At 38.3% G+C, this 144,179-nt stretch overlaps 3 protein-coding genes across 3 annotated transcripts; 1 reads left to right on the top strand and 2 right to left on the bottom strand.

Moving 5' to 3' along the window:
• Positions 1-50,186: 50,186 nt before the first annotated feature.
• Positions 50,187-55,610, top strand: LOC145790603 (uncharacterized). Its single transcript, XM_082868758.1, has 2 exons — positions 50,187-50,637; positions 54,550-55,610. The coding sequence occupies exons 1-2, from the start codon at positions 50,448-50,450 to the stop codon at positions 55,377-55,379; spliced, it is 1,020 nt and encodes a 339-aa protein (XP_082724884.1). The 5' UTR covers positions 50,187-50,447; the 3' UTR covers positions 55,380-55,610.
• A 304-nt stretch (positions 55,611-55,914) lies between these two features.
• Positions 55,915-69,372, bottom strand: LOC145790602 (stromal 70 kDa heat shock-related protein, chloroplastic). Its single transcript, XM_082868757.1, has 8 exons — positions 68,506-69,372; positions 59,781-60,033; positions 58,820-58,899; positions 58,570-58,712; positions 58,387-58,485; positions 57,955-58,144; positions 57,330-57,728; positions 55,915-56,619 (listed from the first exon to the last, which is right to left on the bottom strand). Exons 1-8 carry the CDS (start codon positions 69,067-69,069, stop codon positions 56,218-56,220), a joined length of 2,130 nt encoding a protein of 709 aa, XP_082724883.1. The 5' UTR covers positions 69,070-69,372; the 3' UTR covers positions 55,915-56,217.
• Positions 69,373-71,473: 2,101 nt separating this feature from the next.
• Positions 71,474-110,368, bottom strand: LOC145790601 (shaggy-related protein kinase kappa-like). The gene is made up of 13 exons (XM_082868756.1): positions 109,896-110,368; positions 104,749-104,991; positions 104,354-104,446; positions 104,181-104,240; positions 103,812-104,084; positions 98,538-98,612; positions 85,349-85,405; positions 85,127-85,267; positions 84,963-85,013; positions 83,246-83,341; positions 75,486-75,569; positions 75,306-75,408; positions 71,474-71,836 (listed from the first exon to the last, which is right to left on the bottom strand). Exons 2-13 carry the CDS (start codon positions 104,893-104,895, stop codon positions 71,748-71,750), a joined length of 1,269 nt encoding a protein of 422 aa, XP_082724882.1. The 5' UTR covers positions 104,896-104,991; positions 109,896-110,368; the 3' UTR covers positions 71,474-71,747.
• Positions 110,369-144,179: the final 33,811 nt, after the last annotated feature.

The raw sequence follows: 144,179 nt of genomic DNA, 5'->3' as shown, positions 1-144,179 counted from the left end.
TTTGGTTCCTTTTGTTTGTTAAAAAAAGTCAAATGAAAAAAAAAATGAGAAAGAATAAAAGAGTAATTTTATTGCAGATTCAAAATTTAATGTGACAAATGTAAGAAATGTTGTATAAAATGTGTATTTAAATAAAATAAACAAATTTATATTTAATTAAATTGATATTACAAAAAAAGAAATCATGGAACTAAATCATACAACTTGATGAACAGAAATATATAACCAAAGAAAATACTGAAATAAGAAATGAAGCAAATCGAAACATGTATGACACCACAGTCTCTTTAAAACAGATTCGTCATCTCACCGTAGGTGCTGAAGGTATGTCGGCGTCTGTCTCTCAAGATACGACGATTAAAACTCGCTAAGTCATAAGCACCTTTTGTTTAGCTCTAGCGAATTGACAATGGCAGCACTCTCTCATAATAGAAGAATATGTTATGAGCAGACCAACTATCACTTGAGAGCAAAAAAAATCTATGTTTAAAACCAAAGAAGATGGTCTCCTTTTTATACACAATGGGAGAGAGAGGAGGAGCCTCCCAGTCATGAAGACTAGCAACAAATGTAGCCTAAACTGCCCAACTAATGCAGAATTAATCCTGCAAAACTGATGGAGAATAAGTATGTAAGTTACACATTCTATATACACATGTATGTATATCTGCAGCCACCAAACAAATCTAGTCCAAAAAAAGATGATAGGCCACCACCAATTTGACCCAGCCCAACCCATTCCATCAAGCCTCAAGTCTTATAGACCCGGGAGAGCGGCACGCGCGTGTGGCAATTTTTACATAACCAACTTGGACCATAATTTTGACTCAAGCTTATCCTTGAAAGATCCATAACTCCATTTCTTTAGAAAATTTGGATACCCTCATGCCCTTATCACAAATTTCATATTTAAATACCGATCACTATTTTTCTCTACAATCAATGTGGGATAGGTAATCACCATTTCCAATACCTCATTCGTGAGGCTAACTTTATGAGACAAATTTTCATTCAATTCTTATTGATTTTTTATCATTCTTTTTGTGATGTAAATATCTTGTTATAAAGAATCTAAATCCATTTGATCATACCTCAACCAATGGTTGGAACTTACTTTAATTTCATATTAAAGTCACCATAAAACTATTTTTTTCCTACAAGAAAGACATTTTCATAGTATTGTTTATTTGTTGTTGTCATTTATTAAAGTTAAGTACTCCTTCCGTCCCAAAGTATTAGTCCCTTATTCCATTTTTCATTGTCCCAAAATATTAGTCCATTTTCAAAAATCAAGTATAAAAATAATATAAATTTCCTATTTTGCTCTTCTTTTAAATTAATAAATAATATAAAAAGTACAATTATGACATTGATATTCCCAAAAAATGTACTATCAAAAGGGTAATTTTGAAAAATCAATTTTTTTTAAAATGCAATAATTGTACTATCAAAAAAAGTTGGATTCCCCAAAAGGGACCATTATTTTGGGACAAGGGAAGTAATATTTTGTTTTCAAAAAATTGTGTTTGATTTGCCTTTGGAATCATGATCCCAAAGGCAAAATTTTCAAATCTGTTTCAATTTATAACCAAACACACAACTCAAAATTACTCAAAATTCAATTCAAAATTTAATTTCAAAACTCATAACCAAACATACAACTCAAAACTCAATTCAAAACTCTTTTGATAATATAGTGTTGAAGATAGTTAGTGATTGGATTGTTAAATTATTTTTATAAAAAATTTATAAAAAAAAATTCTATATTTAAAAAATATCTAAAACAAATATATATTTTTTTTCAAATAACAAGTTGCAATTGTAAAAAAATAAAAAAAAAATTACATTACGCTGTTCCGGTCAACCGGCCGGATGTCCGAGAGGATGTCTTGGAAGACGACCGGGAGGATGTCCAGGCGGAGGATCGGATAGACCCAATCCTCTCTTTTCAAAATTTAAAATTCAAAAATTCATTTCAAAACTCCTTTCAAAACCCAACTCACAATTCCACACTCAAATCACAACTTTAAAAAGAGAATCACAATTTCAAAACTAAACCAAACACAATAGTAAACTCAAGGGTGTTTTGTGTGTTTTTGTCAACTGTCAATAGCTATTTGTCTATTGTTGTCGCAAGTGAAGCGTGTTTGTAATTTATAACCTTAAGGCCCCGTTTGTTTTGGGCTATAGGGAAGGTATTGGGACTAGTAATACCAAGGTATTACTAAAGCTCCCGTTTGTTTGCAGAGAAAGTTTTGGGACTATTAGTCCCTTGGTATTGCTAATACCCTTGAAGGGGGATTGATAAGGAGGAGGTAGAGATGGTATTAGAAAATAGTGAAGGGATTAGAAATTTTTTTATTTTTTATATATTGGGAATTTTTTTTAAATATAATGTTTAATTTTTTATATTTTTTTATTTGTTTTATTATTTTATATAAAAATAATTTAATAATTCCTCACTATCAATCCCCTCACTATTAATCCCCTCACTATCAATCCCCTCACTATTTATCCCCTCACTATCAATCCCCTCCATTCTACCTCCAAAAACAAACGGGCCCTAAGAACGGCAATATGGCAATATCAAAGAATTGTTAGTAACATCTGTAAGATTTTAGGAAGTGTCTGTGATATGTTTGATAGGGTTGGGCATCCTTTTGTAAGATCTGGATTGGAATGTATTGTTTGAAAAGGGTTATTATAAGTCTTATTTTGATGATTTAAGTTATTCATTTTGTAGGGTCTTTCATATTTATATTTGCACACACACAAAATTAGATCAATTCAATAATCGTAGTCTATCTATATTTTTTTTGTGACAAATGCAGTAAATTAAATAGACTATGATTATCCGATTGACATAATTTTTTTGTGAGTAATATACATAAAGAATCTTATAAAATAAACAATTCAAATTACGTACCCACAGATCTAGACAACAGTCTCCATCAACATTAATCTTTCCAACAAAATTGCTCTTACATTTTTTTTTTTTTTGTTCCTTTTGTTTGTGAAAAAAAAAAACAAAAACAAAAACAAATACAAAAACAAAACAAAAAAAAAAGTCAAATGAAAAGAGAGAGAGAGAGAGAGAGAGAGAGAGAGAGAGAGAGAGAGAGAGAATAAAAGAGTAATTTTATTGCAGATTCAAAATTTAATATGACAAATGTAAGAAAGACATTGTCATAGCATTGTTTATTTGTTGTTGTCATTTATTAAAGTTAAGTAATAATTTGTTTTCAAAAAATTAAGTAAACTCAAGGGTGATTGTGTGTTTTTGTCAAATGTCAATAGCTATTTGTCTATTGTTGTCACAAGTGAAGAGTGTTTGTAATTTATAACCTTAAGAATGGCAATATGGGGATATCAAAGAATTGTTAGTAACATCTGTAAGATTTTAGGGAGTGTCTGTGATATATTTGATACGGTTGGGCTTCCTTTTAGTGTAAGATTTGGATTAGAATGTCTTGTTCAAACTCATAAGGTTTATTATAATTCTTGTTTCGATAATCTAAACTATTCATTTTGTAGGATCTTTTGTATTTATGTATGCACACACAAAAAATTAGGTCAATTCGATAATCGTAACCTATCTATTTTTTTTGTGACAAACACGATAAATTGAATAAATTATAATTATCAAATTGACATAATTTTTTTGGGGGGTAATATATACGAAGAATCTTATAAAATAAACGATTTAGATTACGAACCCCACAGACCTATACAACACTCTCCAGTCAATCCAACCCCTATTTGATATGTCTGGGGTGGCCATGTGTTTTCATCAAGGGTCAAGAGTGTCCTTAATTTTATAATTCAACTTGAGAGGATGTGACTTACCCCAAAAAAAACCTTCAGAGGATATGGATTACGCAGAAAATAGTCCAAAAACTAAGGGCTTTTTATTGCAATAGTTATTTTATTTAAAATGTAAGACTCTTTGAACATAGGATGCCTTTGTTTGTATCTCCAATTTGGGGAAGCACAAGCCAAAAACGATTGAAAGGTGTGGAGGACAATCATCCAACCCAAATCTTGCGAAATTTCCTCATTTTTTTGGGACTACTATTTAATGGCCCAATACCAAAGATTTTCCAGCATTTGGGGTGTACTATTTTATTCCATTTGCTATGGTCTATTTTTTATTTGTTATTAGAAATAACAATAATCCAACCCAACTTGTCCTTTCGGTTCCACTTATTTCGACGTAAAATATATATTTTTTAATTATTTTATTTATTTTTTATTATTTAATTGGCTAAAAAGTAAGTAGAATATTTTGTAAGTAAATAAAGTGTAAAATGATTTATGTTTAAAATTTTTTGTAAGTTATTGTTTTTTATCATCAAGGTAGATACTACACGACTACATAGGGATAGGGATGTATAAAAAATGAGGTGGAACCGATAATCCAATCAAGTCCAAACTAAATCATATAGATTGGTTCGGTTCGGTTCTATGCAAAATCAATTCGGTTTCAATTTAATAAATATTGAGAACCGTATAAACGATTCAATTAGTGGATTTGATTAAAAGTCATGGATTAAACCGAATTGAACCGATGTTTTAAAGATATATAATATATGAATTTTGTAAACAAGTGCCCATAGAGAATTTATTAAAGATGCATTAAATCATCTTAGCTACCTCCACTATCATAGAATATAGGTAAAACTATAAGTATATCTTCCTAAAGACTGAAATATCATTTTCTTTCTCAAATTCTCTCAACTTCAACATCATATACTTTTCATAATGGAGTTTATTTTTATTTTAATTTTTTTTTTTAAACAAAACTAAATGCATTTATTTTTAAATGAAATTTCATATATTTTTTTAAATTTTTAAATGCCCTTTATTTTTATAACAAATACAAAACAAAAAAAAAACTATATGCCCTTTATTTATTTATTTTTAATTTTTAGATTCATTTTGCTTGCACCATATAATTTAGTTATGATTGAAAATAGAGGGCATTTAAAAATTAGAAGAAAAAAAACCACGAATTTTTTTTAAAATAAATGCATTTAGTTTTATGATTAAAAAAATATATTTAAAAAAATAAAAAAGTAACCTTGATCATGAAAAATATATCATATTCAAATAGATAAAAAAAAAGTAGTTTAGCGTTTAACGAGATATATTTATAACTTTTATTATTTTCTATAATAGTGGAGGTAGTTGAGATAATTTAATACATGTCGAGGCTCTTGTGATCGAGTGGCATGCAGTTGCGCTTTAGGGTGCGGTGAGTAGAGAGTTTGGGGTTCGAGCTAATAGATCAGCAGCGGCCCTTTTAAGTTGTAACAGAATTTTACTAACATACTAACCTTCTATTTTTTACAAATAATAATAATAATAATAATAATAATTTAATACATCATTAATAAGTGTTTAAAGGACCTTCTTTAACAAAACTCATAATATATATCTGAGTAATATTAGAGATCCTAAATATTTTATTAAATGTTTTATCAAAATGTCTCACGTGAATGTGGGATTCACATGGTAGATTCTACACTCATGTAAAACCTTTGATCGAACATTTAGTAAAACATTTGAGTCCTATCATTTTTTAATATATCTATATATGTATTTAAATGTCCATGACCTAACACCTTTCCATCTTCCGTGCTTCATTGAAAATTCTAAAGACTCATTGAAAGTTTCAGACTTTCAAAAAGTTCATTTACTATTTGAAACTTGGATTAAGCCTCTTCATTTTCTAAGATTCAATTTTCATTTAAGTTGTTTTTTAATGGTTATGATATTAAGATACTAAACATCTGTGATACTAATTAATTTATAGGGAATTTGTTTTAAGATCTCTGGTATTAAGATTTTATAACATAAAGGACACTCAATATTTTCATGATGTCTAAGGTTCCTCAACATCAATCCAGAGAAAATTCGATCCAGAGAATTTCTCTGGACACATCACAGAGAAAATTTCAAATTTCTCTAGACAACAATGAGGACTAGTGCTCTACTTCAGAGAAAATTGGGTTGGTCCAGAGAAATTCTTTGGTTTGGACTCAATTTTCTCTGGGTTGAACTACTGCTCTGCTTCAGAGAAATTCTTTGATGCTGTTGTCTTACACTACCCATTGGAAAAGCGTGGAATCAAAGTCACTTCTTGGCCAACCCATTTTCTCTGGAGAGAATTTATGTCCAGAGAAATTCTCTGGGATTTTGGCACTATGTAAATTTTCTCTGAAAAATTCTCTGGGAGGTTATTTCTCTGGACAAACTTTTTCTGGACAAAAAATTCAGAGAAAGCTGATGGGGGGTCACAAAGAACCTGAAGGGCCACCTGTTCCTTCGCCATGCTCTTACATACCCCAAAAAGGCCAGGGCAATTGCTTTCACTGATCAACTTCTTCTAGTGTGTTGAAACTTGACGTTGATATATTAGTACCAGTTGATGTTAAAGCTTGATCTTTGAGGCTGGTTTACATGTACCCCTTTTCTTTTTTTGAATAGGTTGAATGAATAAAATTACTCTTTCTTGCTTTAAAAAAAATGATTTAGTTTACTTGTTTTGAATATTGTGATGAATCTGTTGCCAAATTGACATGTGGAATAAATGGATGAATCTATAGGTTAGTGATAAATATATATATATATATATATATGAAAGAGTTTAATTTCAACATGCCATCGAAGCAGTATTCCCATAATGCTCTGTTTTTTCCTCTCTCTGAAATGGCTTCTCCATCTCTATTTTTAGGTTTTCACTAAGAAAAAGAAACATAGCGAGATCCAAATTTCAACAATCAATCGTCTCTGTTCCTTTGAAACATCCCCACATCAAATTAGACGAGATGGAATCCATGTTGATTACAGATTTTCTAATCAAGAACTCTACAACTTCACTACTAGATCAAAACCGAGAAAAGAGGTACCTTTCATCATCTTCCGAACACCAATCATACCCAACAGCAACAACAGAATTCTTCTGTTGATGTTGCAATACCACATCAAGTGAGGGTTGATGAGATGAAAGCTGAAACCGAGCCTCCGAAGCTCATCCGCATGTACTTCGCTTCATCGGCACAACCAGTTGACTATGCATTTAAAGAGACAAGCCCATTCCTTCTCCACCACCGTCGCTTGGGTGGTGGGTTTGCAAGAGGTGAGGCGTGAGTCTGAGAGAGAGAGAGAGAAAGAGATGGGTGAAGGTTTGAAGCTTATACCAAATTTCTCTGTAATACGTGTGTGTGGGGTTAAGGGACCTTAGACATTATAAAACAATATTGTGGTTCTCTTCTGTACGGGGGGGAAATAATTCTCCTCGTATAATCCTGTTGACCAAGTCCACGCTCCTCCGTACGACGTCGCTTTGTCACCTGAAAACACAAACGTGAGCTAGCCGGCGGGTGTGTGCCGGAAACCTCTCCGATGCCTAAGTCAGAAAACTTGACAAATAGACAAAGCTCTATGTTCTCAGAAAAAATTGTGTTCAATTACCTCCTCTAAGGTGGTGCTTGTGAGCTTTTATAGGTTTCGAGTGGCATAATCCTAGTAGGACTTTTATTTCTCCATGCAGAGTCCTCCTAGGATTCATACTCCTAAGGATAATGCTTATCCTTTTACACCCTCCCCCACTGCTTAAACCAAGTGGGATGGTTTCCACTTTGGCCGAACTACTATATGACCGAAATAAGCTTGGCTATGCAGAGCTACAGAGAAGGCCGAACTATCCTTAGCTCGGTCTTCTCCTCCAACTCCTTATCTCGGCTTTCCCCTGTTCAACCATGGTGTGTTTAGATCAAACTTCCAAGTAGCAAGTTCTGACCGACCTAACCAAATTATGACACGACCGGACTAAATGTAAGGCCGGACTTACTTCAAATTGCCACCGGACCGGAGTTGCTTTACACATTCTTGAACCGAAGAAACCACACCTCTCCTGGGCCGGAATAACTACACTTCTCTTGGACCGGAGTATCTATGCCTCTACTGGGCCAAAATATCACTATGGCTTCTTACCGATTCCTTCACACTTTGGGCCGCAGGGCCCAACTCACAGCTCGGCCCAATTCTTTCCCAAAAATTACCCTCTCAATTGCCCCTTAATTTCATCTGCACAGCATGACTGAGATTACAAATCCTTCAACTGAGCTGAAGTTCTACAAGTCTTTCCAGCCGAGATAAAAACCCTTCAGCGTATCCAGCCGAGCTAGTTCTACTCCGAGCGTTGCTTTATCCGGTCAAAACGTCTATTCAATTACGACTGTACCGCTTCCCATTCCCTTGCCACGTGGCGGACTCTGATAGGCTGTGAGCTGTTATCACGCCGCCTTCGTACTTCGAACTTTTTGAACAGTCCCGCCCATTTTTGCCGCTTTTTTCTCTCTCCTCTTTCACAAAATAACCTTTCTTTTTCTTGAATCATTCACCTTCCATTCTTCATCTTCTCTCTCTGTGTTTTTGCTGTTCTTCCGTTGCTTCTGAAGACTGACTTGGCTGCCACTTTCCCATCATCAGATCCCCCTTCTTCAACCTGGTAAGTAAACTCATTTTCCTTCCTTTATCTTGCTTTCGTATCTGTATAGCTTTGTTTTGTATGCTTTTTGCAAACATTTTCTTTCATTTGTCGCTTCGCTTCTGTACTTTTATGAAAATAATAGCAGAGCTCATACGTGCATGAACTTCTGTAAAAAACTTGCCTTAGATCCAAAATTAGGTAGCAACCGAACTAGGATCCTGTTTGCCCTAAATAGGCAGATCACTGTAGTCAATAACCGAACTAGAACTTGAAAGTCTCAAAGATTCACTAACGCCTGACTCACTTTAGCCGAAATAAGATCACCGAGTTTTGAACATATCAAACTAGGAACCTCGGTTTTCAACCGAACTAAGCTTTTGGGGCCAAGCCAGCTTTCTTAGTTTCTAAACCGAACTCAGAAAGCTGCCCCTAGAGGCTTAACCGAAGTAACTTTATTCACACTACAACCGATTTAGGCCTTGGGGCTAAACCAGCTTTCTTAGTTTTTTAGACCGAACTCAGAAAGCTGCCCCCAGACGATAAACCGGTCTAACGAGCAAACTGCTCAAACCGAGCTACCAAACCTTTTGATGAACCGAGATAGAACCAGTTTTTTGAGGCCGAAGTAGGGTTCTTATACCTTGCTTTTAAATTGTAGCACGATCCAATGATCAGTGCTTTAACCCCCTCTGTTTTCTACTTTGCAGACTTAGGTTGCCTAGGCATTCCTTCTTGTGCCCCACCGAGCTACTTGAGTCCAATCTTCTGACCGAGATAACTTATTTAATAATTTATACCACAAATGGGTAAGTATAGGTATCTGGTAGATACCCCAGGTGGCATGGCCGAATTCCGAAGGGATTATGGCATTCCAGATGATGTCCACCTTACCCTAGCCAAAAAGGAAACCATTCCGTGGAACAACCAAGGCTTTGTCCCCTTTACTGTTTTATCTATTATAGAAACCGGACTAAGGTTCCCTGTCCAGCCTTTAATTTGCGAATTTCTTAGGCAAACCAGACTATACCCAACCCAGCTATCCAATAATACATACCGGATAATAATGGGTATTGCCGAGCTAAACCGCCAAGCAGGCTTGAACCTCGGTTTAGCCGAAATCTTCCACCAGTACTCCATAGGTTCCAAAGATGATGGCTGGGTTTATTACCTTAGGATACGCCGACGTAGAGAAAAGATAATCAAAGATACCCCGGATAAGGATGTTAATGACGACGACTTCTTCTGGGTATCGGGCAATTTTGAGGATCACCAAGCCCAAATCCCAGGCCGAAGTATTAACTGGAAGAAAGGAGAACCTGGTAAAGTTACTCCGGTTTTATGCATGTCTTACTTTTACTTCGGTTTCAGGCGTTATGACCGATCTAACAGTCGTATATTTTTTGCAGACTTGGCCCATCTTGCTTCCTACTATAGTTACCCACATCTGAACACACTTCGAGCCGCACTACGGATTAAAGAAAGAGGTTGGGCTAAGCTTCTAAGCTTCGAACCTACCTACCGATATAGCGGTCGTCGAAAGGCCCGAGTGACCGATTTCCTTCTAGAGGAAGCACCTGAACCGGACCCCAACTTGCCCGAAATACGACTTGTCCCACTAACAGCTGAAGAAGAGATGGCGAAGAAAAGCAGAGTGAGGGCCCTTCTGACCGCAACAACCAGGGCCGAAGTGCAACCATCCTTAGAAACGCAGCCTGCCGTTGTGGCCCTCCCTTCTCAGCAACCTTCTTCATCTCGCCCTTCCAAACGTGCCCGATCAGCATCGACCGAACAGCAACTTGTCGATGAGGTCGAATCCATCCCCCAAAGTCCTCAACCTGCCCTCCAACCGGAGCAAACTGACCGAGCAGAATCTTCGAAATGGGCTCCGCAGCTGACTTTCAACGACCGAGACATCAAAGCTACTGATTCGGTTGTTGCCGAAAAAGATCATCTATTGGCTTTTAATCTGGCCAAAAGTGTGTGCCTCCCCAAGGACATGGAGCACCACCTCAAGCAATTGAACACCGAGATGAAGTCCATCCGGTCTACATCGAAGTCCATGATTTTGGTAAGTAGCTCTGTCCGTTTTTTCTTGTTTGAATTTTCCAACTTTTACTTCGGCTCAAGAGACTCTTCGTTTTGTCAGGCCTTACAGAAGAACAACGTAACTTACAAGAAAGTCCAGGAGCTTAGAAAAACCACAAGGCAGGCAATGGCTGAAGCCGAAGCAAAAGCGGCCGAGCTAGAAGAAGCCGAAAAGAAAATGGCCGAGCTACAAGCGGAGAACGGCCGTCTTGCCGATCTGGTTAGTTCGGCCGAGGTAGAGAGGCAGAAAGCGGCTATTGCTATGAAGGACAAATATCTGCGCGAGCTGGTAAAACTTGAAAAGAGAAAAGATACCGAAATAAGCCAACTAAAAAAGAGCGTGGAGGCGGCCGAAAAGCAGGGTTACAAGAAAGCGGAGGAAGCATATGTGAAACAGTGCGATGCTGCCAAGGAGTTGTTCTTCAAGTGCGGCTGGAGGGCGGCCGTTGAGAAGCTCGGTCTTGATCCACAGACCGAGGTTTTCAACCCTCCAGCCTATTTTATACCGAGCTCTCTTGCGGACTACGCCAATGCTCTGCAACAAGAGTTTCTGGAAGAGTCAGAATCCGATGACTCCATTTCTGAAGATACTCCGGTCGATAATGTGGACCAGCCAGTCCGGTCGGAGCCCATTGTGGAAGACCTAACAGTTGGTCTTCCCAGTGAAACCGTGGTTCCAGCCGAAGTGACTCTCCCTATTGTGAATGAGCTCCCTCAAGAAACCGGTCTTCAAGTTGATGGTGATGCAGCTTTTGACGCCGAGATTGAAGATCTTTTTTCTTGATTTTTTCTTCTTTTCATTGTTGCTCTTTGCCGTTGTAACCGAACTATGAACCTCCTTTGTAATAGTTTCAATGAATGAAAAATTTTGCTTCAACTCTTGTTCCGGTTCTGATATGTATGTCTGTACTTTGTAATGCCTTCAGTTACTCCAACTGTTATTTCGGTTTTGGCTGGTTAAACTACGCTTACTAGCCAACCACTCCTTAGCCGATATAATCACTTCGGCTGAGGAGTACAAAGTGTTTAATCTAGCCAATCCAGTTTCAGCCTTGCACTTACTTCGGCTGAAGAGTAAGAAGTGTTGGTTTATTCCAGCCAACCACTCTTCAGCCTTGCACTTATTTCAGCTGAAGAGTAACAAGTGTTGGTTTATTCCAGCCAACCATTCTTCAGCCATGCACTTACTTCGGCTGAAGAGTAACAAGTGTTGATTTTTTCCAGCCAACCACTCTTCAGCCATGCACTTACTTCGGCTGAAGAGTAACAGGTGTTGGTTTATTCCAGCCAACCACTCTTCAGCCTTGCACTTACTTTGGCTGAAGAGTAACAAGAGTTGGTTTATTCCAGCCAACCACTCTTCAGCCTTGCACTTACTTCGGCTGAAGAGTAACAAGAATTGGTTTATTCCAGCCAACCACTCTTCAGCCATGCACTTACTTCGGCTGAAGAGTAACAAGTGTTGGTTTATTCCAGCCAACCACTCTTCAACCTTGCACTTACTTCGGCTGAAGAGTAACAAGAGTTGGTTTATTCCAGCGAACCACTCTTCAGCCATGCACTTACTTCGGTTGAAGAGTAACAAGTGTTGGTTTATTCCAGCCAACCACTCTTCAGCCTTGCACTTACTTCGGCTGAAGAGTAACAAGAGTTGGTTTATTCCAGCCAATCTCTAAGTTAGTTTTTTCCAGCTAACTTAGAACAATGCTTGCAATATACCTAATCTTTACTAAGGCTAACTTTTATAAAGAACATCTTGTGCTGAAAAGAATTGCTTGTTTTATTGAAGGAAGAAAAAATTACACATGTTTGAAAAAAGAAAAGCTAAAAGTAAAATAACTTGAGATTGGCCGTGTTCCATGGCCTAGGGATTGCTTTGCCATCCTTGTCTTCTAGGTGGTATGCCCCTTTGCCTGCTAACCCAACCACCTTATAAAGACCTTCCCAGTCTGGGCCTAACTTGCCATCTCCTGGGTTTGAGGTGTTTCCCATTACTTTGCGCAGTACCCAATCGCCTATCTTGAATTGTCTTGGATGCACCTTTTTGTTGTATTTTCTGATTAACTCTCGTTGGTATGTGGTAATGTGAACCAGTGCTCTTTCCCTTCTTTCCTCTGCAAGGTCCAGTTCCAATGTTATGGCTTCTCCATTCAAGTCAGGATCAAAATTCTCGCTTCGAATTGTGGGGAGGCCAACTTCTAGTGGGATTACTGCTTCCATTCCGTAGGCTAAGGAGAATGGTGTTTCTCCTGTTGATCGCCGAGGTGTGGTGCGGTAAGCCCATAAAACATGAGGAAGTTCCTCCGCCCACTTGCCTTTTGCTTTCTCTAGCCTTTTCTTTAGTCCATCCAAGACAACTTTATTTGATGCTTCTGCTTGCCCATTTGCTTGAGGATATGCCGGTGTAGAATTGTAGAACTCTATCTTGTACTCTTCACAAAAGCTTCTGAAGATTCTGCCGTCGAACTGAGTCCCATTGTCTGAGATCAGTGCTTTTGGTATGCCAAACCGAGTGATGATATTCTGCCAAACAAACTTCTTCACGTCTTTCTCTTTGATTGATGCCAACGCTTATGCTTCTACCCACTTTGTGAAGTAGTCTGTTGCTGCGAGAAAGAACTTCCTGCCACCGAGCGCTGTTGGAAGTGGTCCTACTATGTCCAAGCCCCACATTGCGAAAGGCCATGGGCTTGTCAGTGGTAGGAGTTCTCTTGCTGGTTGATGTATTTGGTGCGCGAATTTTTGGCATTTCTCACACTTTTTCACATATTTTTCTGAGTCTGCTTGCATATAGGGCCACCAATATCCTTGCGAAATAGCCCTGTAAGCGAGCGACCTTCCCCCTTGATGACTTCCACACACCCCTTCGTGTATTTCAAGCAAGAATGCTTCTACTTTGCTGGGATGAACGCACTTGAGGTAAGGCCCAGAGAATGACTTCTTGCATAATGCCAAAGATGGAGATAGCCAAAATCACTGTGACTTTGCCCTTATTCTGTTGGCTTCTTTTTTCTCTTCCGGTAGGATGCCGTCTTTTAGGAACAGGATGATGGGATCCATCCAAGAAGGGCCTAATTCTGTGCAACATACTTCTTCTGCTTCGGGGTCTTCTATGCTTGGTCTTGGTAAGAAGTCGATGAGTAATGAATGAGGGATTGATGTATCTGCCATTGAGGCAAGGCCTGCTAGTTCGTCCGCTCGGCTGTTTTCCTCCCTGCCAATTTGTTCTATCCTTACTACATCAAATTTCTTGATCTCTGTTCTGACTAACTCTTGGTACTTGGCCATTCTGTCGTCCTTTGCTTCGTATTTGCCAGAAATTTAGTTTACCACCAGCAGAGAGTCACTGTATACCATTAGTTCGGTGGCCTTCATGTAGTATGCCGACTTGAGTCCTGCGAGAAGCGCCTCATACTCCGCTTCATTGTTGGATGCTGGGAAGCCAAGGTTGATTGCTTGCTCTACAACCAGGCCGTCTGGAGAGATGAGGACTATGCCAAGCCCTGCACCATGTCGGTTGGATGCTCCATCGACAAAGAGCTTCCACATCTCTCCAACGAATAACTTCCAGCAAGTGGAAGGATCAGATGATGTCGTGGGGTCTAGAATGGTGTTTTCTTCAAGGTCCATGTTGGCTGTCTGCCCTTCGTCCTCTGTTTGAACTGCTGGTGAGCCTTTGTTTGTCTCTTCCTTGTTGTCCTTAGTATGGTCTGCCCTGGTGCTTGATTGACTACCTTCTACTAGGGGTTGCGCTATTCCGGCGTCAACTTCTGTCCCTAGTTCGGTTGTGTCAGTTAAGTCGACTGGGCAGATATGATGACTTCCAGGAGTAAACTCTGCGACGAAGTCTGCCAAAGATTGGGCTTTTATTGCGGTCTTGGGTTGGAACTTGATGTCGAATTGTCCCAACTCTACTGCCCACTTCATAATTCGCCCACTAAAGTTCGCCCTTTCAAACAGAGCTTTTAATGGAAAGGCTGTGAGGACGACTATGGTGTGGGCGTGAAAGTAGTGCGCCAATTTTCTGGATGCCATCATTAATGCTAATGCTAGTTTCTCCAAGGGCAAGTACCTTGTTTCGGCTCCCAATAATGTCTTGCTGACATAAAAGATGGGCAAGTGTTGTATTCCTTCTGCACGAACCAACACTGCGCTGACTGCGTGCTGAAAGACTGCCAGGTACAAAAAGAGTTCTTCACCAGGTACTGGAGTAACAAGTAGTGGTGGGGAAGACATGTACTCCTTCAAGCTTTCCAGAGCTCGGTCGCATTCTTCATCCCACTCAAATTTGGCCTTTAAAGCTTGGAAGAATGGTCGTAGTCTGTCTGATGACCTGCTTATGAACCGGTTGAGCGCAGCTGCCATACCAGTGAGATGCTGTACTTCTTTGACTGAGTTTGGTCTCTCCAACTCCTGGATTGCTTTAATCTGAGAGGGGTCTGCTTCTATACCTCGGTTGGTCACCAGGAAGCCCAAGAATTTGCCAGATCCAACTCCGAATGCGCATTTGGACGCATTGAGGCGCAACTTGTGTTTCTTCAGGATCTGGAACATCTCGCCTAGATCTTTAAGATGGTCATTCTCATCCTTGCTTTTGACCACCATGTCATCGATGTAGGCCTCCATTGTTCTGCCTAACAATGGTTCAAACATCTTGGTGACCATCCGTTGGAATGTCGCCCCTGCGTTCTTTAGGCCAAAAGGCATGACCTTGTAGCAATATAATCCCCTTGGTGTCGTGAAGGATGTGACCTCCTGGTCTGGTTCATGCATGGCGATCTGGTGGTAGCCTCTGTATGCATCCAGAAAGCTAAGTCGGTTATGCCCTGCCGTTAGGTCCACCAGTTGATCTATCCTTGGTAGAGGAAAGCTATCTTTTGGGCACGCCTTGTTGACTGTTTTGTAGTCGACGCAGACACGCCATTTACCATTCTTTTTTGGCACTACGACTGTGTTGGAGATCCATTTTGGGTAGTGCACTTCTCTTATTGCTCCTGCCTCCAGCAGGTTGCCTACCTCTTCTGCCATTATTTCGGCGTGGTGGAGTGCCGATCTGCGTGTGCGTTGGATGACTAGTCTGGCGGATGGGTGGACATTGAGTTGGTGACTGATGAAGTTTGGATCAATGCCTGGCATGTCGTAGGGCGTCCAGGCAAACACTTCGATGTTAGAGGTCAAGAATTCCAAGACCTCTAATCTCTCAGCGCTGGACAACGATGAGCCAAGCAAGAAGAACTTATCCGGGTTCTTCTCATCTATTTTTACCTCCACCAATTCCTCCACCGCTTTCTGATCAGCCTCTTTACCGACGTCCGCGAATAGTTCATTACTTTCTGGTTCTTCCACCGAATGAACATATCCTTTGGCAGCGCGGCTGCCATTCACCGTAGCGAAACATTGTTTTGACATGATCTGATCTCCATAGACTTCTTCAATTATACCGGTGTCGTTGGGCAACCTCATTACCTGATGGTATGATGACGCTACCGAACGCATGGTATGCAGCCATGTTCTGCCCAAGATGATGTTGTAGGTGGAGGGGACCTTCAATACCCAGAACTCCACTTGTTTCGTTACGCTCCCTGCTCTGACTGGAAGAATTATTTTGCCGACAGGCCACTCTGGCATGGAGTTGAATCCAATCAGGGGAGAAACTGCAGGCGCCAAGTCTTTGTCTTGCAGCTTCAGCTGTTTGAATGTTTCGTAGTACATGATCTCACATGAACTACCCTGGTCGATCAGAATCCGCTTGACGTCAAAATCTTTGACTCGGAGAGTGACAACCAGAGCATCATTGTGAGGACAGTATATTCGATCCAGGTCTTTATCCGAAAAAGACATGACGTTTGTTGCCTCTGTCTTCCCTTTCTTGGTGGTAGGTTGGGCACCTAGCACTTCTCTAAAGTGCTCAGCCTTTTTGATTGACCCTCTGAGCTCGCATACGCGCTCAGGTTCAAAAACTCCATGTATGACATTGATAATACCTTGAGGCGGTGCATCAATTGGCATTCCGTTGGGATGGTTATTATGATCTTGGAGGGCTGGTTGCGTCCTTCCTTCAATATATTTGTCCAAGTGGCCTGCTGCCACCAACTCTTCCAAGTGTTGTCTTAACGGTGTGCAATTCTCAGTTCGGTGCCCCTTTTCTTTGTGGAAGGTGCACCGTGATCTGTCGTCGTAATCTTTCTGAGCTTCCCCTAGCTTGGCTGGCCACTTGACGAAAGGCTCATCTTTTATTTCGCTCAGAATCCGATATATTGGTTTTTTGAACACCGTTGTTATGGCAGTGCGGATTCTTGACCATCTTTTGTCTGGGTCTTCTCTGTTATCTCGTCTGCCACGCCCGTTTTTATTCTGCCGATCTACTGCATTGACCTTTGCTGAGGTCTTCTTTTCTGGTACTGCGGTTGCACTAGATTTTGCTTTGGCACGTGCGCCATCCTCTTCTACCCTGATGTGCTGATGCACTCTCTCCATCAGGGCTTCCATGGTAAGGGGTGGCGTCATGGTGATCGAGTCCCTTAGTCTGTTTCCGACTGGAAGGCCTCTTTTATACTGCGCAATGGCTAGATTGGTGGGGAAATCTCCAATCTGGTTGAATGTCTCCCAGTAGCGACTGTTGTAAGATCTGAGGGTCTCTTTTTCACCCATGTCGATGGAGAGCAACTGGTCTATTTCCACCGGCGTTTTAGTGTTTGTTCAAAACCTTGTTACGAACGCTTCTGCCAATTGGGCCCAGGAGGCTATGCTGCCCTCTGGGAGCTTTTCGAACCAAGTCAAGCCTAGGTCGCCAAGGCTTGACGGGAAGAGTATACACATTAAGGCCTCGTTTCGCCTGTACACAGCCATGACTTGGCGAAAGTGGCTCAAGTGTGAATACGGGTCCGTCTTCCCTTCATATGTAGTGAATTTCGGCTGAAGGAAGCCTGATGGTAGGGATGCGTTTTCAATTGCGGGAACAAACGGTGAAGTCTGTAGTCTTGCTAAGGCTTTGTCCGTTGGTTCATATGCTGGGCGCGGTATTGGCATTCCAACCTCGACGCTTCCATGCGTCCGAGGAGCCAACCGTTGTAAGGCAGAGACTCTGTGTGGATCGCGTGCCCTGGCATCCTCCTTGCATCGTGCTTTTTCTTCGAGCACGGTTCGTAAGTCGGATGACCTGGGCAGCTCTGTCTGTCTAGATCTGGTTTGGTGTGAGTGCGAAGGCCAATACGTGCTTCCTTCAGTGTATGATCTTTCGGATCTCGTCCTCTCAGACCTGGAGTGACGAGTTCTGGAGGATAAGGAATGAGTGTCGCCTGTCCTGAGGCTTCTGCTCTCTCCGTGGGAGGGTGTAGTATTCCTACTACGATTCTCTGAGTGGCGAGGGGGCGTCTTGTGCTTGCGCCCCTCTCCTGTCGCCACATCTTTAGTCTTCATCTGGCGTTTCAAAGCCTCCATGTCCGCCGCCATCTTCCGAATTAGTTCATCTTGCTCCTTCACGCGATCTTCCAGGGCTTGAGGATCAATCCTCCTCCTTTGTCTGTCAGGACTTTAAGAGTGACGAGGGCTGTTATTCTGCCTTCCCCTGCCACTCCTCCTGGAGTTATGTTGTTGGGGCTCCAGATCTGCCATAGGAGGGACAGAGGGTAATCCTTCTCGCCTTGCGCCCCCGTCTGGAGTTAGCCCGTCGACGGCGGACTGCGGTAGTTCTTCAATGTGTGCCATTGATTGAGAAAAGGAGAAGCTTAGTCAAGAAGTTTTTGTTCTTGTCTGTTTCTTCCCACAGACGGCGCCAATTGTACGGGGAGGAAATAATTCTCCTCGTATAATCCTGTTGACCAAGTCCACGCTCCTCCGTACGACGTCGCTTTGTCACCTGAAAACACAAACGTGAGCTAGCCGGCGGGTGTGTGCCGGAAACCTCTCCGATGCCTAAGTCAGAAAACTTGACAAATAGACAAAGCTCTATGTTCTCAGAAAAAATTGTGTTCAATTACCTCCTCTAAGGTGGTGCTTGTGAGCTTTTCGAGTGGCATAATCCTAGTAGGACTTTTATTTCTCCATGCAGAGTCCTCCTAGGATTCATACTCCTAAGGATAATGCTTATCCTTTTACACCCTCCCCAACTGCTTAAACCAAGTGGGATGGTTTCCACTTTGGCCGAACTACTATATGACCGAAATAAGCTTGGCTATGCAGAGCCACAGAGAAGGCCGAACTGTCCTTAGCTCGGTCTTCTCCTCCAACTCCTTATCTCGGCTTTCCCCTGTTCAACCATGGTGTGTTTAGATCAAACTTCCAAGTAGCAAGTTCTGACCGACCTAACCAAATTATGACACGACCGGACTAAATGTAAGGCCGGACTTACTTCAAATTGCCACCGGACCGGAGTTGCTTTACACATTCTTGAACCGGAGTAACCACACCTCTCCTGGGCCGGAATAACTACACTTCTCTTGGATCGGAGTATCTATGCCTCTACTGGGCCGAAATATCACTATGGCTTCTTACCGATTCCTTCACACTTTGGGCCGTAGGGCCCAACTCACAGCTCGGCCCAATTCTTTCCCAAAAATTACCCTCTCATCTTCCATTACTAAAATTGGGAGAGGGGCCTTAAACTAATTTTTTCTTAATTTATTAATGTTATTGGTTTTGATAATTAATTAAAGCAATCATTTTACCTTTATAAAATATTGATAATTTAATTGTGCAGAACAATTTATCTTTATAAATAAAAATTTCTAGAATCGGTAAATGATCTGGAACTAAACTTTTTTCCAGTTTGGTTCTAGTCTGGTTCTATAAGTGTGGACAGTTCGGTTTGATTCTCAACAATGCTAGGTAGCTCAAAATTTTGTGGCTCAAATAACTCAAATCCCTCAAAACGACGTCGTTTTGAGTGTAAATGAGTGTAAAACGACGTCGTTTTGAGGGATTTGAGCCATTTGAGTCACAAAATTTTGAGCTACCAAACATTTTCCTTATATCTATTCATTGAAAGTTAAAATTCTCATTACTATACATAATTGTAAGAGTGACATTATCACATTAATTGTGTTCAATTCTACATAATATTTATGTATGAATATCATTTTTCTTTTAAAATTTACTCTAAAATTAGTTCTTAATTTAGTTTTTTGACGTACAAAATATTATATAAGTGTTAATCAAATACCGAAAAACAAAAAAAAAAAAATTATTTTTGAGCAAAATCATTTTACACGTAAAATAATTTTACAGCGAAACAAATGAAGCCAACTTGTTGATAAGAATTTTAAACGAAATGAGAACGTAATTTCTAATCACGATAATTTTAACCTTTGAAACAGATTTGATTAGCAATATCAATATTTAAATATATTATTTTTATATACAGAGAATTCTTAACCAAACCAAAATGCATAGTGACATCGACACATAAATTTTATTACTACTAATGTAATTTTTTAATAATGATTCTCATTCATTTTCTTTAGTTCTTGTCTTCCAAACTTAATGTTAACAAGAAAAGTTAATTGTCATGCTAGATTTTGATCCTCAATTATTTAAAAATTGTGTATCATCTGGGGTGAACATGGATCCTATTCTAAGCCCGCCCACTAAGCTTGGGACTATGATTTAGGCTCATTAGAGTTTGGTTGGACAAATTTTTCGGGTCCAATTCTAACATGAACTCAGCTTGGGAAGACCCGCCTGCTCCCCCCCTAAAAAAAAAAGTATTATACAATATATTTTTATAAATATCTATATTTCTATGTATGTTTCACATTATTTAACTTTATTTTTTATAAACATAAAATTATGTATTACTAATTATGTAAATAATTGATTATAAAATCTAAACTGCTAACCTCGAATAGGTTATAGAAACACCCAACTAATTAAATTAATTATAATTTTTTATTTTGAAATATGAAAAAAAAATTATATTAGATAATACCTTGGCCATGTGAGCGAGCTCGAATTTTTATTTATTTTTGGATAGACATAGGAATAAAGTATATGTTGGGTCGGTGAATCTTGATAAATACTGTTCACTCAATTCTATTGTTCACTCAAATACTGGATCCGAGGGGGTCCAGGGGGGTACTTTCGTAATTCCTATGTACTTCCGTGTAACCCTAATTCTATACTTATAAATAGATGAGGGGGCACCTCTTTTAGGTAAAAGAGAGTTGTATTTTTCTGATCATAGTGAAAATCGCAGCAGCCGTAGACGTAACCCTATTCTGGGGTGAACTACGTAAATTTTTGTATTCTTGTGTGTGTGATTTGTTTGATTCGTTAATTTATTTCTTGTTTATTATTTCGTGTCTCACCGATCTTAGTTAGGAAGGGTCAATTCCTAACAGTATAGCCCCAATCTCAAACCCGGTAGGGCTTAGAAAAATGATTTCAAATATTATGGGTAATTCTATTTGTACTCAAAAAATAACTCAATACACTCGATTAAAATTTTAAAATTTTTGTTTTTATAGCTTAATGTAAATTTACTTATAAGTACAAACATATTAAACTCTAAAATAAAATATATTTTTTTTCTCTCATTGTACACTCTAATCACTTATACGTATTCTTCATATTCAAATCTCTTTCACCCTTAAAAAAAATAAAAAAATCTTCATCTTCTTCTCCAAGTTTCAATTATTTTCTCTCCATCTTCTTTCTCACTCCAAAACTCCAATCTATCCCACCAAAACACACCATTATTAATTTTTTTTGATCAACAAAAACTCACCATTATTATCAATATCATTATTTTTTATTGTGCGGTTACTTGCAAATAGAAGAAAGTTTGAACAAAATCAAACAATGGATTAGAATAATAATCAAAATTGTTTTTTGAAGCAACTTATTAAAGAGGAGGTAAGTATTCACATAAATATCGAAGTATAATTCTTGATTTTTGTATTTTTTTTACGTAAAAATGAATATTCAATTTATTTTACGTCAACATTATTCGAACTTTCGGATCCGAACAAATTTACTTTGTTCAGGTTTGAATTTGTTCAATGCTAAAAGTTTGAACAAAAGAATTTTGTTCGCCATTGGACAATCGAACAAGCTATCTATATTTTGCTTTGTAAGTCCAAACATGGTAATTTTAAATAGAATCCCCAAAATATTATTAAGTAAATATAAGCTCAACCTGAGGCCATCCAAACCCGGCCATGTACACCCCCAGTATAAACATTGGGAAATTCTAATATATAGGTAATATCCCAGGTATTAAGCCCGACTTATTTATGTTAAGTGGTAATCGTTACCCTATATTTATATATATATTTTTTTTTGGATTTTTGAAAAGTTGTGAGTTGCCTTTTACTTATTATAATTGGGACATTTTCCTCATTGTTGAGAGTCTTGATTAATGAGTCAACATGTTGGTTGGGCAAAATTAGACCATGAATGCCAAATTCGAATTTTTATTTTGAGTAGTGTTTATTCTTTTGCCTTTTTCTTTCTTTACATTTGAATTTTGATGTGAGGCTAGAACCGTTGGAAAGCTTTTTTCCAGAGCTTCAATTTAGACACAAAATTGATCATATTTTGTGTGACGCCCCAAAATCGACACTAAGGGTGGTACTCAAGGAAAAGTCACTAATGAGTAGGGGTGAGCAGTGGATATACCGATCCGCCCAAACCGACCGAACCGAACCGATCCGCCACAATTTGGATGGATGCGTGATGACGAGTGGACTATTGCAAATTGATTTTTTCCAATCCGCCTAGTTTTGGACGGATGACGGATTTGAGGTTTACTTGGCCGCAACTGAACCACCAAACCGCCAAACCCCAAGCACCCCTAGTAATTTATAAAACTTTATGTTTTCAATTTGTTTAGATATTCTGTTTGTGTTTTCAATTAAAAAAAAGTTTAAATATTCTGTTGAATATGTTCTGTTGAAAAAGAGTTTTCAACTTGAATATATTTTTTGAATTGAAAAAAATAAATATATTATTTATCTATATTTTTTGGTTTTTAAACTTAACTCTAAAAATAATAAATAAAAAAAATGATATATGCTGATTGGTTTTTGTTTTCAAAAATAGATATAGATATAACAATATAGAGGCATACAATCACTACTACTGCTCTGTTCATGGTTTTGGTGGTTAGAATTGTTTTTATATTTTAAGAACTACATATTGTAATGCTTTATGTGGATAAGACATGTTGTGATTGTAATATGTGGATGAGGCATGCAATGATTGTAATATTTTAAAATTTCAAACTTTCTTTCTTTGGATGAGGCATATAGTGATTGTAATATTTTTTTAAGTCATTGACTGTAATACATTTTTTTATCTTTTGAGGAAGTGCACAAATTGAATTATATTGAAAATTTATAAAATTTTAAACCGCCAAATCGATTCGCATCCATCCACCAATTCGCTCACTCCACATCCGCTGGATTGGCGGACAGATGCGAATTGATTTTCTCCAATCCGCCAATCTGGCGGACAGATGGCGAATTACAGGTTCCGTAGCCGCAACCAACCCGCACCCACCCCTACTAATGAGTCCTATGGCCAATGACCAAGTAAGATCTCAGATTGCCGAAGGAATTAAATTAGCCTCCCTTCTAAGTCCAACTTTCTTTGTGTAACGCCCTCAAAAAAGACATCAACCCAGTCACTATATACATGCATTGATACAAAAGAATTCAACCACTTCTATTTATCACAGTGTTTCTTACAACAGTATTACATGTTAACAACAAAAGCAAATGCCCTATGGGCTTACAGCTTTCCAAGTTAACACTTGGTTACACAAAAGTAGAGTACTAACTCTACACAAAATAAGCCCTTGGCTTGATGTACATGTAATACAAACAAATAAACAAAAGAGTCTTCAACTCTCATCATCACCCAAGCTATGTCCTTGGAGGTGGCATGCTACCTGTACCTGAAAATAATGTCCCATATAGAGTGAGCCAACGCCCAGTAGAGATATACTAAACACATTATGAGCAATAACTAAGACATCAGCAATTGATAAATGTTCAGTTCCCATAAATCAATTTATAACACATTCCCATTACATGACCACAATGTCCATGTTTCATTTCATTTTCCATTTCTTATCAATTCCGCAATTTACATTAACGGCTCAGAGCCTAGTCATTCACTTATATGAGACCGTGACTCATATTAAACATTTCCCATTTTGCAATAAATAAACATATTAGTTGTATCAACATCTCAACAGATAAGCATACAAGCTGTATCCACATTTCAACAGATAAGCATACGAGCTGTATCAACACTTCCAAAGATAAGCATATGAGCTGTATCATCACTTCCACAGATAAGCATATGAGCTGTATCATCACATTATTTGATAAGCATATGAGTTGTATCAGTGGAGTCCATCCCCTATCTCCTCCCAAACAACATCCGATTTAGAGGTTCATCCCCTATCTTCTTCTAAACCGTAGAGTACATCCCCTATCTCCTCCCCCACACACACAAAGTATATACACAATGGTCATATACACAATCAATCAATACATAACGTTAATGTATTCTATCAGCCGTCATACTCTATGACATATCCAATTGATTAGTTTCAATTTGCCTAATCATCATGCATTGTCTACAACAATCAAAACTACCCTCCATCGGTAGCCCCAAGCAATCATTTCTAAATAGATAATAAAAGCTCCAACAGATAAAATATCAATGTTTTTCAAAAGTGAGCGATTGACAAATCCGACACCACTATTTTACCATATAATGAGCCAATTTCATTATTTTCAACTTAATTCCATAAGTCCACAATTTTTCCCAAATTAATTATATCAATTAACTTATATAACAAATTAGGGTTTTCTACCCCATTTCCGAATATTGACCCAATGGCCCATATATTAACAGCCAACAACAATAACCTTATTTTGAAACCCAAAACACATATTTTAGAATCAAAATAACAAAACCCTCTTTTAACATTTTGAAACCCAAGGTCCCAAAATTTACCCAACTTTAACACTTTATCAAAATCACCAAAAATCTATGTTAAAGACCATAAGAGTGAGTAGGAATCCCTACCTCAAATTTAGAAGGGGAAGAATGAAGAAAAATCCAAAAGTCGACGGAAGAGAAACCAAGCTTTGCTCCGATCAAAACGAAGCCATCGACAAGCTCTACACTTTATCTCAAAGGAGCAAGATGAGTAGAGGTCTTCAACCAAGTAGATCTAAGGATCTTTGAGTAAAAAGTGCTTTTTGAGAGAGAGAGAAAGTGTTTCACGGTTTGGAGAGAGGGAATGGAAGAAAAAGTGAAAGAAAAGGTCAAGTGAGGGCCTTTATATAGTACTAGGTCAAAAGTAGATATAAGCCCCAAAGTCAACTCAAAATATCTAGTCAAAATATCCCCAAAAAGTAGGTCCAAACCGTGAGAAAAATCTAGGAAAAAGTCGCAGATGTCGACCCCTGCAACAATGGTGTCGACACCAAAGAGGAAAACAAAATCTGGGAAAGCTGACTGCACTTTAGGTGTCGACACCACCCCAGACTGGTGTCTACCCTATCTTCCAGCAACCAACAAACGGACAGAAGAGGGTCTACACCATCCCAGACTGGTGTATACCCTATCTCCCAGCAACCAACACACAGACAGAAAAGGGTCGACACCATCCCAGACTGGTGTCTACCCTATCTTCCAGCAACCAACACACAGGCAGAAGAGGGTCGACACCATCCCAGACTGGTGTCTACCCGATCTTCCAGCAACTAACACACAGGCAGAAGAGGGTCGACACCATCCCAGACTGGTGTCTACCCTATGTTCCAGCAACACCTCCAGAACTTCATCAACAGGTAAGGGTCGACCCTAGGAAGGCTGGTGTCGACCCTAGAATGGAATTTCTAAGTCTCCAAGGAACTTTTGACAAGAATAAGTGCGAACAACCAAACCCAACAAGTTTAAATCAATTTGTACACCTCCAAAACTGAGGTACAACAACACCAAAGATTCCCAAAATAAAATAAAGGGTTCAAACACATTTACCAAAAGCTTTAAAGGGCTCAAGTGCTACAACCTCCCCACCTTAGGAAATTTCGTCCCCGAAATTTTAAAGCAAGTATTTAAAGTCACAATTAAACCAATCCCAACAATAATAATCAACATATGCCATGTTACATTAAACTTCCATTTCGAGGCAAGTTTCAAAATACTTCTATTAAACCAAAGCATATACCATGTTTTACAACCTTAGATATATTCAATACTCTTAAGGTCCAATAATATAACAAAATACACAACATATACTCAAACATCCACAAACAGATCCGGATATTTCTCTCGGACCTCCAACTCACGTTCCCAAGTGGCTTCCTCCACCCCGTGATGTTTCCACAAAACTTTTACCAAAGGGATGGTCTTGGCTCGCAAGACTTGATCCCGCCTATCTAAGACACGAACCGGTCTCTCCTCATACGAGGCATCCTCATCTACCTCCAAGTCAGTCCAATCCAACACATGGAACGGATCCGGCTCGTACTTCCGAAGCATACTAACATGAAACACGTCATGAACTCCGGACAACTGCGGTGGCAAAGCCAAACGATAAGCAACTTCCCCAATCCTCTCAAGGATCTCAAAGGGACCGATAAACCGAGGGAATAACTTCCTACTCTTCCCAAACCTCATCAAACCTCGCCTAGGTGATATTTTCAAGAAAACATGATCACCTATCTCAAACGCCAAAGGCCTCCTCCTACGGTCTGCATAACTCTTTTGGCGGCTCTGGGCTGTAACAAGTCTCCTACGGATAAGCTCAACTTTCTCCGTCGTCTCCCTAACCAACTCCAGACCCAACAAAGGTGCATCACCCACCTCGGCCCAACAGACTGGAGACCTACACGGTCGGCCATACAAGGCCTCAAATGGTGCCATACCGATACTCGACTGAAAACTGTTGTTGTAGGCGAACGCCACCAAGGGTAAGTGCCTCTCCCACGTCCCACTAAAGTCAAGGACACAACCCGGAAGCATATCCTCAAGGATATGAATAGTACGCTCGGACTACCCGTCAGTCTGAGGATGATAAGCCGTACTAAGGGTCAACTTAGTGTCGAAGGCACTCTGTAAACTCTGCCACAACCTAGCAGTAAAATGAGGATCTCTATCTGAGACGATCGTCACTAGAACCCCGTGCAATCTCACTATGTCCCGAATATACAAATCGGCGAGATGGTCTACCGAATCTCTCACGCGCATAGGGATAAAGTGCGCCGACTTAGTCAATCGGTCTACAACCACCCAAATAGCATCACTACCCCGCTGAGTCCTCGGAAGGCCTACAACGAAGTCTATAGTGACATGCTCCCACTTCCACTCGGCAATAGGCAAAGGTTGTAACAAACCCGCTGGCCTCTGATGCTCGGCCATCACTTGCTGGCAAGTAAGGCACTTTGATACGAAGGCAGCCACATCCCTCTTCATACCCCGCCACCAAAACTGGCGACCCAAATCCCGATACATCTTAGTGCCTCCCGAATGCACTGCAAGGCGTGAATGATGGAACTCTCGAAGTACTTCCTCTCGGCACGACTCCGGCACAAACAAACGGTCTCGGTATCTCACACTCAGGTCGGGATACACCGTCAAACCCTTCTCAACCTTCCCACTGGAGATCTTCTCTCAGAGGGATTCTACTTCAAGGTCACCTCTCTGTGCCTCTAACCCTCGAGTCACAAGTGTAGGTTGTGCAACAACAGAAAATAAGGCCGCAGCCTCAACAGATTCACCCAGAAGCAAATCAAACTCACCAAGTGCCCCCAACATCTCCCACTCCCGAATGGCTATACAAGCTACATCACTAATGGATTTCCTACTAAGGGCATCGGCCACAACATTGGCCTTCCCGAGGTGATAGTGCAACTCGAAATCATAGTCCTCGATGAACTCCATCCACCTTCTCTGCCTCAAATTCAAGTCCCTCTGTGTAAACAGGTACTTCAAACTTTTATGGTCCGAGAACACCTCAAACCTTTCACCATAAAGGTAATGCCTCCAAATCTTTAAGGCAAAAATCACGGCTGCTAATTCTAAGTCGTGTGTAGGGTAATTCTTCTCGTGTATTTTCAACTGACGTGAGCCATAAGCTACCACTTTCCCTTCTTGCATCAACACACAACCCAAACCCTCTCGTGAGGCATCACAATAAACCGCATAACCCAACCCTCTCTCCGGAATAATCAACATCGGAGCGGTGGTCAATCTAACCTTCAACTCTAGGAACGACTTTTCACAAGCCTCACTCCATACAAACTTAACCCCTTTCCGTGTCAATCTAGTCAACGGCGAAGCTAGCCTGGAGAAATCCTTCACGAACCGGCGGTAATACCCAGCTAATCTCAAAAAACTGCGGATCTCAAAAACACTCTTAGGCTGTGCCCAATCTAGCACTGCCTCAATCTTGGATGCATCAACAGACACCCCTTTCCCGGATACCACATGGCCTAAGAACGTGACTTCTTCTAGCCAGAACTCACACTTCCCAAACTTGGCATACAGCCTATGGGCTCTAAGCAATTCAAGCACCACTCTCAGGTGTTTCTCGTGCCCTTCCTCAGAAGGCGAATAGATAAGAATGTCGTCCACGAAAACGACCACAAATCGATCTAAAAATTTCCGGAAGATCCGGTTCATCAAGTCCATAAAGACTGCCGGTGCATTGGTAAGCCCAAATGGCATCACCAGAAACTCATAATGGCCATACCGCGTACGGAATGCCGTCTTCGGAATATCCTCCTCCTTGACCCTCAACTGGTGGTAACCCGATCTCAAATCTATCTTAGAGAAACAACGGGAACCCTTCAACTGGTCAAACAAATCATCTATACGGGGCATAGGATACTTATTCTTAACCGTAGCACGATTCAACTTTCGGTAGTCGATACACAATCTCAAGGCACCATCTTTCTTCTTAGCAAAGAGGGTCGGTGCTCCCCACGGCGAGACACTAGGGTGAACAAAACCCTTATCTAGCAACTCCTGGAGCTGAATCTTCAACTCACTCAACTCGGCTGGGGCAAAACGATACGGTGCCATAGAAATCGGTGCCGTGCCGGGCACTAGATCAATAGAGAACTCTATCTCTCGGTGAGGTGGCAAACTAACAAGATCCTCGGGAAAAACATCCGAATACTCACAAACCACCCTCGGTAACACAGTTTGGTCTCATCACACTCACTACTCAAAAAGCTAGCAAGTAGACCACTAAGCTCACCCCGCCCTCGCGGATCATACACCGGTGGCAACACACTACCAACCCGATCCCCCAAGAAATGAAAACACTCCCCGCTCAAGGTACATACTGTGACCCTCTGGCGGTAGCAATCAATAACAGCCCGGTATGGCGATAGCCAGTCCATACCCAAAATAACATCAAAGCCCTTCATGGGCATAACGACAAAGGGAAAAGGAAGCCTACGGTCGGAGACCTCTATATCACAACCCCTACATCCGTGTTTCAAAATCAATTCACCCCCAACAGGTGACACTACACAAATAGGAGATGCTAAAAGTGCCAACTCCAACTCCAACACAGATGCAAATGCAACAGATACAAAAGAATGAGACGCACCCGTATCAATCAACACATTAGCAACCGAGTTGCAAAACAGAAAGGTACCTCTCACTACTGATGGAGCCGGTACTAGGTCCTGCGCGGTAACAGCATACACACGCCCTGTAAGCTCCTGATCCACCTGCTCACCTCTAGGAGCAAAGGACTGCTGCACAGAATGGGATGTCGAAGCTCCAGGATTGGCCCTCGAGGCCTGCACAAACTGAACTGGCTGATAACTTCACGTCTGTCTAGAACCAGACGCTCCCGATGTGGCACTCAACTGTGGGCAATACCTCTTCAGGTGCCCCGGCTGGCCACGCTGATAACAAGACAAAGGCTGGCCCCTGCCCTGACTCTGGCCCTGAGGTCTAGTTGAAGAAGAAGCAGCTCGCTAACCCCCTCCCTTCTGCGGGCAAACTGAAGACTTGTGACCCAGCTGGCCACATGCAAAACAAGTCAAGCCTCCCTGACCACCTCTCTCGGAGCTTATACTTGGCACTGGGAAAGTCGATCTAGCCAAACTACCCTGAGACTGCTGAGGGTTAGAACCCCTCTGTCTCCTGCCATCACCCTGACCGTCTTGGCTCCTCTTGGAGCCTCTCTGCCCCTCATCCTCCTCCTGCATCATGAGCTCCATATGAGCTGCAACATCCACCAAACGTCTATACTCCCGGATAAACGACCCTCCAATCCTCAACTTGAGCCCACGTCTCAGCTTCCGCTCAAACTCAAAGCAACGGCGTTCCTCGAACGCCACAAGTTCAGGTGCAAACTTGGACAGACTGGTAAAAGTAGCCTCAAACTCAGCCACTGACAAACCCTGCTGTTTAAGCTGGCAAAACTGTTCCCTCAGCTTTTCCCTAGCAGCTGAAGACAAAAACTTCTCCTGGAAGGTATTCACAAAAGTCTCCCATACACCACCAACACGGCCCTTCTCGTACTTCCACCATTGACCCGCATCTCCCTTCAGCTGGAAGGATGCCAAGGTCACCTTTAAAGCCCCGTCCTCGATGCCAAGCATCTCGAACGTCTTCTCCATCAGTTCCAACCACTCGTCAGCCTTAAGTGGCTCTTTCGGATCCCCGACAAATTTTTCTGGATTAGACCGGAAGAACTCCCTCTTCAAGAAAGAAGGTCCTGCCTCAGCAATCTGATTCTCAACTCTGAGAATACCCAAAGCTCCCACTATCTCTCGGGCCAAGGCGCTCATAGCCTGCTGACCCGCTGGCTCGGCCATGTTGGCCTGACCAACTCCTTCCTGTACTGTCGGAACATCATCCGGTAAAGGCATTTCCTGTCTGCCACGCCTGCCGCGCCTACCACGCCCTCGTCCTGACATCCTAATAAAGGTAACCAACACCATTAGCACATTCACAAATGTGCCGAAGCTATACACTCGCGTCCTAATGCACGGACAACTGTAATTCACTCCACATAAGCACATAAATACATAGGCACTTACAAATTTCATTTCTGGATAGTGATAGTCCCGAGGCGTTACTAGAGTTCCGGTTAGAAACAGCATTGATCAAGTGCTTTTCCAACAAGACTCCTAGAAACCCAAGGATCCAATCAACATCCGAGAAACTACATTCCATACCCATATAGTCACATAAGCATGTTATAAATTAAACACATAACATTATGTCTAAGTCTCTAACCAAGCGAGACAAACCCATTGCGATACTAATCACTTCCCACGTACCCAAAGTATTCGAACCCGGTACGCTCTGATACCAAGTTGTAACGCCCTCAAAAAAGACATCAACCCAGTCACTATATACATGCATTGATACAAAAGAATTCAACCACTTCTATTTATCACAGTGTTTCTTACAACAGTATTACATGTTAACAACAAAAGCAAATGCCCTATGGGCTTACAGCTTTCCAAGTTAACACTTGGTTACACAAAAGTAGAGTACTAACTCTACACAAAATAAGCCCTTGGCTTAATGTACATGTAATACAAACAAATAAACAAAAGAGTCTTCAACTCTCATCATCACCCAAGCTATGTCCTTGGAGGTGGCATGCTACCTGTACCTGAAAATAATGTCCCATATAGGGTGAGCCAACGCCCAGTAGAGATATACTAAACACAGTATGAGCAATAACTAAGACATCAGCAATTGATAAATGTTCAGTTCCCATAAATCAATTTATAACACATTCCCATTACATGACCACAATGTCCATGTTTCATTTCATTTTCCATTTCTTATCAATTCCGCAATTTACATTAACGGCTCAGAGCCTAGTCATTCACTTATATGAGACCGTGACTCATACTAAACATTTCCCATTCTACAATAGATAAACATATTAGTTGTATCAACATCTCAACAGATAAGCATACAAGCTGTATCCACATTTCAACACATAAGCATACGAGCTGTATCAACACTTCCAAAGATAAGCATATGAGTTGTATCATCACTTCCATAGATAAGCATATGAGCTGTATCATCACATTATCTGACAAGCATATGAGCTGTATCAGTGGAGTCCATCCCCTATCTCCTCCCAAACAACATCCGGTTTAGAGGTCCATCCCCTATCTTCCCATAAACCGTAGAGTACATCCTCTATCTCCTCCCACACACACACAAAGTATATACACAATGGTCATATACACAATCAATCAATACATAACGTTAATGTATTCTATCAGCCGTCATACTCTATGACATATCCAATTGATTAGTTTCAATTTGCCTAATCATCATGCATTGTCTACAACAATCAAAACTACCCTCCACCGGTAGCCCCAAGCAATTATTTCTAAATAGATAATAAAAGCTCCAACAGATAAAATATCAATGTTTTTCAAAAGTGAGCGATTGACAAATCCGACACCACTATTTTACCATATAATGAGCCAATTTCATTATTTCCAACTTAATTCCATAAGTCCAAAATTTTTCCCAAATTAATTATATCAATTAACTTATATAACAAATTAGGGTTTTCTACCCCATTTCCCAATATTGACCTAATGGCCCATATATCAACAACCAACAACAATAACCTTATTTTGAAACCCAAAACACATATTTTAGAATCAAAATAACAAAACCCTCTTTTAACATTTTGAAACCCTAGGTCCCAAAATTTACCCAACTTTAACACTTTATCAAAATCACCAAAAATCTATGTTAAAGACCATAAGAGTGAGTAGGAATCCCTACCTCAAATTTAGAAGGGGAAGAATGAAGAAAAACCCAAAAGTCGACGGAAGAGAAACCAAGCTTTGCTCCGATCAAAATGAAGCCCTCGACAAGCTCTACACTTTATCTCAAATGAGCAAGATGAGTAGAGGTCTTCAACCAAGTAAATCTAAGGATCTTTGAGTAAAAAGTGCTTTTTGAGAGAGAGAGAAAGTGTTTCACGGTTTGGAGAGAGGGAAGGGAAGAAAAAGTGAAAGAAAAGGTCAAGTGAGGGCCTTTATATAGTACTAGGTCAAAAGTAGATATAAGCCCCAAAGTCAACTCAAAATATCTAGTCAAAATATCCCCAAAAAGTAGGTCCAAACCGTGAGAAAAATCTGGGAAAAAGTCGCAGGTGTCGACCCCTGCAACAGTGGTGTCGACACCAAAGAGGAAAACAAAATCTGAGAAAACTGACTGCACTTCAGGTGTCGACACCACCCCAGACTGGTGTCTACCCTATCTTCCAGCAACCAACACATGGACAGAAGAGGGTCTACACCATCCCAGACTGGTGTCTACCCTATCTCCCAGCAACCAACACACAGACAGAAGAGGGTCGACACCATCCCAGACTGGTGTCTACCCTATCTTCCAGCAACCAACACACAGGCAGAAGAGGGTCGACACCATCCCAGACTTGTGTCTACCCTATGTTCCAGCAACACCTCCAGAACTTCATCAACAGGTAAGGGTCGACCCTAGGAAGGCTGGTGTCGACCCTAGAATGGAATTTCTAAGTCTCCAAGGAACTTTTGACAAGAATAAGTGCGAACAACCAAACCCAACAAGTTTAAATCAATTTGTACACCTCCAAAACTGAGGTACAACAACACCAAAGATTCCCAAAATAAAATAAAGGGTTCAAATACATTTACCAAAAACTTTAAAGGGCTCAAGTGCTACACTTAGGGTAGCACACTATCCTTTTAATAGATCTTTAAAAGTATTGACGCAAGGTCTTATAAGCAATGTAGGGAACTATATTAGAATTTTTTTTTTAAAAAAAAGCAAGCATATAATAATAATAAGAGAATAGATACAAAATGTACTTAGTTACAAAAATTAGTTCCATCAATATCACATCCAAAGATAAAATTGCAGATAGACTACACAAAACACAAAAAGAAATTTTTAACTTCTCTAGGACAACCAAAGTCTTCGAAGGTTTCCGGCTCGTCGTTTTCTGCTGCAAGCTCCTCTTCAGCACCTGGCATAATACGCCATGAGCTTTGAATACCCAATAAACGCACACACACCCGTCCCTTTTTTCCAATCTAACACACAATAACAAATACAACAATAGGAGAAAGGAACATGAGATTCAAGTAAATAACAAAGGTTACAATGTTAGTTGTTAGTAGTCTACAAATCCCCCAAAGAGATTTCATCCTCCCAACCCCAAGAATCGGGCGCGGATTATTCGGTATGCCCTCTCTTTTGCTGCTTTGCAGACCTTACCCCGGATACGTACCAACGATTACACACCGCCTAGCGCCAACCGAGGACCTCAAAAGAGACAGTAACATAGGGCCTTGCCCATTTCCTCCTTATACCAAACCATCTAGGGTCTGAATATAATCGCTCCGTTTAAGGGTTCCGAACAACCACTTGCGCAAGACTTTAACTTTCAAAATGAAACACGCTAACCAATTCAATTTGAATATAACTTCATCTCATAACAATAATCATGTGATCAAAACTCCATTAGCCACTCCATTAAGTTTTCCGTTTAGATTAACATTTTAAGTTAGTTAGTATAAGCAAATAACACAAGAATAAACTTGCATAAATGTGAGCATTATCAAAGGACTAAAATAAAAGGTATATAACCATGACATATATAATATCATATCAAGAAATGATCATATATTAATAAGCATATTCCTGAATACAAGAGCATAAAAGACCAATTCAAAACAGAATTTTCAGATTTAGTACTGCTTAAAGATTAAAATCAAAAGGGTTATTTCAGATTTTTCCCGAACCTGGCCTTCCTATTGTTCGTAAAGAATTTTATCTAATTTTCAAAACATGTTTTGGAAACGGAATATCTTTTCTAGATTTTTAGTTACTTAAGAAACACTCCAACGCTGTCCAGATTTGTCGATTGTTACGAAAATCAGATTTTCTTACAAACCGTTCACTCTTTTTTCAATGAAACCAATTTTCCTTGAAAGCTAACTCTTAATGGAAATTTTTGATATAAAATCGAGGTCCAGAAGATTTTTCTATATTTGTCTAGAAGTTTCAAAATTTGGCTGAAAAATAGATTTTTCATGCACAATATTCAAAATAAGAAAATTGGTGGGAAAAAAGGCCAAGTAAGGGAAATTTTTCACTTATTTTGTGATGAAAACATACTAAGTAATGTATCAATAACTCATATTTTTAGAGTAATGGTATGCCTTTGGAAATAATGTGAGATATGGGAAGAAAAAAGTAGTTTTACATCTATTACAGAGAAATATAAATAGAAGAAGGAATAAAGACCAATTCATCCACTTTGAACAAATGAATACCATTACAACACATCTGAAAATGTGATTTTAAATCTCTAGTAACATGTATTTGAAAAAGGAAATTGAAGGAGAGATGGTGATGTTGATTACTTGAGGCTTGGTTAGTTAGCTAATAAGATCTTTCATTTCTCCCCTTTCCTCCACCAAGCTCACTCTCTTATCCTCTCTTTTGCTCAGCTGAATGACATGTTTGTATAAGAGTTCTTGTGTGCAAAATTCTAAGGGAGAGGTGGTTTTATAATAAAATTGGTGCAAAAGGTCTAAAATGACCATTAGTTGGAAATGGATTGGATATTTTGGATTTACTTGGAACCTAATGGAATAGTGAATGATTAGGAGCCTAAATTATAAAATTAATCATGATTTACTTAGGCTTGGTTAGGATTGGACTTAGGGTGGAGGCATGGTTCCATATTTTGGGGGTACTAGCAAACTTTTTTCCTTAAATTCATGGATGTGGTTTGCAAACGCTGTACATATTCATCTTCCCTAGGGTGGCGGCCCATGTGGGGTGATTTGAGGTAATTATTTTATTTTTTTTCTTGTGTACAATTGTTGAAATTTTCAAAATATGGTGTATAAAATAGGTTTAAAGGTACAAGTGTATATACTTATATATAATAGTACTAGTTTGGGGTCAATTAGTGTTTTAATAAAAATGTGAGGGCTTTGGGTTTAATTTATGAATTGGAACACTTATTTTAGTGTAGAATTAAACTAAATTAGGGTTAGAGAATCTAATTTGGTTTGGATTTCTTATTTCAAATAAAAAGTCTATTAACCAACAAGCATGATGAAAATCGGAAAAACAAAGGGTTTTTAAGTGGAAATTTTATATTTAGGGAGTCAATTAATCAATATTAGGATATTAGAAATGATTTTTAAGTTACTAAAATGGATTAGGGCTTGCGAGTTTTCAGTTGACGCATATATTTTGATCCTAGGGTTAAAATTGTAATTAATGAAGAAATTGAGTGTCACGTCCTAAACCCGCCCCCTATGGGTTTAGTGTCGTAACCGACCAGTAATCCTTGGATTACCAAAGGCCTTTGAAAAAAATACAATATAATTAAGGGGCTAGAGGAAGTAAGTATATAAAATACAACATCCATTGAGCTGTGCAGCCAAACATGGGATAGATAATTTAAGACTTTGTATTGTACAGAATATAAATGACGTCATAATATAGTCTTACGTCACCCGCTGATACAGATAAACACAAAAGCAGAACTTAACCCAATATACAGAAAGTCAGAAATTGTACGAGAGTCACAAAAGAAAACAAAACAAGAGTTTAAACATCATTCCCAAAACATGACCACTTGACTTGACCTAATCCAGAACCTCCTCGGGAGGCACAAAGGGTGGCCGACAAAAGAAATTCCAAGCGATCATCATTGAGCCTGGTCACGCGTCTGATCACCTACATACATATATAATATAGTGAGCTGGAATTCAGTGAATAATAACAAAGTAAAGGGTTTAATGTATGTTGTCCATAACAGTTACAGAAAACATAATTAAGTAGTTAACAAAAATGGATTCATAATCATGTTCAGAAATCAGAGTTCATAACAGAAACAGATTTAGAATCATACACATAACCAGAATTTGCAGTTAATCATACGTGGTACATTCATTAACACTAGCAGAAATAATTGACCCATAAAGGGACGATCATAAAGGCATACAGTTGACTCATGTGCACGGAGACAGTATAGTTGGCTCATGAGACATACAGTTGACCCATAAAGGAACGTATTCAGAAAGATCCATAACAGTTGGCTCATGAGACGTGCAATTGGCCCATAATTGGGACATAAGAGAACGGATAACAGATGTTATTTGAAGCTAAGAATGCCACGAACACATTTCAGAAACATTGGACAACCATTTATTCATACAGAAAATAATATTTCAGAAACATTATATTTCGTGTTGATGTAAATGATGAGACATTATATTTCGTGTACATATATGCAATGAAAGTTATTAAGTTTGAAACAGAATTATACTAATGGAGTAAATTTGAATTTTTCTTATGTTAATAATTTGGGGGCCTTATATGTAGCATGAAAATCTTGTTTGGCTGGGTTAAGGCCCAACTGGGTATGAACTTATAGGCCCTGCAAATAGGATTAGACCTGACCCATCAAAAGCTTGGGCAATCAGGACATGAGAAAATGGAACACATCGATATATGAGTAGAACCAAATATGCAGTATTTATAGACTAATGTATTCGGTTATTGGGAAAAAGTCAACACATACATAACACATAACACATAAATGACGTGACCTTAGAGGTGTTTACGGATTAGATTGATCCTGTTTTAAAATAAATCAAGAACTGAATTGGTACCTACAATTCTAAAAAAAATAGAACCATAAGCGAACTATTAGACCTATGAAATTGGATCATAACCGAATCATAAAAACCCGTTTAGTTCTGTACAGTTCTACAATTCTAGAAATTTCACCTAACAATAAATATGATATATATTATATAATTAAATAAACTAGCAATAATTAATTTGGTTAAGTTGGTTAGAGTTTATCTATTTCATAATTAACATTAGTTTTCAAGTCTTACAAGTAGCTTCAATATTTTTTATTCTTACATATAAAAATATTTTAAAATATATATCATGATTTGGTTGAGTTCGGTATTGTATGAGAGTGTTCAAGAATGTTGTCGGAAAATTCAAAGATCTTCAAAGATTTTTGAAGAAAACCCGAATTCTCTAGAAATTATGAGAGACTTAGATTCTTTAATGGTCACAACTAGAAACACAGTATCAAAGAGATGATGGAGATAAGAGATTGGGTGAAGAAGAAGGCAAAGTAGTTAGCGAGAGAATAATGGCAAAACTCTCTCATAGATCTTCCACTTTCACTCTCAAGGTGGATAATAGAGAAGGAAAATTAGTTCTCTCCCAAGAATTGTCTCTCTGAAATCCAACCCTTGTAAAGCTATGGGTGCGTGTTATTTATAGACACTTCATGATATAGGATGGAGTCCATGTGCATGCACATGGGGAATATTCCCTCTAACTACCTTGTCCGAGGAGGTGGCATCTCCGAGGATGAGGAAAACCTCGAAGAGGAAATCAATCTCTCGGCGAACCTTTCTTCTTAGCCACACCTAACCAATGATCCCCCAATCATCCAAAAGGGTCAAGGGTAGTCCTAGAGGATGCCCTGCTGCAGAAGGGTCAGGGGTAATTCAAGAGAACGCCTTGCCGCAAATATTACCGAGTCTCAGGGATCCCCTAGATCGTGCCACCTTGACCCAGGTATAGGCTAGTTTAACCGAAGAGTGAATTTATCTCCACTCACCGTTCTCGAGATCGGGGTCCTTTGATCGGACTCCATTACGCCTATAGTTCTGGTGCGTAGATCCCAGAAAGCTCTGAACCCGCGAGTGTTCTGAGACTCACTAATGGAGTGGCTTCTAGATTACGTCCAAATCCATTCAAAGCCAAGCACTTTAGATCTCTAAGTTCGTAGATCCGAACCCTTTCGAATCTGAGCTCAAATAGGTCTCTAGGTTCGTGGTTCCGAACCCTTTCAAGACTAAGCAAATACCTCGGAGAATGGATCTCCTCCGAGGGTTTCATTTCTTCTTAAAGTAGCAGTTAACCTCCTTGGACACCCATATGATCTGGACCTCCTCAAATGGGCTTGTTGGGTTTTCTTTAGAGATATATGCTTGGAATGTATCCTCCTTCGCCCAATTTGTTAACTTTCTTATGAGCCCGTTCAATAGAATTCACTTGGCCTATTGGGCAATAATTTTTCCAAATTCACCAATTTTTGGGCTTTCCGATTGGACATTGATTGGGCCCAATTAATTAGTGGCCTGAAGTTAACCCCTCTTACAGGTATAATAACCAAAACCTTAGAATGATTTGAGTAGTTCCATCATTTTCGAAACCAAAACCAAAACTGGAGCTAATAAAAATTAGACCAAACCTTAGAACTAGAAACCAATTCGATTTGAATGGTTCTATCATTTTCGAAATCAGAACCAAAACTAAAACTAATAAAAATTACACCAAACCGACTATTTAAACTAAATTGGATCAATTTACTTATTCCAACAGTTTTTTTAACACCCCTAACTTTAACCAAGACCTCATCCTTTGGGGTTGGTCTTTTTTGTTATTTTTTTTATCAAACTTTTTTTTGTTTTTTTAAATCAACAAACTTTACATTTTTAGTCGCAACTACACAAATATTAGAAAAGTAGAAAAAGGGAAAAAAAAAAATCCACTTACAAAAATTTAAATTTTTTGGCATGATTTAAATAATAAAAAAATTACTAAAAATAAAAAAATTCAAAAAAAAATATAATTTTTTTAATTAGATTCTAAACTCATTAGCCAATTGTCAAAACACTGTCTTGAAAACTTAACTTATTAAGAAATGGACTCAAATTGTCACAACAACTTAAGTTATTACAAAAAGGTAGTAAGAAAATAAGTGAGAGCACTAATTAGTGCTATCACAGTGTCACTAATGATGTGGTAGTGGGTCCCACCCACTTATGCCTTTTCTTTTCTTTTTTAAATGGATGCCAACTCATTAGTGTTAGTTAGAGCATCACTTTTAGTGGTCTCTATCATTGCTGAAAGCTAGTAATAGCGAACTCTAACACTAGAGCTTTAACATAAGCTCTAGTGAGGTGTCAAACAAACAAACAAAAATGAAGTAAAGAAAGTCAAAACATCACATCATCATGTAGGATTCACCATTAGAGCTCTTAAATTAGAGCTCCCAAAATCTCAAGTCACTAAGTTGTCTTGAAAAAATAATTTATTAAGAAACTCACAATATCCATCAAGTTAACTAGGGGAGGGTTGTCTGCAGTGTTGTTGGATCTTATGCAGCCCATCACAGGTTCTATTTCGACGGTTTAAATTGTTTATATTATCGAGTCTTTATGGGTAGTTCACTTACAAAAAAATAAATTAAATTCATCTGATAATCATAATTATATAATTTTATAATATATTGTCTTCAAAATAATTTATTTTTAAAATTATACTTATAATATTTTTTTTTAGACGAATATAATGAAATAACATGGATTTAATTATCAGATACATCTACAAATAAAGTCCAACAAAATAAAAGAATTATACCTTTGAAACGGGATTTGTGATAGATTTTACATAGCCCAATAACACTCTCTCCACTCCATACTGTGGATTCGAGATAAGGTAACCCTGTCCTACCTAACAAATAGAAAGAAAATGTAGTAAAATCTTTAAATATAATGATAAACTATCAATAGGTCCTAATAATTTAACTTAGTTCTCATTAAATTCTATTGAAAACAAGTCATAGTTAAATCGTCGCTAAAAATATATTTTTGTAACGATTTTTTGTATATATTGCTAAAAATTAACAATTAGTAACTTTTTTTTGTCATAATTTTTATAAATTGTCTTTAAAACTTACAATTAATAACATTTTTCTATGACGAATTTTTCAAACTATCGCTAAAAGTTGAAAATTAGTAATTTTTTGTGATGCTTTTTTTAAACTGTCGCTAAAACTTATAATTAATGACTTTTTTGTGACGAATTTTTTAAACTGTCGCTAAAACAAAATTTTAAATTGTCACTGAAAATTGACAATTAGTGACTTTTTTTTAATAGTGTCTGATGAAAAATCCTATTAATTATCTTAGGACCTATTGAATAAAAAGTCAACCTATTAAAACCTACATGTAAGTCTCTTAATCTAACTACTTAGCTATTTTGTTGGATTTTTAAAAATTATTGTCTATTTTTCTTTTTAAACAAAACTAGTTTTGACGAAATTACACACTAAAAAATATTAATAAACTTTTTAAAAATATTTTTGTCTAAAAAGAAAAAAAGCAATATGAAATAATGAGTTTTTTTTTTTTTTAACTAATCTAGTTTTAATTTTTTTTTTAAATAATTAGTTTGTGAAATGAGTTTAATGACAAGTTGTCAATTAAGTGTGACATGAAAATTTTAAGAATTGACCCTTGAACTCTTAGATAAAAGTGTATATGAATGGTCATGATGATCAAATTTAAAGTTTTATGTCTTATTTATTAAGGTGACTAAATTTAAAAATTAAATACTAAATATTAAATTATTATATAAGTCATGAATATATTGATATCATCATGCCTCATAAAAATTAGAATTTATTAAATTAATATATTAATAACACATTAAAAATGATATATGAAATGGGGTATCCATATTTAAACTACTATTATTACTAAAGTGGATTTTTATATCTTTTTCTTATTGAAAAAATTATATTTTTTACGATTTATAAAAATAAATGTGCAGATAGGCTACTCCATATATTTATCAACAGGTATTAATAGTGCATTTGTACGGAACCCCACTTACGATGGGGGCTATGTCAGGGCCGAAGCTATGACCTCTGCGTATTCTAAATGTTAAGAAGTATGTTCAATTTTAACAAACGACTATTGAAACTCAAACCTAGATTTTAAGTGAGAAATTTGAAAATTTTACCACTAAATCAATACCTATTAATTGAATTGGACCAAACATACGAAGTCCAATTTTAGGGAGCTGACAATGTTTTCGTTTGGTTTGGTTGGTTTTGAATTTGGCATAATCGCAAATCAAATCAAATTAAATCAAATCAAACGAACTGTTATGTATATTGATAATAATTTGCTAAAAAGAATCAGATTCTTATGTGAAATAGGTGTTGTTTGGGTTTATAAAGTTTATCATGGGTTCTATTTCGATAAATCAAACTGTTTAATATATAAAACTCGTTGAGTATTTCATTGTTATAAAAAATTATGTTGATCAGATATCAATAGCTACTTGATCGGATTAGATTTTTGTCAATAATTTTTTAAAAATCATATACTATTAACAGAAATGTGATTTGATTATGTAGCAATTGAAATCTGATTAATATAATTTTTTACAAAAATAAAATATTTAACGAACTTTATATATTAAATAATTCAAATTATTAAAATAGAACATATAATGAGTGTACGGGAAAGAAATAAACCTTCTCGTATAATCCTGTTGATCAAGTCTGTGCTCCTCTGTACGTCGTCGTTTTATCACCTGAAAATACAAACGTGAGCTAGCCAGCGGGTGTGTGTCGGAAACCTCTCCGATGCCTTAGTCAGCAAACTTGACAAATAGACAAAAGCTCTGTGTATTCAGTAAGCAAAGTTGTGTGTTACCTCTCCAAAGGTGATGTTGTGAGCTTTTATAGGTTTTTTGTGGCACAATCCTAGTAGGACTTTTACTTCTCCATGCAGAATCCTCCTAGGATTCATACTCATGAAAGATAATACTTATCCTTCAACACCCCCTCACTGCTTAAACCAAGTGAGATGGTTTTATCATGGCCGAACTCCAATATGACCGAAGTAAACATGACTATGCATAGCCGCAGAATAAGCCGAACTAGCTCTTCCTTTACTGCTCTTGCGTCGGCTTCTCATGCACAACCCATGGCGTGGTTAGACCGAACTAGCATGTCATGACCGGTGTAACTCCCAGACCGGTCTAATTTCAAAGTACCGTTAGACCAATCTAACTTCGATCTTCTGTCGGCCCGGACTAGCTTCACGGCCTTAGGACCGGACTAACTTCAAAAATCCACACGACCGGAGTAACTTATATGACTATTTTACTCGACCCTTTATACTACGACTCATAACGACTCATTATCCAGGTCGCCTCAATTTCCACATAAATTACCTCTCAATGAGTATAACAATAAGTTCTAAAATGATCTCAAACTAAAGAAAAAGCCTGACCCTCGCTGAAAAAACCTACTAAGGTTGACGTCGTCAGTGTCTTATTAATCATGTGTGCACTTCGTAACTCTGGCAAATCAAAATTGAGTGAGATGGGACAAAAAAGATGGGGTGTCTTAATTTTTTGGAATTATTTTATTCGGCTTAGTAGAAAATATTTTATATTAATTTAAGGATAAATAATTTGTAGTAATAATATTAATGCAGATCCTTCAATAAAATACGAAAGTAATTTTAGACAAAAAAGCCGTCACAGTTATGTTCACATTTTACATTTTAAAATAATTTTTAAATTTTAATAATTTTTTATTTACATATTTTTTTGTTCTCTCATTAAGGTCTAAAAAAGGGTCCATAAATAATATGAAATTCTTAAAAAGATATCATGAAATTTTACTTTATTTTTTGTTATGTCACTATGAAATTTCATTAAGTGAAATTTTAATTTTTTGAACTAAAATTGTAAATTGAAGGACCAATTCAAAAAATTAGGTTATTAATTCTAAATTTAGGGCTAATAAATTCAAATTGAAAACTCTAAATGACAAATTTTAAATTTTCTTTTTATTGTAAAACATTGAAATAAAACACAAGTTTTAAAAGTTTAAATTTATAGCTCCAAAATATAGTCAATGAAACTCTTCTCTTTTTTTTTTCTTTTTTTTTTGGTCAATAGATAAAAGAGTAATTACAAATATGAGAAATGTTTATATCATCAAATAGATCACTAACTCATAATAGTTAGAAAGCCAATAAATCTAACAAGTTCAAACCTAAGCTCAAGCCCAAGCCTAATAACTACTAATCACATACAACCCCCATAATAATGAGGGAGAAATAAATATCACCACAAAGGATATCAAACTCCTCTCTATAAAAGTTGAACCCAAGACTTCACACTACAAATGGTGCTACAGAACCACTAGGCCAAATATCCTTGTTCAGAACCAATGAAATTGCACAAGACTGGTTAAATTTCACAAGGCTTTAGTCAGAAAAATTTCACAGGCTTCTAATTTAAGTCAACAAAAGTTCACTCACTATAGCAATTTTATTGATTTTACTCAAAGAAATTTCACTTGGGTTCGACAGACAACAAAGAGAAAGTAGACTAAGAAAAATATTACAAAACAAATAACAATAATAAGATTTTTGTCAATCAATCATACAAATCAATAATAGATAAATAAATAAAATGGACAAGGAGAAACGACATTGAAAACGAGCAACAACCAGATATGAATTAGTGAAATACGTCAGAGAGAGAGATAAAATAGATATTTGACAAACCGGTGACAATAATAATTGTTTTGAGTAAATAAAGCACATCCAACACCAGAGGATGGCAGAGACTAAAAGATGAGTAGCAGCAGTGATGATTTTTGAGTGGAAATAATATAAACAGTGGTGGCGGTTGCGACTACAATTGAGGTGGTAGTAGTAGATATTGTTGAGGTGACACCAATAAACACAGTAGAAGTGATGCTATAGAGAGAACATAGAGAGTGGTAGAGAAAAAAAAAATCATAGAAAGAAAAATCGTAAAATAGTAGAGAGTTCTAAAATTTTTAAGGATATAAACCTAATAAGAAACAATGCCGACGGTTAATAACCTGATAAATGCAAATATATATTAAAATATATACAAAGTTATAAAAGGATTTAAAAATTATATTAAAATTTTAATTTTTGATATTTTTTTTTCTTTTTCTTTTTTTCTTTTTTTACAACCCATTTATGTGCACAATAAAACGTCCACACCGTTTGCCGATAGACCTTGTTGGAGACCCCAGCTGGGTCAGACCCCCAGCACCCTCACCTCTACGTGTGGGGGGCTGTGAGGGGAAGGCTTAAAAAAAATAATAATAATATTTTGCACCAATCAAAAACAGTGGGGGTGGTGGGGTCCAAGTCATTTTCCGTTTGCTGATAGGTCACCCGCGTGATAGGCAAACAATAAAGACTTTTGAGTATGGATTCAGCTCCTCTTCATATCAAAATAGATTGGACGGTATTATTAGATTGCAATAGACTTGATTCCAAGCCTATTTTAATAATTTAAATTATTTTAATATGTAAAATTTGTCAACTATATTATCTCTGAAAGAAAATTACGTTAATAAGATATCAATAGTTACTTGATCAATTTATATTCGTATTTGCAATTTTTTTTGTAAAATTACAATTATCGTTGAAACAAATACAAACTGATCAAATAATTATTTATATCCAATTAACATAATTTTTAATAAAAATAATATATTTAATAATTTTTACATATTAAATAATTTAAATTATCAAAATAAATCTGAAATCGAGCGCCCTATAGTCCAATAGCACTATCCAATTCAATTTCGGATTGTAGAGAAACTGTGGCGTTCGAATATCCATCCAGCCAATAATCGCGGGACAACAACATTTTTGAGTTTGGCGCCTTGTAAGCAAACAGTCAGTAGCGTGGGACCCACTCTCATTGTTGACGTGGAATGCGTACGACCAGCCACCACAATCTCAAGTCAAGTGGGACCTGCTGGGTGGACGCGTGTTTGTAAGATAAGCATTTTATATACTTCAGTGTATTATTAAAAAAATATATATGAATGTTAAATAATTTATTAAATTTTTTATATAAATGTAAGATTTAAATAAATTTATATGTGTGGATCATATACTCATATCAAAAATTTGATAAATTATTTAAAATTTCTAACATAATTCCAAATAAATTATATTTTAGCCGTAAAACTTAGTAAAAATTTTTCTCATTGGTCCCGTTTGTTTGAAGAGTTAGAGGGAAAATTGAGATTGATAGTGAAGTGGGATCCACTAATATTATGTTTGTTTTGAGAGATGAAGAGTGGATTGATAGTGAGCTCCGGATTAGGATGAGCCTCCCCAAGGGGATTCGAATGGGCTTCTAGGACTTAGTATTAGAAAAATAATCCGGCGGATTAGAAATTTTTTATTTTTTATTTTTTTTTACATGTCGGGCTTTTTTTTGGAACATTAATGTTTAATTTTTTATATTTTTTGTTAAGTAAAAATCATTATTTTATTTGTTTTATTTTTTTTATAAATTTTTTATTTTATTTTTATTTTTTTAAAATTTTTTACATGTTGGGTATTTTTTTTAAAACATTAATATTTAATATTTTTTTATTTTTTTATTTTTTTATTTATTTTATTATTTTATATTTATTTTGTATAAAAATAATTTAACAATCCCTACACTAACAACTATCATCAAAATAAACACAATTTTACTTAATCCCCTCACTATCAATCCCTTTACTATCAATCCCTCCCATAAATAAACGAGGCCATTCTTTCATCTCCTCCACTATCACTACACTACAGCCACAACCGATAGAGTTTCCGTCCTTTTATGTCGCCAAAAAGTATTTTTTGACAACTTAAAATAATTAAAAATTAAAAAAATGAATTATTCTTTTTATTTTTCTATACTTTTTTTTTATATATGTATATAAAATTAAATTAATTAATTTCCAAAATAACCCTTAGCGACACCAGCTCCAAACACGTCAACATGGACACAATAATATTCGAACGCAAAGAAGTCGGCACCGACGCTGGGAGGGTTTGCATTGTAGCTGTGGGTATGATTTTTGTAAGATTTGAGTCTGATTGTGTATGGTTTGTGGGTTGGTGATGAGTGGAGGTGGGACGTGGGCCTGATGGAGGAGGGGTAATTTAGGGCGAGAAGATAGTGTTGTGGTGGTGAGAGGGTTGGCTGTGGCGGGATGGAATGGAAGCAAAGATTAGCGATGGTGGCGATGGGTTTGTTTCATATGCTGGTGGTTTGTGTTTTATGGGTTTGCTGTATCACTTTGTACACATTTTATATAGGTGGTTATAGGTAGTTGCATGTATATATATATATTTATTAATCATTTGGTTATTTTATATCAAATTATTCAGCAGTATATATACATGATATTTTATAATATTGTGATTGGTAGAAAAGATGGATAAATAAGTATTGTGTTAAATGATTGAGTAACATGAAAGGGCATGATGAATGATGATTAGTTAAGAAATATAGATACGAGTTATTTCAGAATATTTTGTAATTTTGCAATAAAAAGTTATACAAATAAGTATTGTATATGATTTGCACCTAAGACTTTGGGTTTTATCAAGAATATTTTTACTAGTTAGGTAATATACATATTATAATATTATTTATTTTTATTTTTATTTTTACTTATTTGAATTGCACACGTATTACGTGTTTCTCCCCATTAATTAGTTTTTTTTTTATATATAATTGTGAAATATACCTAGCAAAATTCACATGGTTATTTTAGTTTTAGTTAAGGGTGTAAAAATGACTCGCGGCCCATGGGCGACCTGAAACCTACCCGCGGTCCGAGATGGGCCCAGCCTATTTTAGGCCCACTTAGGCCCAAGCCCAGCCCGAGCCCTTGGGCTAGGGCCTGGCTTGTCGCTTTGAAGCCCGACTCATCGACCCATTTAGGGCCCGGCCGAAGCCCTGCCCACCTGAGGCTTAGCGTATTTTTTTAATGGAAAATAATAAGATTTTGGTAAAAAAAAATTTAAAAAATAAAAAAAAAAGGTCAGGCCCACCTAAGCCCGGCCCAAGCCCAAGCCCATTGGCTTGGCCTGCCCAAGGCCCGAATACCCTTGGGCTTTGGCCTGGGCCTAAGCTTAATTTTTTGGCATGTGGGCCGGCCTGACCCGACCTGAATTTTGACGGGAACCCGCAAGACCCAACATGGACCGAGCCAAGCCAAATTTACACCCCTAGTTTTGGTGACTGGTTTTTTATTATAGTAAAGAGCTATAGGGGCAATGATGCAAATTATAGTTATATTAGGCATGTGTTTAAATTGTGAATAAGTTTTTTTTTTTTTAATAAAAAGAATTTGACCCAGGATTTCAAATTTATGATATAGTTTTAATTTTCTTGGTCACTGCATAAATTAAATGTTAGCCTTATATTTTATATTTTAAGTAATTTTTTTTTTCCTGAATTTGTAGAACTTTCTATCATGAGTCCATATCAGATTCGACAAAAAATGGTGCTACTTCTAATCAAACTTTTTTTAAACTTTGAATCACACTCATTTTAAATTATTTTTGTGCTCTTGAATAATTTTTCTAACTCCACTATTGCTTACCAATAATACTTTGTTGTTATAAAGGATAATCGTGTAATTTTTTGTTTAAAAAGTTGCATGTTTTCTGTTCCATTATATCTACAATCAAACACAATGTAATTGTTAATCTAATTTTTTGTTAATCTAATTTGGTTTTAATAAGGGAGTTGCTATTCTCATTATATTTTGTTATAAATACACTCTCTTGTTTGTTCTTATTTTATATAGTTATTATTCTCATTCCATTTTACTCCAAATACATTCCCCTCTATGTATAATAAGGACAAAGAAATGAGTGTATTTGTAGCAACGTGGAGTGAGAATAACAACTCTTTTTAATAATTAAAAAAATGGTAAATTATGCTGATAATCCTTACATTTTGACTCTTATATCATTTTGGTCCATGCATTTTCAACTAGCTTAATTTCGACCATTGATTTTAAATTTTGTGTTAATTTGACCCAATTAATAACGTTGTTAGTATTTTTGACGAAAAATAATCACTGAATTAATTGAGATTAATTAACTGAGTTGAACAATTTTATAATTTTGCTTCTGAAAGTATGACACATGTTACTTATATACGTATTTTTTCATTAAAAGAACTAATAATTGCAAGCAATTGAGCTAAATTTAGACAAAATCATAAATTAAAAGTCAAAATCGAATCAATTAAAATTATATTGATCAAAATGACACAAGATATAGAACTTTCAACGTAATTTGTGGACCAAGGTGGCTCCTCTGCGGGGACTTGTGGGACTTCTTTTGGGATCTACTTTGATAATCAAAATTGTTCATTTTTAAGGGTACGTTGAGTAGAACACAGGGCCAGTCCTGAGGTGAGGTGAGGCGACTAAGGTGGTTATCTTGGGCCCCCAATTTTGAACAAAATTAATGGCCCTCAACTAGGGGAGAATATCATGTCATATTATTTCATAATTACTTCAATATTAGCTCAATTCATTTATTTTCATGTTGTCGTATGGTATTATTTTGATTCGTGTCCGATTGATGTTTAATGTGAAAACTTTTACTTTTAATTAAAAATAACTTGGCAAGTGTATGAAGAGATTAAAATTTTTCAAATAAGTTGAATTTTATAAAATTTATTTCTACTAAATGAAATTATTCATAAAATGTTTGATTTTAATTCAATTGCATTTTTCTAATTAAGAAAATTGACCGTTATTACTATATATTGTTTACTAGATTGACTCTAAAATAGGTAACAAAAAAATACATATCTTAAATGAAAAAAAGATAGTAGCCTTAATTATTATTTTACATACTTTTTTATTCAGTTAGATGGAGTTAAATAAAAGATTAAAAAAATGTCATGACATCCCTTAATAAACGATAAAATATATAACTAATAATTCATATTATTAAGTCGTGTCAATTCTCATCCTTATCCAATTAATTTTTTATAGCATTGGTAAGCTAAAAAATAAAGATTCAATTCAACTAATTGAAATTCAACTGTTATATATATACATATATATTTGTTATCTAAATTTTGTTAAATTGTATTGCAATAGAAATAAATTTTTATTTTTTTTGTTTTATTTAAACATTTTTTTTTAATAATGATATATGAAGGGCCCAATTTTAAAAATTCGCTTTCAGCCCCTAATAATTCAAGGTTGGCCTTGGTAGACCATATCTGTAAAAAATTAAATTGATCAAATATCGATAGATTTTTCATTGAAGTACAAAAAAATTAAGTTAATCGGATATCATTATTTATTTATTTATTTATTTAGACACAAATGCACTTCAATAAAAAATCTATCAATATTCGATCAACTTAATTTTTTATAAATATATTCTATTTAATATATCTTAAAAAATAAACAATTCTAATTATTAAAATGAATCTTAAAATAAATCTCCACATGTCACACAACAGTCATCCTAATCCGAATTGAGCAATGGTAGAGGGTCACAAAAAGTGTGGCTCAAATGGCTCAAAACTATCAAAATGATGTCGTTTTGAGCGTAAAACGACGCAAAACGACGTCGTTTTGACAATTTTAAACCATTTGAACCACACTTTTTGTGACCCTCAAATATTTTTCATCCGAATTTGTCCCTAAAAAAGTTAAATCAGTGAATGACGAGGCAAAAGGATAAACATTTCTTTTTTACAGGATAGTATCAAATGACAGGCCGTGGAAAGGACCTATAATTTGGGGGGGATTATCCAAACAAAAACCCATAAATAGAAAAAGTGAAGAAGAGATTTAAGGGGCTTGAGGCTACTTAAGTAATTTCAACTACAATGATTCCTGGAATCTGCTAATACCCAAAAATATATATAGAGCGCTTATCAACCTCTGCATTTTCTGGGGTCTCGAGAAAGAGAGAGAAAGAGAGAAGAGAATGGAATCTGTGGTGTGGGTGAAGAGAGGAAGGTGATCGAATCATTGCATAGTCCTCCCCTACTATCTCGGATTATATTCCAAATTTATTATCATAATAATAATAATAATCTAAGTCTATCTTTTCCTCCTCTTCTTCCTCCTCATATCCACAACCCAAAAACTCTTCTTCTCATATCTTTGTCTCCAGGGTTTGTGGGTTTTGGATTTTGAAACCATTTGGTGATGGCCACGGAAGAAGTGGTGGTGACGGGGAGATTGTCGACGACGTCGGCACCGGGGTCACCAAAGGATAAGGTGAAGTTTTTGTGCAGCCATGGAGGGAAGATACTTCCCAGGCCTGCCGATGGCCATCTCAAGTATATCGGCGGCGAGACCCGAGTCGTTTCTGTCCTCCGCGACATCTCTTTCTCCGGTAAGATAACTCTAATCTACTTTTTCTGTGAACGGACGCAGAATTCTAATATAAGAGGCCAAACATATACACAAATAAAATTTTTAAAATGAAAGCATAAATTATAACATCAATTTCTATCGATATAAAATATGAAAAATATTATATTTATATTAAGTTAAAAAGGTAAGAATTATACGATATTGTGAGAATTCAATTGTTTTTTTTATTTTGTTTTATCTAAATTGTTAATTTTTATAGTTCAGATCACGTATTTTATAGAAATAGATGTGTGACTCATGCAAACACTTAGGCCTCGTTTGGGGACTGACTATTTTAGCTAAAAAGTTAAAAAGTTAACTAAAACTAGTCACATCACCTCTCTACTTTTCTGCATATCTTTTCGTAAAAAGTCAAAAAATTATTACAATAGCCTGTTCCCAAACGAGACCTTAATCTTTTTTACAACTTAGAGAAGTCAAATCTGTATAATTTAAAAATAATCAATAGTTAATATTAGTATAAAAAGATAGTCTTTGAAATCGTATGGAGGGCGATTGCCCCCTCTTTACCCCCTTTGGTCCATCTTAGGTTAATAAGATCATATTTCTAAAACAAAATAACATTGAAAAAGAGAAGAATTAAGATGGGAATTTTCTTTTTTTCCTCAAATTTGATATATAAGTTGAGTCATAAATAATGAAAAATGATAAGAAATAGTCAGAAAGAAAACTATCTTATTAAGGGCTGGTTTGGCTTATCCTATATAAGCTAAAAAGTCAAAAAGTTACTCCAAAATCCAAAAAGATATCACTATTCTAAAAAAAAAACAATCAATTTTGTTTCCAAAAAGTACACACCGAATTCAATAAAGTGCGGCTGCTGTGTGCGTAAGTGAGAAAAAAGAAATGATTGGGTGTGATTTTTACACACACCGTTGTTTGTCCCATGGGGGCCATCACGGGTCCCGTTTTGATAATCTGAACCGTTCAATATGTAGAAATCGTCGAGTACTATATGTCTAAAAAACATCACATTGATCGGATATCGATAACTATATGATCAAATCAGTTATGTACAACAAATGGATAGTGTTATAATTAATGATTGAAAAATAAATAAATCTGATCAGATAGCTATCGATATCCGATTAACGCGATTTTTTATAGGTACATAGTGTTCGACAAGTTACACACATTGAACGGTTCAAATTATTAAAATGGGACCCGTGATGACCCCCACGGGTCAAACAAAACCGTCCAATGCTTTGTACAAAAATTAGCCAATAATTTCCAACTCAAATTACACAGCCGGTTGTACAGCCGGTTGTACGGCTGGGGCCCACTCCTCTCTTATCATCTCTTACACACTTTTTTTATACAATTTTTTAATACACATTTTTTCATAAAAAGTCAAAAAGTTAACCCAAACCTCTATATTTTTTTTTGTCTTTTTTAGTCTAAAAAGACAAAAAGTGTACTTTTTTAGGACACCCCAAACCAGCCCAGTTTATTTGTTTCTTACTAAAAATTGTGAGATTTGGTGAGACTCAAATTAATTGGTAATAAAATATTTATGATTCATATTCTCTTTTAAAATACGAAGCAAAAATCTCACTCATTTTTCTTTTCTCAAATACTTTGCTTTGTTACTCATATGATAATAAAAAATAAAAAATAAAACACAATTAGAGGAATAAAATAGAATTCAAAAGAAACTATAAACACCACTAGTGTAATGAGTAAATGCAGTCTTGATAGTTTCTTTTGAATTTCACTTTGGTTTCTCTACTTTTACACGTGGTATTTTTTCCGTTCAAAATGTTCATGACGCACAAAGGGATCACATTATACCAAAAATGAAAGTATGCAATTCAAATTGTTTAAATTGAAATTATGGGGATTAAAGTGAAATTTCATTCAAACTATAAGGACTAATGACATAATTTACACTTATATATATATATATATATTTAGTTCATTATGTAACTAAATAAATAATTAATTAAAATTAATAATTTTAAATGAGCGAACTTGCTTGGGTTAAAATTCTTTATTAACATAAAAATTTAGCAAACTTAAAATAATTTTAAATAAGCTTACCTGAGCAAAATCCAACTTAGCTTTGTGGATCAAAATATTTCTTCAGGAGCATCCTCCATAACCACTAGAGATGGTGAAACCACATCATTGCATGAGGAACTTTAGAATTCTCCACTAGGCTTCTTATCAAAGAAGATACCATCCGGCATTTATACTGTATTTGATTGGGGAATTTGAGAAAGAATTTGAAAAGGAAAATGGAAAAGGTGTATGAAACTAGGTAAATATAGGCATGCTTTATTCACATTTCACCTATCTTTTCTATTTTTCTTTCCAAATGCCTCCCCAAATCGCCCAACTAAACACAGTATTAGTAACTCAATGGCATTGGAGTGGAACTATTAGTCAAAAAAATTGGATAGAAATTGAGAATTGGGTCGAATGGGAATAATTAGATAGTTTAAGTATCAAATTGGGAAAAATAAATTTTAGGATAATTAAACTTTGCACCGATTTCACTTTGTTACCTCATTTTTCAATTATAACAAACCTCATACACTTTCGATCAAGTTTTCAGTGTGATCTTTTCTTTTCTTTTTGATGTAGAATTAGTTTGGTATTAAATTCATTACCAAAATTTAAGATAAATTACACTTTTCACCTTTGCACTTCACATCAAATTTCACTTTAGTCTCTTATTTTAATTATGACATTCAACCTCTTGCAATTTCGGTGAAATTGCAATGTGACCCTTTCATTAGTTTGGTATTAAATTGCTTAACAAAATTGTTTTGTGACCCTCACGTGAGACATGTTTTAAGGGGAAAAAAATATAGTTTTCTTTCATTTTGTACATCTTTTTCTCTTTTTTTTTTTTCCATTGTATTTTCTAAACACACTACCATCGACCACTCCTTCCATACTACTTCACCCTTTCTCGCAGTCTCCACCCCTTCTCCACTACAACACATAGCCAATTCCCATCATTTTTCCACCGCCCACCACCTACCTCAATTTTTTCTTGCACCTCCTGTATTTTCTCTCCTCTTTTTTTTGTTTTTATTTTCTTCCTCTCAATCAACCACCAATCTCATAAATAAAAGAGAGTGAGTGAAAGGGTGGTCGATAGTGGGTTTGAAAAATATAATAGAAAAGAAAATATTATGAAAAAACAAAGAGATAGAAATGAAATAAAAATTTACATTTTGTCCTTAAAAATGCCTCATGTAAAGATTACATAACTTATGTTGGGCAAGTTAACACCAAGGAAAAATCATATTGTAACTTTGACCGAAAGTGTAAGGAATTGATTATTATAATTGAAAAATAAGAAATTAAAGTGAGATTTGATATAAAATATAAAAATGCGACGCGTAATTTATCATAATTCTGTTAACAAATGATTGTTACATTTAAAAAATAAACTATCCAATTTTTAAAGATAAATCTAACAAAATTATGTCATTATAATTATCAATTCAATCTATATTTTTCATGAATGTCTACAAATAAAAACCTAAACTCAAAATCACCAAAATAGAATATATAATGCACCTCACGAACTCAACTGGAAGAGGCTGCTGCACCTCACTTCTCTCCAGTTGAACAGAAGCAAGTCCCATTGTTACATTCAAACATTTTGTACACAAGTCAGAGTTCACTGCATTTTTGCACCCAAAAAAATTATTAAAAAAAAAAAAAAGTTCAATGCATTTTAATGTTCATAGTTCTCATGTATGCATAACGAGATAATCTCATATTCTTGTCAATTTTCTGATCCAACCAAATTAAAGAATAAATAAATAAATTATTTCGCTTCACTTCCACAATGTAAATTCTTACAATTGAATAACGTACGTGTATATCTTATGTTTTCGAATCTTTTTCACAGAGCTAATGAAGAAGATTGCAAGTTTATGTGATGGCGACGTAGTCCTTAAGTATCAATTAATCCCAGAAGATCTTGATGCCCTAGTCTCCGTAAAATCCGATGAGGATCTCCAGCATATGCTTGATGAGTACGACCGGAATGAAAGTGCCAGAACCCCAAGGCTACGAGCCTTCCTATTCCCAGCCAATCCCATTATAATGGACAATCAAACGAGTCCCATGGAACCCCTTGCGGACGAGCAGCGCTACATCGACGCCATCAACGGCATCATCCGAGGCGCACCAGCTGCCGGAAATATTTCTTCTGCCAGCTCCTCTCCAAAGTCACCGGAAAGTTGCATTGCAGAGACTAACCATGCCATGCAACCAAATGGATACCAGATTAGTCGAATCACTAATATGCATAAAGTCCAAAGCTCGCCAAGCATATCTAGTCTTAACAGCCAACAACACAGCCCACATAGCCCAAACAGCCCAAAACAACACAGCATTCCTCAGGTACAAAACCACCACCACCACCACCACCAGCACCAGGGCCAGCAGTACTACCAAAATTACCAACAACACCATGGGTATCAAACTCCCAGAACACAATACCCACCTGAAAGGCTGGTCTCAGTTAGGTCAGTGGGCCGGGCAGAGTCCTCAAATTACCAAGTCTATGCCAGCCCGAACAACTATTACCCAGTCCCCAGACACAGCAGAGGATGTATGTGCTATTGCAGCAAATGCATGCATTTTGATGAATATGGTGCTTTTGTGGAAAGGAAGCTTGATACAGCAGACAGACGACTCTCCGGGAGTCCGCCTCCTACCAGAAGTCCATTGTGAAGGCTCGGTTTGAAGCCACAAATGGCGCCTAGCTGAAGTAAATATTTGATATGAATGATTTGTTTTCGGTTACTGTAAATATGTTTAGATCTTCGCTTCGTGTGATTTAGCCATTGTTTCACATGGTTGCATTAGGTCAAATGACGAAGAAGAATCAAAGAGTGTATATAGTTAACAAACATTCAATAGAAGGAACTTATATAAGTTTCCAACTATAAGTTTTCATCGATATGAGAATGATCCATATCAGACTTTGTTCAATGCGATAATCGCTCTCTGCTCTGAATTAGAGATTAGTATGTCTTAAAGGTCATTCAATACATCTATACATCTAGCAATTTCACAATGAGAAGCCAAAAACATCTCAAGCAGAAACTAGACATCCTGACTAGTACAAATGCAAAGAAGTGAACAATAAATTGTCATGCTCAACCAGTCCCAGTACTTGACTCGTGTTAGGTTAATAACTCAAATTCACCATATGCACAAAAAACTAGCAATGTATACAGACTTTCTTTAAATAAATAAAAAAAAATCAGCAAAGGCAAAGTTCAAATTTCTCATTGCATACCACCTTTAACAAATCAACTAAACAGAGTTTGAGTTGACTAACCTGAAGTTTTCACTATTATATGAAACAAGACGGTTTAATCCTCTACTTGCCCTAATATTTTCCCTCAAATACTCAACGGAATAAAAATCCTGAAAATGTAACCCCCAGCATCAGATCCAATCTTCACAAAATCATTAAATTACTTACACACATTTAAGTAGAAAATCAAAACTACAAAGGGAAAAAATCAGCTGACCATTGATATTTATCACCAGTGTTCTTATATCACTTGCTGTCAGTGAAGTCTGCATCAATGACATCCCCATCAGCTCCTTTGCCTGATGATTCTGATGGGCCCGTGCTGCCACCAGGCGCAGGGCCGCCAGCACCAGGTGCCGCACCCGGCTGGTTATAGAGGGATTGGCCGAGCTGCATAACTTCCTGATTAAGGGCAGCCATGGCATCTTTCATGGCCTGAGTTGAGCCCCCTGACATTGCATCCTTGAGCTCTCCAAGTTTGGCTTCAACTTTCTCCTTCACTGGAGCCGGAACCTTGTCTCCCAATTCCTTTAGCTGCTTCTCTGTCTGGTACACAACAGAATCTGCCTGGTTCTTTGTGTCTATGGCATCTCTCTTCTCCTTGTCTTCCTTGGCATACGTCTCGGCTTCTTTAACCATCCTCTCTACCTGTACAATTTCAGACTTATCCCTCAGTATTATTCTACTAAAAGCTTAATATAAAAGTTGTCTACTCGCTTAGCTCCGTTCAATAATGACTTCAGAGTCCTACAGACAGGAAGCTTGCATGATGTATCCATCACCAGCGTTCCATTAACAATTTAACAGTAGAATGTTATGGCTTATGGTCCATAAAGGCTCTAGATTAATCTATATTGAGCCAAAAGCACATAACTGCTAGCAATCAGTGAAATTATTGTGCAACAAAAATATAATATGGCATAAGAAGAAATCAGAAAAGTAGCTTTTCTTCTTCTTCATTTTTAACTTTAATTTGTTTTATTTTAATTCAGTTCTTTCGGATGCAGTGACTGAGTGAGTTAAGAGGAACACGCAACCGCCTCCACTGGGACTCAAACCAGTACAATTTTCTGCAGTGCCAGCAGATGCCTGTGCCACACAGCAACTACTGTTAACCATTAGTATCTACTACTTTGTCATGCTTTTTTTTTTTTACTGCTTGTCCCAAGCCCAGATAAAGGAAGAGGGATATGTGTTAGGTAGCGTAACAACCAGCACATATAAATCCCAGTCGAATCACTTATGGACATGAATGAAAATGATTCATGTAACCAACCCGTCTTAATTGGGACTTAAGGTTTGGTCTGGTTTAGTTTGCTTATCTAGTCAGATACTACATATTATTTATGAAACCATACCTCATCACCAGGCAAGGTGCTAGCACCAGTAATGGTAATATCTTGCTTCTTCCCGGTGCCTTTATCAACAGCAGCGACAGAGAGAATACCATTTGCATCAATGTCAAACTTGACTTCAATTTGAGGAACTCCGCGTGGGGCAGGTGGGATTCCATCCAGGCGGAAGCTGCCAAGAGATTTGTTGTCCCTTACAAATTCTCTCTCACCTTGGAGAACATTAATCTCCACGCTTGTCTGCCCATCAGCAGCTGTTGAGAACACCTCTGATTTTGAGGTGGGCAAAGTTGTGTTTCTTGGGATAATTTTTGTCATAACACCACCAAGAGTTTCCAGACCCAGAGATAATGGTGTAACGTCAAGAAGGACTATGTCACTGACATCTCCAGCGAGAACACCAGCCTGGAACAGATTGAATAAAGGCACAGAAGTTTAGTACACAATTGAAAGATGAAATAAGAGTACGAACCACAAAATTATACCAAAAAGAAACCACAATTAACACTCCAACGGCAAAACAGACCTAGTCTTCGTGCAGTGTTGGTTTCACCATAAAGAATGATAGTGAAGGATGAACACACAAGCAAACAAAAGATAAAGAAAATAGCATGAAAACAAGAGGATTGACCTGAACAGCAGCACCGAGGGCAACGACTTCATCAGGATTTACCGTAACATTGGGTTCTTTTCCAGTTAATCTTTTAACAAGTTCCTGAACAGCTGGAATCCGTGTTGATCCACCAACGAGGATAACTTCATCTAGATCATTGAAAGAGAGTTTTGCATCCCTCAAAGCATTTTCAACTGGTCTTTTAAGCCTAAGACAAGGAATAAAACTTGAACTTGACTTTCTTCATATTGGTGGAAAGTTCACTTGTAAAGTGACAAATTAAAAATGATAGCAGGCCTAGAAAAAAGAAAAGGAAGAGAGAGAAAGCGAGAGAGAAACATTCCCTTTCCTAGAGCAAAGTGGTACCAGCACAAATTGTGGAGCACCAAGTAACAACGAAGCAATTATAAGGCATCTAATTAGAAACTTTGTTGAAAGAGTACTCGTTACCTGTCAAGCAGATCAGAACATAATTCCTCAAACTTGGCCCTTGTAATGGTGGTTTCAATGTGTTTGGGGCCATCTGCAGTGGCTGTAATAAAAGGTAAACTGCAGAAAAAGAATACTATCAATAACAATAGAGAGTGGGAGAGAGATCATCAAGATGATAAAGATCAGAGGCACTGCAAATACCTAATATTTGTCTGTGTCAGAGACGACAATTCCATTTTTGCTTTCTCCGCTGTCTCAGTCAGTCGCTGAAGAGCTTGTTTGTCCTTCAAAAGATCTATACCTTCATCTCTCTTAAAACTAGCAGCAAGCCAATCTACTACTCTCTGTAATAAGAACATTAGTCATAAATTATCTTCAGCAATAACTCACCAAAAAAATAAAAATAAACTAACATGTGGTTTTTCATAGGACATAAACAAAGAATGCCAACCTTGTCGAAGTCATCACCACCCAGATGTGTATCACCAGAAGTAGAAAGTACCTCAAACACTCCGTCACCAACCTCAAGAACTGTGATTTAAGAGAAAAAAATAACATAAGTACAGAGTTGAGTAGGAGAAAAACACAGCTATTAATCCTTTCACAAAGGAGTGAAACATTAATCCATGGGTGTGCGCCAAAACCACCTGAAATCTCTACCCAATGACAACATGCATGCACTCCAATTCATGTCTTCTATAAACAAGCACAGGAATAAGGAGCGTCATCCAAGTCAGGAGACATTTCCTGACACATGTCAAACACACATCTAAGTGCATCTCACTGTTATTTTGGACCAATCACTTAGACACACATGAAAATTTACAAGTTTCAAGAAAACAACTGGGATTCAACTATAAAGGTAAAACCATGCAGATTTTTACCTCGCTCCTTTATTAGACTTTAGGGATTAATGTTATATTGTATTGTTTTCATTATCTTTTGAGCCAAATATTCACATACATTACATATTGCATGTGTCCCTCACGTGTTGTGTCCTGCATTTTTTAAAATTGTCGTGTTAGCATGTTCCTGTAGTGTAGCATGTTCCTGTAGTGTAGCATATTCATGCATGTGCTTCTTAGGTCTTACTAAAGTGCACAACAAACCTAGCACTTGGAAATGCAAAATGATAATTTATCCTAACTTAATTTGTAAGAGCAAGCTAATAATGCATGTGAAAGTGACATAGTTTCAAGAAAGTAAGCTTCAAATAAGGAATGACAAGCAGACAGAGTAATTCTTGAGAGAGGAAGAACAGACACGTTATAGCATATTATAATTTATAGCAACTGAAAACTATGCATCTTTTTTTCTTTTTTCCTTGGTTAATGATAAGAATGACTAAAAAAGTTTCAGGATATACCAGAGTCAGAAATGAGACACAGTAAGATATGAGACAGCTGCAATACCTGAAACATCGAAGGTACCACCTCCAAGGTCAAATACCAGAATGGTTTCATTGTTCTTTTTTTCAAAACCATATGCCAATGAAGCAGCAGTAGGTTCATTGATAATTCGTAAAACTTCTAAGCCAGCAATTCGACCAGCATCCTTTGTAGCTGTCCTTTGGGAATCATTGAAGTAAGCAGGTACTGTGACCACAGCTTTAGTGACTTTATCATTCAAAAATTTTGAAGCATCGTCCACAAGTTTTCTCAAAACCTAATTCGGCACGAAATAGAGATTATCAAACAACCATTTAAAAATATAAATAAATTAATAAAAGAATCCTAAAGGGCTGTTTGGTATCATTTCTGAGAATATTTTTTTTTGTCCTACACCTCCTTTTTTCTCCTTTATAAAACATGAAAAATGAAATGAAAACAAATACAAGTGTTTAGTGGAAACATAACAAAAAAACTGCTATTAGTAAAATTTCTTGAATTGGCCCCAGCCAAAATATTTTACATAGTTTTGTTTTCATTAACGCATATCCAATGTCACCATGAATGTGGATCGTTCCAGTACGGGGTGCAGGAAATTGATACGCCACATACTTTAAAATGTGGTATAATAGGGATACATTTGTACAGATTACTATTTAGTCTTTTTTCTTCTTTTTTTCAAATTAATCACGTAAAACACATGCATGAGCATTATGAACCCTTTTTTTTTTTTTTTTGATAAATAGCATTATGAACCATTTTTTCTTGTCAAAACTCCAATCTCCTTAGGTTTTAATTCATTAAATTTGATTTTCTTTCCTCCTCAGGAAAACCTTTGAAATATATTGAAAACAAATTTGGGATCGCTTTGAATCGCTAAATTCACCATTTTGGAATGAAAATATACTATGTTTCAAACTGTGCATTCCAAAACTTAAATTGCTAAGGTTATTAGCGATTTTTGGTTAGACTGCACATATCCGTGAGGAGATGAAACAAACCACTACGATAATGATTTCTGATTTTTCATCATTCTTGCCTAATTTTTTTTAAAAAAATATATATAAAGTATAAATCAAGTACAATACCAAACAGTGTAAGATATAGTCATTGTCAATTTTACAAGTAGTCATTACAATGTGGATGAATCTATTCATAAAAGATACTTAAAGCCAAATATTTAAGGAAAGATACTTTCCACAAGTAGCCTAAGAAAAGGAAACCCTCCCACATATTGAAAGACATTATAAATACCAGAGAAATCTTAGAAAAGGGTGTCAAGTGGACTATTGGTGACTGAACCAATGTTAGACTTTGGAGAGGCTAGTGATGTGGGGATAAGCCCTTGGACGAAACTATTCCCACTAACCAATCCCTTAACTGTGATACTGTGGACTCTGTGTTAAGTGTGGAAGGGGAGTGAGACACAAGAAAAGAGCAAAAGTGTTGTGGAAATGGGTTGTTTTTGCAATTTTTTAGGCCATTTGGTTGGAAAGGAACACAAGGATCTTTAAGGATAAGTTTGACGTCGAGGATTCGCTGTGGGAAAAAGGGCACCATTTGGCATTGTTTTGGGAATCCGTTTCCACTTCGTTTAAAGGGGTTCCTTCCTTTCTAATTTTGAAAGATTGGGGGGCGATTTGTGATGTATAAAGGTTTTCTTTGTCTTCTTTCTGGGCATTTTGTTCGCTTTCCTTGTGGAGGACTTCTTGTCCTCTTATTGTATCTTGTTTATATATCAAATATATACCTCTTCTATTGTTCATCTCAAAAAACAAAACAAAACGAAACAAATCAAAAAGAAAAAAAAAAAAAAAGAAAAAACATGAACACCATCACATCAACATGTTTCCCCCGTGTTGTATCATCTATCCTGAGAATCCAGCCTCCTAGATCTACACTTACCCTGATAAACTCCATTCAAAGGTCTCTCTGATGGGGGTTTCTATACCTTAGTTACTTATGATATGGTTATGGATCACATTAGTCAGGGTGGGGACTGACAGTGAATGTGGCAACTTATAATTCCATAAAAGCTGTAATAATTTATGTATTATTGATTGATGTCTTGATTGATAGATTACAAGATTGATTAATTACAATTCCTATACAATCTATATATAGAAGAAAATGTGGTAGTAGGTGTAGTGGAGGTGATAGTGGGTTAGGTGAAGTGGAGTGTGTAGTGGAGTAGAGGTAGGTGAAGTGGAGTGTGTAGTGGAGTAGGTGAAGGTAATGTGGTAGTAGGTGTAGTGGAGGTGATAGTGGGTTAGGTGAAGTGGAGTGTGTAGTGGAGTAGAGGTAGGTGAAGTGGAGTGTGTAGTGGAGTAGGTAAAGGTAAAGATGGGAAATTCTAACAGCCCCCCGCAAACTCAAGGAGGATAGGAACTAACCAACTTGAGTTTGGAGAGAGGAACAAAACAAGAAAATACATAAAAATAAAAAAGGATAGGAGACACTGTATGGTCGTGTCAGACCGTTGGTGAAGACACTGTATGGGGTGTCATAACGTTGTAGAGGACACTGTATGGTGGTGTCAGACCGATGTAGAAGACAGTTTATGGGGTCATGTCGGACCGTTGTAGAAGACAATGTTGTGACAGTTTACGGAGTCTTGCTGGACCCTTGTAGAAACTAACCGGAATCAATGTCGGGACAGTTTACAGAGTCTTGTCGGACCCATAAAGGAGCTAACCGGAATCAATGTCGGGACAGTTTACAGAGTCTTGTCGGACCCTTGTAAAAACTAACCGGAATCAATGTCGGGACAGTTTACAGAGTCTTGTCGGACTCTTAAAAAGTTGCACCCTCAAAAGGTGTGCCCAATTTTGTCAAAAGGCGTGCCATCAAAAGGCGTGCCCAATTCATCAAAAGGCGTGCCATCAAAAGGCGTGCCATCAAAAGGCGTGTCCACTTTGTCAAAAGATGTGCCATGAAAAGGCGTGCCAGTTTGTCGGGCGGCAAGAGGCGCGCGATACGCGTGGCTGCCTCGGCTATTTAACCAAGACGAAGGCTGAGGCTGAGGCATACCATTCTGAAACCTCTGAAACCAACCCTTCGCTGAAAAAACTCTGCCTCTGCGGAGAGAGAAACTGTGGAACACTTTGTTGCCATTCTGTCACCAACCCTTCCGAACATTACCAGTCTGAAATTGCTATTTCGCTGAAACACTTAGCAACCCAAAAACATGGCCTCTTCTTCCCGTCCAGCTACCCAGAACCTGCTCACGCTCTTTCCAGAACTGAACGAGCCCACAAGAGAAATAACTGGTGCGGTGGCCAGTGAACCTCAACCAAACACCTCTGGTTTTGCTCCATTGAACTTTCCGATGCGGTCGGTGGAGCAAAAAATGGCGGTGCAAACTGATATTGAGGCTAATCAGTATACTCTGAAGTCATGCGTGGAAACCATGACGGCGGTCACAAATTTGTCGAACCGGCTGCAGAGTAGGACAAATGAGGTGCAGCATTTAAATTCCCAGCTGGCTCTGCTCCAACGCATGTATAAGGATGCGCGAGCAGAGATAAGTGTGCTGAAAGCAGAAAATAAGGAGCTGAAGCGGAAGGCCACTGTGATGTTCCGATTTGGAGGTCCGCCGTATGCTGCAGTGGAGGAGTATGGAGGAGTGAACGTGCTCGGCGGCGTAGGAAACACGGAGGCAGCACCGTCAAGGGCCGCCCAGGACGGAGGAAAGAAGAAGAGATCTGCAGCAGAGTAGAGAAGAAAAATCCCACTGTGGGTGTTGGGTGTGTTATGGTGGTTTTTTTTTTTTTTTTTTTTTTTTTTTTTTTTTTTTTCTCGTGTAAAATTATGATCGGGGTTGATCCTGACATGAATAAAATAAGTGTGTTTGGCAAACTCGAATGGTAGGTGTGGTAAGGCAGAAAAATCAACTGGAATGAATTTTTTTTTTTTTTTTTTTTTTTTTTTTTTGTGAAAATAATAATAATAATAATAATAATAATAATAATAATAATATTAATATGGAAATCATGGAGTGGGCGGTGGTACAAAAATATTGTGTAGAAAAAGAGGGAGATGGTGGAAAAGAGAGGCCACTCATGTTATTAAAATAAATTAAGGAATTAAAAAAAGTGATATTGGTTTTGTTTTCAAAAAAGATGGATTAAAATAAATATAAAAAAAGAAAAAGAAAGTGGAAACCATGATGAAAGGTGGGAACAAGTGTGCTGGTGCTGTGTTGTAATGGTCAGAAAGAGAGATAAGAAAATAAAATAAAATAAATTTCAAGGTGCTGTGTTGTAATGGCATTGAAATATCCACCATCATAAAGAGTATCAGTGGTGCTGCATATGTTTATGAGCATTATTTGAGGCCTTTCTTTCTTAACCCACAGCAGACTGTTAACGTCTAGTATGTCCCAAGGAAGAAGGACATCTTCAGTAAGCCAGATGACATTCTAACTGCTGCTGAGAAGTACATAGAAGAACATGGCCCGGAAGCATTTGAGAAGCTTGTTAGCAAGGATAGGGAAACCAAGTTCAGGAGTAGCAATTACACGTATTTTGATGAGGACCACAGCTATTGAGCCTTGTTTGGCTGAGGGAAACACCTTTTTTCCGCTGCTGTTAGGAGTATCTTTCCGGTGGAGAAGCTGCTATGGACTATTTGGGGAGAGTGATGTCGAAAGCCGGAGCCTTGGATCTCGCCACCGGCGTCGGCGGAAAGATCGAGAAAGACGATGTTCTCTCTGCTGTCCAGAAGTATGAGCAGTATCACGGCTACTATGATGCCGAGAGAGAATGAGATGTTATGAAGATATGATGAGGAGGTAGGTATGTAGTAGTCAATTCTAGCGGACTAGGTTGAGGTCCGGCGGGCGGCCAAGGCGAGGTTGCCGCCCGCCGGTGAAGCGAAAAAATATTAAATTCTTAACCTTGCTCTGATACCATGTAATAATTTATGTATTATTGATTGATGTCTTGATTGATAGATTACAAGATTGATTAATTACAATTCCTATACAATCTATATATAGAAGAAAATGTGGTAGTAGGTGTAGTGGAGGTGATAGTGGGTTAGGTGAAGTGGAGTGTGTAGTGGAGTAGAGGTAGGTGAAGTGGAGTGTGTAGTGGAGTAGGTGAAGGTAATGTGGTAGTAGGTGTAGTGGAGGTGATAGTGGGTTAGGTGAAGTGGAGTGTGTAGTGGAGTAGAGGTAGGTGAAGTGGAGTGTGTAGTGGAGTAGGTAAAGGTAAAGATGGGAAATTCTAACAAAAGCTTTAAGGATTCTTTTGGATTGTATTACATGGGAAGTTTCTCACTAGTTGTAAGAGCCCCATGCCCCAATTGCATTGATATGGAAGCCATGAACCATCTCTTCAAAGGCTGCTCCAAAGCTGAGTAAGTGTGTTCTTCCATATTTAGTAGGCACAACTAGTGTTTAGAGATGCTTGATAAGCCTTTAATGGATTAGATTAAAACTAATTCCAAAATTTAAAACAAAAATCATTTTAATAATCATATTTCTTAGCATACTGTGTTTATTTCCCCTATGGAAAATCTAGAAAAATAGAAACAAATATATTTTTAAAAATAAAGAAACCATTACCCAAGAAAACGTTAAGTTTATTTTTGAGTATTCTAATGATATCCATCTAAGAAACACAGACACTTCTACAGAGGAAGCGTGCCGTGTCCGACATCCATGTCGGACACCAACACTCTTCGGAAAATGTGTGTCCAACACTTTTTCAACATGTCTTAATTAAAAAATAAAATTGATAATATCGGACACTTTATCAACACTTTGTGAACACTTAGGAAATAAATCTTGAACCCTCCGAACTTGTCCTATGCGATTAATACCTTTATAATAAGAATGTTCTGCATTCTTCAAAACACAACTTATGCACTCTAAATATGTTTTGAGATATTTATAAGATGAATACATCATGTGTATTACAATGTTCTATAATTTTTTTGCATTCTTTAAAATGTAATTGTTACATGAATGATATCTTCATGTTTGAAATATATAGCCTTTAAATGTAAGTAATGTTATATATATGATGTATAATAAATTCGTAAAAATATAGAATTTTAACGCGTTTCAAGCGTGCCGTGTCTTACATTTTTTTAAAATTGACGTGTCAATGTGTTAGTGTCGTGTCACGTGTCCGTAACCATGCTACTTAGATATCCATCAAGCTTTTAACATTGCCATTACCATACCTAGACACTACTTTATTCTGATAAGTTGGTCTATTCCAAATGCATGAATGATCAAGCTGGACTATGACGGTCGTACGATTTCACAAGGAGACTGAAGCTTGGGTATTTGGATACTACGTCAAACTTGAGACTGCACAATTTTAGGGGTTAAGTTGTGGGCAGTGTATAAGGGGCTTACCATTTCCTTCAAATATAATTGAGCAAAAAAGTGACAGTAAAGACAAATGTTGAGCAAATTGTCAAGCTTTCGGCCGAAGAACTAGGAGAAAACTCCCCTTTCAGAGGTTTGGTTGAAGACTCGAGGATAATTCTAAGACGATGTAAGTGTACTATTCAACATGTATTGAGAGAAGGGAATGTGTGCAATGATGCTGTGGCGAATTTCAGAGAAGAACTACTAGAAGACCACTTTGTGGTTCAGTGTCATTAAAGGCGCACCTAGGCCCAAGTCCCATCCAGACTCGAGGTTTGCACCTTGTAGTGTTCCAGACCAGGCGACTTCAATAAGGCACGCTTAGAGAGAAGGGAATGTGTGCAATGATGCTAGAGCGAATTTCAGAGAAGAACTACCAGAAGACCACCTTGTGGTCCAGTGTTATTAAAGGTGCGCCTAGGTTCAAGTCCCATCCAGACTCGAGGTTTGCGCCTTGTAGTGTTCCAGGCCGCGCCTTGGCCCAAGTCCCATCTAGACCCAAGGTTTGCGCCTTGTAATATTATAGGACAAGCGACTTCGATAAGGCACCAGACTAGTCCAAGGCATAATAAAGCCGAAAGCACGTGTCTTGAGAGCTTTTTTTATTATTTGCTTTGATTGATTTTGTTTAAAATATGACCATTGATTTAATATGATGAAACTACAAAAGACCTCTACTCTTATTACTGATGCCAATACATTGAGCATTCAATCCCAAATCAATAATAGAAAAAAAAATTAGCCCTGATTCCTAATCTTCGAAGAATACTAAATGTTTAACATTTCAGTTTGTTTATGTTGAACACTAAATTATTTACTTATATTAAATTTTTTTTTTTTCCGTACAAGGTGTGCCTCACTTCGATGAAGCCTGCGCCTCGCCTTGCGCCGTGTGCCTAGGCCCCAAGAGACCTTGGCACTTTAGTACGCAGCAGAGATCCACAGCCTGCTGGCAACTAATATGTTACTTAAGGAGACAACTTAATCCTTGTTTTACTTTGTTTTTCTTTTCAATGTACAGAGGAAGGAAAAGAAAAAAAAATAAAAATGTTAGTGAAATGGTAAGTACCAATTGAAGATAAGTTAAGAGAGAACATGCTAAGATAATTTGGTAATGTACAGCGAAGACCTACAAATACAACGGTAAGAATGAGGGGAAGGCAAAAGACCTAAATTGATATGTAATGAAGTAGTAAAAGAAATATATGAATTATTAAATTTTACTGCACAATGGCTTAAAATGATTCATGTATGATTTAGCTAACTCCACTGGTGTAGGACACAAGGTGGTTTGGTTTGGTTTGGTTTGGTTTGATTTGGTTTTGTTTGATTTGGTTTGATCATTACAATATGGAACGGTAAAACCAAAGCAAGCCAGTCCAAGCAAGCTTCAAAATTGTTATTAAACCCAAATTCGAAACTATTTAAAATGCAGACAATAAAGAATAATTATAAGCAATATTTCTACCAAACTCATATCATAACTTCAATTGATATTAGGGAAAATTTCATTTAACCCCCTTATGCTTTTGCCTATTTGCGTATTACCTCTCTCTTATTTGGAAATAACCACATAACCTTTTTGTTGTTTATGGACTGAAATGCATCATTTTTGTTTAACTAAACAGCAAGTGTGAAACATATGCCAAACATAAGAGATTATATGCTCATTTTCAAATTTCAATAGGGTAACTAACACATGGAATAAATAAGCATAAGGGGTTAAAATGCATTTTGCCTCCCAAACAAATAACGAAATACCCGTAGTTCACATTTAGGTTACTTATATACAAGCATATTTTAGTCTTTTTCATCAAATTATTAACAGGCCAAATGGTTCACTTCAGTCCGCATACTATAAAGGGGCTATGTGATTATTCCAAATAAAAGGGGACAATCCGCACATGGGCCAAATCAGGGGTAAAGTGAAATTTGCCCTTGATATTATTATGCATATTTTTTTGCCACTAATTATCCTCACTCTCTCGATCAAATCTTTTAGGATTACATCACATATATAATCATTTTACACCAAAGACAATAGAATCCCAAAGGCATCATTCACAAGATCAAATCTTTTAGGATTCCTTCACATATATAATCATTTTACACCGACGGCAATAGAATCCCAAAGGCATCATTCACAAGAAAATCTAAGACGCTTTTGGATGACAAACAAAAGTAAAACTCTATAATCCGTTATCCACATTTTGCAAAGGTAAACTGCAATCTATTCATCGAAACAATTCAAAGCGATAAAAATCAGCACCATTTGATACATATGAGAACATTACGGCAAAATCAGATAGAAACTATATCAAATGCCAATCCATAGAGTCCACATCAATCAATTCATATGAATACCTGAGCTGAGATTTCCTCGGCAGCAAACTGCTTGCCCATGGCAGGGCACTGAAGCTTGACATTTCCATTCTCATCACGAACCACAGTGTAGGAGACCTGCTTGGCTTCCTCACCGACCTCCGACATCTTCCTACCAATAAACCTCTTCACTGAGAAGAACGTGTTCTCGGAATTCACCACAGCTTGTCGCTTCGCAATCTGCCCGACGAGCAAATCACCGACTTTCGTATACGCCACCACCGACGGCGTCGTCCGCTGGCCCTCAGAGTTGGTGACGATGACAGGCTTGCCTCCCTCCATAGCCGCCACCGCCGAGTTGGTCGTCCCGAGGTCGATTCCCACCACCTTCTCCGCCACCACCCTCACCGGTCCTCCACCACCGCAACTTCTTCTCCTCTCGCTCTTCTTCAACTTTGGAAATCGAAACGACGCTGTACTGCTGTTGAGTCGCTGGCCAAAGAACACTGTTCGTGGAGATTTTCCACTCGAATGCTTCGAAGACGAAGCAGCGAAGGTAGTTGTAGTACCTCCGAGAACGTGAATCTGAGCTGTAGATGTCGCCATTTCAGTGTATATGATCAAAAAAACCCTAACCCTAGAAATTGAAGCAATATATGGATAGTTAGGGTTTTGGAGGGAGGAGTTCTGAAACCCTAGATTTTGGGGGAGCCAAGTGTTTGGTGATGATAGACAGACGCAGCGAGAGGTGGCTTCAAGGTTGAAGAAGATAAGAAAGAGAGATGCGGAGAGAAGGGTTTTAGGAGAGAGAGGCAGTGAGGGTTAGGTAATGCCACGTGGCGGATTCTAGAGAGATCTGCTACCGCTGACCGTTTTGATTCGTCGGGCAGGGTTTGGTGGCCGTTAGATTGAAAATCAGTGCTGCCCGGGGCTGGCAATACCGAGGTGACTGGTTCTGTGTTTGGGCTTAGATAGTTGATCGGGCTCGCTAAAATTGGCCCAATTGAAATTGTTGCATCAAGGCAAAAGGCCGCAAATTTAAGGGTACATGAGGCCCATATAAATGTATACAATGCATGTAATTTGAGCGGGTTTAATCTAAGGTCTTGTTTGACAACCTTAAAAAAAATTAAAAAATTATTACTATTTATGAAAAAAAATATTAAAAAATTAATATACAAATATTAATATAAATCAAAAAGTTGGCTCAAATGATGGTACTGACGTGATGAGTTCAGTTAGTAACAGAGAACACATCAAATTTTTTTGAAGTTTGAGTAAAATATTTTTGAATGTAGCATTGATTTGTATGAAAAATTAGAAGTTCGAATTTAATTTGGTATAATTGATATTTTGATGATAATTTGGAGGTAAAATGAAGTTTGGGTGTTATGTTAGTAACTTCTGTTTAATTATAGAAGCCCGTTAACAACGGAGTAAAATTAATATAAAATCGAATAGTTTATATTAACAAATAATATTATTAAAAGAACGTATATGAAATTAATTTTTTTAATGATAATTTAAAAGACAAAGTGATATTGTAAGTTACTCAACCCTGGCATAGTTTGGGAAGTTGGTTTTGGTGGGTTAGGGGCTAAAATAGCCACAAAAAATAAAATATGCTATTTTAGCCAAAAAAAACAAAACATCAAATTCAATCCATAATCATTACACACATCTCTCATAAAAAAAGTCAAAAAAACCAAAAAGTCAAAAAACTCTTCCCAAACCAGGCTTTTTAGCCCCAGATTAAAATAGTCAAAAAGTCAAAAAATTAAAAAGCCAACCCATTTCCCAAACGGAGGCGCACAAACCTACACTATCCTCCACTTTTTTCTAGACTTTGAGCTGATTGTGTAAAAGATTAACATTTTATGCTAATCATTAATGTTTTATATATTTCTATAGGCATTTACTATTGGTTATAATATTTAAAATAAAATATTTGAATCTTGAATTTATGTAGGACAATAAGAAGCGAAAATTTTAGTAAAATTCTAAAATAAATGAAGTGAAAAGTTGCTAAATTTCCTTTCTTTGCTTGGAGTATAAAAAATGAGAAACAAATGAACAGTTATTTTGTTATTTGTACTTTCTAGTAACTTTTTTACCTAATTATCCATTAAAAAGAATGAAACTACACAAATAATTTTGTTTCCCTTCCAAAAAAAAAAAAATTCTCTTTTAGTTTTTGTATAAAATAGTGAAAAAAAACTGCATTGACAACAATAAGACTTGAACCCAATATGGGAACTTCTATTTACACACACTCATTTCTCTCTTTACACATCTTTTTCAATAAATAATTAATTCGGAAGTAGATTTCCGAAAATAAACAATTGGTTCGGAAGTAACATTCCGAAAATAAATAACTTGTTCGGAAAGTAGAGTTCCGAATTTTTTTTATTTTTTCGACATTCAACTTCCGAATGAGTTTATTTAATGTCCATAATAGTAATTTCAATAATTTTTATTAAATGTGTGTAAAGACGAGATTTGGGATGTGCAAATAGAAGCTCCCACCCAATCTTCACACAACACCTCAACTACCTGACCAACCCCTTAGTCTTCCAATAAATTTTTTTGTTAGACAATTCTAAAAATCCAAACATAACATTAACAAATTAATGTGTGAGATTATAATATTACTTTCGAGATGCAATTAAGCAGAAAAACAAATAAGTGAAGACAAGCTGCAGATCACTTCAATAATTTTAATTTTAATTTTAACAACATTTAAAATTCAAACAAAAATTCCTAATTTAATAAAAAAATTCCCTTCGAAAAATAATGTATTGTCTACAAGTCTCTATATAATCATTCATACCTGTGGACTTTTTTTTTATTTTTATTTTTGAGGGAAATACAGGTGGAAATTTGAATTCTTCATTTCTTCAACCTTTTTTCAGAGAAAGAAGTTGAAATTGAAGACTTCAAGCATTAAAAACACATTCAATTCATTCTCATTTGTAGATGAGAGCATTAAGCTTAGTTGTTGCATCTCTCCTTTCAGCAAAAGGTAATACTTATAAAAATATGCACATGATAATACATTGTACATATGTTTCGACAAAACAAAATCACAGAAAACATTTTCACTAGCATTCAAACTCAAAGCCTCACAGTATCCCAAATTGTCCTGGGAGCAAACCTTTTACTCGGAAAGTGAAAGCCGATATATGTATAAATAAATACACTGGCAAGGAATTATACAGACGTTTATACGAGACCAAACTACTGCCACAGAGACAACTTCAAAGACGCAAACCACTGAACAGCTACTATGCATGTAGAGCCATAAACAAATTCTGCTTTCGAGCATGCTCCGGTACAAGGCGACGGAGAGTCTCAGATGGAATGCCTGAAAGCTCTGCCACAGAGAATAAAGGAGCACATTTAGAGACATGAAAAGTAAGATGATGCTAGGGATGAGCAAAAAAAATCAAAAACCAAATTTGATCCCGACCAAATTGTACAGTTTGGTTTTGTTTGGTTTTGCCAGTGCATGTTCAGTCCATGGTTTTAATAGTCATTGTTCAAGTTTGAAACTGAATAGGACCGTTATATATATATATACAAATAATGTGTTACTTACCAGACATTAATGTCTCATTTGGAAACAGACTATTTTAGTAATTTTTTGGCTAAAATATGAGGTAAAAAAAATTTGTATGTTTGGAATTACTTATTGATTTTTGACGAAAAGATGTGCAAAAAATAGAGAGAAAATGAAATATTTAACTTTTTGGTATAGGTTATAGGCTTTTTGATTTTTTTAGTAACTTTTTAACTGTTAGGCTAAAACACTCGCATGCCAAACGAGGCCTAAGTGTAAATGATTATTACCCCACATATATATAAGTCGTTAATCCTAGTATCTCATAACCTTCTGCCCTTCGACTCCCTCATCTCACTTCAACTAACAAGAACAGGCACATGATATATAACATTGTTTCATGACTTCAAAAAACTATTTGAACCATAGGATCAATAAAAAAACAAATTTTATTATTAAAAACTTTGTGCAACAATCATCTAAATCTTTTACTACAAAAAGAGTGAGTGTTAAAAGTGTTTTCTACATTTTATTCCAAAACTAATCTTCATTCAATGGCATATTTACATATGAATTACAACTTAAAGTGAATCATTATGCCTACTGCAGAAGACTTCTCAGACAGGAAGTTATTTTATGATTCTAGAATTTGATTCAGATTCAAATTCAAACACCAATAGTCACGACTCTTAAAGTTGTATCTTTTTTCAGCATACAAAAAGTTGTATCTTTTCCAAGCATACAAAGATTTTGCTATCCTCAATAGCAAAGATGCAAGATGTTAACGGTTAGTGCTGCCATAAAATCAACCACTGAAAAATTATTAATATGTGTTGAACTTTAAGATGTATTGGTCTGACAAGTCTCACAAACATGTAAAAGATAAAGTTGGAAGTTTGGTTTAGTTTTGAAAGATGTTTTCTAAAATAAAGAAATATATATTTAATTTTATATTTGAGTTAATTTGTTTTAGATGCACCTAAAAGATAAAGTATATGTGAAGACATCTAAAAAACATGTCCCCCAAAAAAATGTGCATGACTTTTATTATTTATTATTTTTTTACCTTTAGTAAACTTTTTTTTTTTTTCTAGATTTGTTCACATATACTTACTTTTTTTAAGTGTATCTATATTTATATTAGATGTATTTAAAAAGTAGAATAAAAAATTACTAAGATATGTTGTAAAAAATTAACAAAACACCAAAAAAAAAAAAAAATTACAAAACGTAAGAAGCCTAAAACAATTTTTGAAAACTAAACCAAGAAATTTATACCACAATTCCTGAGGCATCAAACTAATGACAATGTATTTTATAAAATGTTACTATAAAGTTCAATTATCCATAATGATGAATTTCAATCTAATTTTACCTTTCTGATTTAATATGAACAATAATTTTATAAAGAATTTTAATTTATTTATTTATAATTATAATTATATTTTTTAATTATACAAATTATAAATATTATATTAACCAAAGTCATAAATCACAATTAGATCAAAAGAACTATAGCATAAAATTCATCATTTTCTATTATTTGAAATTATGATTTTTTTTTTTTATAAAAAAATATGAATCCAAAAGACAAGATTTTAGTATAATTCCATCAATACAGTTATGAAAATTAATATTGTGATGGATTCATATATTTCTCAATACGCTTTTAATGAGAACTGTAAAATTGGAGGGGGGAAAAGTATTATTATGGAAAATTTAATTTTTTAGGAACGAATTTTTAGAAAATAAAATTTAGTTATCCATATTCAAGCTTTATAGGATTCAATGGTAATTGTCAAAACAAAATAAAACTTAATAATTTTTTCAATTTTGGTTACTAAAATAATCTCTCTCTAGTAAGGTGAATTAATATAGTAGATGTGGCAAGCAATTGAATTTGAAGACATCATTAAAAGTTGACAGATTATTACCATATTTGTTCATATAAAAGAGTTCGATAATTGTTTGCTCACGTGCATCACACGTGCACATTTACTAGTTCAATTAAAGTAGATGTGGAGCTGCACCTGCAAGCATGTTTTTGTATACTAGTAGAACTAGTTATGAACAAATCTTGCTTGAAAAATGAAGGCATATTACTTGATGTTAGAGTAGGTTGTGACCATGTGGTGAATGATGACATATAGTTAGAAACCGTGGTTCCAAACCGACTTGAACCACATTTTACTAGTTTGGTTTGATTTGGTTCCAAGATTTTCATAATTTGATTTGGTTTCAAATTTGATAGAATCGCAAGTAGTGGTTTGGTCTTTGATTTCCTCCTAAACTGAACCAAATCAAATCAAAACCTTGGCATCTAAGATTTTCAAAATTTCTATATTTTTATTTTTAATGCTTTAGAATTAGTATTTTGTTCAGAATATTTTGTTTTAAGTATTAAACAACCTAGAACTATTAAGTATCCCTATTTACGTTGATTTAGTGGTTGTTTGGCATGTACTATTTTAGCACATTATTCTATTTAGGTCACAATCATCTTATTTACGTCGCATCATCTCTCTACCACATCACTTCAAACCCAACCCATATTTCACGTTTTTTCGTAAAAAGTCAAAAAGTATACTAATCTAACACTTCTCAAACAACTCCTTAGTTTTATATATTATTAATTTTTGGTTCTACAACAATTATAAAGGGGAAATCTCGAATCAGTTGGACAGTGGAAAAAAAATCTCATTTTCATGGGTGCAATCATATCCTATGTTATGGGGTTCAAGTACATCCTATGTGGGGTGCAAGTCATTCTTGTGCACCCAAAAGATTACCATATCTAGTGTAATTATTTTTGGACTGACCCACTGAAATGCTAGTTTCCCTATTATAAATAACAATAAGTCTTAGCTCATTAACTTTTGAGAATTAACAATATTGGAATTGATATAATCTTTCTTTGTGAATCTCAACATTCTTTGTAAATCAATAGGTTTCGAGACGAACTTTGTTTCTAGTGTTTAGTTTAGAATCAATGGACTGTCGTTACCCTAATTTTCTTTATGACATGTTTCTGCTACATCAGAAGGGGAAAAAACCAAATGCAAATAGTTTCAAGATTGAATGTGTACTTGGATTTTGAGACATCAAATACAAGCTGTTTTAATTCTCCTACTGTTTTCTTGTCAATATAAATTGTCATAAATAATCCAATGTAGCACATATCATCATTATTACAAAAAAGAGAATGACGACTATGAGAAATGATGATGCAGCACATGCAGCAATACGAAAAGCTTTTCGATTTACGTATCAAGGGAAAACTTACCTTGAGCTTTGAAATTAAAGAGCGGAGGAAGAGGGCGGCCATTGGGAAGGCGAGTGTTGGGGTCCCTCAGTTCATCAAAGAAAGGGTGAATGCAAGCTTCCAACTGTAGAACAACCACAAAAAGTCGGTAAGCTACTTCACCACCATTAATTAATTAATTCATGTGAAGGTACAACTTACAGCAGTGCATCGCAAATTGGGGGAGTACTGGAAAAACCTGCACACCAGGTCAACAGCTTCTGGAGGCAAATGTTTCTGGAAGACCTATAATATAAGAAAAAAAAGTCAAAGCGAATCTCACATCCATGAGGATATCTTGTCTGAAGCAAAATGCTGAAGAAATGCAATTCTCAAAAGAAGTAACAACATGCACATATGAGAACAATCATAGACTGGAACAGAGTGAGAATTTTCATTTCATATCAAGGGACTGAGTAAGGCTGATGAAGAATGTGCAAAATTAAGGTGACCAAACACTTCAGGCTCAGCAGCTTAACAATTTTTTAATTGAAAGTCCTCCAGTTAAAAGAAGTACAACATATCTTTTATATGGATTTGTTTCGGGATCCGCAGGCTATATATGGATCCAAAGCACTCTTGTTTCACAAGAAATTAACTTTTCCAACTTGACAATACACTTCAACAGTTAGAGTGAACATGTAAACAAAGAGTATGAGATCTCTCCCTCGCCTTCCTTTCTTTCTTTCTTTTTTGTTTTTTTTTTTTTTTTGGCTGGCATACGAGATCTCCGATAAATATTAAAATCCTTTTCCAAACAAAAAACATGAGGACTTACGCTTCCCAACACTAGAAACAGACCTTGTTCAGTCTCCACACAATAGATAAACAACGCGTAAAACCTGTGAATCGTTTACTTCCTGGATGCAAATCACCGGTTACTCTAGATTTTAGTTGTAATAGAGGGTTTTGAGTTTCACCAAGGTCACAATCCAACAAAATGTCATTACCTGGCCAACCAACAATAAATCCCTACCCACCTCCAGCACTCAAAAATAAATAAGAAATAGTTTTAAAAACGGTAAATTACACTGACCTCCCCTGAGGTTTGGAGAAAATACAAGTAGCCCATGTGAACACAAAAGGATAAATTAGGAAAAATATACATTTCAATGTAAATCCATCCATATGACAAACGAATTATTGATTAAAAGGGGGGCTATGTGTTATGTGAATTAAAACCTTAAAAGAGTCCAATGTGATTTTGTCAAAAGTGTGGGGGGCTAATTGTATTTTCTCTAAATCTCAGGGTAGGTCAATGTAATTTACCCTTTAAAAAAATTGAAAAAGGGTACCCCCGTATTTCCAAGGCTGGTTACTGTAGTGACCTGCGTTTCCAAAAGGTTGTGAAACTCTGAAAAGCATCAACCAAGCACTTTATAACATAACAACAAAGCATGAATAAGAGAAGCTAACATCCAATAGTTTCACTGCATGCACAATGCATCAGTGATATAACTGAGACGCCAAACACAACCTTACCAACCCAAAGTAAATTTAACACAGGTAAGGCATTTGTTGCAGTAGTTTGCCTAGGTGTTGTGTGCAACACTAAGCAGCCCCCAGCCATTCCATGCTGTAATATGCTTCTCTATATTTTCTTTTTATATAAATCTGTTAGAATTTACTATCACCTACCACACTTCACCTACTCTCCACCTACCACTACCACCTACCACACTTCACCTACTCTCCACCTACTCCCAAACACACTCCTATATAATAGGAATCCTTGTAATTGTAATTGACACAACAAACAAATATACATAAATCAATAATACAATTCTCTATTTTTTTTTTATACATTAAATTTCTACATGGTATCAGAGCCATAAGATTTAGGCCCGTATTTTGTTTTCTCACCGGCGGGCAGCCGGCCGGCAACCTTGCCTTCGCTGCCCGCTGGAATTTTGTACACATACCTTCACTTTCCTGCATCTTCCAACTTTCTTACAACTGTTGTCCCATAGATTGGCTTCATATCTACCAGTCCATCTATGCCTTGTGACATCTCTATACTGTGAAGTCCTCTGTCCAAATGTATCAATGGACTTCCTATGGCCAACTTGCTTCTGATCAAGCTTCTCAGCCCTCTCTTCTTCCCCTCCTTGAATGGTGTTTGGTACACCTCATGGCCTCTAAATGCATAGTAATTTGACTGTCATGGGTGTTGTTAGGGCACCTACCAAGTGTGCCTCTGTGGGTATTCAAGGGATTGCTTGGGTTTTTGGTGGTATGATCTTTGCCCTTGTCTACTGCACTGCTCGTATCTCAGGAGGACATATTAACCCAGCAGTGACCTTTGGATTGTTTCTGGCAAGGAAGCTGTCCCTAACAAGGGCTGTTTTCTACATAGTGATGCAGTGCCTTGGTGCCATATGTGGTGCTAGTGTTGTCAAGGGCTTCCAGCCATCTATCTATCAGGCAAATAATGGTGGGGCCAATTTTGTGGCACATGGTTAGAACCTTTTCAGAGGACTACAATGATTTGAATGTTGAGCCTTCGTTTGGAGAGACCAATCTCGACTTTGAAGGCAGAGAGAGGAGCACTAAGGAAAGCACACCCATTCTTCTTTTATTTATTTAATCACACTCACCAAGTTTGTTTCACTCTCATTATCACATTCATACACACCGGTATCATGTTGTCTTCAACTTTCTTTTGTTTATCATTTTAAAATACACCCTTATCATGTTGTTCCCCACCTTCTTTATTTTATTTATATATATATATATATATATATCTCTTTTTATTATATTCTATTACTCAAACTCTCCTCCATTTGATTTTAAAATCACTTATTTTTTATTTATTTTTTCCAAATCACTTTTCCTCCTTTTTAAATACCCCACTTTATTTTGAAACAATCACACTGATATTTTTCATATAATCCATCTATAAATATTTTTTTTTTATCTATTTTCTTTCTCCTTTGTTTTCTTTCATTTTATTTTTATTTTTTCAACACATAATTTTTCCATTCAAAAAAAAAAAAAAAAAAAAAAAAAAAAAAAAAAAAAACAATTTACAAATTTGCAAAACAAACCATATTTTATTCATCTCAGGGCTCAACCCCGATCACAATTTTACAAAAACAAAAAAAAAAAAAAAAAAAAAAAAAAAAAAAAAACAAACAAACAAACAAACAAACAAACAAACAAACAACAAAAACAAACAACACATCCACAGGCGGGATTTTTTTCTTATCTACTCTGCCGCCGGTCTCTTCTTCTTGCCTCCGTCCTGTGCGGCCCTTGACGGTGTTGCCTCCGTGCTTCCTAGACCACCAAGCAAGTTGCCTCCTCCCTGCTCCTCCACTACAGCATACGGTGGACCTCCAAATCGGAACATCACGGTGGCCTTCCGCTTCAGCTCCTTGTTTTCTGTCTTTAGCACACTTATCTCTGCTCGCGCATCCTTATACATGCGTTGGAGCAGAGCCAGCTGGGAGTTTAACTGTTGCACCTCATTTGTCCTGCTCTGCAGCCGGTGCGACAAGTTTGTGACCGCCGTCATGGACTCCACACATGCCTTCAAAGTATACTGATTAGCCTCCACATCCGTTTGCACTGCCATTCTTTGCTCCACAGACCGCATCGGAAAGTTCAACGGAGCAAACTCCGGGGCGCTTGGTTGAGGTTCACTGGCCCCCGCACCAGTTATTTCTCTTGTGGACTCGTTCAGTTCTGGAAAGAGCGTGAGCAGCCCACGGGAAGAGGAGGCCATGTTCTGGGTAGCTGGACGGGAAGAAGAGGCCATGTTGCTGAGTGTTTCAGAGATGGGTTGGTTACAGAGTATTACAGAGTTTCTCTCTCAGCAAAGGAAGAGTTTTTTTCAGAGGATTTTCAGAAGTTTTTTGTCTGCCTCAGCCTCTGCCTCAACCTTGGTTTAAATAGCCAGGGCCGATCCGCGCATCGCGCGCCACTTGCCGACAGCCGACCAACGGGCGCGCAAGCCAAGGCGCCCACGTGCCTCGCCATCATGTCAGGCACACCTTTTTATGACTTGGGCACGCCTTTTGATGGCACGCCTTTTTATGGATTGGGCACGCCTTTTGATGGCACGCCTTTTGAAAAATTGGGCACACCTTTTGAGGGTGCGACTTTTTAAGGGTCCGACAAGACTCTGTAAACTGTCCCGACATAGATTCCGGTTAGTTTCTACAAGGGTCCGACAAGACTCTGTAAACTGTCCCGACATTGATTCCGGTTAGTTTCTACAAGGGTCCAGCAAGACTCCGTGAACTGTCACAACAACTGTCACAACATTGTCTGCTACAACGGTCCGACATGACCCCATAAACTGTCTTCTACATCGGTATGACACCACCATACAGTGTCCTCTACAACGTTATGACACCCCCATACAGTGTCCTCTACAACGTTATGACACCCCCATACCGTGTCCTCTACAACGTTATGACACCACCATCCAGTGTCTTCACCAATGGTCTGACACGACCATACAGTGTCACCTATCCTCTTTTATTTTTATGTATTTTCTTGTTTTGTTCCTCTCTTCAAACTCAAGTTGGTTAGTTTCTATCCTCCTTGAGTTTGCGGGGGGCTGTTAGAATTTACTATCACCTACCACACTTCACCTACTCTCCACCTACCACTACCACCTACCACACTTCACCTACTCTCCACCTACTCCCAAACACACTCCTATATAATAGGAATCCTTGTAATTGTAATTGACACAACAAACAAATATACATAAATCAATAATACAATTCTCTATTTTTTCTTTATACATTAAATTTCTACAAAATCCTTTCAAGTAAGACAAACATGTCCACATCCCAAATGGGACTTAAACCCTGAAAATCCATATTGGGGGTCAAAGGATACCCAAGCTAACATTGGTAATTAGATTAACATGGAGTAAACATAACACAAATCACGCCTTGTTAAATTTATAGTTAAATTGATTCAGAATCCTCCTCCCTTACTTTCTCTCTTCATTTTCAGCTTTATTACTCTACTCCGAAGGATCTTGTAAACTAACTCCAAACATTTACAAAGGAAAGCTATTTGCTATACAATTCAAACCTGCATATAATCTACGAATTGTAAAAGATCACCCAGAGGGAACCACCATAAGATCAAGTACAAAGTAATCCTGAAAACCTCTCCAATAAACCATCATTGACAAATGCTATAAAGCACACTCATATCATATACTAATGTTCCTCGGATACTCACGGATAGGCATCCTATACTTTCTAAATGTATCCAATACTTCATGTTAATTTTAAGAAGTACCGAACATTTTTCGGACACTCTAGGTCATGTATACAAACTATTATCAAATTGAGATTTAATTATTTTTGCATAGTACTAGTGTATAAATTGTTAGAATAAATACCATAATAGTTTTCCAATATTTTCTTATTTCTTACCAAAGTAGAAAATAGTGAAATTACAGTACCCTACATTTTTAGATTTTACCAAATTAACCTTTTCAAAATAAAAGAGTAAACATACTATTGGCTCTTCAACTAATATCTAATTCCAAAAAAATGATTTATCACTGTTTTTTGAGCTCGTGTATAATATAATAATAAAAATTATAATTTTTTTCAACGTATCCTGGCTGTAACCATCACCTTTTTTTCTTTTTTTCTTTTTATAGATTTTACCATATTGCAGTATCCATATCGTATCTGTATTTCATATCTGTATCCATGCTTCATAACCACATCAAGCACAAAGGCACCCAAACTTAGGCTTTTAGCCTCCCTACCTATCTCGGCCCCTCACTAAACATGAAGTAACTTCACTATTGGTCTAGGAAACACACCACAATATGTCAAACAACATCCATAACAACAACCAACTCCTCCATAACGAATGAGAAGGTGATCAACTAATTCTATCACACCTTGCACATGAAGCAAGGTTTTCCTTCTTTTAGAAATGAGGCGAAGGTTGCAAGTCCATAAACATTTTTTTATTTTTTGATAAATGGTTGGAAGTCCATAAACATGTGCCACATGAAGCAAAAAATCAAATTTTCATTGCACTACGCATTTTAAAGTAGTGCAGGACTAGCTAAGAAAACAACATTGTACAATACCATCTGAGGTTACAAATGGTATTAGAGCTAGCACCAACATAAAATGAGGGGCAGGTCCCACAAGGATACATGCATGGCCAGCTATGGAGACATGTTTGTGTGGGTCCCACATAGGGATGCATTAGGACGGGTTCCGGATGGTGACATGCTTTGGTGGCTCCCACAGGGGATGAGCTTGAGAATCTTGATGTGCTTGAGCAGGTCGCATATGGGGACGTGTAGCGCTTTAAGGCCCCGTTTGTTTTGGGAGATAAAATGGAGGGGATTGTTAGTGAGAGGATTAATAGTGAGGAGTTGTTAAATTATTTTTATATAAAATAATAAAACAAATAAAAAATATAAAAAAATAAACATTATATTTTAAAAAAAATTCCCAATATATAAAAAATAAAAAAAATAAAAAAATTTCTAATCCCCTCACTATTTTTCTAATACCATCTCTACCTCCTCCTTACCAATCCCCCTTCCTCCTCCTTACTAATACCAAGGGATTACTAGTCCCCTCCTCCCTATCTCTCAAAACAAACACCCCATTCTCAATCCCCTCCTCACTATCAAACCCAATCCCCTCCCCACTATCAAACCCAATCCCCTCCCCATAACCCCAAACAAACGGGGCCTAAGGGGGTGGATGGGGCTGATCTGAATCCAAGAACCAAGAGGCTTGAGGCCAAAATGGATGAGAAGAGCTGAAGGTTGCAAAGTCCATGACTTGTCCGACATCGCTTGGTAAGGTGTATGTGAAGTGTGAGTCTTGAATCTTTATGGTATAATGCATTTTGAGTTTTTTTGTTTTTTCCTTCTGTTTTATTTGAGATTTATGTATCTCAGTTGGAAGCGAGTTTTTTCTTCGACAGGAGCAAGTTTTTACACAAGGTTTTACTTAGGAGCGCGAAATCGAGTTTTTGAGTAAGAAATATCACCCTAGTAGGAGTTTCTTGCTACTAAGGTACCACCTCACTTCAATAATCTTGCATTGGTCCACAGATTACATGCAATAGTCACATGTGGTCATATACTTTGCCTCAGGGACATACCAGGAGCGCAGGTCATCGGCACCACACATCCACATAGGATATCCTAAGCACCATACCCTCAGGTATCTCAACAAAGTGCTTTCAATTGTGACTACATGGGATTTGCAGGCGAATTTGTTTCAGCTCTACTAGGAAATTAAACTAGGATGAAATTCAGTTTAGGTCCAAGGACATATCCAATACCTAATCTAGCCTATCAAGCCTTTCCTAAGCGCAGAAAGCCATTTTCTTTTTAGCCTTTTCTCTTGTACTTGTAAAGCCATTAATTTAAACCAAGAAGTTCTTTATCTTTGTACAAGCTTAGGGCAACTGCACAAAAGAGAAAACAAAATACGACATAGTTTGAGTTCACCATGCGGCAAGGCACCTTATATGGTGTTTCCGCCTCTCCACCAACCAGCAAACTTTTACCCAGAAAATCTTCCGGTTTCAACTTCCAACCAATAACCTCAGCCAGATCAAAGTGAGAAAATACGAGAAAACAATAAATCCTCATGGTCCAACGACACGAAAAGACTTCACATTACCATACTCAAACTAAGCATGTATTATATTCCAAAGCCTTTCTAAGGCTTCATTATGGCTCACTTTGCCAATCATTCAGTTGGGTCAAACTACAAGTCTAAAACAGGCACAACACAACGCCATCACCTGGACCACAACAATGCAAGTACTAAACAATCAAGTCACAAGTGCTAAACCTTAGCGCCACATACATATGGTTGTCATGAAAGGTATTATTTTACTGAGAAGCCACAAAATAAAACAAACAAAACAAAAGCAAAAAATATAATAGGACATGCCTTGTGCCATGGATGAGCCTTTATCTGAGGAAACTTAAATTCAGTATAGTTTGGATTCATGCATTTTATCTCCTCCCTGGTAGGTGTTCCCAAAACCTGTACAACAATGTAAAAGCCACAGAATCATTATCTTTAACTTCTGTAGGGGATAATTCAGATAAATTGCTGTTTTCAGAAACTGAGGGATGATGAGAGTTATTTGTTGTTGTTGGCAAGCTTAAGATTTTTCTGTTCTGTATGATGCTAAAGTTATTTTTCAATTTGTTTTGGAAGCTGCCAATACCACACTAGAGTTTTATGGTGCCACACCTATTTAATGAATGTTATGTAGAAAAGACACTTTCATCCTTATAAATCAAAGCTTTTAGCCCTTTTTGACTTTAATTTTGAAACTGCCCCTTTTATTTATCAAAATATATAAATTTGAAACTGCCCCTTTCTTGATTTTTCTAGATTCCAGAACTGTCCCATTTGCTTTTAAATATGTACCTCACCAAAAGTACATCTAAGACTTTTTCTTGTTCCATATTATTAAACACTGCAAACAAACCCATTTCTTTGATCAAGAAATATAATAAAATCATTCCTATGATATATGTAAGTTCAACTCCAACAATCAAAAAATTGTTAAAAATTGTTCTTCAATGTGTAAAAGTTTGTTCGAGTAGTAGTTCAACTCCAACTCCAACTAAATTTGCGAAAGTGATGATTGATTTAACATTAAACTGAAATACTAATTACTCAAATTTATATTCAAATGCAAAGTTAATTCATTAAACTCAACCAAAAAATAAATAAAATAAAAAATTAGTGGCCCAATTACTTTCATAATTTAGAATGAATGTCAATCTTTCTTCATTTTTTTCTTTCTGGTTTTCATTTTACGATTAATCATCTCATGTTCCCAAAAAGAAATCCTAAAGAATGTAAATGGTTTAGTTCATTCTTATGTACTGGAACTCAAGCCTTCGAGATTGACTCTTATATAAAATAAAATTTTAAAAGAAAATTTTAAAAAAAGTCAAATTTAAACATATTTTAAAACTTATTAGGTTTTCAAGTCAGGTTTAAACAACCCACCAGTACTCATCTTGAAAAAAAATAAAAATTTAAAAGAACTATAATAATTAAGCTACTTGACTTCGACTTATTATTGACTCGACTAAACATTGTTTGAGATCGGCTTGAAAACTAAACAAGTTAAGCTTGAACACATTTTAAACATTGTTAAAGTTTAAATTAAGCTTAGTTATCTACTACTCAACTCAGTTGAACTCGTTTATTGAAGGCCTATTTGTACTTCATCACTTGCCCACGAACATAAGATTATGACATTTTCAAAATAAACAATAAAAATAACATATAAATTCTTTAAAATGCTCTAATAGAAAATAAAAATAAATATCTAAAATAATGACAGTTTCTTAAAAGTGACGCTAATTAAAAAATAAATCCTAAATATTTAATTATAAATAATTGAGCTAAAAATATATAACTTGAATGTGACACAAGTGATAGTTGGAGAGGTATTTGCGTATTAGAAGCACTCAAGCCTCATATTGTAATTGCTTTTGGTTTCAAATTTTTTTAAACTCCACCTGGCAATCATTTTGCTTGTACTAATGATTGATAGCTGTCTCAATTTCCAAGTCAATGCATCAACTAATGATAAATCTTTCGGGTCAGTCAATTCACAAACTTATGAGATATAACATACCTTGATAATCTCAACCAATTGATCAACTCCACTCTCTCCAGGAAACAAAGGCTGTATGATAAGTCAGTAAGAGTCTCAGATTATAACTTCAAATCATTTATGGAAACTAAAAATTTCACAAAATAATTATACACAAACAAAAGCATATAAGACAATTAAACTACCTGTCCAAGAAGTAATTCAGCCATCACACAACCTGTAGACCATATATCTATTGCAGTAGTATATTCAGTGGCTCCAAATATGAGTTCTGGAGCACGGTAATATCTTGAACAGATGTAGGAAACATTGGGTTCTCCTTTCACCTGACACAATGATGAAACAATTAATTCAAGCGAAGAAACAAGATACAACCATCAATAACAAATGTGGTATGAAATACTTACCAAAACTTTTGCACTTCCAAAATCACACAGTTTCAGCTGATGCGAATGTGGATTCACCTGGATGCAACGATTACAAATTTATTATTTTAAAATAAGATAATGATGGAAATGTTTGCAAGATACCACAATAGAATAAACTGCCATAATGTTAACCTATCTAATTTTGAGCCAACCATAATCTTTATTCCAACCTAGACGGACACAATGTCTCACTTGGCGTTGGTGACAATCCACACTCGACTTGACACAGACACAACACTAACATATCAATTTTCAAAAATGCAGGCACGAAACGTGAGGGGCACACGCAAAATATAAGACTTTATATATATATTATATTTATATGTCATACGTATGAATATTGTATTCAAAATTTTAAATATATATACACAACATAGCATGACTCTCTATTATGACACTTTTGCACTAAACCTCCATAATGCATAAAACTCGACAATTAACCCCCTGGTTGTATATGAATCACAAATGCAAATGACGCTCTTAGCAGAAAATGTTAATTTACATTTTTTCCATTAACTATTACACTACCATTATCCTACTCCATCCCACTCAATCTCCCTCCCTTCCCAGAAAGCACCATCTCTCTCACTAAAAAAGACCACTACCTACCGGCACCACTATCACCCCTCCCCTACCAATTAAGGCCGACCAAAACACCCCTCACACCACCCACAAGTTGGGCTCCCAACTAAATCAATTACCCAGCTCTATTGACTTCACAAACCTCATTTGAAGGAACTTGCAACAATAAAATCAAAACAAACCATGGGTTCACATGATAACAAACATGAACGATTTTCTATTGAGAATTAATTAACACAAAATTGTATGCAAACTTCCATAACAAAGTTTGCTAACCCAAGCCACAAAACAATTTGAATCCCCAAATACAGGCAAAGGAAATGTTATATCCTAGCAAGCTATCCCTTTCCTATTCAAACACATACACGCAGTCTCCCACATTGTTTCTTGAAACAAGTGTTCCACATTATACATATGTGTATATATATCGAAACGGAAGCAATGGGATAGCTTCTACATCTAGAATGGGTTTGAAAACGCCCTCTAGACCACCAATGTACCTTCCCCCCCCCCCCCCCCCCCCCCCCCCCTCCAAAAACCCCTTTCCTCCAAACATTCTCTCCTCCTCCACTCTCCCTCTCTCAGTAGCTGCCCCCACCACTTAATCTAGTCACATTGCTCTCCCTCCCTCCTTCCTTTTTTTATCATAGAGAGCAATGTGGACCCAATTGTTTTTTTATTTGAAACATAATACATGTATGGATGGATATACAGAATCTATAAGGACATGTTTGTTTATGCAAAAAAAGGCAACAAGAATCAAGGGCATTTTCATCCTTCAAATTCAATTAGTTTCTCATGTGTTGCTCATGTGACATGTTTCCATCCAAAACCCCAACAGATGGCTAACGGAAGGGGTTTAATGTCACAAGATAAAACTGTAAAGGGGTTAACTGTTGAATTTTAAACATTAAGGGGATGTTTGTTTGGAGGGACTAAAAAGGGGGATTGAACTCCATGTCCACCATATCAAGTAGTCTATTCTTTGGTTGAAAAATTGTAGGTTGGACCCATATGTGGGACTATCCTATCGTGGGGAGAGGAGTGGCATAGAGTCCCTAGACAAGCCCTTCTCTGGATTAGCTAATAAAAAGCAACTCCCCCCCCCCCCCAAAAATATATATATATATATATATATATTTAGGAAATGTTTGGTTTAGTTTTAAAAACTAATTTTAAAGTTTTTTTTTTTAAAAAAAAAAAAATTAGTTTTGTGAAAAAAATAAAAAATAATTTTAAAAATAGTCATTTTTGGACATTTAATCTCATGACTAAATAAATATGGAATATCTATCATTTCCAACCAAATAGTCCAGGGACTATGTATCCCAAGATTCATAGTCTAATAGACTACAATCCACCCTTATCTAGTCCATCCAAACAAACATGCCCTAAGGAGGTAAAGTGCGAAAGGATCATAACTAAGGGAGGTTTACTATAATTTCCTCCAATAAGTAAAAATCTAAATTGTTTTTCTTTCATCATTAGATCTTAAGTTATTTTGTTCAAACTTATAATGCTTTCATGTGTCTAAGTGATGTATACATGTTTTCCCAAGTGTTCAAATAATGGCTGAGACTATTTTTTTTTTTTTTAATTTTTTTTAAATAATAGGACATGCATGGACATGTGTCCAATGAGTGTTGAGAAGTGTCAAACGAGTGTCATATCCAACATCTATCAAACACAAACACACCACCTTCTTAGTAATGTTCGTGCTTCATATTTTATAACTATTAAAAACATCTTTTCATATTTATTCTACCCCCAGAAATTCTACAATTACAAGTCACTCTATTACTTTTAGTTTGGTATCTTATTTTGTAAATTTTACGTTCTCAAAACTATTTTAATCTTGCAAAAGTTCCACCCTTTTCCTAGGGACTGAAGGTATGCTACCGCGTCAATAACTCCTTTTTGGGTCAAGACTAATTCTAGAAATGCGCACATCACCAACAAATCTCATTCATCAGGTAAGTCTAAAGAGAGTCAAAATTGAAACATTTGGTTCTTTAGCCATGGCTTGGACTTAACTACCCGTCGAGGTTCATAAGTGTTCTACCTTTTGGATTTCCTTTCTGATCATCCTCAACAAGAAAACAAAAAAAAAAGCAAATACTGAAGTACTACCTACATTAACAAACATAATTTGAAGAAACTCGGTGAAACAAACCTTGATGTGAGTAATTGCCTGGACCCCCAAAAATAGCAATGATAAATTATTAATCCAAACTTCAGCTTTCTAGTTTCTACTAGATCAAATTTGGTTCATGGTTTAATTGCAGTGGTCCACTCCCCGACCCCCCTGGAACTACAAATCATAACCATGTCGCAATTTTGTAAATACAAAATTTCAAAAAAATCTACCCATGGGTTCCATTTCTTGAACATTATGCAAATTTTCTTATCTGGCACTTCATGTGGGCATATGGGCGTCAACATATATTTTTTTATTAAGATTTTCTTAACAAGGCACCAAAGGGAGACCACCCATATGCACCCACTGAAATTTAACAAACCCCAACAAAATCAAAACAAAATATATATATATATATATTCAAAACCTTCTATACAACACCTCAATACTCAAAAGCAAACTCCAAAAATTGATCTAGAAATGGATTTTTAAATCTCCAAATATCAACTAAAGGAAAGTGTCAAAAATCACCTACCCCATCAAGAGTCCTCCAAACTGCTCTCCCCATGTGAAACATATCAAACATATAGGCACCAAGAGTCCTACCTCCCTTTCTCCCCACTCTTCCCTCTTCTAACTATGAATAAAGTCCAACCATCCACGGGACTGCATACATGCTTAACATCATCACTCAAAGTTCTCTCTCCATCGTGCAATGAGTGAGAAAATGATTGTTGATTCTCCTTCTTGCTTACACATGTAACACCAATTTAAAATGATTTTCCACCTTCAAATCAAACTAAAAATGGTCAACATCTTTTCATGCACCACCATCCACATCTATGTTACCTGGAACGTGGATCGTTCTGGTATGTGGAACGAGAACGAGAACGAGAACAGAAACGGAAATGGAAACGGGAACGAGAACAGGAACATAGTACACCACATGTTCTAATATGTGGTACGATAGAAGTAGGCTTGTATATATTATACTTAAGAATTTAAGGTACTTCTAAAGTAATTTTTTATTTTAACTATTAGATATCCAATATAATGTAATATTTTCTATGAGCGTTATGACTCATTTTTTAATGTTTTGTCTTGTCAAAACTTAACTCACCTTAGATTTTAGTTCGTTATATTTGAATTTTTTCCTCCTAAGGTAACATTTAAGGACATATATTGACAAACAAAAAAAAAAAACTTTTGAAATCGCTTTGGAACACTAAGGCTGAGTTTGGCATCTTCAAAAAAAGTCAAAAAGTCACTATCCTATTTAAGTCACATCATCTTATTTAAGTCACATCACCTCTCTACCACATCACTTCAAACCCAACCCATATTTCATAAAAAGTCAAAAAGTGCACTTATTTAGAACATCCCAAACAACCCCTAAATTTATTGTTTTGGAACAGAAGTATACCATGTTTCGAAACGTGCGTACCAATACGTAATTCGCTAAGATATTAGCGTTTTCTGGTAACATAGATCCACATAGAGAAAGCAACCTTAGAAGGCACCTTTAAATGCCAAATTCCCTTTTAATGAAAAGAACCTCTACTATCTACCTAAGCCTCCCAAAATGATTTCACCTCAAAATACCCCAATGATCAAAATTTCATTCCGGTCCGTTGTTTCAAGTAGCTTCGAAATGGAAACATTTCAAAAACGTTTCAAAAACGTAAGGGAAACTGTAAAAGAATCTGAAACGTTTGAAAATGTTTAGTAACAAAAACTAAAATATATATAAATGTTGATACATTTTCAATAATAAAATCATTGCATGTGTTAAGGTCTATGAATATTAGAAACCAAAACTATTAAAGGCTTAGTTGGGATACAGATTTACCATTGTCAAAAAAAAATTAAAATGAAAAATTCTAGCAATAGTAGAGATGAAAATAGAGAAAAACAGTAGTTTGTGCTTGTGGTAACAAAGAAAGAGAATAAGTGACTTAATCGTGCTTGTTTTATATTCTCCTCTCTATCTCTCCCTTTCTCGTTTATAGTTTCTCATATTCTCTAATACGTTTAAGATTTTCTTAATATGTACCGGAATAAATGTTTCTTTATGTTTTGTATTGTTTGTGTTTTGTAATTATTATGATGTTTCAGTTAGTTTTGGTGGAAACATTGGAATTTTCTTACTCCACTACTGTTTTGTTTTGGTTTCCTAAGAAACGGAAACGTTTCGACTGTTTTGATAGGGAAAAAAATGAAATTTTGTTTCTTGGTACCCTGATCTTGACCTCTTTCATCTCATGATAACTTTCGGATGGGATTTATAATTTTTTATGTACATGTGCTGTACAAAGGTTACGTCCCTTCTAGAGTAACTGAATATTATCAAAAGAAGAATAATAATTAAAATATATAGGGTGAATTACACTAACGAGCCCTGTAGTTTGGGACATGTGTCATTTTGGTCCCTAACCTTTCAATTATAATACATTTAAACCTAAATTTTAAATCTCGTTTCAAATAAGGATAATTGAAGACATTGTTGCTCCATTTCAAAGGCAAAGTCGTCAATTTGATAAAATATAAACTAGTTTGATAAAAATAATTATCAAAAAATTATTTTTGAATTTTTAAAAATTATTTTTACCCACTAAAGATAAAATTATGTAAACCAAACCAAACCAAACCTTAAATCCTATCAAAAAATGATAAATCTTTTACATTTTTATTTTTTAATTTTTTAGCAAATTAATTTTTAGTATGTGTTTGGATGATAGATCATGTAATGGGTGGCTGTTTTGTTGATGTTTTTGGATGGTTATCATGTAATAGATGGTTATATTTGTTGTTAACAGATATTTTTTGATGGTTATCATGTAATGGATAGTTATTAATTTATTAGGCTTTAATATGTAATTGATATGTTTAATATACGAAATGTTTTTAGTTTTAGATTTTTTGATTTAATAGATTGGTTTAACAATGACTCAAATTTGTCACCATATTTGACTTATGAAAAAATAAAAACTAATTTAACAAAAATAAATATCAAAAGAAAAATTATTTTAAAAAATATTTTTACCCTCCCAAAAGATAAAATTATATAAAAAAATAATGTGTTTTTAATTTTTTTTACCAATTTAATTTTTAGTTTCTCAGAAAAAAATTCTAAAAATAGATTCTAAAAAGCAAATCAAACTGAACTTTATAACCAACAAAATTCTAACATAATTCATTTAAAAAAAAAGGCCATTACATTTCAAACAACATACAAATTAACCAACACAAAATAAGTTGTATAACAACTTTGCCCTTGAAATGGACCATTTGCAAAGAAAATATCTTTGATTGTCCTTATTTGGAACAAGATTCAAAATTCAGATTCAAATGTATCACAATTGAAAAGTCAGAACCAAAATGACATAAGTCCCAAACTACAGGGACTATTAGTATAATTCACCCATATATATATTTCATCCTACACACCTAATTGTGGTATAGCATATGAAAGGCCAAGAAGATTAACCCATAAATCTACTAATCAATCAACTCTCTTCTAAAAGAAATGTCTCAAAACACTTGAGAGTTCCCTCTTTCAGAAGTTAATTTTGCACATATGCATCTCTATCAGCAGCAATTAAAAACATAATAATCCAAAGAAGCGAAAGCCATCTCAAACTTCGCCCCACACCGATATTGTGTCCAAAGGTGACCAACCCTCTAGCCTTACAAATACCCTTCCAAAAGCCCTTTCCATGAGACAGAGATGTGTATGTTAATAATGTTAGAATATTCATTTATATATTTGTAATTATCTGTTTCCTGATTTTTTGCCTTAGGGCTCTCCTTGTAAGTTAGGTTAATTAATATAAAAGTGAATGAATTGATATTCATTCACTAAGGTTTTGATTTTACCTAAATAAACATGGTATCAGAGCCCAAACCCTAAACCCAGCTTCTTCTGCCACCTTCCATCACCACTGTAAAAAAAACCCATCTCCAGCCAACCTACCACCACCATTTTTCGGTCTCTCATTTAACTATCTGGGGATTGCGCACACTGCAACAGGCCTTCCAGGCTCAACCGACAGCCGTCGGAGGCCATAGAAGCCAGGACGACACCAGTCGGAGGTAACCCAAGACCAAATGACTTCCGCTAGGGCTTGCGCACGCAGCAGCAGGCCTTCCAGGCTCAGCCGACAGCCGTCGGAGGTCACCCAGGACCAGACGCCTTTCGTCGGAGTTCACCAGGACCAAACGACACCTTTTGGCAGTTCGACTGTCTATTTAAGTCTAGTCGGCAGTCCCTTTGTTCTTCTAGCTCTCGCATGTCTCTATGAGGTTTGGTACTGATATACTGATCGTGAAACCTTAAAAAAAAAAAAAAAAAATTTAATTTATTTTTGGGTCAATAGATGGCCCCAATAATTTGATTTTCATGCTCCCATAGTGGTATGTGATTGTCATTATTTGGTTGTTCTCTTCCTCCCATAGTTGTGATTCTGCTGGTTGTGATTTAAATAAGTAGCATACTCAGATGGCCGAAATTACTAGTGAATCCACCACTCGTATCCAGCCACCTCAAGTGGAGAGTCTCATTATGCCTACTCAATCCGAAAACTACAATCCTAGCCTCAAAATTACCACCTCGTTGTTTAATGGTCAGAATTGTCTAGCCTGGTCGCAAAGTCTGACTCTTTTTTTTGAAGAGCAGGGAAAAGATGGGTTATGTTGATGGAAGGGTTCAACCACTAGGTCCCAATAATCCTGGTTATGACCAATGGGAGATTACTAACTCCTTGATTATGGGGTGGCTTATTCATTCTATGGTTCCGGATATTTGTGAAGGCTACTTGTCCATGGAAACTGCCCGGGATGTTTAGGAAGCTGTGGCTGCCACCTATTCTTGCAAGGGCAATTTTTCGCAAACCTTTGAGTTGCGTCGTTCCATCGAGCGCTCCGTATAGGGGGAGCAGACTGTTCTTCAGTACTTTACATTTATTAACAATGGCTGTAAACGTCTTGATCACCTGCAGGACTATAAACCGGTTTGCACTACTGATTCCGTTGGCTACATGAAGTTTATTGCACAGGAGAGGGTCTTCAAGTTTCTGGAAGGTCTTAATCTGGAATTTGATCCGGTTCGGAGTCGTGTCCTTGACATGGATACTCTTCCTTCTCTTCAAGAGGCCTTTGCTTACGTACAGAATGAGGAGAGTCATCGTTCTGCCATGATGCCAACTGCTTCTCCAGAACGCACTGTCTTACTTTCCGATCCTTCTCGGGATGGGACCAATCTGCCCGTGCTTCTTCTAATCCTTTTACAAAGGACCCTTTGTTTTGTGATTACTGCCACAAGCCACGACATACTCGTGAGACTTGTTGGAAGCTTCATGGGGCTCCATCTGGCGGTCGAGGTGATCGGTCTGGTTCTCACGGAGGCCGGTCCAGCCAGTCTAGAGGACGTGGCTTTAATCCACGGGCCCATCAGTCCAGCGCAGTTGGCATACTTGATTCCACTCCAGCCCCAGTTGGCTTGTCCTCTGATGGGGTATCTGGCCTGTCTTCTTCTGAGTTTGAGGATGTTTTGCATCACTTGTTGGACTGCCGGTCTTCTACCACTCCTCCGGATGCATCCTCTTCTTCATTTGCCCGATCAGGTAACTTAGCCTCTCTTCCCAGTGCTTTCCTATCCCATAAGTCTGTCCCATGGATTATTGATTCTGGTGCCTTATATCATATGTCTGGATCTTCTGATCTTTTCTCCGACTATAAGCCCTCTTCAGGACACGACAAAATTCGCATTGCAGATGGTACTATTTCTTCTGTCTCTGGGAAAGGTTTAATTCGTGCCACTCCTACCCTTCCTCTCTCTTCAGTTTTACATGTTCCTAATTTCTCTGTTAATCTTTTATCCTTGAGTCGTATTACTCAGGATTTGAATTGTAGTGTGACTTTTTTCCCTAATCATTGTCTTTTTCAAGACCTTATCACGGGGAGAGTGATTGGCAGTGGTAAAGCAGACCATGGTCTCTATATCTTGGATCAGGCTGATAAGGTTGCACATCATTCTATCCAGTCTCCAACCACCAAGGATGATTTATGGCTGTGGCATCAACGTCTTGGTCATCCCTCTTTTTATCTGCTTCAATATTTATTTCCTTTTGTTTTTACCAAAAATAATGTGTCTGACTTTCAATGTGAGTCTTGTCAACTTGGCAAACAAACACGAGCTTCTTTTGCTCATTGTATTAATAAAAGCATAATTCCTTTTTCTTTAATACATTCTGATGTTTGGAGTCCATCTCGTGTTGTGTCATTGAAAGGCCATAGATGGTTTATCATGTTTATCGATGATTTTTCCCGTACTACTTGGATGTATCTCATGAAAGAAAAGAGTGAGGTTTTCTCTGTGTTTCAAAATTTTCATAAAATGCTTTGTACTCAATTTGGGGCTGTTGTCAAAATCTTACGTTCTGATAATGGGGGTGAATACATTGATTCGGGGTTAGAGAGATATTTTTCCACTCATGGCATTATCCATCAGACTTCTTGCACCAATACCCCGCAACAAAATGGGGTGGCGGAGCGTAAGAATCGTCATCTTCTTGACATGGCTCAGTGTATGTGTTTTTCTATGGGTGTGCCTCGGTCCCATTGGGGCGAGGCCGTTCTCACCGCTACCTATCTCATTAATCGTCTTCCTACTCTAGTATTGCATAAAAAGGCTCCTCTCTAGGTTCTCTTAGGGTTCGCGTCTCTGTTTTCCGTTTCTCCAAAAATCTTTGGGTGTGTCTGTTTTGTTCACAATCATTCCCCTACTTGTGATAAGTTACCCTCGCTCTCTCAAGTGTGTTTTCCTCGGCTACTCCCCGACTCAAAAGGGATATAAGTGTTATCATCCTCCTTCTCGTAAGTGATTTGTGTCCATGAATGTCACATTCTTTGAGTCCCAGTCTTACTTCTTGTCTTCTCCGGTGCCCCAGTCATCCCTTCAGGGGGAGCCTTGGTGTGAAGAGATTCCTGTTGTCCCTGTTACTCCTATGGTGGAATCATTTGTTCCTCCACCACCTATTGCTGAGACTTAGACTTTAATGCCACCAAGGACAAGGAAGGGCAAGTTTATGTCAAGGACAAAGACAGACAGAAAGTTACTTGGACACAAAAGACCACTTATGCTCACCCCCTGCCATATCCTACTTCTGATAAGAGTCCAGGTAACTTTGACCATGTTATTTTTCTTGAGTCTACTGATATTGCTATTCCTGACCTCAGTTGCACGAAGCGAGAACGGGGACGGGAGCGGGAGCGGGGGAACGTGGCCAACTTAGAGGAGTCGTAAATTAGGAGCGCTTATGTATTATTTTTATTAATTATATTTTATTTATTATAATGAATAATAAATTATGTTAAAATAAATAATAAATAAAAATTAGATGTCTTATTTTATAAATTTTTTAATATTTTTTTATTATATATGATTTAAATAGATTTCTTTTAAATAATTAGATGATTTATTACGTGTTAAAAAGTTAAGAAATAATTGTTAATACAATAAATAATAAATAAATATTATATTATATTATATTATATATGATAAAATAAATAATTTTTTATTTTACAAATAAAAATTATATTGTTTATAATAAATTATATTATAATTTATAAATTATAAATTTTATATATATATATATATTATATGATAAATTATATTATATATATCAATGAAAACGGAGAGGTAAAGAGAGAGAGAGAGAGAACATAATAGATCAGAGAGAGAGAGGCAAGAGAAGCGACAGAGACGAAGAAAGAGAGGCAGAGACGAAGAGGAGATCGAGGGTGAGAGAAGCGAGAGAAAGAGACGAAGACCTAGGGCTTCGAAGAGAGGGACGAAGACTAGGGCTTCGACGGGGAAGTCAAACGGCGAGATCGAAGTCGTCAAATGGCGCCAGTGACCAGGTACTCTCCTTGCCCTCTCAATAGTGCTCCCTTCTCGCATCAGATTCGCGTTTCCCTCTCCTCAGATCCGCGATTCTGCTGCGATTCTTCCTCAGAAGCGCAAAATCGCGCTTTTTCCTCGGAGTCGTCGCCATCTGAGACGATTCCTGCTACTAAGTTCCTGACACTACTGATCTTGATATTCCTATTCCCAAGAGAAAGGGTGTGAGATCTTGCACTCAACATCTTATCTCTAATTTTGTGTCATACTCTCATTTGTCGTCCTCATATAGAGCCTTTGTGTCCAACATTTCTTCTGTGAGTATACCTAATCATTTTCAGGATGCTCTCACTACCTCTGAGTGGAAACTTGCTATGATTGACGAAATGAAAGCACTTCGTAAGAATGGCACTTGCGAATTGACTAAGTTACCTAGGGGCAAGCGACCTGTGGGATGCAAATGGGTGTATACAGTAGAGCACAAGGCAGATGGCTCAGTTGAGCGTTATAAGGCTCGACTTATAGCAAAAGGTTTTACTTAGACATATGGGGTGGACTATCAAGAGACATTTGCTCCAGTTGCGAAAATGAATTCTGTTAGGGTACTCCTTTCTCCTGCAGCTAATTTGGATTGGCCACTTCACCAGTTTGATGTGAAGAATGTTTTCCTTCATGGTGACCTAGAAGAAGAGGTGTATATGGACATTCCCCCTAGTAAAGGGGAAGGTATGTCGACTTCGAAAGTCACTATATGGTCTCAAACAGTCTCCAAGGGCTTGGTTTGAGAGATTTTCTCAAGCAATGGTGAAGTATGGTTTCAAACAAAGTCATGCTGATCATACTCTATTTGTTAAACATTCCTCCCATGGTAAGACGACGGCTATCATTGTGTATGTGGATGACATAGTGCTTACAGGGGATGATGTTGAGGAAATTCCTCTACTAAAGATGTATTTGGCAAGTGAGCTTGAGATCAATGACTTGGGAAATCTGAAATATTTTTTGGGTATTGAAGTTGCCAAATCCAAAGATGGGATTTTCATCTGTCAGAGAAAATATGTCCTTGACCTATTGAAAGAAACAGGGATGCTTGGAAGCAAAGCCAGTGACAATCCTCTAGAGCCTAACTAGAAACTGAGTGATGATATTGGAGGAGCAGCTGTTGATAGGGGGAGTTATCAGCGGTTAGTGGGTAAGCTCATTTACTTATCCCATTCTCGTCCTAATATCGCTATTGCAATTAGTATAGTTAGCCAGTTCATGCATGCTCCTCATGCAATACACTTGGAGGCAGTTATAAGGATTCTAAGATGCTTAAAATCTTCTACTGGAAAGAGCCTTTATTTTTCCAAACACGATCATCTTAGTGTGGAAGCCTATACGGATGCAGATTGGGCAGGATCAGTAACTGATAGGAGGTCCACTTCGGGGTATTGTACCTTTGTTGGAGGGAATTTAGTTACTTGGAGAAGTAAAAAACAGAATATGGTTGCCCGGTCTAGTGCGGAGGCAGAGTTTAGAGCCATGGCACAAGGTGTGTGCGCGTGCTCGTGGATCAAGTTGTTGAGTGATCTGGGGATAGATCAAACGGATTCCATGCGACTATATTGTGATAATAAAGCTGCCATCAACATAGCTCACAATCCAGTTCAACATGACAGGACAAAGTATGTTGAGATTGATCGTCACTTCATCAAGGAGAAACTCACTAACGGCACAATATGTACTCCATTTGTGAAGTCTGGTGAACAACTCGCTGATATCCTTACAAAGGGGGTTGGGAATATCCCGTTTCATGATATTCTTCGCAAGTTGGGGATGAGAGATATCTTCGCACCAGCTTGAGGGGGAGTGTTAGAATATTCATTTATATATTTGTAATTATCTGTTTCCTGATTTCTTGCCTTAGGGCTCTCCTTGTAAGTTAGGTTAATTAATATAAAAGTGAATGAATTGATATTATTCGCTAAGGTTTTGATTTTACCTAAATAAATAAATAAAAGTGTGGCCAGATATGTAGATTCCTCTTGTAAAAAGCGCACCTATGGATCTTTGCCATGTTATATACTAGAAAACTACAAGAAGTTTGTTAAATTATTTTGTATGTGCCACTAAGAATGCTGATTTATCAAATAATTTATATAGACGAATGTTAACATCCCCTCTATTAGGGTCACATTAGCTTGCTTCCATCATTTCATTGGGCATCATAATCCAAACTCAAATTTTGGTAACATCCCTTCTATTTCATTACTTTTTATTTTCATTACAAAAGTTCTATTCCAACAAGAATTGCCAGGAAGGCTGCTATTATCACCTATTAGAGGGAACATTAGAATTTCTATTATACATAAATTAGAATTTGAATTGCATATTGGATAGTGTGCACAATTCTATCGTTTTGGCCCAGCACGAAGTGAAATATGATAATATGCATATTTTCTTGTAATAAGCAGTAAGACGAATGTGCATATTTTCATATCATAACCAGTCACGCGCAAAAATGTCCCAAGTATCAAATCATCAATCCTCAAAGAAGAGAATCTTACAAGCAAATTCTGAGGCTTGATATCGCGGTGGCAAATACCAATACAGTTATGCATATAAGCAAGTCCTCTGCATATCTGCACCAAAAATAAGAGAAGAATTCACAATAAATTAGAAATTGAAGAGCTGATTTCAATTTCATAAGAAAAAAGTGGAAAAGTAAGCTCATATGCTATATATATTGCAAACTATTTCATATTGACATCACAAGTTTAATGAAAAATGCCTAGATCTTCACATGCATGCATTAATGAAGCCTGAAAGGCAGCTACAGGAGATGTCTAAGCTTTTCCCTTAGAGCATAGCAATAAGAATGAAACAGCTTTTACAGGAACACCACAATGCGACATTTGATGCCGTCATATTAGCATTCAAAGATTATATAAAACGTACTACAATTGTAAAATAAAAAGAATCTGTCTATATATACACATAAAATATTGACCTTCATAATGATACCCACAATATATCACCTTATTATCCAGATTCTCATTCATACTGCCAAACATGATTACACAGGTATAGGCATCAACTCAAAACTGCCGATAATATAAGCCATCAACCTAGAGCACAGGTACTATATCCAAAAAGGTTTAGTTAATCAAATTGGAAAGTGGCCTCTAGACATGTACATACCAAAAAAACATATAACAAACAATGATCAAACATTATATTGATCAAATTGGACAAGTTTCACCAAAGTGCAAAGCATGGTTGCCAAAATGATTGAAGGCATGTTAGCACCAGAGTCAATTATCATCTAATGAGCCCAAACCCATGTTGGCATGAGCTGTCCATATCAAAATTTTGCCGGTCTTGGGTATAAAAGAACAACAAACTCAAATGGCATCCCCTTGGCTAGCCTTTTTGGTTGACTTCCTGTACTATTGTTTATAGTATCAACACAACCCACACACAAAAATGTCGGCTTGGGGTCACTGCAGTACAGGGTCAGTGTTCAATGAGATCCATCATGAGCTGGTCATAATATGACTGGGGGTGGGCCCCTCATAAGGACACAAGGGAATAGGGGAGATTTGCAACAACCCAAATCACAGACCCACAATTGGTGTGTAGTGTTCCACATCAGAAGTTAGTGTAGGCAGTCTTAGGAATATAGGTAGAACAATAAACCCAAATGACCACGTCTTTGCTAGCCCTTTTGGGTGAATTCATGTGGTTGTTACTTACCAGGTGCAAATCTTACAACATGCCATAAATAAAAGTGTGGCACATTACAATATTTTGTCTTTTGATAAGCAAGGAATCACATTACTAATTAGTCGCAAAATATACATTTAACAATAATACTGCTTAAGAAACCTGCTGCATTTTGAAATACTGCACAAAATTTATTCTAAGAGAACTACATCACAGCAATAGTTTTAAATACAACTAATACATCTATAAGACTTTAAAAAGAAGGGGATGCTAAAAGGTTACATCAGATGAAAAATTTGCAAGAGTACAAAAACCAATGTAGGACAAGTGGTGTAAGAAATAATGTATAGAGAAAGAGAGAGAATAAATTGTATGTATTATTATTGATTGATATATTGATATCTATTACAATGATTCATGATTCCTATATATAGAAGAGGGTGAGTGTGTAGTAGGTAAGGAGTAGGTGAAGTGGAGGTGGTAGTGGTGTAGTGGGTTAGGTTTAGTGGAGTAGGTGAGGTGGTAGTGGTGTAGTGGGTTAGGTTTAGTGGAGTAGGTGAGGTGGTAGTGGTGTTGTGGGTTAGGTTTAGTGGAGTAGGTTTAAGTGGGTGAAGTAGGTGGAGAGTAGGTGGATTTTAACAGCCCCCCGCAAACTCAAGGGGGATAGGAACTAACCAACTTGAGTTTGGAGAGAGTAACAAAACAAGAAAATACATAAAAATAAAAGAGGATAAGAGACACTGTATGGTTGTGTCAGACCATTGGTGAAGACACTGGATGGTGGTGTCATAACGTTGTAGAGGACACTGTATGGGGGTGTCATAACCATGTAGAAGACAGTTTATGGGGTCATGTCGGACCGTTGTAGCAGACAATGTGGTGACAGTTGTTGTGACAGTTTACGGAGTCTTGCTGGACCCTTGTAGAAACTAACCGGAATCAATGTCGGGACAGTTTACAGAGTCTTGTCGGACCCATAAAGGAGCTAACCGGAATCAATGTCGGGACAGTTTACAGAGTCTTGTCGGACACTTGTAAAAACTAACCGGAATCAATGTCGGGACAGTTTACAGAGTCTTGTCGGACTCTTAAAAGTTGCACCCTCAAAAGGTGTGCCCAATTTTGTCAAAAGGCGTGCCATCAAAAGGCGTGCCCAATTCATCAAAAGGCGTGCCATCAAAAGGCGTGCCCAATCCATAAAAAGACGTGCCATCAAAAGGCGAGCCCAAGTCATAAAAAGATGTGCCGGACATGATGGCGAGGCACATGAGTGCCTTGACTGGCGCGCCCGTTTGTCGTCTGGCGTCAAGTGGCGCGCGATACGCGTGGCTGCCTCGCTATTTAACCAAGGTTGATGCTGAGGCTGAGGCAGACAAAACAACTTCTGAAAATCCTCTGAAAACAACTCTTCCTTTGCTGAGAAAGAAACTCTGTAATACTCTGTAACCAACCCGTCTCTGAAACACTCAGCAACATGGCCTCTTCTTCCCGTCCAGCTACCCAGAACATGGCCTCCTCTTCCCGTGGTCTGCTCACGCTCTTTCCAGAACTGAACGAGTCCACAAGAGAAATAACTGGGGCGGTGGCCAGTGAACCTCAACCAAACACCTCTGGTTTTGCTCCGTTGAACTTTCCGATGCGGTCGGTGGAGCAAAAAATGGCGGTGCAGTCGGATGTGGAGGCCAATCAGTATACCTTGAAGTCATGTGTGGAAACCATGACTGCGGTTACAAATTTGTCGAACCGGCTGCAGAGTAGGACAAATGAGGTGCAACAGTTAAACGCCCAACTGGCTCTGCTCCAACGCATGTATAGGGATGCGCGAGCAGAGATAAGTGTGCTAAAGGCGGAAAACAATGAGCTGAAGCGGAAGGCCAGTTTTATGTTCCGATTTGGAGGGCTGCCATATGCTGCAGTGGAGGAGCAGGGAGTAGTGATCATGCCCAGTGGAGTGGGAAACACGGAGGCAACACCAGCAAGGGCCGCCCAAGACGGTGGCAAGAAGAAAAGACCGGCGGAATAGGCGAGAAGAAAAATCCCACTATTCCGATTTGTGTTGGTTGTGTTTTGTTTTGTTTTGTGTTTTTTTTTATTTTATTTTATTTTATTTTTATTTTTTTATGGTGTAAAATGCTGATCGGGGTTGATCCCCGGCATGAAGAAATGACAAGTTTGTAAAATGTTGTTTTTTTTTTTTTTGTTTTTGTTTTGGGAGTGTTTTGTTGAAAAAATAAAAATAAAATGAAAGAAAACAAGGGAGAAAGAAAATAGATAAAAAATATTTATAGATGGATTATATGAAAAACATCAGTGCGATTGTTTCAAAATAAAGTGGGGTATTTAAAAAAGAGGAAAAGTGACTTGGAAAAAATAAATAAAAATAAGTGATTTTTGAAATCAAATGGAGGAGAGAGAGGGACAAACCCATGTGATAAAGTGGAGAGAGAGTCGGTGAGTGGGGTGTAAAAGGTGAAGGAGAAATGATGGATTGAAAATGGTTTGGGTCAAAAGTGGACACTGTTAGTGGGGAACATGAGTGCATTGATTATTTGATATAATAATAATAATAATAATAATAAAAAGTTAGAACAGTTGGAGAGAATGAGTGGAGTATGGTAAGGGTTTCATCCAAAGCCAAAATTCCTGCAGCGAATCACTTCGCAAATCCTAGCATGAGCTTTTTCTCTTTCCAGGCTTATTCATGAATTTCCTGGTGATTTCAAGAGCCTCTGGTGGCATTGTGGCAGAGAACACCCCAACCTGGATTTTGGGTGGCAGCAACTGGAAAATATCATAGATCTGATTTTTAAAAACCTCGTGACAGCATTTCATCAGCTTCATCCAAGACAAACATTTTGATGTAAACAGGGCGAAGTGATTGTCTCCGCAACATGTCAAACACACGACCAGGAGTACCAACAACAACATGAACCCCACTGGAGAGAATGCGCTGATCTTCGCGCACACTAGTCCCTCCAACACAAGCATGAACCTTCACACTTTGCTGGGCAAGTTCAAGAGTGGGTGGAAGAACCAAAGCTTGGCACTCAACCAAGCTATAATCTAGCTGCTGCAGAATTCCAGAGCAGAATGTTGCAGTGTTTCCAGTTCCAGACTGTCTCGTCATATGAGGTGAAGAATTCTTCTTCATCAGCCTCACACATGACTACAGTTGCACAAATCTTTGTTGATTTTATCAGCGGAATAAGTTGAGGTCCGGCGGGCGGCTAAGGTGAGGTTGCCGCCCGCCGGGGAAGCGAAAATACTAGGTTTTAAACCAGCTCTGATACCATGTAAGAAATAATGTATAGAGAAAGAGAGAGAATAAATTGTATGTATTATTATTGATTGATATATTGATATCTATTACAATGATTCATGATTCCTATATATAGAAGAGGGTGAGTGTGTAGTAGGTAAGGAGTAGGTGAAGTGGAGGTGGTAGTGGTGTAGTGGGTTAGGTTTAGTGGAGTAGGTGAGGTGGTAGTGGTGTAGTGGGTTAGGTTTAGTGGAGTAGGTGAGGTGGTAGTGGTGTTGTGGGTTAGGTTTAGTGGAGTAGGTTTAAGTGGGTGAAGTAGGTGGAGAGTAGGTGGATTTTAACAAGTGGCCTACAGAGTAAATGGAACAGGCAATTCATTTTGAGTTACATTACAAGTCCTAAAGCAAAAAGTGCAAATGTAACAGATATATTAGGAAATTGCTAACCACCACCACAGTGATGTTTTTACTATTCTTTCATCTCCTTCAACATTACACTAATGAGATAGTATTCAAATAACCTAATAAACCTACGGAAATGGTTGGTAAACAAAGTGAACTCAGGCTTAAAATCACCAAGGGAACACCTAAACCAACACTGCACAGCACCTAGCCTAGGGAAAGATAAAAGGGCCTATACTGGAGCTGCTTCCAAACAAGGCCATTCTAACTTGAGCAAAAACTTGATAACACACTTCAATGTAATGATGATGCAGAGAACACATATAAAAACAAACCACACAAATTCGAGAGTGCAGCCATATGCAAGGGTTCATGTGCAGATAAATACACCCAGAGGAAGAGTTATTGATGGGTACAGAGTTTCAGAAAATGTCAGCAGACAAATTATTACATGCCTGATAGGTATAGAGTTTGACATATATTAGGGGCATCCGCTGGTTGATCCTGCTGTACTGTCTTGCAATGCGGTTAACAGTTTCAGGAACAAATTCAAGTACAAGATTGAGGTAGAGCTCTTCCTTGTCTGTTGTTGAAAAGAAACAATGCTTAAGGGAAACAACATTAGGATGGTCCAACATTTGCATAATCTGTAACTCCCTATTCTTGTAGTGCTTGTCTTGGAGAACCTTCTTGATAGCAACAATCTCCCCCGTCTCGCGGCACTTTGCCTACGCAAGACCACATAAATTTATCTCAACAATGTAAAAGAAAAACAAAAGGTATGTATAACAAACAAGTCAACACCATATCAGAGCCCAGCTTACCTGGTAAACAACACCAAAAGAACCAGTTCCAACCACATGTTCTGTTATGTAACTGACAATCTGTCAACCAAACAAAACACATATTGCAAAAATGTAAAACATTCACCCTAAAGAACAAAAGCCACACCGATGGCATGAACATTTGTATTTCTGAAAATTAAATGTTAACCAACCTGCTTAGGTTGTCCATTACGACCGCCAATAGTTGTTCTTATTACATGTCCTGCTTCAGCACCCACACCATCAATTATATCTGGCTCACTATCCTGCAATGGAATAACAAGGGTCCTATCAAGTACAGCAGAGTTTTGCAAATGTCCCATACTCAGTCCACGCTTGCACAGATCATTCACAGATCAACCATACGTTCTTCGATTAGGCAAAATTCCCTTATAAATGATAAAAATACTCTAAAATACAAATTTACAAAGTGTTGCTTGGTTCAGGTGATGTTTGAAGAGGTCAAAGTCATCTATAGGGTCATTGCGTACAAAGATGAGAGATACAGAAAGTATTAGTAACCAAGCACAAGGGAATAGGATACTGAATAAATAATGCAGAAGCTTACTCTGTCGTCATCCTGGTCCACTTTGTCCCTCAATCTCATTTCAAGCATCTCTCTTCCCAGCCAATCAACTGAACTAGATGAGCCCTTGAAGCCGTTAACAGTCCTGGAACTGCCAACTCTTCCATTTCCTAGGCTGGCAGATGCCATATATATGTCCAATGAGTATCACAGATGCTAATATTTGCTACCGCCCATAAAGTACTCTGTGATTTGGCATTCCATCGCATCCAAGCACCTGTCTTCCTAAAACAATGGAATTGCCAAGTTAGAATAAAAACTAGACACAAAGAAATTTAGAAAATAGCAATTTTATATTTGCTCTTCCACATTAGGGATATGCATGTGATGATTGAAGATGAAAAAACACGAATAAAAAGAAAAAAGTGCATAAACAATAGAAGAGAGAGCACCTCCCTCTAACTTCCTCACCCCCTCTAACAGAACATTATTAGGAGTTACAGCCCAAATAGAATTCCCCAATGACTTTCTTTCTCTTAAGAATAGCCTAAATTTTTTGTTAAACCATACAAATGAGTATGCAATACAGTTAGCTGAATCTCTAGTGAAACATCACAAGTATATAAGTATATACCCTGTATGTTTACCCAATTAAACCACATCGTCCCCTAAAGAAACTAAAAAAATAGCAACCAACTGCAGCAAAAATAAGGCAGATAGAAATGTGGAGAAAGAAATTACAGTGGTAGACTACATAAGCAGCTTGGAATTTAGATCACCAGTAATTATTCAGTTAACTATGGTTACGACAATGATTACACATAATTGGATATTAGACCTCATGAAGGCCCCTTTTATTTGCCTTTTTATTTCTGCAACCAGGGCTTGTCAATAGGGTGGCTCATTCAGGCACCCCTTTTTTGTGCAGAAAAGGAAGTAATACTTCAACATTCTTATATAATTCTGTCATCGTAGATTGCTTGCACATGTTATTTTATTCTATCTAATTTTGCATTCTCAATGAATTTTCTCTAAGCCATTCTCTTCCTAGCATTCTAACAATCTCCTCCTTTCTGTGTTTTCTTTATCATGTGAATAAATGCATACCGACCCATTCATGCACAAGCACATGCTGGGGGAGAGAGAGAAAGAGAGAGAGAAAGAAAGAAAACTCTAGATAGGAAAACAACACAAGTGATTATGAATGCTAGTAAACTCGGGTACAAAAATTGAAAGAGGAAATTTGCAGATAAAAATTTGAGAACAAAGTTGCTAAGGCTAAATATTCTAAGATAAAGTTACAAACTCATTCAGTGAGAAATAACAAATTTGATTAGAGCATGTACTGCATATATGTGTGCACTTTTTCTTTTAATAAAAACCTTAAGTAGAAAACTAAAACTTATATATATATATTGAAAAATAAACAAATTTATTGAATCATAATCAAGACGATGCTAAAGAATACAAAAAAGAGCCCCTAAAAAAGGGGCACCACCCCTAACCAATGAAGACATCCAAAGAATCCATAAAAGCAAACACATCCGGATCCACCCTTCCCATAACCCAGCTATACAAAACTACTAGCAACCTATTCTCCAACCACGAAGCAAGATGAAGCCACCCCCACCCCCCACCCCTTTTCAAAAATATGCCGATTTCACTCCAACCAAACCAACCACATTAAGCACAAAGGGGCCAAGGCCCAAGCCTTCCGACATTGCTTTCCAACCCGCCCCCCCTCCCCAGCTCCAAAGAACCTCCACCACCCCTCTTTGCTGAACCCATGTCGTCATACCAAAAATAGAAAAAATAAGCATCCACAATCGATATACCATAGGACAATGAATGAGCAAGTGATCCACAGATTCTGCATCGCCACAACACATATCACACCAATTCACTAGAATATGACAGCGACGAACTAAATTATCAATCGTCAAATTCCTATGTAAAGCTGTCATTCACACAGAAAAAGCCACCTTAGATGGAACACCTAGAAGCCAAACACTCCGCCACGGAAAATCCCCTACCACAGCTCCACTCAAAACCTAATTAAGCAAAGAAACCAAAAACACTCCCTTCGCACCCGGCCCATGCCACACCAAACACTCCTCCCCCACTCTCCCTACCCACCACCATACAAAAAGCTTAACATGTCCACCATCTACCCAACCTCCCAATCTTGAACCTACCACCTCAATCTAATATCCTAAACTACCATTCCCCCCAAGATATGACGCCACCACAACCTCTCAATCAACAACTAATCGAAAAATCAAAGGGAACCGCAGCTCTAGTGGGACCTCACCACAACATCTATCCCGCCAACTAGGTTACACGGACTCGGGTACGGGTATCGGGTGCGGGTGCGTATCTAGGGGTCAGACATTTCAAAATTAAAAATTACGAGTACGTGGATATGTATCCAAATTTGGATACGGGTACGGGGATACGTTAAATAATTTTTTTTTTTAAATATATATTTATTATATGAAGATGAGTTATATTATATAAATAACAAATAAAAATCTATGGAGATGAGTTATATTATATATATATATATTTATTTATTTTAATATACATTAATTATTTAATTTATTTATTATATTTTTTAAACAATGTGTTCTAATTAATTTTTTTATTTTATTTTACATACATGTGTTTTTTTTTATTTATTAATATATACAAGTATATATTATCTTATAAATATATTATATAACAATTATTATTTAATATATAATAATAATAGTTATTATTATAGTTATTAACTATTATTATTATTATAGTTATTATAATAAATATATTATCTAATAAATATATTATATGTTATATAATAATTAGTATATGATATATAATAATAATATTTATTATTATAGTTATAATAATATTTATTATTATAGTTATTAACTATTAATAGTTTATTATTTATTATTATAGTTATAATAATAGATAGATTAGACAGAGTCAGGGAGAAGGAAGAAGAAAAGGGGAAAAGGGAGAAGGAAGACAGAGCCAGGGAAAACGACACAGAGAGGGAGGGGGAGAAAAAGGGAAGCGATAGCGATCGCGATCGCTAGGGAGAGAGAGAAGGCGAGAGAGAGAGACCGGATGGAGCTTCGATCGACTGATGGAGGTTCGATCTTCAACTGGATCGACCGGATAGAGCTTCGACTGGAGGTCTTCGAGCTTCAACCAGGTTCTTGCTCTCTCCTCCTTCATTTCTTTTGTTGTCCGTGTCTGTGAAGAGCCGTGTCCGAATGAGAACAGGCGAATCCGACACAGATCTCACACCCGCACCCGTGTCGTGTCGTGTCGTGTCGTGTCGACACAGGTACTTCGCCCCAAAGTGGCGAGTCCATGTAACACAGCCCGCCAAAACTACACACCCTTTGTCATGTCCCCTCCCGAAAACCACCCCTTCCCCCAAACTCCCCCTTGCCCAACCAAATCCCTTTCCATAAACCTCAGCCATGCATGCCACCCACATCAAATTCAGAGCTACAATGCAAATGTATACTTCAGAGCTACATCAAATTCAGCAATTAAAAGAAACATTGAGACCACAAAATAATTAAGTGGACATGAACAAGTTGCTACAACATACAGACGAGACGTGCTGAACCCCCAAAGCTAAGTACCAGAAGGCAACCCAATCTTTTAAGTTTAAACTCATGAAAACACTTAAGGGAGGTGATTTGGATATCAAGAAGAAAACTGGCCCTGTACAATCTCAGTTTGAACACAAGAGTCTCTAAAAGATAGATCATAAGTTGCTGTGCTTGGTTCAGATGAGGCAGAATAAGGGCCATGGATTCTGGATTTTTGGAAGTACACATACAAAAGAGATGAACCTATACCCTTGTCTGACTTTAAAACACTTATCAATTCAATGGAAAAATCAATTTCAAGTCTAGATACCAACAAATTGATTAACAAAATGTCCAAATAAATGGATACAACGCCAACATATCCATTATGGTAATAAATTCTTTGTATTCATAGATGAACTGAAATTCATTATGAAGAGAAGATACAAAGAACAAAGATCTCCTCAAGAAGAATAAATTGTACCATCTAAACTAATTCCTTGTATGGACTTTTTTCACCTATCATGGCTACCCTAATGCTCTAATTTGGCATATGATGAAATTCTGAAGTTCAATATGATCGTGCAATTCCCAAAAAGGATTTTACTCAATCATGGTAAAGCACTTGCTTATAGTATTTTGTTTGAAGGTAACACAATTATTGAGGCAAATATATTAAGTTTACAACATGATTTCAATACTTGTGATTTATCTACAAAGTTAGTTTCAGAAGCCTCTTTAAGAACTCAATTAGAGTCACTAGTGTCTAGATTTGAATAGCCCGTGAACATGACTCACCCACTATGTTATCTTCCACGTCTACTGTCACATTCAATTAAAATACATGCACCCAAGAATCTTTACTAGTTCAACCAAACTAATTCTGGACTATATATAAAAAATAACCTGCAGCCATTTTCACATACATGTATAATTCAATAGAGTTTTACAGGGTAATTAAAGCCCATCGAGTCGTTTATATCACTAAAATGAACCCATTTTTGTTAGTCATCATTTGATTAAGATAAGTAAATCATTAAGTACCAATTGTCAGTATCAGAGCATGTTTCTATCTATCTATCACATAATTTCAGTTGACATTGTCCGAGTTTCGTAGCCAAATAATAAAAAATAATAATACTTATTTAATCATCAACTCTATTATAATTTATATGACACCCAAAACAAACAACTTCACTCCATTCTTCTCTGCCTAGTTGAGCTACTTTACACCAAACCAACATGACTCATTAATAAAATTCCAATTTTCTCTCTCCTTCCAGCAATGAAACTCTCAGCAACCAAACAGATGGCAATTATATAGTGCTTGATTCATTTATCTATTAAATCACACACACCAACGTTACAATTAAACCCTGAGTCAGAATGAGATTGTTGCCACAGTTCAACCCCAAAAGCAAATTCCGCCCCTGATCAGATCTAGGGCCAAATTTTCCACACAAGTCATTATGAATTAACCCTAAACCTACATCGATTACCCATTTGGGAACAAATTGAAAGCGATCCAATCAAATACAAAAAACTACACATATATTGATACATCTATATATATGTATATGTTGAGTAGTTGTCTCTCACCTGGATGACTTCGGGTATGAATTCGAAGCAGAGTAAGCGCATTTTGCGAGCTTTCAACTTGAAAAAAAGTCAAATCGATTTCGCAGAAACTTAATTAAAATTGATGGATTTTTTTACATATCTATCTATATATGTATGTGTAGATGAAGATGAGGTGATTGAAGAGATGGATCAGGATCAAGCAAGCTCGAACAGTCGTTGATCTGATAAGACTCTCTCTCTCTCTCTCTCTCTGCTTGTGCTTTTCAAGTGTGTAGTAGAGGAAAACAACTTTTTGTAGAGAGAGAGTAATGTAATGGGAAGCTGTTGCTTTTCAACACTTACTGACAAGCTTCACTGACAGCATTCTTTCACCCTCCTCTCCTTATATACATATATATATATCCCTATGGGCTGTATTCAGGTGTATTTAAGGACCACCCGAGATTGCTGAATCTCTCTAATCAACTGTCTCCAGTTAGCATATAATTCACTCCGTTTGATTTCAGTTTTTAGAATTTATTTTTTACGAAATTTTACTTTTTTGTTTTTCCAATTTTTTTTATTTTTATTGAATTTTTTTAATATTTTAAGTAATTTTTTTTATTTTTAAATACACCTAACATAAATGCACTTAAAAAGTATAATATTTGTAAAAAAATTTAAAAAAAATTCACTAAATATCAAAAATATAAAAAAAAAATACAAAAATTCAGTATATTTTTTTATATTTTTGTCTATTTATTAATTTTTTTAAAAAAAAATTAACAAATTTTTTACTATTTAGATACATTTAAAAAAGTAAAAAAATTGCTTAAAATTTTAAAAATATTCATTAAAATTAAAAAAATACGAAAAAGAAAAAAAAATTAATTTTCATAAAACTAAATTTAGAAAACTAAAATCAGTGTTTGGTAATCATTTCGTTTTTAGTTTTCAGTTTATATTTACAAAAAATTTAAAAGCTATCATAAAAACTTGTTTAATATTTTTTTTAGTTTATAAATGGTTGCCTCAGTTTGTAAATTTGAGAAAAAAACGTAAACTCAAAAAACGAGTTTACATTGATTTTTAAACATAAATTTAAAAATTTGACTAACAAATTTTTTTTTCAAATAATTTTTTTAATTATTTTGTTTTCAAATAAATTTTTTTTAATAAATTTTTTTTTCAAATAATTTTTTTTTCAATTAATTTTTTTCCAAATAGATTTTTTTTTTCAATTATTCTTTTTCAATCAATTTTTTTCCCAATTAAGTTTTTTCAATTAATTTCTTTAATTAATTTTTTTTTCAATGATAATGTATATGATCCCATTGTTATAAATAATAAAAAATAAATACAAATATTTTAGGTCTAAACAAACATATTTTTTAGTTTATGTTTTTAAAAAATTTCAAACATTTTGTTCAATTCAAACGCGTTTATAATTTATGTTTTTCTAAAAATAAATAAAAATCAGTTTATAAAATTTTTGTAAATATATACTAAAAATGTAAACGTTACCAAACGCTACCTTAGTATTTAATGTTTATTTTTACAATTAAGTCTATTTTAAGAAGTGACTAAAATAGTTTAAAAAATTAAAAAGTCATTACAAAAAATTAATCCACTCTTTCTACTTTTTTTTGCTGAAAAGATATCTAAATTTATTTTTTTCCAAAAAATGTATTTTAATCCCTTTAAAAGTTCATTAGTAAAGGCAAAAAATAAATAAATAAATAAGAATAGACCAATTATATAAATTTTTTGACATTAATTTTTTTGTGAACTATTTAATAAAGAGTGTTGTTATTAATACCTACCTTTATTTTTTGGACCCTCATTTTTTTGAACCCCATTCTAAATCCTAACTTTTAATAATAATTCTTTTAATACCTTAGTTAATGTCAAATTTACCTCTATTCATAGGCATTATTTGGCATTCCTTGTATAGTACACTTTTTTATCTTTTTATCTTTTTTAAGTCACATAACCTCTTTACTTTTTTGCATATTTTTTCATAAAAAATCAAATGGTATACTTTATTAGATCATCCCAAACACCTTTATAATATCATCACTTAAGTTATGCACACCCACCTCATTTGCACACCATGTCCATCAACAATGAACGATGAATAATGATCCCTTTCATTCTCCAATAAACTGAAAAAACGACAATCCCTTTCATTTTCTTAATCAATTCGAAACCCTAAACCCCAATTCATACTCCTCCGATTTTGATAAAAATTGAATCAAAGTTTATACTCCTCCGACTCGCCTGAAACTGAAAACACCATTGCATCTTTTCTTCAAACTAGTCTGACTATGAGAACAAATTTGTTGAAAACCTCAACAGTCGGTAAATCAATACTGAACAAAATGTTTTTGTTCAGTACTATGTTACCGATCAAAATAAATAGTCAGTAAACTAGTAACGAACAACCTCAAACAACAAAGCAACAATTAAAAATAACAAAGAATCATTAATGTAAGGATCGAAAAGATAGATAAACTTACAAATGCACCGCCAACATCGTTTGAGTTGTTGTCATCGTCTTTCATTGCTCGAATCATCTAAACTGTTGTGTTATCCTAGTAATGACAACCCAAGAGGGGAGTGAATTAGGTTTTTCAAAATATTTAAGCAGTAATGAAAACTAATGCAGTTTGAGCTAACTCAAAAATAAAGCAAAGATATAAAAGTTAAGCAGTCAACTATAATTGATGAATAAGCAATGTAAAAAAATCACACAAGAAAATATGAGCAATGATAAGAGAAAGGAGAGAAGATATCAACACCACAATTTATAGTGGTTCGGCTTAACACAAGCCTACGTCTACTCCCCAAGTTTCCTCATTGGAAATTTCTTCACTATCTTCAAATAGCGTTAAAACCCCTAGCTTCACAGATGTTAGTTAACCATTGCAACATGTAATGTATCCCCAATTACTCAAGCTGACTAGTTTTGAATCTGATGTCTAGTCATATCTAACCCAAGTGATTTTATCCCAAAAATCACTCACAAAAAAATCATGACTAGTTTTGAATCTAGTGCCTAGTTACACCTATCCAAAGTGATTTTATCGCAAAAACCACTCACAAAAAATTCACTCTCGCAAGAGTAAAAAGAAGGGGACGCAAACCCTTTTACAATAAAAGTTCAACAGCAAAATCTCACTCAAAAGTGTATGTCTCAATAAAGAACAATAGAGAGCTTTCTCAATGCAACAGAGAGCTTTTCTTGTAACGACCCAGAACCGTATACCATGATTACCAGTAATTAATTATGTGTTAATATGATTTAATTGAAGATTATCTGTTGAACTTGGAAAATACCTGTTGAGATTACGACTTCGGGACTGAAATTGATGACCATAATGGGTTCGGAAAATGAAATTGAACACGCCTATGTGATACCGGGAATTTTTAGAACCATTTGAGGAAATAAATTAAGGACTGAATTTCGTCTGATTCGTAAGTCATGTTTGGCTTAAGTGTTTTGAGCATAATGGTTTATTTTGTTATATAATAGATAAGGATGGATGTTTTGACTCATTTGACTCAAACTAAAGAAAAAGAGAATATCTGGGGAGAGAAAGAGAGAGAACTCGGGGAAGAGAGAAAGGAAAGGGAAAGAAGAAGAGAAAAGGGGGTTAAACTCAAATCTTTTCCAAACTAAGCGGTTAAGGTAAGATTCCCATGAAATTGATTGTTGATTCGTGGTATTTAGCATGTTGAACACAAGATCATGGCTTTAAAATGGTATGATTTATGGTTAATTGGCATTGTTAAAGGAAACCTCCATGGATGTTTCGAAATGAAGCTTTTATGCTCTATTTTACTCCAAGATTTGATCTTCTATTGTTCTCATATGGGTTTTGATTTGAAGTTTTGATGTTGATTTAAGATGGGTTTTAAGTATTTTGGGTCTTAGATTTCATAAATGTAGAAAGTGATTTTGTAAAGAGGAGAATGAAGCTTGGAAGAAGAACCAGAAATTCGGATCTTGCTCTGTCCGCTCGAGCGGAGGGAAGCCCGCTTGAGCGGTGAAAACAGCCTCCCAGCAGTTTTGGGACTTTTTACAGTACGCTCGAGCGGCCAAAGTGGCGCTCGAGCGGGACGGCCTTTTTCAAGAAAACTTTGGGGAAGTTGCAGGCTTGATTTTAACATGTTAATTGCATCATTTATCATCTTATGAACATGAAATGAGTATGAATCAAAGTAAAGAAAGATTAGAATGAACATGAAATGAAGTAAAGGAAAGAATGAAGTGCATGAATTACAGGATTTAATGATAATGTGTATTGAGAAATATGTGATATGTTAATATTTGCAGGTCAAGATTTGAAGACCGTGCATTCGGTTTCGGAAACCCTCTGTGAGTAACATTTCTATAAAGATATGTTATTATGAACTATGTTTTAAATGTATTACGTTATGCTATGCTTTGAAATGAGAATATTTTCCGTGAATGAATGTCCTGATTTGCGAATCTAGTATGGCATCCATAGATAGTTGGGTCATGGGGGCGGGAACATGCAGGCCCATGCGTCATGAGTCATGGGGAACGGCATGGAAGGACATGCCCATGACTAGTTACGAGATCTCGTAGACTGTTGACTGATAGACTGTTATGAAAGGTTCTGTGGAGTATGCCATTACGTATGTTCTTATGATGACTGATGACTGATATATGTTTATGATTGATTTATTGTGGATTTATGAAAATGTCGGACTTCGTTCACTAACCTCTTTACTGTTATGTTACTTGCTGAGCTCTAGCTCATTGTTTGTAATTATGTATTATAGGTGAGCATTCTGGAAGTCAAGCCTAGGCGGGTTCTCGAGCCGAGCCCCTGTTTTGAAGCCTAACAAGTGTTTTGTGTGCTCCGAGCCGGGGCTAGGCCTGGAAGGCCGTTTTGTGAGCTTTGTCTTGTTGTATCTGTGGCTTTTGCCTATGTGTTGTATATGATCTTTTTTTTGTATGTGATGTACAGTAAGTGGGTAAATTAACCCCTTTTTTGGCATATAATACTTGTTCATATTTACGCACAGCTCTTTGGACCATGGTTATTTGTTTTCGCTTCCGCGAGCCCCTTTTATTTATGTTTTGTATAGCAAGGCCTGTGGTAATCTAGGATTACTGGCCGGTCTCGTTGCCAAACTTCTAGGGGCGAGTTTGGGGCGTGACAGAATGGTATCAGAGCGCACGAGTTAATTTACCCACACACGTGTCCATCAGAGCTGTAGGGTGTCATAGAAAAGAAATAAAGCATGGCATACATGTGTGCATGTGTGTGTGTGTTTGAAAGAGAAAGAAACGAGAATTGTATGATGAGGCAACAGAAGAACTGTTATGTGAAAATAAGATGTTGTATTTTCTATGGGTTCTATAGACCAATGGAAAACGCCAATGCAAGAAATGTAGATGAGACAGAACCTTCTGATGCTAGAATGACTCGGTTAGAAAGAATGGTTGAAGCTCTGACTGGATTGGTTAGACAACAGCTAGAACAAAACCAACAACCACAACAAAGACAACCTTTTCCACCACCTCCTCCACCACCTGTTCAAGTGGAACCGATCAATTATGATGACATCATTACAATGACACAGAAATACAAGAAATTGAAACCGCCAGAATTTGCAAGAGGTATTGAGCCATTACAAGCAGAGGCATGGGTACTTGAGACTAAGAAAATTTTTGAAGTGTTTCCATGTAATGATACATATAAAGTTCTATTAGCCACATTCACTTTGAAGGAAGAAGCGAGAAGATGGTGGATGCTCATTCGAGATATGAACAGGGACTTGACATGGGATCGATTCAAAGGAATGTTTTATGAAAAGTATTTTCCACAATGCATGCGAGATAGAAAAGTATCCGAATTTGAGCAGCTGAAGCAAGGTACAATGTCAGTAGCGGAGTATGAAAGTAAGTTTACCGAATTAGCTCGATATGCTCCTCATATGGTTGATACAGAATACAAGAAAGCAAGGAAATTTGAGGGCGGCCTACATGTTGAAGTCCTTGACCGGGTAAATGTATTGAAATTAGAAAAATATGTTGATGTACTTGACAGAGCCTTGATGGCTGAAACAAATATTGCTATCTTGAAAATGTCCAAGTCTATAACTACACCTGAACCAGAAAGTAAGAAATTCAAGAAACAGAAGATGGAAGCGGTTAGTGAATCAGTGGCCTCCGTGAATGAAAATTTGAACTCAAGCTTTAATGATAATACAACAAGGGGAAATAGTGGGAGTGTAGGTAAACCTATTTGTAGGGAATGTGGGAAGCAGCATGGGGGCATTTGCCGCCGAGGAACTGGAGTTTGTTACAAATGTGGACAACAAGGACACATAGCCAAGACTTGTCCACAAGTGTATCCACGGAATGAAAGACCCGTGACTAGTGGAGCTAACTCAACAGTGACCCCAAGGACGACCGCAACAGCTACTCCCGAGGGGAATACGTTGAGGCAAGCAAGAGTTTTTACCCTAGTGGCAGATAAGACGCAAAATACTGGAAAAGCAAAGACAGGTATGACTTTAATTGTCTATTATGAAGTTAACACTGTTACCTATGTGATGGAAATATGAACATATGACCATGACGGAATAATATACCTTTGTTATTACTTATTAAGGAATGATTATGTCTATATGACTACTTTTATATTGAACATTTCTGACGGAAGAATTATCACGTACAACCGAAATTTCTTATTTGAATATTATCAGCATGAGCTAAGTTTGGAGGACCAAACTTTTAAGTTGGGGAGAGTGTAACGACCCAGAACCGTATACCATGATTACCAGTAATTAATTATGTGTTAGTATGATTTAATTGAAGATTATCTGTTGAACTTGGAAAATACCTGTTGAGATTACGACTTCGGGACTGAAATTGATGACCATAATGGGTTCGGAAAATGAAATTGAACACGCCTATGTGATACCGGGAATTTTTAGAACCAATTGAGGAAATAAATTAAGGACTGAATTTCGTCTGATTCGTAAGTCATGTTTGGCTTAAGTGTTTTGAGCATAATGGTTTATTTTGTTATATAATAGATAAGGATGGATGTTTTGACTCATTTGACTCAAACTAAAGAAAAAGAGAATATCTGGGGAGAGAAAGAGAGAGAACTCGGGGAAGAGAGAAAGGAAAGGGAAAGAAGAAGAGAAAAGGGGGTTAAACTCAAATCTTTTCCAAACTAAGCGGTTAAGGTAAGATTCCCATGAAATTGATTGTTGATTCGTGGTATTTAGCATGTTGAACACAAGATCATGGCTTTAAAATGGTATGATTTATGGTTAATTGGCATTGTTAAAGGAAACCTCCATGGATGTTTCGAAATGAAGCTTTTATGCTCTATTTTACTCCAAGATTTGATCTTCTATTGTTCTCATATGGGTTTTGATTTGAAGTTTTGATGTTGATTTAAGATGGGTTTTAAGTATTTTGGGTCTTAGATTTCATAAATGTAGAAAGTGATTTTGTAAAGAGGAGAATGAAGCTTGGAAGAAGAACCAGAAATTCGGATCTTGCTCTGTCCGCTCGAGCGGAGGGAAGCCCGCTTGAGCGGTGAAAACAGCCTCCCAGCAGTTTTGGGACTTTTTACAGTACGCTCGAGCGGCCAAAGTGGCGCTCGAGCGGGACGGCCTTTTTCAAGAAAACTTTGGGGAAGTTGCAGGCTTGATTTTAACATGTTAATTGCATCATTTATCATCTTATGAACATGAAATGAGTATGAATCAAAGTAAAGAAAGATTAGAATGAACATGAAATGAAGTAAAGGAAAGAATGAAGTGCATGAATTACAGGATTTAATGATAATGTGTATTGAGAAATATGTGATATGTTGATATTTGCAGGTCAAGATTTGAAGACCGTGCATTCGGTTTCGGAAACCCTCTGTGAGTAACATTTCTGTAAAGATATGTTATTATGAACTATGTTTTAAATGTATTACGTTATGCTATGCTTTGAAATGTGAATGTTTTCCGTGAATGAATGTCCTGATTTGCGAATCTAGTATGGCATCCATAGATACTTGGGTCATGGGGGCGGGAACATGCAGGCCCATGCGTCATGAGTCATGGGGAACGGCATGGAAGGACAAGCCCATGACTAGTTACGAGATCTCGTAGACTGTTGATTGATAGACTGTTATGAAAGGTTCTGTGGAGTATGCCATTACGTATGTTCTTATGATGACTGATGACTGATATATGTTTATGATTGATTTATTGTGGATTTATGAAAATGTCGGACTTCGTTCACTAACCTCTTTACTGTTATGTTACTTGCTGAGCTCTAGCTCATTGTTTGTAATTATGTATTATAGGTGAGCATTCTGGAAGTCAAGCCTAGGCGGGTTCTCGAGCCGAGCCGCTGTTTTGAAGCCTAACAAGTGTTTTGTGTGCTCCGAGCCGGGGCTAGGCCTGGAAGGCCGTTTTGTGAGCTTTGTCTTGTTGTATCTGTGGCTTTTGCCTATGTGTTGTATATGATCTTTTTTTTGTATGTGATGTACAGTAAGTGGGTAAATTAACCCCTTTTTTGGCATATAATACTTGCTCATATTTACGCACAGCTCTTTGGACCATGGTTATTTGTTTTCGCTTCTGCGAGCCCCTTTTATTTATGTTTTGTATAGCAAGGCCTGTGGTAATCTAGGATTACTGGCCGGTCTCGTTGCCAAACTTCTAGGGACGAGTTTGGGGCGTGACATTTCTTGACTACCACCAATGCATATTGTTTCTTCTGTGTTTTGTTGTTTTTCAACTAAGGCTAGAATGCTTCTTTTATAGCTTCAAAAATATGACTATTAGAGTTTCAAGAAGATAGCTGTTAAAGTTGATTCCATGGAATAAGGAATTCCCAAATCAATTCCTTTTGTTATATCTTTTATAACGTTTCCATATGAGAGCAATTTGAATTTTGAATTTTTGTATTCTTCAATTAATCCCATAGTCCATGCTTTCCTTCCTCATGTACATCTTCAACTTAAAATAGTAGACAAAAAAAAAATTTATATTCAAATTTTGTCTCTTAAGCTTTCTTTCTTGAATATCAACACAATGTAATTTGTCTTGGAAAAGTTCTGAACAAATCCCATTGATTCTTCAATCTTTTCTTGTAGAGCAAATCCAATCAAAATCTTCATTTCAAATCCTTCAATGTATTTTGAATTCAGACTCTTCATGCTTGATTTATGTTTGAACAATCTACTCTGTATAATACTTTGAGCTGGCTCTCTGTGTTGAGCTGACTCTGAAAATTTTGGAAATTTCCTTTTGCAATCTAGTAAGCTTTGAGCTTGCTATTTCTAGATTTGAGTTGGCTCCTTCATTTTTTATTCGATTCTTATTCAATACAATATACTTTGAGCTTGCTTCTCTTTCTTCATGAGCTGACTCAAATAAATAATATTGTTCTAGTCAATATTATTTGAAAGACAAACTTTAATCAGTTTTAAATTTAACAATAACTTATCATAAGCATAATCATTTAGGCTTTGTTATCATCAAAATCAATTATATAATCCTTTGAAAACCTTGGGGCTAACATGTTGATTTCTTATATCAATGAATTGTGACAATGATTTGAACCAACAATTTCAACCCACAGTGACAATGATTTCTAATTAAGGTTTAAGGTGGTGATGAGAAGATGAATACCGTTTAGGGTTTAGGTTGCCCACGTTGCTGTCCAATGGTTTGGTGGGTGTATAATGTTATAGAGTGTGATTCTAATTGTCTTCCTTTAGTGAGTGGATGTTTCATTAAAAGTTGTCATTTATTGTAATTTTACTTTAAGTCATAATTGTATTAAAAAAAAATAGTCAAAATTGGGTGACCCAAAAAATAAAGATAGTTGTTAATAGCAACACTTTTAATAAACCTTACATTTTAACTAACGAATAGGATTGTTTTAGTGCACTATGTAGATTATAAATAATAAAAAAATGTTGTGGCACTTCTAAAAGCACTGCAATTTTTTGGTTGGTCTTTTACCTTCCAATTTTTTTTTATACCATTTTACCTCTTAGGTAAATGACCAAAACCTTAACTCTAGCAACCATCAAGCTCTGGTCAACCCCAACTCCAAATTCCCTTTCCAACTTCGACCACTCCTTCTCAACACCTCCTACCATGCCCTAGCCCTTTCTCGCCCTTCGGCACCACCCTTTAATCATTCCCCACCTTCCACTATCGCTCTTACCATCATTGGCAATGCCTATCTCCACCTCTGCAACTTGTCAAACCCTCTCGATCATCGAGATTCTCTTATCCTCCTTTACTTTTTTTTTTCCTTCTTCTGCTTCTCTTTTTCCTCTTCTTTAACACCCTAGATTTCATATATAGGGTTTTTAAAATATGGGATTTAGGGAGGATAATGAGAAGACAAGAAGGTGTAGGCAAACGATAAGGAGGGAGTGGTGGACGTTGATTATTGAATCTATCTTATTTTTTATGTGGTTGATTTACACATAAAATATGATAAAATGAACAATTTATATTTTCAAAACAAGACTTACAGTGAAACCAATGGCGAATCGGGGACAATCCGCTCTATAGCCAATACTAGAAAGAAATACTTGTTTTTAAAAAGGTTAACTTTTTTGGCTAAGATATGGCTTATTTTTTTGATATTTTTTGCTTATTATAAAAAGACATACAGAAAAGTAAATAACCTAATAAATAGCTTATTTGGAATGTCTCCAAAAGCGACCGGAGATAAAATTTAGGGGAACTTATGTGTAAGTCATAATATGTAGATTTAGGCCTCGTTTGGGAACAGGCTAATTTAGTAACTTTTTGGCTAATTGGCTAAAAAGGTAGGTAAAAAAAACTTGTATGTTTGGGATGACTTTTTGACTAATTACGAAAAGCTGTGCAAAAAGTAGAGAGAAGCCGTAATTGTTGACTTTTTGGTATGACTAATTGGCTAATTGGCTAATTTAGTAACTTTTTGACTAATTGGCTAATTTAGTAGCATCCCAAACGAGGCCTTATTGTCTAATAGGTCTTATAAGAATTAATGACGTTTTTCATCAAACATTATTAAAAAATTTCACTAAATGTTAATTTTTAGCGAAATTTAAAAATTTTGTCATAAAAAATGTCACTAATTATAAGTTTTAGCGATAGTTTAAAAAATTCATCACATAAAAACGTCACTAATTGTAAGTTTTAGCGACAATTTATAAAAATCGTAATAAAAAAAAATTACAAATTGTTAATTTTTAGCGATATATGAAAAATCGTCACAAAAAATTATTTTTAGCAACAATTTTACTAAGAATTATTTCAATAGTACTTGATAAGAATTAAATCCAACTATTAGAACCTATTGATAGTTTATCATAAAATTTAAAAAGCATGTTTGTTATCTAAAAAATAAAAAATGTGTTCAATTTTATCACTCACAAAATAAAATAAAAAATAAACTTCTCAAATGCATCAAAATTTTGAAATTTAAAAAAATTAAAAAGTCAAAAAAATCATAAAAAAATTATACCAAACTCTTTTGATGGACTGTTTGGCGTAGCTTATCTGAATTATATATAATTTTTTTATTCTTAAAATCTATATCAAACTGTTTAACATAATTTTTACTTATAAATTATTAAGTTAAAATTACTTAAATAAGTTTACAATAAATTTAATTATCTAAAACTGTATATAAAAAATATTAACTACTATTTTTTGTTATTATCAATTTTTAGTTGTCTTTTTTTTTAACTTAATTTTTAGTTGTCAATGAGTTATAAACCGACTCAAAATCGCATATCCGTTTTGAACACACTGATAATGATGGCGACAGCCTTATAATTAGGGGGGTTTGTCGTATTTTTTTGGTACCTTTTTATGTTTTTTATTTTATTTTATTACTTTACGCTATGTTTAATTAGCGATAAAAAATTTAGAAAGAAAAAAAAAAAAGAACAAATGAAATTTGAATAAAATATATTTATATTTTATTTCTTTTTACATACCTTCTCTATTTTTATTTTTAAATCCCTTCCTAAATTCTTCAATTAAACTTAGTGTTGGTGAAAAAATCAGAAAAAATATATTTTATTGATAAATAATATAAAGAAAAAGAGATACAAATATATCAGGCTGAGGCACATATATCTCATTTTCTTTAAGGAGATTAAGCCCACTGCGGTAGGAAGAATCCAAATACCGATGCAGCAGTCACAAAATTATAACTTGTCCCCTCCAAGATACAACAACCCGACCACTTGTCATATGGTTCAAGCAAACTCTGCACAAGATGGTGAACCCAAAGCTCCACCAAGAAAAACACCCTTCTTTACTAATAATCTCTCTTGTATAGAAAATAGTTGATGTGTTTGTTGTAGAAAAGAGTAAAAAAGATGTAATCTCTCTTGTATAGAAAATAGTTGATGTGTTTGTTGTAGAAAAGAGTAAAAGAGATGAACTATTTATAAGCCACTAAGACATTACAAAATATATCAAAAAACAATAATGACCATGAACCTAGAGAAAAGGGAGAGTGAACCAAAAATTAACTCACTAACAAGTTCATGAATTCTAATTAAACTTCATTCATGAACAAGACAAAAAAGTCACCAAATCAATGAATCTCCATTCATGAACAAGATGAGATTCATGAACAAGACAAAACAAGATTCATGAACAATATAAATAAATAAAAGACATTAAAATGGTCCAACATATAGCATTAGGGTTTGTTTGGTTTCAACTTTTTGGCTTAAAAATATAAAAGACAAAATAAGTTAAATAAGTTAATAAAATAAAGTGGGTGTTTGGGAAATGGTTATTTTTTAGACTTTTTAGCTATTTTAGTTATTTTAAGCCTTGTTTGGGATAAATTAAAAAAAGCTAAAAAGTCAAAAAAATTACTAAAAAAATTAAAAAGTCTATACTATTTAATGATAGCTTGTGGGGAAAGCCACTTAGGCAAAATTATTATTTTGCCATTTGAATTCAACTACTAAAAAAGTTCAAAAGTTAAAATTCAAAAAGTCAAAAAGGTAAAATTATCATTTTGATGTTACTATAATATTTTATTACACATATTTTCATAAAAAGTCAAAAAGTTATCACAAGGAAAGTAAAAAAAAAGCTAACTTTTTACTCATTTTGAGTCACATCACCTCTCACACTTTTTACTCACAAAAAATACAAAATAGACTAAAAAGGCCAATTTTTTTATCAACTTCCCAAAACACAATTTTTTTCTCTACTTTTTAAACCAAAATATTCAAAAATGCACTTATATAGCACATCCCAAATAACTATTTGTATGCTATTTTAGTTTTTAGATTGTTTTGGGAAGATGATTAAAAACTAATTTTTTGACTTGTTTGACTTTTTTAAAAAAAATATGTAAAAAACGTGAGAGATGATGTAAAAATGTATTAAAAGTTGAAAGATGATTTCTAATCATCTTTCCAAAATAGTCCTTCGCGTTTAGGAAGATGGGGTGAATTTTTTTTTGAATTGTTATATTAGAAAATGTGTTTCAAATTGTTGTATTATGCAAAATGACCAAAATACTCCTAAAAAAAGAAGAAGAAAGAAATGTACTCAATGTCGTGGCAGTTAGGACAGTGCCAGCCACCGCCAACTTTGCTTTTTTGTGACACAACAAATATATCAAAAAAATATTTGTTTGTAATAAAAGACAAATGTACGAGTTAGCTTAAGAAAATAGATGGATATATTTGTAAGTAATTGATATATCAGTAATGCTATGTACCTTGAATCTGCCTTTCTCTGAATCCCCCAAAATCAAAACGACATGGTTTCGTTGTTTTGATTTATTTTTTTTTTTCAGAAGAAGAAAATCAAAAAAGAAGAAGAAGACGAAGAAGAAGAGGAGAAGGAATAAGAAGAACTGGAGGGGCCAACATCAACCAGGTTAGGCTGCGACGGCCTCGACCCTCGATCGGAGGAGACACGGCGATTGACCCTCGATCGGCGGAGGCGCGGCGATCGGCGACAGCCTCGACCCTCGATCGGCGACGGCCTCTTCTCCTCTCTTCTATTTCTCTTTCTCTCCCTCTCCCTCTCCCTCTCTGCGTTTCAGGCTGGAGGGAAGAAAAAAAAAAGGAAACTGCCCAAAATAACGTCGTTTTGGGCAGTCGGAGAATTGGAGAGGGGAAAATTCGAGGGGAAAATCATTTTTGTTGATATATTAATTAGTATATCAATCAATCTGCATGACATTATTATTTATTTCATCTATTATTTAAATTATAAATATAAAAAATCTGTTAAATTTGTACCCATCATTTATTAATAAACTAATTAATATGCGAATTTGTGTATTAACAATGTTAGATTGTAAAATTATTCACTTGTAATTTTTAAAAATTAAGACTTTACAAAAATGACAAATTTCTTTCAAATTTGACTTTTACTTGAACAAACTTCGAATTAAATTAAATTACAAAGTTGGTCTACATTTAAAATGTAATTATAAAATCTAGTCATTACAAAAAATTGTAAAATTGTAACACATTTCAAATATCCTTACACAAATTATACATTAAAATGAAACTATTAGTGAAATTGCCTACTGTACGGGGAACAAATATTCCGGCAAGCCCGTACTCCTTTCTTCCGAGCTCCGTCGATATCCGATCACCTGCGAGCAAGTAACGGTGAGCTACCTGGCGGTGTGTGGCCGGAAAAACCCTCTGACGATCAAATTAGCACACACCTTAGGATGGATAGAGAGAAGGGAGAGAGTGTTTGAGTGTAAGAATTCCTTACAGAGATGTTCGTGTGTCGCGTATGGGGGGCGCAGACATGCTTATATACCTTCTGAGCCCCATATCCACTCCCAGTTATCTCTTGACACGTGGCTCTGCTATCCCATCTGTCAGCGTAAACCTTGCCGATCATCACCTAATCTCAACTGCCTGACTTCACAGCTGGAGCTCGGTAGCCGAGCTGCTCTACCACGGCCATGCCATGCTTCATACCCAAGCGCCTAACCGGATAAACACATGGAGGACCGGGCTAGGCGGCATCTCGGCAGTGCCCAGCCCGGGTACCTCCTTTGGTCGGCCTTTCTGCCGGTCAAACAGTCTCCTCGGTTGACCACGCCTTTCCGGGCGCCAGTCATTCAGCTTGTCTGGCTTCAGCCATCCCCTAATCAGGCAGCTCGGTCCAACCAGGCGCTATCTAGCCGAGCTCCGTCTTGGGCCGGGATGACTCACACTTGGCCCAAGTTCTTCTCGGCTCAAGTTCTGGCAGCCCACTTCTTGGCGGATGGCCAATCATCTCGGCCCCATGCACCGTTGGGCTCTCAATCTGCTCGGCCGTTACTTCGGCCCAACTCCTGATCATAAATCACCCTCTCAATTGCCCCTTAATTCCGTCCGCGACAGCGTGACTGAGATTATTCTCTTCGACCGAGATAACACTTCTCCGGTCTCCAAGAGGCCAGAAGGCAACCGGACTGGTTAACAAACTGGCCGCAAACTTGCCCGGTTATCCGCCACGGATGACACCCTCTTCTTCGGAAGTAGCTCGGTTGGCTCTTCGACTTTTTAACCCGTCGCTTCAGTATTGATATTGCCATAAATAGGGACACGTGGCAGGCTGCCATTGGTCATCGGGCAGCCAACCCGCCGTCCGTGCCAGAGTTTTGAATTTTGGCGGCCTTTCGTTCTTACATATACACGACCCTTCTAACGCCATTTCTTCCTACTGCCTTTCTACTACCTGGCGATCCAAAGCTTAAGCCATCTCTTCTATCTCAACTGCCATTCTTCGTGCTTGGAAGGACAGCTCGAGCCCATCACAAGTAAGATCTTCATTCCTTCTTAAGTTGCTGTTTTCTTTCATAATACACACATTAGGGCACAAAAACATAACTATTAGGGCATAGGTCATAGAATCCGCACCTAACCTCTCTCTGTTCTTGGTGTTCTTCTTCTTCTTGAAGAACACTAAAGAACTGGAGCGAACCGGGCTCCTGGTCTTCTTTTGATCCAAAAAACCAAACTGACCGAGCAAATAACATGTTTGTCTCAAACCCAGCAAAAACCGAGATAATCAAAAGGACTTGGTCGCTCAACCGGGCTAACATCTGGTCTGCTTGGGCGACCGGGCTCCTTAGATAGAATAGACAACCGAGGTGGTTTGGCACCCTTAATGACCGAGCTAAAATCTAGCTCCTTTTGCGCGACCGCGCTAACACTTAACACTTGCCATCCTTTTCCTGCAGAGTCCAAGGGGACCACTGTCATTCCTGAGGCTCTCAGGACCGAGCAGCATCCAATAACCAGTGCCAAACCCCTCAGCCGGGATACACTAAGCCGGCCACAAATGGGGAAATTCCGCTTCCTAGTGGATACTCCGGCCGCGCTAGCTGCTTTCCGAGAGGATTACGGCATTCCGGCCGATGTTCATCTTGAACTGGCTGAAGAGGAGACCACACCCTGGGGAAGAGTTGACCAATGCCGCTTCACCGTGCTCTCAATTGTTGAAGGAGGCCTCCGTTTCCCGCTCAACCCTCTTATAACCGAGTTCCTTCGCCGCACCGGGCTGGCACCCACCCAAGTGTCCACCAATACCTATAGAATTATCAACGGTGCTCACGAATTGAACAATCGGCTAGGCACCCACTTAGGTCTAGCCGAGATATTAAGGCAATACACAATGGGCCACACCGGCGACGGCCTAGCATATTACTTGAAGATTAGACCGGGCAAGGAAAAAATTGTAATCGGCACCCCGGATAAAGATCTGCACGACGACGATTTTTTCTGGGTGTCGGGCAATTACGAAACAGCCGAGGTCCCGGGCTGGTTTATAAACAAGGGCTTCGGTTCTTCATGTAAGCCACTCAAACTTGCTCGGTTAGCTTAACGTTTTACCTTGTAACTAACCGGTTTTCTTGTTTCCTTTGCAGCAATCCAAGCCTTGCAAGCCAACTATCAATTTCCCAACGTCGAAGCAATTCGGACCGTGCTTCGGTATCCTCGCCGGGATTGCAACGAATTACTTGGCTACACACCGACATACAGGTATTCTGCTCCGCGCCGGAGTAGAGTAACTAACTTCCTCCGCGCTCCTTCGCCGCCTCCAGATCATTCCCTTCTTGACGTTCCCTTCATTCGCCTGACCGAGGAACAAGAAATGGCCAAGCGCAGCAGAATCAAGAACCTGCTCACCGCCACATCCGCCGAGGTGCCGAGCGTAGTAACTCGGTCGCCAGCCGCCGGTCAATCTAGTGGCGCTGTGGTCGCCCTTGCCACTCAATCCACCGGGCAATCCAGCCGAGAACCCTCTGCTCGACGTGCCGGTAAAAGAGCTCGGGCACACCCGTCCGCCGAGCTAGTCACCGAGCTTACCACCGAGCATCCAACAGACGCCCCCGCCCCAGTGCCGGCCTGGCGCCCACATTTGAAGCACCGGGGTCAAGATATCCCGGCGACGGCTTCGATCAAGGCTGACAAAGAGCATCTGCTCGCCTTCGATCTGTCCAAAGCCCTGCTACTACCGAGCGACGTGGTCGGCACTGACCACGTCCCCGACACTCGGTTGGTCAAATCGTCAGTGAAGTCTATGGCCAGGGTAAGTCGTTGTTCCTTTGAAAATTTCGCAAGCGTTTGCTCGGTTCCGTTTTTGCTCGGTCTCCTATCTAATCAACGTTGTTTTTGTTTTTGCAGGCCATTCAAAAACAACACCTGGTCTTGGAGCGTATCCACAGACTTAGGCAGAAAGCCAACGACACAGCCAGCCAGGTTGAAAGCCTTCAAGCCGAGCTCGGCTGGGCTAAGTCTTCTCTTGAGATGGCCAACTCCGACAATAACAGACTGCTTGGCCAGCTGGATGCGGCCGAGAAAAAACAAAATGAGCTCGAGACCGAGGTGGCAACCCTGAAGAAATCGAAGAAGAAGGCTTGCCGGGCTGCAAACACCGCCGGCTTTAACGAGGCCGAGGAGAGCTACAAGAATCAAGTCTTTGCAACGCAAGACATCTACTTCAAAGCAGGCTGGAAGTCTGCCTGCGAACACCTCGGCCAAGGCTCCGACACCGACGTATTTGCCAACCCTCCTCCAGCTTCGCTATCGGTCCACCTTGTGCCTTACGCAAACGACGTATTCAACGCTCTGCAAGCGGAGGCCGAGGAAGGACTTGAAGATGGAGAGGATGACACAGATTCTGAGGCAGAGGAGGCCGAGGTGCAAGAGCAGCCCGGCAATGCTGAGCCCGGTGCCTAAGACATCAGTCCTACCATCAACCTTGATGCTGGCGAGGACGAGTTCACCAATCTCTCCCCCCTAGTTTAGTTTTCTTTTTCCTTGTTTTTGTATTTTTGCTTCCAACCCTTTTGATGTAACCGGGCTCTGTCCCCACCTTTTGTAATGGTTTTCTTTTCAATGAGAAACTCAAATTTTTCTATGTGTTTGCACGGTAGTAATCAATTCCATCTTCAGCAAAATATCTCGGTATAACTCATCGTTTGAACAACACTTTGTTGACCGGAATCCATAACACGGTCGAAGCACTTCAGCATAACAAAACAAATTCATGAACCGAAATACCCATCTCGGTTGTAACAAAGTTGAACAAATCCACACTTCCAACCGATGTACATCATCTCGGTTGGGAATCCTAAGTTGGACAAGACCCCAACTCTTCCAACCGGAGTACATCATCTCGGTTGGGAATCCTAAGTTGGACAAGACACCAACTCTTCCAACCGGAGTACATCATCTCGGTTGGGAATGCGAAGTTGGACAAGACACCAACTCTTCCAACCGGAGTACATCATCTCGGTTAGGAATGCGAAGTTGGACAAGACACCAACTCTTCCAACCGGAGTACATCATCTCGGTTGGGAATCCAAAGTTGGACAAGACACCAACTCTTCCAACCGGAGTACATCATCTCGGTTGGGAATGCGAAGTTGGACAAAACACCAACTCTTCCAACCGGAGTACATCATCTCGGTTGGGAATCCCAAGTTGGACAAAACACCAACTGTTCCCACCGGAGTACATCATCACGGTCCGTAACATGAAAACAACAGCCCAAGTGCTAAAGCAAAATTACTTCTATAAATTGACAAAAAGAATTACATGCTGTGGTGCAAGCCAAAAAATTTCTTTGTACAAGAAAAGAAAGCAGAAGCTTAAAAATAATACAGTTTCAAGTTGGCCGCATTCCATGGCCGGGGTATTGCTCTTCCCTCTAAATCCTCCAAGTGGTAAGCCCCCTTGCCCGCCAGACCAGTGATCTTGTAGGGTCCTTCCCAATTTGCCCCTAGTTTGCCTTCTCCTAGCACCAGGGTGTTGCCCATAATCTTCCTCAAAACCCAATCACCAACTTTGAACGGTCTGGGGTGCACCGTCTTGTTATACTTCTTTGAGAGCTCCTGTTGGTAGGCGGCCACATGGATGAGGGCCTTCTCCCGACGCTCGTCCACTAGGTCCAGCTCCAAGGCAATAGCCTTGGTGTTCAGCTCGGGCTCAAAACTCTCGCTTCTGAGGGTGGGCATTTCAACTTCCAAGGGTATGACCGCCTCCATGCCGTAAGCCAAAGCAAATGGAGTTTCCCCGGTGGAACGTCGCGGGGTTGTTCTGTATGCCCAAAGGACGCTAGGTAATTCCTCAGCCCATTTGCCCTTGGCCTTTTCCAGCCGTTTCTTCAACCCATCCAGTATAGTCTTGTTCGATGCTTCGGCTTGACCATTGGACTGCGGGTAAGCCGGGGTGGAGTTGTAGAATTCTATCTTCAAATCTTCACAAAATCCTCTGAATAGGCGACCGTCAAACTGGGTGCCATTGTCAGAGATCAAAATCTTGGGGACGCCAAACCGCGTGACTACGTTCTGCCAGACAAATCGCTTCACGTCTTTCTCTTTGATGGTTGCCAAGGGCTCAGCTTCAACCCACTTTGTGAAGTAATCTGTGGCCGCGATGAAGAATTTCCGGTTGCCCGGTGCTATTGGCAGTGGTCCCACTATATCTAGCCCCCACATGGCGAAGGGCCAAGGACTGGTGAGGGGAAGAAGTTCCCTGGCAGGCTGGTGGATCTGATGGGCGAATTTCTGGCATTTTTCGCATTTGCGGACATATTTTTGTGCGTCGGCCTGCATGCACGGCCACCAGTATCCCTGCGAAATAGCACGGTAGGCCAAGGACCTGCCTCCTATGTGGCTGCCACAAATGCCCTCATGAATTTCGTACAAGAGGGCCTCCACACTATTCAGGTGTACGCACTTTAAATAAGGACCAGTGAAGGACTTCTTATATAATGCGCCAGATGATGAGAGCCAAAACCGCTCTGACTTCACCCGGATTTTGTGTGCTTATTTCTTGTCAGTTGGAAGAGTCCGGTCTCTGAGGAACGAGATCAAGGGGTCCATCCAAGAGGGACCGAGCGCGGCGCAGAGTACATCTGTCTGCCCGGCGTGTTCAATGATGGGCTGCGGAAGAAAGTCAATCAAAAGAGGGTTTGGAAATGTATTATCCACCATAGACGCGAGACCGGCCAGTTCATCAGCTCGGCTGTTTTCTTCCCGGCCAATCTGTTGGACTCTAATTGCCTCAAACTGCTTGATATGTGCCCTGACCAAAGCCTGGTACTTCGCCATCCTTTCATCCTTTGCTTCATAAATCCCAGAAACTTGGTTAACCACAAGCTGGGAATCACTGTACACCAGGAGCTCGACAGCCTTCATTTGAATTGCGCTCTTGAGCCCGGCGAGAAGTGCCTCGTACTCAGCCTCGTTGTTAGATGCCGGGAAGCCAAGCGTGATAGAATGTTCAATGGTTAGGCCATCCGGGGAGATAAGAACGATACCTAGGTCGGCACCATGGCGGTTGGACGCTCCATCAACAAAAAGCTTCCACATGTCCCCCACAAAAAGCTTCCAACAGTCGGATGGGTCCTGAGAATTGCGAAGGGCAATGGGATCACAATTGCTCGGCTGTGCGGTGTCAAGTTCGATGTTGACCGGTTCAAATTCAGTGCCCCTTGGTGATTCGACACCGGACTCAGCAAGTTGTTCTGTAATGCTCAAGTCCGTGGGCGAATCATCAGGTTGCGGTGTGAAGCCGGCCGCAGGTTCTGAGCTGCGTGGAACCATTCCTTTCCCCCTTGATGATTCGGCACCGGACTCAGCAAGTTGGTTCGGAATGCCCAAGTCCGTAGGTGAATCATCAGGTTCTGAACGGTGTGGTTCAATTTCTTCCCTCCTTGGTGATGCGGGACCGGACAGAGTGGATGGGTTGGTGATACACAACTCCGTCATCGCATCACCGGGTGGTATGACCGTGCAAACTGAGGGAACTTCGATGGTGCGCGCTAACTCCGCGGCGCTACCTCCTTCAACTGGTTGTACCTCGGTTGGCATTGCGTGCATCTCATCATCTGCCTCGGTAATGTCGACCGGGCATACTGGATGAATACCAAGTGAGAACTCGGTGACAAAATCTGCCAAGGTCTGGGATTTTATAGCAGTGCGCGGCTGGAACTTAACATCAAACTGTCCCAACTCGACCGCCCACTTAAGAATTCGGCCTGAAAAGTCCGCCCGTTCAAACAAGGCCTTGAGGGGAAACTCAGTCAGTACGACAATGGTATGGGCGTGGAAATAGTGCGCCAATTTTCTTGAAGCCATCATCAGGGCTAAAGCAAGCTTCTCCAACGGCAAGTATCTCGACTCTGCCGATAACAAAGTTTTGCTGACATAAAAAATTGGGAGGTGCTTGATTCCTTCAGCCCGGACCAACACCGCACTGACTGCGTGCTGGGAGACGGCAAGGAAAAGATAGAGTTCCTCACCCGGTTCTGGTGTAACCAACAGTGGCAGAGAAGACAGATATTCCTTGAGCTCGGCCAAAGCTCGGTCACATTCGTCGTCCCATGAGAACTTTGACTTCAATGCTTGAAAGAAAGGGCGGCAGCGATCTGATGACCGACTTATAAATCGATTAAGCGCGGCGGCCATACCGGCCAGATGCTGCACGTCCTTAGCCGAGCTGGGCTGCTTCAATGCTTGCACGGCTCTGATCTGAGTAGGGTCTGCTTCGATGCCTCGGTTCGTGACTAGGAATCCCAAAAATTTTCCGGATCCCACGCCAAAGGCACACTTTGAGGCGTTCAAGCGCAGCTTGTGCTTCTTTAGAATGGAAAACATCTCGGCTAAGTCGGACAAATGGTTTGCCTCATGTCGGCTTTTTACCACCATATCATTGATGTAAGCCTCCATTGTCCGGCCAAGCAAGGGAGCAAACATTTTGGTTACCATCCTCTGAAAGGTTGCCCCGGCGTTCTTTAAACCAAAAGGCATCACTCGGTAGTAGAAGAGTCCCCTCGGAGTCGTGAAAGAGGTGATCTCTAGGTCAGGCCCATGCATGGCAATCTGATGGTAGCCGCGGTAGGCATCCAAGAAACTGAGCCTGTTGTGTCCAGCTGTCAAGTCCACAAGCTGGTCAATTCGTGGTAAAGGGAAGCTATCTTTGGGACAAGCTCGGTTGACTGTCTTATAGTCGACGCAAACTCGCCACTTTCCATTCTTCTTGGGCACCACTACCGTGTTGGAGATCCACCGAGGGTAGTGCACTTCCTGAATTGCTCGTGCCTCAAGCAGATTCTTCACCTCCTCTGCAACTACCTCGGCGTGATGTAGTGCCGATCTCCTTCTTCGCTGGATGACTGGCTTCGCTCCAGGGAAGACATTGAGGTGATGGCAGATAAAACTTGGGTCGAGGCCAGGCATGTCGTAAGGCGACCATGCAAAGACTTCAATATTCGCCATCAAAAACTCAATCATCTCGGTCCTCTCTATGGCCGTGAGATTTGAACCAAGCAAGAAGAATTTGTCTGGCTGCTCGGTATCAATCCGTACCTCAACCAATTCCTCAACAGCCTTATCTTCGGCCTTGGTGCCCATATCATCCAAGACACCCTGGTCCTCCGGTCCCTCAATCATTTGAACGAATCCTTTGGTAGCCCGGCTTCCGTTGACCTCCACGAAGCACTGCTTGGACATGACCTGATCGCCCCAAATCTCCTCGATTGCCCCCATAGCCGAGGGGAATCTCATTACTTGGTGAAAAGTTGATGCCACGGCTTGCATGGCGTGTAGCCATCCCCTTCCAAGGATAAGGTTGTACGTCGAAGGCACTTGCAGCACCCAAAACTCAACTTGCTTGACCACGGATCCCGCTTTGACCGGCAGGATTATCTTTCCCAAAGGCCACTCCGGTTGCGAGTTGAATCCAACCAGTGGCGAAGTAGCCGGAGCCAAGTCTGTCTCACGGAGTTTGAGCTACTTGAACGCATCATAATACATGATCTCGACTGAGCTTCCCTGATCGATCAAGATCCGTCTAACATCAAATTCTTTGACGCGTAGTGTTACTACAAGAGCATCGTTGTGCGGCGTCTGGATACGCTCTAAATCCCTTGAGGTGAAACTGATCACATCCTTTTCTTCGGTCTTCCCCCTTTTTATGGCAGGCTGTACCGACAAAACTTCCCTCATATGTTCTGCCTTCTTGATCATGCCCCGGAGTTCGCAAACACGCTCCGGTTCCACAATGCCGTGGATGACATTGATAACTCCCTGTGGTGGTGCGTCTCGGTCATCCTGTCCCCTGGGATCGACCGGAGCCTGATTCGGCTTCACGCCGCCATCAATGAAAAGGTGTAGATGCCCGGCCGCAACCAGCTCTTCTAAGTGTTGCCTCAAAAGCAAACAATCCTCAGTCTGGTGGCCTCTCTCCCGGTGGAACGTGCAACGATACCGCGGATTATAGCCCTTTTGTCCATCACCCAACTTAGCAGGAAACCGGACATACTCCTCGTCTCGGATTTCACTAAGTATGCGATAGATTGGAATCTTGAAGACCGTGGTTATGCCAGTCCTTGCCTTCATCCTTCTGTTCGCGTCCGCTACATCATCTCGGGGGTAGTCATCCCGGTCATTACGACACCCTCTACCCCGGTTCTTATGATTCGAACCACGGTCCGATTCCTCTGCTCGGTCACCTGAGCGACTGGACTCTTGCCCAACTGCATGCATTTTGCCTGCTGTCTTCTTGTCTGCTGCTACCGGAGTGGCCTTCACGGTAGAGGCTGACGCGTCATCCTCTACTCGGATGTGCTCATTAATGTGCTGCATGAGCTGGCCCATGGAGGTCGGCTGGTGCATGGTAAGCGAGTCCCGCAATCTATGTCCGACCGGGAGACCACGCTTGTATTGTGTGATTGCAAGGTTGACCGGGCAGTCCAAGATCTCGTTGAAGGCTTCCCAGTACCTTGAGTTGTATACCTTCAGTGTGTCGCACGGTTCCATCTTGACACTTAGCAAGTGATCGACTTCATTTGGTGTTTTTGTGTTGGTTTTGAAGTGTGTAACAAACGCCTCGGCCAACTGATGCCACCTTTGTATGCTCCCTTCAGGCAACCGCTCGAACCACTTTAAGCCCAGCTCGCCCAAACTTGACGGGAAGATTAGGCACATAAGTCCGTCATTGCGCCTATGTCCGGCCATAACCTGTCGGAAGTGGCTCACATGCATGTATGGATCGGTTCTTCCGTCATAAAGTGTGAACTTAGGCTGGTGGAAGCCTGCCGGAAGTGGTGTTGTTTCAATTTCCAGGGAAAAAGGAGTGGCACTCAGCCTGGCCAAGTCCATATCTTCAAGGAGTGGCACTGCATGGCGGGGCGGAGGCATTCCGACCTCCTCGCTGGCGTGAACCCCGTAAGATAGTCGCTGGAAAGCTGGTATTCTCTGGGCTTCACGCCGGCGGGCCCGCTCCTTTAAGACTGCCCGTAAATCCTCTGACTGAGCAGAGTAAGAGTACCTCGACGTCGTCTCCGGACGTGAGGGTTTGTAGGTGCTGTCTTGCGCGCTAGACTTCCCTGCACCCACGTCGGAATCACCAACCTGGTAACTTCTGGTAATGGATATTGACTGAGTACGTCGCTGACTCTGACTGCCTGAACGGCGGGATGGGGTGCGCTCACTGTGGTCTCCCACTCCAATTACACCCTTCCCTTTGACATGCCGCTTGAGATCTTCCATCTCCGCCGCCATTCGCCGGATGACAGCATCTTGATCCCTCAACTTGCTTTCCAGTCGCCTGGCGTGCGAGTCTCTCCTCCACCGGTGACCGTCTGGACTCCGTGAATGTCCATGAATTCGTCCGCGCTTGTCCCGCGCGTCTCTTGACTGTCCGCCAGTGGGCGTTCCCAAGTCAGCCATTGGATGGACAGCAGGAGGTCCCTCTCTCCTTCGGGTATACTCCGGGGTGGCTCCGTCGACGGCGGACAACAGAAACTCGTCGTTGTTCGCCATGGACGGCGATCAGATGAATCTGGAAGACAAGGTTTTGTCTGTCGAGTTCCCACAGACGGTGCCAATTGTACGGGGAGCAAATATTCCGGCAAGCCCGTACTCCTTTCTTCCGAGCTCCGTCGATATCCGATCACCTGCGAGCAAGTAACGGTGAGCTACCCGGCGGTGTGTGGCCGGAAAAACCCTCCGACGATCAAATTAGCACACACCTTAGGATGGATAGAGAGAAGGAAGAGAGTGTTTGAGTGTAAGAATTCCTTACAGAGATGTTCGTGTGTCGCGTATGGGGGGCGCAGACATGCTTATATACCTTCTGAGCCCTATATCCACTCCCAGTCATCTCTTGACACGTGGCTCTGCTATCCCATCTGTCAGCTTAAACCTTGCCGATCATCATCTAATCTCAACTGCCTGACTTCATAGCTGGAGCTCGGTAGCCGAGCTGCTCTACCACGGCCATGCCATGCTTCATACCCAAGCGCCTAACCGGATAAACACATGGAGGACCGGGCTAGGCGGCATCTCGGCAGTGCCCAGCCCGGGTACCTACTTTGGTCGGCCTTTCTGCCAGTCAAACAGTCTCCTCGGTTGACCACGCATTTCCGGGCGCCGGTCATTCAGCTTGTCTGGCTTCAGCCATCCCCTAATCAGGCAGCTCGGTCCAACCAGGCGCTATCTAGCCGAGCTCCGTCTTGGGCCGGGATGACTCACACTTGGCCCAAGTTCTTCTCGGCTCAAGTTCTGGCAGCCCACTTCTTGGCGGATGGCCAATCATCTCGGCCCCATGCACCGTTGGGCTCTCAATTTGCTCGGCCGTTACTTCGGCCCAACTCCTGATCATAAATCACCCTCTCACCTACGACTTTGCCATTTCATTATAGAAGGTACGAACTAGTTTGCATGATAAATTTGTATGAACTGTCATTGTTAACGTTCAAAAATTACGAGTTAACTTGTCAAATTCACATGTTTGTCTGAAATATGACTGTTAATTTTTAATAATTACTAATGCCAATAACATACAAGTATACTACCCCCCCAAAAAAAAATTTAGTATACAAATTATCATGCAGGAAAAAAAGAGTTGCAATTTCTTTTAAGAAATTTGAATTTGCATCAAATTTCGAACTTCACATTAGGTTAATAGTTTGAATTACAAAAAATAAGAATTTGAGATAATGGCAACTTTGTACCAAATGTAACTTTTATTTCATAAATTTAAGAGTTCCAGTAAATTACAACTGTGATATAAACTTGGTTTACAAATGTAAAAATTACGAAATGTAAAAATTACGAAATAGAAACATTTGCAAGTTTGTTACGCACTTGACTTTCCATTCCAAATTTGACGCATTTACATGCAAATCGTAATTGCATACGAAATATGAGTTTTACTTATACAAATTAGGAATTACAATAACATAAAACAATAGAACAATATTGTTTTCCATAATTTAAGTCCGTTACGATTTGTTCCAATTTTTGCAACGAATGTGCGTCCACAATTAAAAGTCATGCTATGTGTCTCAAACTAAGACATCATACAACCAATTCCGAATAGAAAATAGTTATTTCACAATAGTCCTTGGTTTCGTATGTGAAACAAATCGTCGTGGATGCGAATGTGAACTCTCCCCATATCTACATCCATGGTTGTTGAACTGATTTTTAATAACAGATTCTGAAAAATGAAATTAAAAATTTTTTAAATGCACAAAAGATTTTATAGAAAAAAAAAAAAAAACATAGCTACAGCAGAATATGTTTGTTGAACAACAATACAGGTCATGGGTTGTTTTGCCCAATTTTTGATGCCCATAACAACTGCAACACCAAATTCTGAACTACAAAGTAGAAAAAAAATATATATATATTGTACGAGGAGCAAATATTCCGGCAAGCCCGTACTCCTTTCTTCCGAGCTCCGTTTCTGTCCGATCACCTGCGAGCACAACGGCGGTGAGCTACCCGGCAGTGTGTGGCCGGAAAACCCCTCCGACGATCAAGTTAGAATACACACACAGGGGATAGATAGAGAGAAGGGAGAGTCTTCAGTGTTTAGTGTATGCCTCACCAAATATTCATCTGTCTGCGTATGGGGGGCGCAGACATGCTTATATATCTTCTGCGCCCCAAATCTACTCCCAGTGATCTCTCAACACGTGGCACTGCTATCCCATCTGTCAGTATAAACCTTGCTGAGCACCACCTAACCCAACTGCCTGCCCATGCTCCTGGGAGCTCGGCAGCCGGGCAGTATCATCTCGGCCATCGTCTGCTATGCTGCGCTTCATGCCCAAGTACTCCAACAGCTAAGCTCAGATGAGGACCGGACTCGGCGGTATCTCGGCAAAGCCGAGCTCGGGACAACTCACAGTAGTCTGCGGTCGCCCGACCTGCCGAGCAAACAGGTACCTCGGTCCAACCTTGCCTTTCCTGGCGCTGGACTTTTCACCTGACCGGCGTCATGACCCCGGATCCTTGCAGCTCGGTCAATCCACGCGCTGCCTTAACCGAGCAGCTTCCTTCAAGGTCGGGCCACACAACTTGGCCCAACACCTGTTCGGCCCAAATCTGTCCGGCACAACTCTGTCCGGCCCAAATCTGTCTGGCCCAATTCCATATCATTAATCACCCTCTCAATTGCCCCTTAATTTCGTCCGCTGAAGCGTGACTGGGATTACCTATCCTGATCGGGATAATACTTCCTCGGTCCTCTATATGCGAAATGGCGACCGAGCTAGTTGACATTCCTGTCCTCAAAACTTGCCCGATTCAATTCCTCGGTTGAAATTCCTGTCTCCAAAAGTTTCCCGGTTGACCCCTCGACTCTTCATCCTGTCTTTTCAGTTCTGATGCTGCCATAAATGGGGATACGTGTCAATCCTCTGTTGGTCCTCGAGTAGCCAACCCAGCCGTCCCCTCAATTTTGAATTTGGGCGGCCTCACCGCCCCTATAAACATGCATCTTCCTTCTTCCTTTGATCCTTACTGACTCTCAGCCATTCCAAGCATTTCGAAGCTGCTGTGCCCTCGCCAAGCTTCCATTCTCGTTCCTGCTCTGTGTTTGTGTTGGAAGGAACTGCATTTGCACCAACTCTTGGTAAGTCCTTTATCCCATGTCATTTTCATTTGATATTTCTTCCTTTCTGGTACCAAATCAGTAGGTTTTCGGGCCTTCCCCACACACAACCTTCAATGCCCCTTAGTTTCTTCGTTTTTCTTTAAACTGTTCTTCATTTTTCCTGAAGAACACTGAGGATCTGGGGCTGACCGGGCTCCAGATCTTCATTTGATCCAAGAAATAAGTTTAACTGAGCAAATAAACTGTTTGCTGTAATCTTAGCAAAAACCGGAATGGCCATAGGACTTGGCCGCTCGACCGGGCTAACAACTGGTCCGCTTGGGCGACCGAGCTCCTGGTTAGACTTTACGACTGTGGTGGTTTGGCACAATCCATGACCGAGCTAAAGTCAAGCTCGTTTTGCGCGACCGCGCTTCCTCTTATGCTTGCCATCCTTTTCCTTGCAGAGTCTAAGGGGACCAAAGACCAATTCTGAGGCTCATAAGGACCGAATTGCCACCCATTCCTAGTCTGTGCCAAACCACCTCGGCCGAGCTAGATTAGACGGCCACATGGGGAAATTCCGCTTCTTGGTGGATACTCTAGCTGCGCTAGATGCGTTCAGGGAGGAGTACGGCATCCCGGCCGACGTCCACCTTGAGCTCGCAGAAGAAGAGACCACGCCTTGGGGTAGAACAGAACAATGCCCCTTCACCGTGCTGTCCATCATCGAAGGAGGCCTCCGTTTCCCACTCAATCCACTAATCACCGAATTTCTACGCCGCACCGAGCTTGCACCCACTCAAGTGTCCACCAACACCTACCGGATAGTAAACGGTGTGCATGAATTAAACAACCGGTTAGGCGTAAACCTAGGTTTAGCCGAGATACTGCGGCAGTATACCCTGGGGCACACCGGCGATGGCCTCGTCTACTACCTTAAGATTAGGCCGGGCAAAGAAAAAATTGTGACCGGCACACCAGACAAGGACTTGCATGATGACGATTTCTTCTGGGTGTCTGGCAACTATGAAACAGCCGAGATATCGGGCTAGTTCATAAGCAAGAACTTTGGTTCCACATGTAAGCTGTTCAAACTGCTCGGTTAGCTTACTTTTTTCATAGTTCTGTACTTAACCATTTTTCTTGTTTCTTTTGCAGCAATCCAGGCCTTGCAAGCAAACTACCAATACCCCAACGTCGAAGCCATCAAGACCGCGCTTCGCTACCGTGACAGAGATTGCAACGAGTTGCTCGGTTACACTCCAACCTACAGATACTCTGCTCCCCGCTGGAGTAAAGTTACAAACTTTCTCCGTGCTCCATCACCTCCTCCAGATCCATCTTTGCCAGACGTTCCACTAATTCGGTTAAGAGAAGAACAAGAGATGGCCAAACGAAGCCAAATCAAAAACCTGCTCACCGCAACGTCTGCCGAGGTACCGAGCGTCATCATCCGCTCGCCAGTCGCCGTTCAGTCAAGGGGTGCTGTGGTCGCCCTAGCTTCTCCAGCTGCCAGGCAGTCAAGCCAAGCAACACGCCGGGCTGGCAAAAGAGCTCGCGCGGACCCGTCTGCCGAGCTGATAATCGAACTATCCACCGAGCAACCTGCCGTCACAGCTGACCCAACGCCGGCATGAAGACCGCAGCTCAAGCACCGGGGAAAGGAGATCCCGGCAACGGCCTCCATAAAGGGAGACAAAGAGCATCTTCTTGCCTTTGATCTCTCCAAAGCCCTTCTCCTGCCGAGCGACGTGGTTGGCAGTGACCACGTTCCTGACACCCGGCTGATGAAATCAGCCGTGAAGTCTATGACCAGGGTAAGAGTCTCAATCTTCTACTCCAATTTTCACTAGTGTTTGCACGGTTTCTTCTCTGATCAGGTTTCCTTTTTGCAGGCCATCCAAAAACAACACTTAGTCATGGAGCGCATCCACCGACTTCGGTAAAAGGCAGCCGACACTGACAGCCAAGTCCAAAGCCTCCAAATCGAGCTTGGCCGAGCAAAGTCCTCGCTTGAACTCGCCAACACTGACAACAACCGGTTGCTCGGCCAACTCGATGAAGCCGAGAAAAGAGGGACGAGCTCCAGGCCGAGCTGGACGCGCTCAAGGAGTCCAGGGAGAAGGATTGTGAAGACGCCAATAATGCCGGCTTCAAAGAGGCGGAAAACAACTACAAAAAACAAGTCTTCGCCACCCAAGACATATATTTCAAAGCTGGATGGAAGGTTGCCTGTCAACAGTTCGGTCAAGGTCCAGACACTGACGTGTTTTCCTCTCCACCGGCTGTCTTCTTACCGACCTACCTCATTTCATACGCCAATGACGTCTTCAGCGCGCTGCAGGCTGAGGCCGAGGAAGGACTCGAAGAAGCCAACGCAACCGCTGAGAGAGATGACCAAACCGAGCAGGTTCAGCTCGGCCAGACTGGAACCGGTGTCCAGGTCCAGACAGCGACGGTCAACCTGGAAACTGATGAGGAATTACCAGACCTCTCCCCCTTGGCTTAGTTTTCTTTTTTTTTTGTCTGCAAATGTAACCGGGCTAAATTCCCCACCTTTTGTATTAACTTTTTATCAATGAAAAGCTTTAATTTCATCAAGTGTTTGCACGGTTTTCTTCAACTCTATCTTCAGCAAAATATCTCGGTATAAGTAGTAGAATTGGACTTCTTCAACTAAAATAACCATCTCAGTTAGATCAACAAAGTTGAACAAATCACCAAGTCTCTCAACCGGAATAAACCATCTCGGTTGAGAATACCTAAGCTGAACAAAACATCAACTTCTTCAACTGGAATAACCATCTCAGTTGGAACAACAAAGTTGAACAAATCACCAACTCTTTCAATCCGGAATGATCCATCTCGGTTGAGAATACTAAGTTGAACAGGTCATCAACTCTTCCAACCGGAGTAAATCATCTCGGTTGAGAATCCTAAGTTGAGCAGACCATCAACTCTTCCAACCGGAGTAAATAATCTCGGTTGGGAATCCTAAGTTGAACAAGTCATCAACTATTCCAACCGGAGTAAATCATCTCGGTTGGGAAACTCAAAACAGAACAATAATCAAAATGCCAAAGCAAAGAGGACACTTCTATATATTGACAAAAAGAATTACATTCTGAAGTGTAGGCCAAAAATTCCTTTGTAAAAAAAAAGAAAACTAAAGCTAGAAATAATACAATTTGAGGTTGGCCGCATTCCATGGCCGGGGTATTCCTCTACCATCGAGATCCTCCAAGTGGTATGCCCTCTTGCCCGCCAGACCGGTTATCTTGTAGGGTCCTTCCCAATTTGCCCCTAATTTGCCTTCACCTGGCACCAGGGTGTTGCCCATAACTTTCCGCAAAACCCAATCACCTACTTTGAACAGTCTGGGGTGCACTGTTTTATTGTACTTCCTTGAAAGCTCTTGTTGGTAGGCAATGACATGGATGAGAGCCTTTTCCCGACGCTCTTCTACGAGATCCAATTCCAAAGCAATGGCCTCGGCGTTTAGCTCGGGCTCAAAACTTTCACTTCTGAGAGTGGGCATGCCTACTTCCAAAGGTACGAACGCCTCCATGCCATAAGCCAAAACAAATGGAGTTTCTCCAGTAGAACGCCGCGGGGTAGTTCGGTATGCCCAAAGGACGTTGGGAAGTTCCTCGGCCCACTTTCCCTTGGCCTTCTCAAGCCTCTTCTTCAGTCCGTCAAGAATAGTCTTGTTTGACGCCTCGACTTGACCGTTGGACTATGGGTAAGCCGGAGTGGAGTTGTAGAATCAATCTTCAAATCTTCACAAAACCCTCTGAATAGGCAACCGTCAAACTGGGTGCCGTTATCAGAGATCAAAATTTTAGGGACGCCAAACCGTGTTGCCACATTCTGCCAGACAAACCACTTCACGTTTTTCTCCTTGATCGTTGCCAAAGGTTCGGCTTCAACCCACTTGGTAAAGTAGTCTGTTGCCGCGATGAAGAACTTCCGGTTGCCTGGTGCTGTTGGGAGCGGCCCCACTATGTCTAATCCCCACATTGCAAAAGGCCTAGGGCTGGTTAGGGGAAGAAGTTCTCTGGCCGGCTGATGGATCTGGTGTGCAAACTTCTGGCACTTCTCGCACTTGCGAACATATTTCTGTGCGTCGGCTTGCATATATGGCCACCAATAGCCTTGTGAAATAGCGCGGTAGGCCAAGGACCTGCCCCCTATGTGACTGCCACAAATGCTTTCGTGAATTTCGTACAAGAAGGCCTCTACGCTACTCGGGTGCACGCACTTCAAATAAGGACCGGTGAAGGACTTTTTATACAACGCTCTGGATGGAGAGAGCCAAAACCGCTCTGATTTCACCCGGACTTTGTGCGCTTTTTTCTTGTCTGCTGGCAGAGTCCGATCTCTGAGAAACAGGGTTATAGGGCCCATCCAGGAAGGACCTAGCGCGGCGCAGAATACATCCGTCTGCCCGGCTCCCTCTATGCTTGGCCGTGAAAGGAATTCAATTAGCAGGGGGTTAGGAGATGTACAATCAACCATTGAAGTGAGGCCGGCCAGCTCATCAGCTCGGTTATTCTCTTCTCGGACAATCTGTTGAACTCTAATTGCCTAAAATTTCTTGATGTGTTCCCTGACCAAAGCTTGGTACTTTGCCATTCTGTTATCCTTTACTTCATAAATCCCAGCGACTTGGTTAACCACAAGCTGTGAATCACTGTACACCATTAGCTTGGATGCTTGCATCTGAAGCGCGCTTTTGAGACCGGCCAAAAGCGCCTCGTACTCAGCCTCGTTGTTGGACGCTGGGAACCCATGGGTGATAGAATGTTCAATAGTTAGGCCATCCGGCGAGATAAGACCGATACCTAGCCCGGCACCGTGACGGTTCGACGCTCCATCAACGAAAAGTTTCCACATCTCCCCCACAAAGAGCTTCCAACATTCTGAAGGTCCTGAGAGTTTCGAAGGTCGATGAGATCACGGTTGTTCGGCTGTTCGGCTGCACGTTCTGTGCCGACTGGTTCCACTTCAGCCCCCCTTGGTGATTCGGCACCGGACTTGGCAGGTTGATCTATAATGCCCAAGTCCGTAGGCGAAGCTCCAGGCTGCGGTATTATGCCGGCCACAGGCTCTGTGCTGAGTGCTTTCACGTCTTCCCCTCTTGGTGATTTGGCACCAGACTCGGCAAGTTAATCTACAATGTCCAAGTCCGTAGGCGAATCTCCAGACTGCAGTATTATGCTGGTCGCAGGCTCTGTGCTCAGTGCTTCCACTTCTTCCCCCCTTTGTGATGTGGTACCGGACAGAGCAGGTTGGATGGTGATTTCCAATTCCATTATCGCATCACCGTGCGGTGGATTTGTACAAATTGAGGGTGTGTCGGAGGGGCGCGCAAAGTTCGCGTCGCCAGCTCTATCAAACTGTTGTGTCTCGGTCGTGCTTGCGTTTACCTCATCATCTGCCACGGCAATGTCGACCGGGCACACCAGATGAGTTTCAGGTGAGAATTCCGCAACGAAATCAGCCAAGGTCTGGGCTTTTATAGCAGTGCGCGGTTGGAACTTAACATCAAATTGACCCAATTCGATCGCCCACTTGAGAATTCGGCCAGAAAAGTCTGCCCGTTCAAACAAGGCCTTAAGGGGGAATTCGGTCAGAACGATGATGGTATGGGCATGAAAATAGTGCGCCAACTTCCTTGAAGCCATCATCAATGCTAACGCAAGCTTTTCCAATAGCAAGTACCTCGACTCTGCCGGTAGCAAGGTCTTACTGACATAGAAGATTGGGAGGTGCTTAATTCCTTCAGCTCGGACAAGCACCGCACTAACTGCATGCTGTGAGACGGCAAGGTAAAGATAGAGTTCCTCGCCTGACTTTGGTGTAACCAACAGTGGCGGAGAAGACAGATACTCCTTGAGTTCGGCCAAAG

This window comes from Camellia sinensis, chromosome 5 (assembly GCF_055761805.1).
Source record: "Camellia sinensis isolate YWXY chromosome 5, ASM5576180v1, whole genome shotgun sequence".
Classification (NCBI taxonomy): domain Eukaryota; kingdom Viridiplantae; phylum Streptophyta; class Magnoliopsida; order Ericales; family Theaceae; genus Camellia; species Camellia sinensis.
Note: the sequence above shows the minus strand (reverse complement) of the source record. Positions and strands in the feature narration are given on the sequence as shown.

Bases quoted from the DNA above. Each gene is read 5' to 3' on its own strand.
- LOC145790602 (XM_082868757.1), bottom strand. From the start codon at position 69,069: ATGGCGACATCTACAGCTCAGATTCACGTTCTCGGAGGTACTACAACT. The intron at 60,034-68,505 runs GTATTCATATGA...GTGCCGAATTAG, and splicing joins CCGAGGAAATCTCAGCTCAG to GTTTTGAGAAAACTTGTGGA. The intron at 58,900-59,780 runs GTATTGCAGCTG...CTTAAATCACAG, and splicing joins TGGTACCTTCGATGTTTCAG to TTCTTGAGGTTGGTGACGGA.
- LOC145790601 (XM_082868756.1), bottom strand. From the start codon at position 104,895: ATGGCATCTGCCAGCCTAGGAAATGGAAGAGTTGGCAGTTCCAGGACT. The intron at 85,406-98,537 runs GTAAGATTCTCT...CGTTGCATCCAG, and splicing joins TCAAGCCTCAGAATTTGCTT to GTGAATCCACATTCGCATCA. The intron at 75,570-83,245 runs GCATGTCCTATT...CTTATATTATAG, and splicing joins AGGCTCATCCATGGCACAAG to GTCTTCCAGAAACATTTGCC.
- LOC145790603 (XM_082868758.1), top strand. From the start codon at position 50,448: ATGGCCACGGAAGAAGTGGTGGTGACGGGGAGATTGTCGACGACGTCG. The intron at 50,638-54,549 runs GTAAGATAACTC...TCTTTTTCACAG, and splicing joins CCGCGACATCTCTTTCTCCG to AGCTAATGAAGAAGATTGCA.